This window comes from Saccostrea echinata, unplaced genomic scaffold, assembly GCF_033153115.1.
Source record: "Saccostrea echinata isolate AGI-Se365-2 ecotype Australia unplaced genomic scaffold, CSIRO_AGI_Sech_v1 ptg000004l, whole genome shotgun sequence".
Classification (NCBI taxonomy): domain Eukaryota; kingdom Metazoa; phylum Mollusca; class Bivalvia; order Ostreida; family Ostreidae; genus Saccostrea; species Saccostrea echinata.
The window spans coordinates 1872860-2002500 of record NW_026889753.1 but is presented as its reverse complement, the minus strand read 5'-3'; the positions used below and the strand labels follow the sequence as shown (position 1 = coordinate 2002500).

General features: G+C 33.0%; 12 protein-coding genes across 18 annotated transcripts in view; 6 read left to right on the top strand and 6 right to left on the bottom strand.

The window, feature by feature from the left end:
- The window catches only part of LOC133179375 (acyl-CoA Delta-4 desaturase-like), a 4160-nt gene extending 322 nt beyond the window's left edge, over positions 1–3838 (bottom strand). Inside the window, exons 1-10 of the mRNA XM_061314146.1 lie at positions 3598–3838; positions 2984–3073; positions 2623–2826; positions 2131–2232; positions 1824–2010; positions 1435–1511; positions 1167–1264; positions 709–885; positions 418–543; positions 1–210 (exon numbers count right to left, since the gene is read on the bottom strand). The exon at positions 1–210 is cut by the window's left edge and continues 322 nt beyond it. Of these exons, the coding sequence (XP_061170130.1) occupies positions 159–210; positions 418–543; positions 709–885; positions 1167–1264; positions 1435–1511; positions 1824–2010; positions 2131–2232; positions 2623–2826; positions 2984–3073; positions 3598–3795 (1311 nt within the window). The 5' untranslated portion in view covers positions 3796–3838 and the 3' untranslated portion in view covers positions 1–158. The remainder of the gene's footprint in view (positions 211–417; positions 544–708; positions 886–1166; positions 1265–1434; positions 1512–1823; positions 2011–2130; positions 2233–2622; positions 2827–2983; positions 3074–3597) is intronic.
- A 10335-nt stretch (positions 3839–14173) lies between these two features.
- On the top strand, positions 14174–39134 carry LOC133178979 (NMDA receptor synaptonuclear signaling and neuronal migration factor-like). Its single transcript, XM_061313646.1, has 10 exons — positions 14174–14595; positions 23477–23700; positions 27487–27611; positions 28264–28341; positions 31176–31209; positions 31306–31376; positions 31758–31843; positions 32118–32220; positions 35907–35982; positions 38512–39134. The coding sequence occupies exons 1-10, from the start codon at positions 14198–14200 to the stop codon at positions 38703–38705; spliced, it is 1389 nt and encodes a 462-aa protein (XP_061169630.1). The 5' UTR covers positions 14174–14197; the 3' UTR covers positions 38706–39134.
- Positions 39135–39626: 492 nt separating this feature from the next.
- LOC133178977 (26S proteasome non-ATPase regulatory subunit 5-like) lies at positions 39627–50814 on the bottom strand. The gene is made up of 8 exons (XM_061313644.1): positions 50632–50814; positions 46865–47009; positions 45741–45870; positions 45465–45568; positions 45049–45301; positions 44369–44557; positions 40426–40535; positions 39627–40118 (listed from the first exon to the last, which is right to left on the bottom strand). The coding sequence occupies exons 1-8, from the start codon at positions 50805–50807 to the stop codon at positions 39723–39725; spliced, it is 1503 nt and encodes a 500-aa protein (XP_061169628.1). The 5' UTR covers positions 50808–50814; the 3' UTR covers positions 39627–39722.
- A 287-nt stretch (positions 50815–51101) lies between these two features.
- On the top strand, positions 51102–81830 carry LOC133178975 (coiled-coil domain-containing protein 180-like). 6 transcript variants are annotated; one of them, XM_061313636.1, is made up of 39 exons: positions 51102–51296; positions 52423–52634; positions 52785–52873; positions 52980–53037; positions 53155–53206; positions 53402–53506; positions 53613–53747; positions 53840–53935; positions 55302–55465; positions 55748–55867; positions 55969–56048; positions 56190–56278; positions 56650–56772; positions 57072–57245; positions 58449–58564; positions 58754–58880; positions 59065–59118; positions 59822–59863; positions 64531–64796; positions 66113–66194; positions 66299–66392; positions 66642–66822; positions 66957–67103; positions 68423–68599; positions 68970–69153; positions 69455–69475; positions 70660–70798; positions 73164–73223; positions 73851–73962; positions 74632–74690; positions 75657–75801; positions 76379–76414; positions 77335–77482; positions 78871–79015; positions 79349–79647; positions 79902–80013; positions 80136–80252; positions 80341–80468; positions 81316–81830. In XM_061313636.1, the coding sequence occupies exons 1-39, from the start codon at positions 51228–51230 to the stop codon at positions 81442–81444; spliced, it is 4686 nt and encodes a 1561-aa protein (XP_061169620.1). In that variant the 5' UTR covers positions 51102–51227; the 3' UTR covers positions 81445–81830. The 6 variants fall into 6 exon arrangements, with proteins under 6 accessions (XP_061169620.1, XP_061169622.1, XP_061169624.1 ...); XM_061313638.1 differs by lacking the exon at positions 73164–73223 and adding an exon at positions 72915–72947 and having other exon boundaries at positions 51103–51296; XM_061313640.1 differs by lacking the exon at positions 59822–59863 and having other exon boundaries at positions 51103–51296.
- LOC133178976 (arrestin domain-containing protein 4-like) lies at positions 60671–63381 on the bottom strand. Of its 2 annotated transcripts, none has more exons than XM_061313643.1 (2): positions 63294–63381; positions 60671–62303 (listed from the first exon to the last, which is right to left on the bottom strand). In XM_061313643.1, exon 2 carries the CDS (start codon positions 62150–62152, stop codon positions 60995–60997), a length of 1158 nt encoding a protein of 385 aa, XP_061169627.1. In that variant the 5' UTR covers positions 62153–62303; positions 63294–63381; the 3' UTR covers positions 60671–60994. The 2 variants fall into 2 exon arrangements, with proteins under 2 accessions (XP_061169627.1, XP_061169626.1); XM_061313642.1 differs by lacking the exon at positions 63294–63381 and adding an exon at positions 63111–63263.
- Positions 81831–83568: 1738 nt separating the features above from the next.
- Positions 83569–87536, bottom strand: LOC133178974 (peroxiredoxin-6-like). The gene is made up of 6 exons (XM_061313634.1): positions 87387–87536; positions 86319–86475; positions 85430–85573; positions 85134–85207; positions 84935–85007; positions 83569–84718 (listed from the first exon to the last, which is right to left on the bottom strand). The coding sequence occupies exons 1-6, from the start codon at positions 87470–87472 to the stop codon at positions 84587–84589; spliced, it is 666 nt and encodes a 221-aa protein (XP_061169618.1). The 5' UTR covers positions 87473–87536; the 3' UTR covers positions 83569–84586.
- Positions 87537–87544: 8 nt separating this feature from the next.
- LOC133178973 (protein SGT1 homolog) lies at positions 87545–89167 on the top strand. The gene has a single exon (XM_061313633.1). It carries the CDS (start codon positions 87545–87547, stop codon positions 88649–88651), a length of 1107 nt encoding a protein of 368 aa, XP_061169617.1. The 3' UTR covers positions 88652–89167.
- A 390-nt stretch (positions 89168–89557) lies between these two features.
- LOC133179374 (estradiol 17-beta-dehydrogenase 8-like) lies at positions 89558–96190 on the top strand. The gene is made up of 8 exons (XM_061314145.1): positions 89558–89649; positions 89867–89989; positions 92099–92286; positions 92563–92655; positions 93980–94065; positions 94327–94454; positions 94758–94832; positions 94997–96190. The coding sequence occupies exons 1-8, from the start codon at positions 89619–89621 to the stop codon at positions 95011–95013; spliced, it is 741 nt and encodes a 246-aa protein (XP_061170129.1). The 5' UTR covers positions 89558–89618; the 3' UTR covers positions 95014–96190.
- A 1299-nt stretch (positions 96191–97489) lies between these two features.
- On the bottom strand, positions 97490–103938 carry LOC133178971 (cilia- and flagella-associated protein 157-like). The gene is made up of 10 exons (XM_061313631.1): positions 103671–103938; positions 102532–102653; positions 101660–101809; positions 101127–101280; positions 100599–100866; positions 100266–100396; positions 100002–100152; positions 99041–99234; positions 98660–98864; positions 97490–98100 (listed from the first exon to the last, which is right to left on the bottom strand). Exons 1-10 carry the CDS (start codon positions 103823–103825, stop codon positions 97951–97953), a joined length of 1680 nt encoding a protein of 559 aa, XP_061169615.1. The 5' UTR covers positions 103826–103938; the 3' UTR covers positions 97490–97950.
- On the top strand, positions 103783–108666 carry LOC133178972 (phosphatidylinositol N-acetylglucosaminyltransferase subunit C-like). The gene is given in 8 exon segments (XM_061313632.1): positions 103783–104016; positions 104018–104132; positions 104406–104475; positions 105619–105785; positions 106035–106203; positions 106388–106535; positions 108001–108167; positions 108336–108666. Coding segments are annotated over 8 exon segments (978 nt in total). The 5' UTR covers positions 103783–103920; the 3' UTR covers positions 108382–108666.
- A 204-nt stretch (positions 108667–108870) lies between these two features.
- LOC133179373 (stimulator of interferon genes protein-like) lies at positions 108871–110850 on the bottom strand. The gene is given in 6 exon segments (XM_061314144.1): positions 108871–109037; positions 109136–109322; positions 109536–109777; positions 109920–110028; positions 110353–110528; positions 110531–110850. Coding segments are annotated over 6 exon segments (1104 nt in total). The 5' UTR covers positions 110823–110850; the 3' UTR covers positions 108871–108939.
- A 13606-nt stretch (positions 110851–124456) lies between these two features.
- Positions 124457–129641, top strand: part of LOC133178982 (uricase-like) — an 18451-nt gene continuing 13266 nt past the window's right edge. Inside the window, exons 1-2 of the mRNA XM_061313649.1 lie at positions 124457–124520; positions 129087–129320. Coding sequence (XP_061169633.1) covers positions 124473–124520; positions 129087–129320 — 282 coding nt within the window. The 5' untranslated portion in view covers positions 124457–124472. The remainder of the gene's footprint in view (positions 124521–129086; positions 129321–129641) is intronic.

Below are 129641 nucleotides of genomic sequence, written 5' to 3'. Positions count from 1 at the left end.
GATCTGTAACTTTTGTATATCCATCATTTCTAACAGGATAACTCTGTACAGACTTTAGGCACAAAAATATCACAGTCAAACACAGTCCATGATTATCATTTAAGTCCAAACTTGCAATATTATTGATGTAAAGTGGAATACTATTAACTTCAGATGATTTATCCATGGTAGTATGCCTCATACCAAATCTCTCCAGACTTCTTGAGCATTCTAGGGTAAGAAAATCTTGCATGTATTATAAAATTTCATCAACATAAAGAATAATCCTACCTCAAAAAAAGTAAAATCTATTTAGAACTCTTATACCAATCCACAAGAAAATAACATAAATGTACATGAACAAGTATTCCCCTACCCTGGATATATCTATCCAAGGGAGTATGGTAGCATCAATAGTTAGTGACTGGGACACCTTACCTAACAACATCTCCAAAAGCTGTGAACAGCGGGGAACACCTGTATGGTATGTTGTGTTTTTTGCATAAAGATTTCACCAGAGGAGCTATCTTCCCTAAATTGTGCCTTGGCATTGTTGGGAACAAACTTTAGAAGAGAAAAAATACAGAAAAGTTAAAAACAATGCTATAAAATTTCATTGTAAAAAAAAAGATGAGAAAAGATGCCACTTGTAACATCATTATATCAAATGAACTCAGAAAATAATTTTCAGAAATCTGAGCATTATTTGGTTGAATATTTTTAACTTACTGATGCTCAATTTGAAAGTTGAGATGACCAGTGAACCAGTCGTTGAATGGTGTGGAGTCCACATTACAGGTGGTTGCCAGCTGAAGAGTGAACCAATCTTCTTCTTTGTCTTTCTCCACTCTCATTGGTAGATGGCTCATCTGAGTCACCCAAGTGAACCAATGGCTCTCCAGGAATCTGAAAATTTTCAGTGCCCTCACAATCAAAAGCATTTCAATGTATACCACTTAGTTTTAGTAAAAACAAGAGCAGATACAGTGTCCATCAACTTAACACAACACAAAAATAACAAAAAACAGTTCAGCTTCAGTATTTCAATCATTGATATATGTAAATGAGTTGCCAGGAAGTTAAAACCACTTGTATTTGATATCTCAAAGATTTTTCTAGGCTCCATCGAGTTTGAGATAATGAGGTTTGACTGTACATTGATGTTTTGGTTCTTAACTAGTAGTTACCTCATAAACATGTAGAGTCCAAATGCTCCCCATCCTCCATAATACGGACCATATAACCAGAAAAACTTGTAGAAGAAGGTTACTGTCATCAGTAAGTCCTGGCGAAGAGATTACACACAGAATTCTTACCAGTGTTTATCAACAACATTAAATTAGAATTATTGTTTATTTTTAAATATGGTCCAGCAAGTTTTCTTTTCTTTACATATTTATGTTCCTATCTTAATAAATGCAAATGATGTAAAAAAAAAACTTTAGATACACTTACCACATAATCTCGTCTCTTGAAAACAAAGAAGATATTTTCAATATGAAAATAAATAGGTAAGAGCAAGGGTGGCCCCACTGAAAACAAAGCAATAAATTTGAATTAACATTCTGCATCTGTTTTATTTATTAACTACATTTCATTTGTTTGTTTATAAATTGCTTTACTGAGTGATGTGACATTACAATGCCAAAACTTTTGATTTGAACTTGTTGCCATGAAAATAAGGGTTCTTAATCGGACTGTTAAAATGGTGCATCTTTATCTTTCATACCTTGAAAATAAATATAATTCTAAAAATATAATTCTAAATGACTGCACTTTAATACTCCTAATTTAAAGAGTTCTTTTCTTACTTTTTAAAGACATGAAAATAAAATTAAGCTTACAGAAAAAGAAGTAACTATGTTGAAAGTTGTAAGGCATAAAGCCTAATTTTTTCTTTCCCCATGCCTTGGGTACATAATCTCCTAACAAAAAGAGATAAGCTATGTCTATATCAGGGTCCTTTGTCACAACATTTGGTTTAGCATGGTGCTGAAAATGACGGAAATTCCACCAATGAGATGAGGCAGCCTGGAAAAAAATATATGAAATAAGTAAACTGACAAAGTCAGATTTGAAGGCAATTAAGCTCAAATTAAGAAACATACAATTGTGTATTACAAAATTAAACATAGTTGGAAATTTTCTCACCTTGATATGCCCTATAACAATGTGATGAAATATATGGTTCATTTTGTGACTTGGGAAGACAGACATGTGACCATAATCATGCTGGCTCCAACCTGCTTGTGCCTGCAGTCAAAAAATATGTAAAATTATATACAAAAGAAATTCTATTAAAAAGATTCTTGGTGTCTTGCATACATTTGAGATGAAACTACATGAGTTTGACTCTTTCATAAATAAAGAGAGAAAAGATGTAACTATTTCATAAAATTGAGATAAAATCATAGCACTATAAAACATTTTTTTTTAGGGGGTGGGGGGTGGGGGGTGGGGGGGGGGGGTTAGGGACCCTCTTTCTCTTCTACCTTAATTCACATACATGTAATATTTTAAGTCTTTATGCATAATTCACCAGTGTTTACCTTAACTTTCATACGTACTGGAATTCAGCTTAGTTTAGAAATGAAATAAGGTGGATATCTTGCTTTCCTTTCAAGGTTTTGGTATGAAGCGTACCTGTGCAGTTGCCAAAAGAACTGCTGCAACAAGGAAAGCCCCCATGCTCCCCTCCCAATTCCAGACCACAAAATAGGCGAGGGCCTCGAGGGCCAGAATGTGGAGGAGATGGAGGATATAGAACGCTGGATTTATCTTCATCAGTCCACTGTCTTCTGCATACTTCCTCAGCTTACGGAAGTCCTTCTTCAGATCCGTTTCACACTTAAAAAAGGGTTAAAAATTATTAGAACATATCATAAATTCACAATGGAGGGAAAAAGAAGTCCAAAACATACATTTTAAAACAATTAATGTCACAAAATCTGAATCAATTTGATATTTTTTTATGTGTTTTGCAGTATGAATATAGTGGTCATACATCTTCCCAATCTTTTACATCTCCAACACACAGTGCTTTCATGAACTTGGATACATATTCTTTATCATTGTGAAATGCAGTCCAGGCATCCTGAAAATAAGGAAAATGAAATGAGATAAAACATTTATCTTCCACAAACAACAAAATCTGTATATTTATTCATATACTTCCATGAGCCATATAGATCCATTGCATTCTTTTGTTATGACTTTTCAAGATGTTTGGGAGGTAAATAGTTTCATCATAAACAGATCATTGTCCTATCTATGTACAAACAGGATGTACGAGTCTGTGTCGAAATACTATGAGGAAGACTGTATCTCTTATTTGCTGTGGCAAATATTAATCATCAGCAGAATTTTGTATTCTGAATTGAAATGAAAATAAATAGAGCCATTTTCTGTAAATTTGCATGACAAAGATGATATTTTTTCTCTCAATAATATCTATATAACCATGCCGAGCATGGTCAACCCAGCTGTCCCTGTACATCCTACTTCAGCATTGTGGTAATATAATGTCTGGTAAAATCAATTATCTCATGCAAAATTCTATTAATGAGTCTTGATTATAAACACAAGCTCCCGTTAAACACAGATATAACTTATTGTTACCGTTGCGTCTTCTCCAGCATAGTGCCCTAGGATTTTTGCTCCTCCTGGGTGTTTCTTCGCCCAACGACTGAGGTCGTAGACTTTACCATTTATCATTAGCCAGTTATCATCCCGTTTATTGTGCTGTTTTATTTCCTCTACTGTGTAGTATTTCGTAGCTTTCACCACGCTTATATCGTTGTATGCCTCCTTCCCCATTCTTTCCGGACGTGCCGGGTTTCATAAACGACCTCGACCTTTCTTGTATTTATTCATCTTAATCTTTCAAACGTTTAAATAGACCGAAAAGAATCACTTTCAAGCGTTTTCGTAACATTGATGCAAATCAGGTGTTTGTTGTTGCTAAGTGCATTTCATAAGCGCAGATTGACCAGATCGCATAATTTTGAAACTCAACACGTCTTGCTGTTACACACGCATATACAGAGAAAGAATATTTAAAAGAAGTTTTAATTTGACCAATGCTTTTAATGTCAGTTTTGGGTGTGATGTATTTACTAAAGCTCTGGCCTCCAAAATATAATATTCTTCTTGGGAGTTTTTTTTTCTTTCAGTGGCTAAATATTACACTGTCAGAAACGAATTTTATTTAGTTAGTGATTTCACCAATTATTTTATATGGTGTTATGAAATAATGATCGAGATAACGAACAGTAATCAAGCTCATTGTTCAAACAGCAGAACAAACATATATGGACCTCTAAAAACATCAGAGTTGGGATCAGGTGCCATAGTGGAGTAAGCATCTCCTGTCGACCGGTCACACCCACGGTGTGCTCCTTGTCATGATCGGGAAAACAGAAAAATCCGTAGACAAATTCAGTGTACAATGTAAATTATGCCTTAACAATAAGTATGAAAAACGTCATTCAGCATTCGACTTTTTTAAAAAAAAAATCTTGTTTCATCAACTAGTTTGTCAATAGCTTGCATCGTTTTAGAAATTGTTAGCACGTAGAGCATGCTCTTGCGTATCGAATCAACTGGAAGACATAAACCCTATATGCAGGTGATAGGGTGTAAATTGCTACATAAGTAAGGGAAGTTGACGTTATATAGAAAAGTTTTAAAGTCATCACGTTTATCATAAAGTTTCGTTTTTAGGTTACCATTAACGTCTTTTTCCAGTAAAATATTCAAATATGAAATAGATGTGTCAGACTCTGTGGTATCTTTTATTTCAAGTTCACTGTTATATATCGAGTCGACATATGCATGCGGGCACGTTTCAGAAGTGGGGGGGGGGGGGGGGGCAATTCAGCGTGTAAAACGTCAGTCAGTATTTGACTTAATGATAAATTGTATTTGCTGATAAGGTCGATAAGGTCATTGTATCGACCATAGAACTTACGAAATGACGACTTTAATCGAGACTGCTATATTCTTGTTTCATCAAAAATTACCGGTACCCATTCAGTCCCACATTAAGGCCTGAACCTCGGACCCAGGGGCCATGAATTTCACAATTTTGGTAGAAGGTCGGGTACTTATTATAAACATTATAAATATTCAGTCACTTTGCTGTATGTTGAAAGAGGAATTCTAAATGGAATGATCCCACCTTAATTCAATATATTAGAGAAAGAGAAAGTTTCCCCACTAATATAAGCTAGCACACAACGTGAACAGAAATAAGCTTCCGGTGCTGAATATTTCATGATAATCCTAACCAAGCATGCCATGTAATGATGTAACCCAAAGAAAAGAGCAACAAGTATGCACATCATGCACTATAAATGTATTACGACATAAAGATGTGCAGCCACAAGCAGCTGGGGGTAAAATAAAGAATGGAGATTTAGGGTGAGTAAAAAATATGTACGGATAGCTTGGCAAATGTCAATTAAAATGTTAATTCAAATTAAAAATTATATCCTTATTTCAAATTAAAAAAAAAACTAAAATAAAAAAGTGCTTACATCAAAAACATTTATGAATGGCAGTGATGTGGAATGAGGAATCGAAAAATTCATTTTTATTGTTGAGGCCAGTTGGGAGGGGGAAAAAGTTTTTTCTTTAAAAAAAGGGGGGGGGGTCTCAGAACTTTACATTTTATGCGGTAGCCATATCATTTTTTGGAATATAATAGTTGGTGTCTTGAAGACATTCAATAAGATTTCGGAATTTTCATCCTGGAGGCCAATAGGGAACCGAAAGAGGATGGGTTTTTTTTCTACAAAAAACATATTCCCAGAACTCGTCTAAACAGTAGCTAAATTATGTTTTGGGATATGATTAGTGATGTTCTGTAGATGTACGTGCAATAAGGTTCTGAATTTTCATTTTTATCCAAGAGGCCAATTTTAAACGCCATTTTCAAACACGAACCCCCTCTGCAAAAATTTTGTTAATAGAATTTATGCTTCGTTAATTTCAAAATGCTAATGAATTTATTATATGATATACAACATAAAATGTTTACCTTTACAATTGATGCTGAATTTGACACATGAGTATTTAATCATTTATGTAAAAAATTGGAATAACAATTGTAGCTTGTTGCTAGTTGCGAAGTACGAAGGAGAGTACATTTAGAGACAAACTCTTACTAGTTGGTATTGCTGTGTTATGACAGCACCCTGTTAAGATTGGCGTTAGAATTAAACGATGATGTTTAAAATATTACAATTTTTGGAGAGAAAAAAAACTTTTACACTAAATTTCAACGCTCTTGAACCCTAGAATCGCAATTTCAAGCTCCCAAGCGTGCCCTCCCACCCCCACCCCCCAGTTGTTTTGCCGATATATAGAATACTAAAGAAAACAAAACTACTTTATGTTTGGTGCCCCCTCAATAATAACGTCTGACGACCTTTTTTTTTTGGCTTGTCAAGGAATTTTGGTAGTTGATAGTCCCCCCCCCCCACAAATGAAAATGTATGGTTGTGCCCCCTCAAAGTGAAATTGCTTCCTACGGGCCTGTATTATTTAAAAAAAAGAATACGGATAAACTTTGACTAGAAAGTACTCAAATATGCTAGATACACATGTCATTGACTCGTTCGAATGCTTCTTGAAATCCGTCATATTTTTTTTATATTGACTGCTGAATCCTCTGTCTTGTCATCTCTGTTTTAACTCTGATAAATGTTGAATTGAACATATTTTATTGACAAAGTCAAAAGGATCGGACACAAGTTCAGGAACTTAGATAGTCTTCTCCTAATACAACATTTTGTAAAATTGCCAAAATAAAAAACATATATACATATGGTCTACTACATATACATCGCAGTAATAGAAAGAAAAAAAATAAGTTCTTTAAGTGTGCAAGTATAATTTGAATTGGTAAGAAGAAGAGAAAAAAAGGAAGCTTATTTTGAAAAACGACCACATTCATTTAAGAAAGTTTGAATAGTTTTGAAAAGTTCAGCATTTTGTTCAATAGTAAGAGAATCATCGCCCCATAGCATTAAATGTACATCTATAACATATAAATAATTAAATGACAATAACTTATTCATTAAGGAATTCCTTGCTTTTACATAATATTTACAAGCAAAAAACAAATGATATGCATCTTCTAGTAGTTCACAAGAACAATTAGGACTGGTTATTAGGTTACAGCGATATAAGTCAGAATTTAAAATACAATTAGGTCTTAATCTTGTATGAATTATGTTCAAAAACCTTTTTCCATATGAAAAATATTTCTGAGGTTTTACGATACTGTTGTGCAGATAGTTTTTAAAAATTTTGATAGAAGTTGCCTCCCTTGTTTTAAGACTAAGGGAATTCCACTTTCTAACAGTATCAGGAATAAATGATTTATTATATAGTTCTTATCTGTATTTTGGCAAAGAATAATTTAAGGAATTCCTGGTAGTGTATCCTGAAATATTGCCTCTTGTATCAGGTACTAAATTTTGTAAATAATTAGGTACTAAATTATTGTGCATTTTATACATTGTTATTAGTTTTGCTCTGTTTCTTCTGTATTCCAATGGTTTCCAACCTGTTTCCAAATATAATGAATTTCTTGAAGCAATAATCGTAAGTCCAGTAACTATTCTTGCAGCATATAATTGTACTTTTTCAAGATTCTCAATGTCTGTTTTTGTGCATCCAGACCAACCTTAAGCTTCAACAGCATATTCAAGTTGTGGTCTAATAAAAGATAAATACATCTGGGATAGAATATCTCTTGACACAGTAAATTTTAGCTTTTAAGAAGCCCCAGTTTTTTGTATGCTTTCTTTATAATGATATCAATATGATCAGACCATCCTAAGTTGGACGACAGAAGTATCCCAAGATATTTGTGTTTTGTAACATATTCCAATTGGCAATTGTCAAAAAATAATTTAGGAAACTGCTGCACATTTTTTGAATTAAAAAATACAGCTTTGCTTTTCTGTGGGTTAAATTTCAATAACCATTTCTTTCACCATTCATCTAGTATTCTAAGATCATGGTTAAGATTTTGTTCAATATGATTAATATTATCTGAACATTGTTGTAAGGAATTATCATCAGCATATAATCTACAAACAGATATCATATTTTCAGCCACATCATTTACATACAATAAAAATAACAAGGGACCAAGTACTGAGCCCTGAGGAACTCCAGCTTTTACACGTCTTACAGAGGAATAGTGATTTCTATACATGACTTGTTCTGTTCTATTGCTTAAGTAACTATCAAACCAATCTAGCATATCACCATTGATTCCATACATTTTTAGTTTGTAAATTAAGCCTTTATGTCAGACTCTATCAAATGCCTTGGATAAATCACAAAACACCATACAACAGAATTTACCTTCATCAATACTTTTTACTATAGAATGGTATGTTTCTAAAAGTTGATATACTGTGGAATGACCTGGTAAAAAACCTGCTTGATATTTATAAAATATATTATGTGAATACAGGAAATTGTATACATGTTTAAAAATGATTCTTTCAAAAATTTTGCTTATACAACTCAGCAAAGAAACTGGTCTATAATTTGTAGTGATGGAAGGGTCATCATTCTTAAATAGTGGAAGAACATGTGCTAGTTTCCAGCAGTCTGGAAAAGTTTTTAGTGTTAGGGATTTGTTGAATAGTATACACAAAGGTTTTGAGATAGTGTCTTTGCAAGATTTTAACATTTTATGGCTGATGCAATCAGCTTTATTAACAAATTATATCAATAATTTCCTGTTCTTGTATTTTTATATCCGGAAAATTATCCTTACATCTAGACACTATATTTGGGACCTCCTGATTACTGTCATATAAGACTGTAATTGATGTGAAATATTTGTTCAATAGTTCAATTTTATCTATGTCTGAAAATGCAAAACTTTCAGTGCCATTGTTGGCTGTAAACTGAATAGGTGGAATTTCATTTGTTGGTTTAATGTGAAAAGTGTCTTTCAGTAACTTCTAGTATAGTTTTTGATTGTTCAGACTAGCATCCTTAAGATGAGAATCTATATTGTCGTAATAGTTTTTGATAGCATATTTTTCATATTATTAAACTTATTCCTTACCTTCCGAAAAGTTTCCAAATCAGATTCTCTTTTTGTTTTTTGTGCTATTTTTCTTAGCCTATTGCGAATACGCAAAGTTTTCTTTAGAAGAGAATCCATCCATGGTTTATCATTTGGCCTTATGGTTACAGTTTTTTCGGGTACGCATTGGTGAATAATAGAATTAAACTTTTCCGTGAAGTTTGCTGTTGCAGTAATAATGTTTTCTGTAGCATCAATAAGGCTATTCCAGTCGCATTGTAGGATTAAATCATTAAGGAGTTCTAAATCTGCATGCTTATAGTTCCAAATTTTACGTTTATATGCCGCATTAACATTGGTATTCTGGTGAATATATATATATAAGTTGTTTTATGATCACTAACTGTAAATGTTGACTGCATGTCCCCAAAACTACTTATCCAAATTTAAGAAAACTTTCATCAAGACTCCTATAACCAATACAAATCGTAAATCGTGAACAGGACATTAACACGGATTCCTGGAAACACCAAAGATTGGATCAGGATCAAGAAAACGGAACAACCCGAAGTCAAAAGTAGTATAAAACAATGGCCTAACAATTGGTATGAAATTTCTGTCAAAATTCAATCCAAAGATAGATCTTATTTGCAAATTAGGTCATTTTAACAACCGTAAATATTTCGAAATGCTGTCATTAATTAAGGTCAGACAACATGTTCCTCAAATATCTGCTTATGTGTCTCTTTGTAATTTACCAAAAATATTTATAATCATTGTTATCTCGCCATTTCTAAACTGTTTTTAAAATATCTTTTAAAAAATAAAGACTAAAAATCTGTAATATAAGCAATTCAAATTATTTCCAAAAGGATTAGATAGGAAACCTCCGATACCTTCCATAAATCCCTTGTACGGTACCTCAATTTTTTGCGAGGAAACTTGTTAAAGGAAAAATACTTCCGAAACAAATTATTACGAAAAATTATATATTATTGAGGAACGTGTCGTCTGACCTTAAACGAGACAAAAAGCCCTGTTACAGCAACTTATTTGTGAGTAGCCTGCTTCGGTTTTTAAAATTGATCGTACTCAGAACATACCTTTGCGTACTGAATCAGTTGAGAGACATTAACATGTAACGATGGAAAAGCTAAAATCATCCCGTTTGTTATACAGTTTAGTTGTTAGTTTTCTATTTCTTTAGTCAGTAAAACATCAAAGTATGATATAAATGTGGTAAGTTCTGTGACGTGTTTGAAAACTTCGACCCCATTCTAGCCAAGGGGACCATGGCTTTTAATATTACATTTAATAAGAAAGTGTTTCCGTAAGTTTTCTCTTTTCTGGTTTAGAGGTTCTTCAAATGAAGATTTTTATAGGTTTTTCTCGACATAATCCCATATAAAACTTTGGCTCCATATTGTGACCTCATCCTTGCCCCAGAGGTCATGATTTGAACAAACTTGAATCTCCACTACATACCCAACTAGGGGCGTTTGTTTACTAATAGAACTAACTAATTGTATTTCTGTTCTTGAGAAGCTTTTGAAATATTTTTTCCGACGTACATTGACCCTGTAATACTAAGTATGCTCCACACTAACCCGGGGGCCACGATTTGAACAAACTTGAATCTACACTTCATAAAGAGGCTCCTCATTTAAACAAATTTGAATTCCCTCCACCCAAGGAATGTTTTTGACAAGTTTGGTTGAAATTTGTCTTTGTCCAACAGTTCTATAGAAGTAGTCGAAAGTGTAAAATGTTAACGGCAATTGCAACAACGACAGACAAAATTTGACCAGTAAAGCTCACGAGTTTTCAGATCAGATGATCTAGTAAGGGGTATTGCTGCGGTACTTTGAGCCCCTTCTTCTCAAGAGCCAAGATTCGACCCTGCAAAAGATATCTTTCAATCCAAAAACAGTGTATAAATCTTTCATTTATCTAATTGATGTTGTTTATTGTTCATAAAATTGGTATTAAACACTAATAGGATTTTTATGACACAGAAGCCTATATTTGATTACACCTTTTTATCGTGTTGTTCACGGTCTCATAAACATGACGGAAGACGAATCTATTTTATGTCTGCTTTTTATGGCATTGTTTTTCCTTCAATCTACCAAGTGATCATAATAAGATCGGAAATTATTTCCAACTCCGCATCTTTAATAAAAATTCCTGAGGAATTCTTTCCCAAATTCCAAATGAAAGGTATGAGGGTTTTTATGTTTGATTTCATTCAATTAATCGGAAAATTTCTAGTCATGCAAAGCTACCATAAACACACACAAGCACCTGGCAATGGGAAAACTGTGTGCTTTTATCCTTTTATGAATGACCAGCAGGGCCACCAATGAAAACTGGTTTTTTTTTTCCCATTTCCTTGCTTATTCTAAATTTTTATTCTCTAATGTCAAGGACTATGACTATAGACAACTATAGCGTGTTGGCAGTACCTTATTCAAAGTGGAGGATCTGAAAGAGATTTTCAAGAGTGTTACAAAGCACAGGGAAGAGACTAAAAATTAAATGAAATCATCGATGAAAATCAAAACATGACCAATGCAAGCCTTTCTTGGAGAGCGAAGACTTCGGTCATTGAATCGGATAATAGATTTAGCGTACTTTCAACAACCCAAAGAAAACTTCTCAGTTAACCTGATCGGAGCTAAATGGTAGGTTTACTTTCGAATTCACGACTACCACTTTAGTTTCACGATTCATTCATTCATATTACCAACATTTCAAAAGGAACAAATCTAACATCAAATTTCAATCTGGCTTATTTTTTTTTCAGTCACCAGTTTCAGAAAGATGAACATAAATGTAGCAAAACAATACGTTTACCGAAACTTAAAAACAAAAGGTAAGCTATGGAGCACATTCACACTGCTGGAATCGCTTAAAAAATGAAAAGTACTAGTAGTGAAATTAAGTATCAATTATTTAACTATTTATGTGTAGAAATACATGGAAAATTATATTTTCATTGAATACAAGATTCTAATATGACCATTCAATTCAATCAGTTTTTATACAGATTTTTATTTTGTTTGGACAGCAAGCCAATGAAATTAAGTTCCTGTTCTAATGCAGCAGCATATCTATCTATCTATCTATCTATCTATCTATCTATCTTCATTTATTTATTTATTTATTCATATAATTATATATTGAATAGACGAAAGATGATCAACCTTTAAATAGAGAGGTTTTTTCTTATTTACACAAAAATAATACAACCTGCTTAAACCTTGTGCTAAAGGAATTTCATCGGCACAAGAAGCCAATAATATATAATTATTTTGAGCTCTAAATATACCTCCTTTTCTTAAAAAAAAATCATGCAAATCATGCAAAATAAAATCTCTATTTGAGAAACCAAGAGGAAGAAAGAATGTATGTAAGGTCAAACACGCTAAGTACGTCACATGTTGACCACGGTATTAGGGCATGGTAGATTCAATAATGGCAGGAGGAATGTTTGTAATAGTTTAAAATAAGAAATACTTTTCTAGGTTTTTGAGATGTATGGTGTTACATATACAGTGGAACACACGATATAGTATTACTTTGATAATGGTCATCTATATTTTGTTACACCCCCCCCCCCCCCGGGAAAAAACTAGCCAGTTAATTTTTGATCAATATGTTTTATATATTCTTTCATTTTAGTTTGTTTGTTTGTTTGTTTTTTGTTGATTTGGTTTTCCATAAATGATTCTTTACGAATAATTTCGTAAAAGTATTAAACGAAACTAAATTTTTCTTGTTTGAAAATTCGTTATGGAAAACATAATATTTTGTTCTGTGTTGATACAAATCGTAAAGTTGCTTGTCATTTCAGAATATGTCTATTTAAAAGTCCATTTCCTCTCGCTTTATTCCAACAACATTTAGTTGATCTATGAAATTGTCAAAAAATCATAAAAGAGACACATAAGGAAGAATGTATTTTCATGAAGCTTTTTCCCACCAGAATAAGTGACAAACCAAGATGGATATGTAGCAACAACAGCCACCAGTGCGACGTCTACAGATTCTTATACACCCAGTGAAGTATCCGCACAATTTTATTAAGAGTTTTGCTCTCTGTCATATTTGAGAGTGCTGACAGTTTTTGTTTTGTTTTGTTTTGTTTTTTTTTTCTGAAAAAGACACAGAGAGTCCTTTAATATAAGTAGATAAATTGAACGACATTGAATGTGAAAAAAGGGTTTGAAGTCAAAACTTGGCAAATTCCATGCAGCATTCTAACTTTGTATAAATTATATATCAATTCAAAATAAATTGCATTGCATTTTTTTAAACCACGTCAGATTTCTACCTTTTTCAACTGCATGAAAAAAACAAATAAGGTTATCTATTGTATATAACGACTTTGCAATGTTTCGTTAGTGATAAGGCAACTTGCTTTTATGTTGAATTAACTGGTATTTTGCCTTGCTTTTGTGTATTGATTAGTTTCAAATGAAAAGGGTTTTCAGAAAATAAATGTTTTTAATTTCTGATCCATAACCCAGATGTTCCTAATGCACAGGCATAAATGATTAATTTGGCAAATGCAAACCAGGTCTTTGAACATGTAAGTTAAAAAGAGATGCTTCCTGATTTAAGACTGTAATTAACTATAACTTAACCATGCCTTTGATTCAACTATGACATGCAATCAATATTTTGCTTCCCTTGACTCATTTACAATGCATGTAATTTTGTTAATTTTCATCTTCAAACATAGCATAGATTATGAACTTCTAGAAGTAGTTATAGCTGAGTCTCACACAGCGTGACAATCAGGAATGCCCATAGACCAATATGACTTTCTATTGTTTTAAACGTGGGCAGGAAAAAGCGTTTCTCTCACCTTTGATCTGTCAGTCACTCCTTTGGTACTAAAGAAGTACTTAAGTGTGACCATCAATGTCTGACAACGTACAGCTTTGCATGATGAGTTCAATTTAATATATAGTAACGGATGTTTGGAAGGATGGAGCATTGTCTATTATTTATTACTTTCTGCTTCGGATTTCTAACTGTTCCGTGTAGCATGTTGTTACCTGGAAATCAATATCCAAAAATATGCATGATAGACTTTGAAGTATAGGTATTTTATCATACTCTTCGTTGATGAAACTTGTTTGAAACAATATGCAGACTTATGGTAAATATGACCATTTTAAACGAACGAATTTGTTTAACCAAAACCGAAAGGTGGCAAAGGTTAAAGTTGTGGAAATGTTCAATGCCCCGAAACAGTTCATAGTGGCCAATGAAACTTATAACGAGGAAAATTGGCCAGAAGATTGTAGTTACTATGACGACGACATCCAGATTAATAACCAATCAGGGATCGAAAAACTCAAATTCCAGAGGGAGGGCACCATGGACACAGGAACGGAGGACTTTGATCTAGACTTTATGATGCCGTCCAGAGTTCGTGAAATTCTGAGTTCAGAGGGACTTGCAAAGGACGTTATTGACAAGTCGGTAAAACATTTAGAGAAGAAACATAGGAGAGCTCTTCATTTAACGATTCTACAAGAAAAGTAAATCTTTCTCTCTCTCTCTCTCTTTCTCTCTCTCTCTCTAAAACAATCAATTTTCTGTAAAAGCTCAAGCGGACACGCACTTGTTAAAAATCCATCACGAGCATCTGGCACTATAATTTTCTTATAATTCTCCCAAAGATTCGTCGTCAGCGTTTGCATTGTTGACCAAATGGTATTCTTTTGCTATGTTTAAATTGCCTTCTATCAATGAAGAAAGCATTTTTTTTTTCTCCGAAGAAAACAGATTGCTAAATGTTATTTTCTCTTTAGTAAAACCAGTTTTGGAAATCCTTTGGGTAAAAAAAACATTAATTGTTGCTTTCTTGACATTTTAGCATTTTATGTTTCTAGAAACAAAGAGGTTGATTAAAGATTTATGTAGACTTGGCTAATTATTAATGAGGGTTTAAAGGTTAGAAAAATTGTTTTCTTTAAAAATCAATAGGTATTTAAAAGGATTTCTTACGCACATGTCGCAATTAATGGCAGGAATCAGAAAGACATTTCTGACATTCGCTCTCATTATTCATGTATGATCATCCAGACAGATAGAGTTAATTTCACCTAAACTTGTACAAAGTATTGGTGGTTAAAATAATGCAAGTTAATTCATATGCAAGCCAATCTCTGTAGTGTTAATTCTAAATTGTTCAAGATTTTCGTGTATAGACTTTGGGATAAAATTCAATTTATTACTTTGGGAAATAATGGGTTCTAACTACATTATGTTTACTTTCTTTTTTAAGAATAAAAAAAGTTAGAACATTGTATGCAGGTATCCTTAAATTGTTCAAGACGTAGCGTTATAGAAAGAAAACAAAACGGCTTTATTTTATTTTTGTACAGAGGAACATGGCGATCAAACAATTTAAACCATTTCTTCTTCAAAACAGCGAGACAACAACTAATATCATTATATACTAGCACATATGTACATGAAGGTGTTTATTCAAAGATCTTTTTCTCATTTTGAATAGACTTGGTTTGAACATATTTTTATTGTCTTTAAATTTTGCAACTAGGATCGGGCAAAAGTTCTTCAAACTTAATACGCCCTTTCATGTGAATTATACCAAACATATTAACATATTTCGGTCATAGTTTAAAATGAATAACCACAGAAGAACATAATATTCAGAGGCTGAAATATTATATAGGATATGTACATTATACATGTATAACACACAAATTGGATAAAATTCGCAAAAAGTAATTACCGCATCAACCAAAATCACCCGACTTCTTAAATGTTTTTACAATTGAAAAAAGGTATTCATTCTCAAAATCGCTTAACGATTTATCTCTTCATAGTAAAGTTTGAGTATCAACAGTTTGTAATTTCCCAGTTCGCAGAAATTTGTCGAAAAAGTCTTTCTGGCTTCTGTATATTTTTGCATGCTCCATTCTTCCACGCGAGCAAAGGGGACTCAAAATTACATTAAGGCCGCTATTAAGCACACAGCTGTGAAGAGGCCTTGTATGTAATACTCGTACATGTATATTTAAGACTTTTATGGATGAGATGCTTTTTTGCGGCTCTGTGAATTTTTGGAGCCTTTTTTATATATATATAAAAAAAAAAAAAAAAAAAAAAAAAAAAAAAAAAAAAAAAAAAAAAAACCACCACTTTGACACCATGCAGAGTTTAGATTTTGACCATAAGTTAAAAACAAATTTGCATTTATTTCATGATTTAAAAAATGCAGGAAGAAAAAGGAATAAGCTAACAAATAAATGGCATCAGAGACATATTTTGTTTCGAATGGCACTAAGAAGAGTACATGTATATATACTAGTAGCCAATATTTGTCTACAATTATTTTTTCATTTGTTTATTTGCTTAAAGGATTATGAGAGAAACAAATTTATTCTATTAATTCTTCATTTTTACTCAGTAAGCAAGTTTCCTAACAAAACAAAAGTAATATTTATTTTTTGGAAAATCCTACGTATAATGCATGTACACGTGTAATTTAATTTTGAAAACAGAAATTAACACCTTTAGGGACACCATTTAATTTCAAAAATCCCAACATCCATTTTTTAGAAAGATGTATACGTATAATATTGAACAATGATATTCTCAGGATGATTAATTCTATAACGTGAATCTCATTACAAATTAACATTTCCTATTTAATTACCTTAAGTTGCTTTGATGTGGAGCTAGTATTTTAATTAAAGTTCTATACAATTCAAATGAATTATGAGTGTTGCATGCAGTATAGGCAAACACATGAACAATATTAATGAATAATAGGAGAGTGAATGAAATTTGTTTCATGATAAAGAGTTGGTTTTTTTAAATTAGTTCTCGAAGTTTCAGATACAAGTATATGTTAAATCGTGAAAAACAGGATAAGTCGTAGTTTCTATTGTAATTTTACATGTTAAATGATTAAAAATTAGTCTTTTGCCTTAGAATAGGAATCACATGAGATTTTGCTTTATTTTTTTTTTCCATTTGCCCCACTCCTTGATGGAATCAAAATTAAATTTATGGTTACTAGTATTAGGAAGTAAAAGGAAAATTTAAATCCATACTAGAGAGAAATAAAAAAAAACCAAATATCAAGCAAATGCCAAGATCAGGAAAGTGCTATTAAAGAAAATTATTTCAAGATCTAAGGAATATTTTGATTCTGATCTGTTGCTAGATCCCCCAAGTATTTAAGTAAATTATTAGATTCCACAATGAGGCATTTCAACCATACATGCGTTTTCTCTTCAAATCAATGTGAAGCACATATCGGCAAAATATAAGGTGAATCGAAGGAGGGGGACTAAGAATTTAAAAAAAAAAAAAAATCAATCCTCTTTCAGGACAAACGATGCTATTATGGAACGTTTGTTTCTTAGAGGTGTGATTAAAGTTCTCTTTATAGCCAGAAAAATTGTTCAAACATTCCATCTGCACCTGATGTTCGATAGTCCCTAGCTTCAGCATGCTGAACAACACGACAACAAATTATCCAGATGAAATTAATTTACAATAGAATGGTTAATAGACTTAACCATGATCATCCTCACAATGTCAAGGTTTTGTGATTTCGGAACTGGAGTTCCGAAATCACAAAACCTTGACATTACGAGGATGAACCATGATCACATCCCACCTTTCTTTGAAGGTTAAAGAATATTTTTTAATTTATTTTTAAGATCTAAATTCCATCTCAGAATTGTTTATATAATTTTAACAGAGTAATCAAATGAGAAAGTATGAACATTTTAAACATGTGAGCAATAAAATATGTCTGAATTTTATTGGTTAATGGTAGTGTTTTAATATGTAGAAATTCTGAAATGCCTGTACCTCATATATTAAACATAATTGTTTTAGTAACTCAACACTACAGTGCAGTGTGTGAAAAGTGATGATGCGGGAATTTGTTTAAGCTTTTCATGATATTTGATATCAATGCAATCAATTGGGTTATTACTACAGAACTTTCAATCGATCAGCACAATTTTGGAAAATGCAACATAACCTCTAAGGCTTTTTGGGGTCAATTTCCAAGTAAAGCATCGGTAGTATGTCAGGATAAAATGTTTGCAAACAACAAAAAAGTCTTCAAATCTTAAAAGAAATACATGTACATGTAACATGTTAAGAAAAAATGATATCAATAATAAATAATAAATAAAATCAATCAGATTGATGGTTGACATGATTATTTTAATGTGCACATTAACAAAACAACAGAAATATATTATTTATTTGCTATTACTTTGAAAAATTAAAACCAAAAAAATCAATGAAATCGATCAAATTCTGAAAAAAAAAATACTTTGGTTGAGGCCAAAATTGAGGACAAAAATTTTAACAGAGGCCAAATTTGAGACCAGGCCAACATTAGAGGCCAGGCCAGGTTTTAAATTATGCCTTTTTTATTGTTAAAAAAAGAAAGAAACAAAATACAAAACAGACCGTGTGCCTAATCAATAAAGATAACAACAAACTTTGGGATATATAGTACAATTTACTTTTAAAGAACTATAAAGTTGTGAAGGAAACCTCTTTCGTACACATCGTGGTTTCTTGATTGTCTGAAACATTGAAATTCAATCAGGAACACGATAATGAAGGCCATGGTCAAAGTTTAAGAATTTCAAAAGTATGTCAAACTCCAGGATCAAAGTCAAGAGGTCAAAATGTTGGTATCCAACGAAAGGCCTTGTCACAAGGAATACTCTTGTGAAATATGACAGCCCTAGCATCAACGATTCAGAAGTTATTGCCGAGGTTAGTGTTTCAAAAGTAGGTCAAACCCCAAGGTCAACGACAAAAGTTCAAAAATATTTGTATCCAATGAAAGCTAGGTCTTGACACAAGGAATATACATGTGAAATATGAAAGCACTAGAACCAACAATTCAGAAATGGCCAAGGTTAAAGTTATTCAAAAGTATGTCAATCTCCAAGGTCAAGGTCACAAGGTCAAAAATTTTGGTATCCAGAGAAAAGATTTTTGTCACAAGGAATACACAAGTTTATGAATTATGAAAGCCCCAGCACCAACTTTTCAAAAGTTATGGCTAAGGTTTAAGTTTTTTAAAAGTGGGTCAAACTCTAAGGTCAAGGTCAAAAGATCATAAATAAGGTCTTGTCACGACAAATACACATGTGAAATACGAAAGCCCTAGCACCAACTGTTCAATAGTTATGGCCAAGGTTAAAGTTGGGTAAATTTTTGCAAAAGTGGGTCAAACTCCAAGGTCAAGAGGTCAAATATGTTGATAATATGTAAAATTCAAGAACAGTACAATGTCACAAAGCCTGTTTTTTTTTTTAATTGCAGCACCTGAAAGCTTATTGTAAACTTATCATACTGCATTTCTTAAGAAAAATTAGATTTTAACCAAAATTCAGTAAGATGTCTCAAGCTTGCATGATATTGGTTTGAATATAAAATGTGTAAGAAGAGTTTACTTGGACCATAGGCACCGAGGAATGAATCACTGGCATCACCGTGATCATAACCGCCTCCTTCAGTTATCAAAAGTAATGAGAATTTTTTATCCAGTATATTTTAAGAATATATACACATAGCTTAATTAAAAATCAAAACAAAAATTGGGGTCAATATACTTCTTTTGGTGCTACGGAGCATTTAATATGACCTTTTTGCACTGTAGTTGCGTCTAACACATAAATCAATTTTTTTCATTTTTTTTCCTATGCTATTTTTTATCCAAATAAATTATGGGAACAAACACAGTCTTTTTTTCATCTTGAATAGTCACATTAAAATTTGTTACTACAAAAAAGTTTCAAATTACTTCGCATAATCAATTATTTGACCTTCCTGCACTCAAAAAATGTTATTTTTCTGGCATTAAAAATTTAACAGGCAGTAAAAGCATTAGAAAGTAATAACATTTTTTTCTGAATTCAAGCCGAATGGTTAAAATTATCTCATATATTCAGAAAAGAAAATTAAAAGTGGGGGTCTGTGATGTTACTAAAATAGTGTTAATTTTAAGCTTAAATTGGGCTTTTTTCCCCTTGACTTTCACAATATACATGTATTTGCTATATTTGTCAAATATGATGGTAGAATTCAAAAGAAATCTAATCTAAAATTAAAAATGCACACAATTTCAGCATACCATCCGGGGCAAAATTTGACAGAAAAGGCCTATAGTTTGACAAGATTTTAAAGGAATAATAGTCATTTATCCGAGTAAGAGTTATCTTTCTTATTAGAGTATAAATGAACCTTAAGGGTGAACAATCTTACAGAGTTTTCTACCTTACTGAACTAATTAAAATTTAGAATCGTAATATAATTTATACGATGGACAGAGAGCCAGGTTTTTCTGTTCGCAAGATCATGAACTAAAATGAAAGGGACTGTGGAAATATTTATTTCAAGGGAGAAAACTTTGAAGATGTCAAAAATGTCAACATTTTCAAACCTGGACATTTCATGAAAAAAGGTTATTAAAGCTAAGTAATTTTTCTGCATAAATACGTATTATGAAATCCTTTTATTGACAATGAATGGTCAATGTTCTACAGGGCATTCATGTATGTCTGCTCCAAAGCTTTGAATAATTGAAGATGTTTTACAGCAAAAATCATTCGAGTTGTAACAAATACCCGCCATTCTTCTAGTTTTGAATGGTTCAATTCCAAATATAGCCTGAAGATGAAAACACTTTGAGTAACATCTGTAAAATCATGCATCAGTACCAAAAAATAGTTTTGCATGGTCGGAAATTGATTTTAATTTATTCTAACATGGATATGTTTTTTTCGGGGGGGGGGGGGGGAGAGAGAACACCGAAGGCGAGACATTTTCGAATCATTCTTTATCTATGCCTCAAAACATTCTATCATTGAGTCCTATAACAAATGAGTTGAAAACTCGTAATTTATGTTATTATATATTGCTGAAATGTATAGAGTAAAATATGCTTATATCATATCCTTTAGCTAGTCACCTGAACCAAAAGTTTAATTAAGATTGTCTGATTAATTTTGGTTTGTCCAAAAACTTAAACTTTTCCTAGGACCACTCGACTAATAACAGCCGTGCTTATTAAAAGCACATTTGCATAAAGAGCATTCTTGAAAATTTAAACAACTGAATGCTGCATCCGTTACAAGAATAGATTCTCAAAGAAATATTGAAAATATTATAGGATCCTTAATCCTTTGCTATGGTACATCTCAGCCAAAGGTCTGACAGAATTATTGTTTGTATGACCAAACTGGTCTTCATCGATAAAAGTAAATTTCTGAATTTGTTTTTGCAATTTATCTGCTCATCTGCCTGATAGACATTATTTGTGGTCAATTCGATAACAAATGACAGGGTCATTTCTCGTTAACACTAATCTCCTTATCGATGATTTTGACATGATCATGTTGTTCTTTAGATTGGCCTGTAATTCCTGATGATAATGGACCACTTTAAGTATCTAAGTGCCTCAGAAATCGATGGCTTATGATCTTGGACTCTTACTTAAACCATATTTGCCATCCCCTGGAACAGATAGCGCAAATATGCCGTTGTTGATAAATTTACCAAATAGTTTCAATTTATATAGTGATTCAACTATTAATCAATCGATCTGTTTCTCTATCCATTTTTATCTTTACTTGTTCGATACACGATTCATACATAATGAATGACTTTTTATATATAATGGTAATGAACTTTTGTGGAAACCACTGAATATAACAGAGCAAACTAAATTTGCTATGGGAGACATTCACTATTGACTCTTAACTACAGTTAAGCCTACAGCTGCATAGTGAAACATTGACTCGTAAAACTAGATTTGCTTTGTAAATCACTCATTCTGTATTCAGAACTAGAGCAGTACAAATTAAGTTTGTTTTGTGAAGTATGCTTGCAAAACACTGACACTCCACTCTGAACCAATACAGATATGCAAACTATGTTACGTTTTGAAACACACGCATTCTCTCACTCTTTCTCCCTCTCATACATGCTAAAAAAATAAACGTCATATTCAATCCTATATAACCACAGACATAGCAATTAAACAAACATAAGTCTCTGGAAAATTAAAATCAATCTCATTATTAAGATTATTTATATAGTCAAGACATATACACGTTTACAGTTTGTAAATTAATCAGCAGTCCTTCGACATAGATCACGCTTTGTATTGCTTCAACGATGAAAGATGTCAATCGGAATATACTAGTGTAAAGGAAAGACTTTTAAAATAGAACCTACAAACAATATTGTCCTACTAATATCGAGTTTGTATTCAACAGCTCTTTTGTTATTAACAAAAAAATCAAATGTACATATATTTTCAAAATTTTGAATTTACGAGGTGAATGTAAATCAGAAACTTACAAAAAGATATCTTGTTATCATATTTAAAAATTTCCATTTACACGACCCAGTAAATTCAAATGTGCATTATCAGAGTTTCACGATTTATAAGCACACTTGGTTAACTTGTCGCTGGTATTTATTTTTGTATAGGCTGTTTTTTTATTACGGAGAAGGCTTCTGCTGGTTTTTACAGTATTATTGGGATTTCTTCTGAACAATTTGACAAATTAACTGTATTATTTGACATTTTATAATTTCCTGTCGCACCGCTTCCTGGAAGGAATAAGTTTATGTTTACTATAGATTGAGAGAAGGGATAGAAATCAATAAAATCTATTCTAGGTTAATGACTTTTCCAGCTTCTATCTGACTATATATGTGTATTCTTTAGCAATAGTAACACCTATATTACCAGGAGAGAAAAAAAACCCAATTGTATTCACTCTTAGTTGCAACAATAATTTATTGCAACATAGGATTACGACGTCATTTATATATTGAATATTGCTATGATATTAAAACAGGGTGCTCCTCTACATGACTAGTGGTGATATTAATTAATTAACTGATTCAACAGGACAATCAAAGCGACCAACACTTAGCGTTTTTAATTGTCGGAATTTACTACCAAGTTTATTATAACATTGCTCCAAATAATCGCGACGGTTAAATAACCAGTAGATTGAATGCAGCTTCATTAGATGTAGGACCTGTTTCTGAATGTGGAAATCGCTTTTGAGATCTGAGATCGGTAAAACAAATATTGCAGAATTGACTCTACAAACAAAAGGTTCTGATGAATACAAATAACCAAATTGATATCGGATGTTTATTAGAATTTATAATCATCTGTCATCTAAGTTTCCTGGACTTCAAAACTAGAGCGTTTACGTAGTTCATAAAGAGACGAAGGACTCTTAGGTGTTTGGATTAATCTTGACGAGCATATGGTATAACAAATTAAAGTGACAACTTGCGTGGGTATGATGAGCCAATACTTGGAGTTGCGTATAGTATCAGTATAGTTTTAAGGTTGAAGCATTGGTCTGTTTTCAGATCTCAAAGAACAAGCACAGAACCCAAGAACCAAAAATCCAAAAAGAGCTTCCTGCCGCGTTTGGTTCTCGGCGATACCGAGGCGACCAGTGAACATTCGACAGAGTGTGAATGCTGCCACGACGTCACGGTCAGAAGAGAGAAACGTCATCAGCGACCTAAGCCCTGGACGGAGGCACCACCTGTCAATGAAATGATTACGGAACCTATCGTAGAACCTCCAGGTAAGAATTGAGCCAATTTAAAGTGTTGTACTGCGAATTTTGAATCAGTTGTTATATCGTAAATTTTGCTTTTGCTGATTCGTGGTAAATTAAAAAATAACGATGTTTTAATATAAATTATTGATATATTCTACTCCAGGGTATTTTTGAAAAAAATGCAATTTTTTTTATCTTAACTCTGATTTTGATATTTAAAATGACTAATATCAACTGATTGTTGACAATGAAATCTGGTCATTTTGGGAACTTTGATTGCAAATAATAAATCTCTACTGATATCAAGCTAAAACGTCAAGGGATGCTGATAAATTCAAATCCGAACAAACCTTGTCACGCACTTTATTCAAAAGATTAGGTAGTACAATGCATGGTTTTTAGCTATTAAAAAAAATATGGCAAATAAATAAAAATTAAAATACAAAGTAAGGTAAATCACTTATTATATTATCTCTATAGTGATCAGGGTTTTCCCCTCCGGAAAAGAAATTTGACCCCTCCCTTAATTTTCCCTTTCCAAAAATACAACGTATACTTTATTCAAAATTTGCATTTAGCACCATTGATATAAGATTATTTTTTTATCAGCAAAATATGATTTTGGGGATGGATACTGCCACCATGCATGTTTATTAACTTGCATGTTCTGTGGAAAACCATCGTCTGCTCCGCACTGTTTACATTTTTTTTAGAATTTCTAACATCGATTTCATACCATTAGATCGTTTATAATTTCATTGTTAAAAGATATTCTATGTTTCTGCTGCAGATTGATACATGTACAACACCTGCATTTTAATGTTTTTAGGTCCCCGACATTTCCCGCAAATTATATATTGCGTCGGTGAATAGATTTTAGCATTTTCCCTTAAATTCAGAAGCTGCATTGAAATTCCTTCTATAATATTTTTCACACTTGTTAGCATAATGATTAGTATGTTAAATGTTTTTTAATTAAAGCATGAATTTCGACCCCCGTCTTTATACGAGTTGGTGTCATATCAGAAGAAAAGATGAGCATTCCCTCATAGTAAGAATGTGTAATAAATCTGATGGCGAGAGTTTTGTTTTAAAGGAGTTCTTATTTTACAACTTTCAATGCATAGGCTACCCGAGAAAATAATGTAAACCATTTCTTAATCAATATTTTTTCATGTTTAACCTTGGTTGACTCCGTAGCTTTTGATTCCATCTAATGCAAGGTGCAGTCGAGATTTGCCAAAATAAGTCTAAAGCTCATCCAACGATATGAGAATTATTGTGATATGTTCAGATTGCGATAGATGGAGAACTGTAGCGTTATGGTTTTATATTTTAGTCTATGACCATATGGTCAAAGACTAAAATATAAAACCATATGGTCAAAGACAAAAGTATAAAACCATAACGCTACAGTTCTGCAGCTAACTCTCTGCGATAAGCTTAAATCTTGAAATTAATGTCTTGAACAAAAGAATGCTTTAATTGTTTATTAATGAGGGGGTAACGGTTGTTACTTTTAGAATGTTAATTTTATACGGTACCAATTTGATGCACTAGATGTGCATTTCGACAAATTATGTCTCTTCAGTGATGCACATGCCGAAACGATGGAAATCCGAAATATTTAAATTAAAAAATAACTTGGAAGAGCTGAAAAAGGAGGGTGTCAAAGACTGGAGCCAAATACGTTGAAGGATCAGAGCTATGCATAAGGAGATAATCTTTAATTTTGAAATAAATTTATGAATTTTACAACAGCAATTAAATATACATGTATATCGGTATTTTCAAGCTAGTGCCGATGTACTTAGCTACTGGACTGTAGAGACCCCCGGTGACTAATAGTCCACCAGCAGAGGCCTTGACCCAGGGGTCATAATGTTAATTTTATACGGATCAATTTTGATGCACCAGATGCGCATTTCGACAAATTGTGTCTCTAGTCTTCCATGATGCTCATACCGAAACGTCGGAAATCCGAAAAATGCATAATAAATGGGTTTTAATTTTTTTTTTTCTGCAATGTACATTAACAAACACACAAAGAAATTTTATTGTTTATATCTGTATAAATTATTCGTATAATGTGGTTGAAAGTACGTAAAATATTGCATTATTGGTCTGTACATTGTATTAATCGGAGATCCCACATCTTAAGAAATCTTTCAAACAGATATAGCTAAATAAAAAAAAAAAAACAATCAGTGGTTTTCAGAAGAAATAAAGGAAAAAAATAATATCCATTCATAAACATCCTAAAATCCCAGGGCTTGTATGAACTTTACATTCCAGGTTAAGTAACCATACTCTTTTCATACATTTATATACTCTCTTTCTCTCTCTCTCTCTCTCTCTCTCTCTCTCTCTCTCTCGCGTCCCCAAACTATAAACACTTTTCGTGTTTGTTGATAACATGATAGAATCTTTATTTAAAAACTGTATATCTGTGTTTATTTATGTAAGTATAAAAGGCCAACTTTCTTTGTTCATCTTCTGAAGAGAATTGTAGGAGAATACTTTGAAAAACTCAGTCATTATATATGTATATAGAAAAAAAATAATCCTACACATCTAATCACTTTGCTAAAATTTTTTGGCAAAGTGAGTAGATGTGTAGGATTATTTTTTTAGTAAAAAACAGAGTGATAAATCCCTGCAACAAAGAACAAAAAGCTTTTATTAATGTACACGAAATCAGAAACAACCTAAATGGACCATTAGTTCAGCAGCACACATTCAATGTAGTTTTTTCTATTATGGATCGCGCTTATTAAAAACATTAATTAGATCTAGCATACATGCCATCTATTTATGAGATTCAATTAGTGTAAATTTTGAACGACTTTCATCATGAAAAGTTTCGTATGGAAAACATGGTGTGACTGCTCGGTTGTTTTGCAAATGAAGTTTATTCCCACCTGAGAATTTCTATTGTTTTTAATGTTAATTAACAAATGTTAAATATCACGTGACATTTTAGAGGACAATTTAGAATCGGTCTAACATGAATAATTTATGAACTTTGCAGTTAAATACAAAAGCATAAGTATTAGGCTACCATTGCATTATATTAGAGAATTCTTGTCAACAGTTCAAGTAGATATATAGACACCAATGGATTTGCGTTTAAGTGGGCAAAAGTACCTTAGAGACGGGCACCTTCAACCCATTAGCTATACATCAGGTGCCGGGTGTAGGTGTAGAATTACCTCGCATTTTGTGTAAGCTTTCCAATTTATAAAAAAAAAAAAACATGAAGAGGCAGAGCAATTGTTCCCATAGGAGTCAATATTGATTACATAATTAAGATGACTCTATTCTGAATAGCCCAATATCTGCTTTTTCGAACATTGCATATAATAGACGTCATTTAAATAAAACAAGTATTTCAGGGGATTTCTTCAAAAATGTACATTATAAACATATGTCGTATTAAAAATAATTCTGGAACAATTATATGTCTCATGTTAATTTCGTACTCCTCATTAGATTAATGAATTGAAATAAGAAATTAGAGGCATATTTTTTCTCTTAAATGATAACTTTTTAGATAGCGATTCACGAGACAAGACTTATTTATATCAGGTACACAAATCTGGATTCGCAAAAGAGTGAAATTATCTGGGCGAAATTAAAACGAGGCGAAAAATTCTCAGTATTCATCAAACTCTCCTCTTTGCAAACCAGTTAAAGGTTTTCGACCCCTTCCGCTTAACGGACCGAAAACCGTTGGCTTGCAAAGATGAATAGACTGTGGAGCTTAAATAGCTGTACAACTCTATTAAAATGAAGCCTTTTTTTCCACAGTGGAACCAGACTTAGAGGAACCGTTCCAGTTTTGTCTTACAGAAGTAGAAAAAGTAAAATGGCTCTCCGAACAGCAGTTTGAGAAAGCTTTGGTGGGCAGCAATTTCGAACCACCCCGATTAGTGGTCAGTGTATATATCCAATACAAATAAAATCATTGTTTTTGCAGCAAATGATTAATAGTTAAGGTTCACTGACCCACTTATGAGAGAGGTAAGGTAACTTTTCCCCGGATAAATGACTATTGATTCTTTATAAATTGTAATGCCGAAAGGCCACTTGTGACCGCAAGCTAAAATGCTGAAATTGTGTGCATTTCAGTGATAGATTCCTTTTGGAAAACAATTAACGTAAAAAGCTGTATTTTATGTGAGTGAACGTGAGGTTGATGGGCCTTAAACGATTTATAATCTAAAAACATTGCTAATTTTAATGGAAATATTTTATAGATGAAATGGCCACATTATGCAACATAAAAATTCTGTTGTGATTTCAAGCTAATCTGAGTATTTAAGCCATCCTAAAGTACATTTAATAAAGGAAATCCTGCTAGCTTATTAGATTGATGCGTTCATCAATATTCTGAAATCTAATAATAAAAGTACATTTGAGATTCCCTAATTTTGTCAACAAACGTTAAATTGAAACAAACTTAATCAATTCTATGGCGATCTAAATAAAATAACACCAACCATGATATTGGTTATTGATTGTCAATAACTTAAATATCATCGTACAGTCAGCGAAATATTTCCACTGATGTTTTCTTTATTGTAGCTCATCTCCTCCAAAATTCCGAAACATCATGTGATACCAAAAATGTTATTGACTCAAAATGTTGTACATATTGTTTATGTGAGTATTTATTTTAGTTTTATATAATGAATTACAATGAGGGAGCAGACAAAAAGGTTAATTAAAACTACATAAATCTGCATTGCCTGTTATCACTTCAATCCTTTTTTACGATTATCTGGTCTTTTTCTATCTACATTAGATAGACATCCTCAATGATTCCTATTCATCTATAGTCGTATTTTACCGTTTTATCAAAGCGCAGATGTCCAGGTATAGTTACAAAATCTCGGTGTTATTGGTTTAAGACCTGTTACAACTAAAATTAATTAGGGCCCCGCTCTGCGGGCGCCCTATAGTGATCAGTCTGTCCGTCCGTCCGTCTGTCCGTCCGAGATCTCTTGTCCGGAGCATATCTTCTCTCTCCTTGGCCCAATCTGGCTCATACTTCACCCACAGAGTGTCTTTGGGTAAAGGGTGTGCAGTGACCTTGAACCATGTTTCTAGGTCTAAGGTCAAGGTCATAGCAGAATTATATGAAAAATCCTTGTCCGGAGCATATCTTCTCTCCTCTTGGTCCAATGTGACTCATACTTCACTCACAGAGTGCCACTGGTCAATGGATGTGCAGTGACCTTGAACGAAGTTTCTAGGTCAAGGGTCATGGTCAAAAATAGCCTTTCTGTTTAAATTCTTGTCCGGAGCATATCTCTCTCCTTGGTCCAATCTGGCTCATAGTTCACCCACAAAGGGCTTTTTGGTAAAGAGTGTGCAGTGACCTTGAACCATGTTTCTAGGTCTAAGGTCAAGGTCATATCAGAATTATATGAAAAATCCTCGTTCTCTCCTTTTGATCCAATGTGGCTCATACTTCACTCTCAGAGTGCCACTGGTCAATGGATGTGCAGTGACCTTGAACGAAGTTTCTAGGTCAAGGGTCAAGGTCAAAAATAGCCTCTCTGTTTAAAATCTTTGTTCGGTGCATGGTTTCTTTCTCTTAAGTCCAGTCAGCCTCAAACTTTACCAATTGACTTAGGGTACAGAACATTTGTGATTTTCCTTCCATATTTTGATATATATGCAACAGTTTTCATAGAGGATATGCAACATTTGTGATTTTTGTGCCGCTTTTTGATACAGGGTATGGAGCACTCGTGATTTTCATGCCATTTTTTTATTATAACAAGGATGACATAGAAGCCCTTTAGACTCAAACAACACATCCCTTAATAGTACTTAATTGTACACAAGTGTTCCTCTTCAAAATACATGTAAACCCTTTTCAGCTACTTTACTTTTTCGTGTTCGTTGCTGAAAGCGGGGCCCTTTGAGATGGCCACCATCTCAATGATATCTAGTTTGTATTTGAGTTGAGGACTCGTTGACTAAAAGAAATATGGAAATTGGTGAAATATATGACGTTTTTAACTATTCAATAAAACCCTCTTAACCTTCTAAAAGTGGTTGGTTCTAGCAAAGGATCATTATAGTGGACACAAATGCACGCGCGCACATACAACGATATTGGTAAACGCAGGGGAAATGTCATCATTTCAAGTTTTGCATCTCAATGTCGAAAATACTAGTAAGCTTCCCATTGTTGATTTGATTTTTAATGATTTTTCTGTTCACGTGGTTGCTGTTGTTTTGGTTGTCAATTTTGGGTTTGTTTGTCAAGATGTTTTTATAAAGGCAGTATTGCTAAATAAATTTCAACAAAGATGATTTTTTTAAGTTTCAATTTCAAGAGCGTTGCGAAGGAGTGGAAACGAAAAGAAAAAAAACTTCTTCGCAAATGATATTACTTTTTCCAGCATGGATATGTTAAGACATTCTGATCGATTAACCCTGTGCTTCAAACTGTCTCTTTGGGAACATAAGTTAGCATCCTGTTAACGCGATACTGTTTTCCTATCGTTTCATCAGTTTTACGAATACTAGTATCTAATTCTTTTTGTATGAGTATATATACGAGTATAAAGACGTAACGTATCTTACAACTTTCTAAAAATTAAACAAAATGTGTTTGTGAAACACTGATGCCCCGGCCCGTATGCCCAGCTTATGGCGAAGGTTAAATTTTCTCAAAAGCAATTAAAACTCCAAGGTCAAGGTCAAGATATAAAAAATGTTGTTACTCAAAGAAAGGACTTGCGTCAATGGATATACCTGGTAAATACAATACATATGTAATCCTTGTAACAAGACATTTCTTTGGATACAACTTTGACCCTTTGATCTTGACCTTGGAATTTTACCAACTTTTGGAAAAATTTAACCTTGGCCATAACTTTGGAACAGTTGCTGCTAGGGCTTTCATATTTGATATGTGAATTTCTTGTGACAAGGCCTTCCTTTGGATACCAACAATTGAAGCCCATTATCCTTGGAGTTTGACCTCCTTGTGTAAAACTTTAACCTTGGCCATTACTTTTGAATAGTTTGTGTTAGGGCTTTTATACTTCACATATTTAATCCTTGTGACAAGACTTTCCTACTTTACATTTCACCAACTTTGACCCTTTGACCTTGACCTAGGAGTTTGACCTACTTTTGAAAAAAATAACCTTGGCCATTACTTTTGAATAGGTTATGTTAGGGCTTTCATACTTCACATTTTTAATCCTTGTGACAAGACTTTCCTCCTTTAGATTTCAACAACTTTGCCCCTTTGACCTTGACCTACGAGTTTGACCTACTTTTGAAAAAAATAACCTTGGCCAGTACTTTTGAATAGTTGGTGCTAAGGCTTTCATATTTCACATGTGTAATCATCGTGACAAGACCTTTTAATTGGTGTAAATATTTTTGACCTTGACCTTTGAGTTTGACCCACTTTTAAAAAACTTTAACCTTGGCCATTATTATTAAATTATTTTTATTTCACATTGCAGGATTTCGAAGTGGCATCTTTCAATGAAATATTAGGTATATCGCTTAGTATTGATTGAACTTTTGTAAATTATTACATTATTATGGAATTCGATTAAAAATTTATTTAATTGTAAATTTTCTGATTTGTAGAAATGATATCAAGTAAACTTGAAAGCATCAAATCTGGATGTAAAGCGAAGTCTATACTCCTGTTATGTCAGGTAATAAAACATTTTTTTTTTTTGCAATCAATTGAATAAAGTTTGTTATTTTCAAGAAAGAAAAAAAATAAGGCACATTCAAAATTTCTCATGTTTAAATCAGTCTGCAATAAAATTGGACTACCATTTTAATTATCGAGATTTTTTGTGATTTTGTATGTGGTTCAAATGTAAGTGAACATTTAGACGCGGAAAATTCTAATCATCTTGGACAGAAAAAAGACTAGCGCTGTGGTCTTTTGCATCTGTTAATTGTCCTAGTCTAAGAAATATAGGAAAATTTGAGAATATTTTCTAAAGAAAGTTTCAATAATTACCTTTCAACTTTTACAGAGTGTATAATGGCTACCTGCTTAGTACTTCTGATTATTTCATTGACAGGGTGGTCCAGGTTATTTGTACATCCTCAGGAAATTTGCCGTCACACCTCAGAAACTAAAGAAGGAGTCTTACAAATGTGTTAGAGAGTAAGAAAGAACTTTATAAAGCATAGGAATTTAATTGAAAGGAGCATTGCGATTAACAATCAAAATATTTCAGGATAAGATCCTTTCTGTTTTTGATAATTCAAAATATTTACAGTCGAACCTTGAAATTTCGGATGACGATGATCCGGACGCTTTACCTTTCGGACAAGTACCCGGCTGAACGAGGCTCGACAGTAGCTGATCCTTATTTGCATTTTAGTGCTAATATCCGCATGCTAAATTTCAGTATAATACTTCTTAGGGCTTTTTTCAGGTTTTGGAGAACATTAAGCAGTTATGTTAGTAAAATTGAGCAGACAGAGTCGGCCATTCATATTTCTGGATGTTCCCTTGAGGAGAGTTTTCAAGGCAGAGAGGTAAAAATTCTCTACATTAGTCATCAATCTCGATGCTCTTATTTTTCATCAATCATAGAGCATGCAGAAATAGCATGGGGGAATCTCTTAAATACAGACACTCCGCGTTTGAAAGAGTACTAGTGTTTTATTATTGTAAGAAAATTATATAGAAACTTTCTCCTCCTCGACATTTCGGTCGATATACATCAATGGTTTCTGATGCCAGCCATTAGATTTTTGGAATGGGATACGGAAATAACTCGAATGTCATTCTATCTGTCGGCGGATGAGAGAAAATAGTTATGGAGGTAATTTATCCGTCAAACAAAAATGTCAATCATCTGTCAAGGAAAAAAAGGAAAACAGAAAAAAAATGAACCTTTCTAGATAATTACACGGTAGAAATTTTGTGGAAGAAATTAATTGTGCATGCTTTCAAGTCAAATACCAAAGACACCTATTGAACGTTAAAGACACCTATAATGGGGGCTATAAGTATTGGTTTTCTCACACAGACAAAATCAGCTCACTTAAGCTTTATGCAGATGATAGATAAAACTAGTAACTTGTGTTGAAGCAAAAATTCTCTCCCTCTTTCTCTTTGTTTTGGGAAAAGCTGTGTTTAACTTATGTAAAATTAAACATAAAACATTGATAAAAGACCTTATTTTATTTGTAATCTCATTTGAAACTGGTAATAAAATGAACATTTATGCAGGTTTTTTTTGTCTGTAAACATACCCCCCCCCCCCCCCCCTCGGATGAAACAACTAAAGCTTTGGTATGAATTTGTGAATTACAATTCATAAAACCTATAAAAAGGAATTTTTGTTTCACAGGGGGAGATATTTTAAAAATATTTTCCATTGATTTCTATAGTGAAAAAACTTAATTTTTACCAAAATTAAAGAGTTATATGAGTTATAAATATGAAAAACTATTCAAATATATTATGTTTGAAATTTGACTTGGAGGTAGGCGGCAGAACAATACTATCGTTTGCAGTTCTTTAAGTTATGTTTAGTTCATTTTTGTGAATGGTAGAGCCACGGAATGAGTGTCATAGATACCCATTGATTGACTGGGGTTGTGGGCAACATGCGTTTTGTCGGACCCAAAAACTAACGTCCTCAGGCAAACAGTTTGGTTCTAGGGGTCAACAAAACGCATACTGCCCGGGAACACTGTCGATAAATGTTTTGTTATACTTTTTTGACATACATGTATCTTGTGCTGGCTTCCATCATGTAAATTTCCTTTACCCGCATTGCGGTAAAACTTGGTCAATTCCGTTACTGTCGAACATAACGAATGCAAATAAGATTTAGCTGATCCCGCCCAGTGTGACGTAAGCGGTCCAATACCGGTATCTCATCGATAGGTCCACTATCTCACTCTGCGGTCAAACATCGATTTTTTTTTTGACCGCTAAGTAAATCTTTTTAAAGCATAGATTTATATAGAAACCAATTTTTAAAAGTATAACAAAAATAATTAAATCCCTCTTAAAAAGTCCTTCATTTTGGAGATCATGTATTTTGGAGGTAAACGAATTGTTTAGTTTTTGCTGACGTCATTTAAAGCTCTGATACTTATAAAATATTGATGATCGTAATTTTTTCTCTGGATGGATTTTGTCGTTTGCAACGTGAATCCTTTCTCAATATTCACTTTGATGTTTCGTGATTTGATCATATATTTCGGTAATTACATAAGAAGATCAAAACGTTGGTATGAATCAATAAACCATATGGCACCAACAATTGATAAAATTGCGTAATGTTGATTTTTTTCACCTCCAAAAGAGAACATTTAAAATGCAAAAAAAAAAAAAAAAAAAAAAAAAAAAAAAAAAAAGTTATCATAAAATACATCGTTTTTAGCTCACCTGAGCCGAGGGCTCAAGTGAGCTTTTCTGATAGAAATTTGTCCGTTGTCTGTCGTCGGCGTCGTCGTTGTTGTCGTAAACTTTTCACATTTTCATCTTCTCCAGTAGTTCTGGGCCAATTTCAATCAAACTTGGCACAAAGTATCCTTGGGTGAAGGGGATTCAAGTTTGTTCAAATGAAGGGCCACGCCCCCCTCCAAGGAGAGATAATTACGAAATAGCAAAAAATTAATGGCATTATTGAAAAATCTTCTTCTCAAGAACCAATGGGCCAGGAAAGATGAAACTCATGTGGAATTATTGTCAGGTAGTGTAAATTCAAGTTTGTTCAAATCATGACCCCCGGGGGTAGGGTGGGGCCACAATGGACGATCAAAGTTTTACATAGGGATATATAGGAAAAATCTTCTTCTCAAGAACAGCAAAGCTATGATTGGTCATATTTATATAGAAGCATCCTCAGGTGGTGTAGATTCAAGTTTGTTCAAATCATGACCCCTGGGGGTAGACTGGGGCCACAATTGACGATCAAAGTTTTACGTAGGAATATATAGGAAAAATCTTCAAAAATCTTCTTCTCAAGAACAGCAAAGCAATGATTGGTAATATTTATATGGAAGCATCCTCAGATGGTGTAGTTTCAAGTTTGTTCAAATCATGACCCCCAGGGGTAGGGTGGGGTCACAATGGACGATCAAAGTTTAACATAGGTGTATATAGGAAAAATCTTCAAAAATCTTCTTCTCAATAACAGCAAAGCTATGATTGGTCATATTTATATGGAAGCATCCTCAGATGATGTGGGTTCAAGTTTATTCAAATCATGTCCCCCGGGGGTAGGGTGGGGCCACAATGGAAGATTAAAGTTTTAATTAACATAGGAGTACATGTATATAGGTAAAATCTTCAAAAATTCTTCTTCTCAAGAACAGCAAAGCTATGATTGGTAATATTTATATAGAAGCATCTGCAGGTGGTGTAGATTCAGATTTGTTCAAATCATGACCCCTGGGGGTAGACTGGGGCCACAATGGACGGTCAAAGTTTTATGTAGGAATATATAGGAAAAATCTTCAAAAATCTTCTTCTCAAGAACAGCAAAGCAATGATTGGTCATATTTATTTGGAAGCATCCTCAGGTGGTGTAGATTCAAGTTTGTTCAAATCATGACCCCCAGGGGTAGGGTGGGGCCACAATGGATGATCAAATTTTACATAGAAATATAGAGGAAAAATCTTCAAAAATCTTCTTCTCAAGAACAGCAAAGCTATGATTGGTCATATTTATATGGAAGCATCCTCAGGTGGTGTAGATTCAAGTTTGTTCAAATCATGACCTCCAGGGGTAGGGTGGGGCCACAATGAAAGTTCAAACTTGTAGAGAAAAAAGTCACAGTTAGTCAAAAAATTATGTAAGCATCCTTAGTTAGTGTAGATTTAATTTTGTTCAAATCATACCCCTCACTCCCTTTAAGGGGTAGGTTGGGACCACTTATGCATTTAAGCTTTTCAATACTAAACAGATTTTTCCTCTTTTCCTAGCCACAGTGCTCAGGTGAGCGATGTGGCCCCTTGGCCTCTTGTTTAAGAAAGGAAGACCTTTCCCAACATGCGCAAAAAAAGTAGCCAGTGATAGTTATATATCAAAAAATTCACTGCAACAGAAGTATGAGCCGTCAGTTTTCAAACTAATTTCTAGAACCGAGAAAATACGTCTATAAGGTGTTTTCCTGGTTTCCAAGAATTTTTTCATCAATGACATACGATTTCTCATTCTTTCTATTTTGTGTGACGTACGATTTCTCATTATTTCTAGGTTGTGCGATTTATTCAACGAATTGTCCAATCTAACATGGTCAGAATTTCGGCAAATGACGATCAATCCGACAAGGGTATGATATTTTTTGTAATTTGTAACAAAAATGGGTAAATTTTTAAGAGAAAAGATTCCATTATACTTAATCAAGGCAAAATACAGTAATCCCTGACTTGAGCAAAGCTCTCACCAGTTTGTTGTCTTGTCTGGTCCAATGGTTCTTGTGAATGTTTTTAAATGTCTCTTCACATTTTGAACCATTTATTTGAAATTGCATGTACCTCCTCGTGTATGAGTGCTTAGCAATTGAGTTTATTTACTGAATCCCCTAACTCTGAGAATGCTTTGTGATAAATTTGTTTGAAATTGGCAGAGTGATTTTGGCAAAAATGAAGGAAAAGTGCAAAGTTTCAGATGACAAACAAGAGTTGCACAAACTGATGGATGCCAGAAAGTTTTTGATATCCCATTCGCCTTTTGCTGTAATAGGCTAAAAAATTACATTTAATTAGCATTCAGCCACACTTTTTTTTTTTAGCTCAACTGAGCTGTAAGCTCATGTGAGCTTTTCTGATCACCTGTTGTCTGGCATCTGAACCACTGAGTCAGAAAAGATGAAAATTTTCAGAGATAGCATTGATTCTATATTGTTGAAATCATGGCCCCCAGGGATAGGGAGGGGCCACAATAGGGGATCAAAGTTTAACATCGGATTATAAGGGAATAAATCTTTAAAAAGCCTTGCAAAAACCTCTTTGCCAGAAAAGATGAAACTTATATGCAAGCTTCCTGATTCTAAATTGTTCAAATCCTGGCCCCTGGGAAGAGCGGGGACACAAAAGGGGATCAAAATTTTACACGGGAATATAAAGAAAAAATCTTTAAAAATCTTCTCAAGAATTACTATGATAGTCCAATTTTTTGTATCGGATAAAACGAAATTCCAATATTTTCTCATCAGAATATCAGGTGAAATTATTAATAAATATATAAGAAATGGTTTTGTGCTCTGATATTATATTGAAATAGCCGAAATATTCGTTAAACCGCTATCCGATAAAATGGAAGCCACTGTATTAAAATCAGTAATTAACATTCTGAAGTTATGTGGATTCATTTTTTTATGCCCCCGTTATCAAAGATTTGGGGGTATCTAGTTTTTGCTCGGTCTGTCCATCTGTCTGTCTGTTTGTCCGCAAAAACTTTAACCTTTGTGTTTTATTCAGAGCGCGGAAATATAAATTCCGGAAAACAAAGTTTACAACATGTGTATTTCTTGTGACAAGACCTTTCTTTGGATACCAACATATTTGACCTCTTGACCTTGGAGTTTGACCCACTTTTGCAAAAATTTACCCAACTTTAACATTGGCTAAAACTTTTGAACAGTTGGTGCTTGGACTTTCATATTTCACATGTGTATTCATCATGACTAGACCTTTCTTTGGATACCAACATACATGTATTTGACCTCTTGACCTTCGAGTTTGACCCACTTTTGCAAAAATTTACCCAACTTTAACCTTGGCCATAACTTCTGAACAGTTGGTGCTAGGACTTTCATAATTCAAATGTGTATTCATTGTGACTAGACCTTTCCATGGATTAAATATTTTTGACCTTTTGACCTTGACCATAGTTTGACCCACTTTTAAAAAACTTTAAACTTGGCCATAACTTATGAACACTTAATACTAGAGCTCTCAAATTTCACAGGCTTATTCCTTGTGACAAGACCTTCCTTTGAAAACCAACAATTTTGACCTTTTGACCTTAGAGTTTGACCTACTTTAAAAAAACTTTAACTTTGGCCATAACTTAATTTTGAATTAGTATTAGGGCTTTCAAATTTCACAGGTATATTTCTTGTGACAATACTTTCCGTTGGACACCAACAATGACCTTTGACCTTGGAGTTTGACCTACTTTTTAAAAAAATTAACCTTCACCATAACTTTTGAACAGTTGGTGCAATGGGCTTTTATATTTTGCATGTGTATTTTTTATGATAAGGTCTTCCCCTGCATACCATTAATTTTGATCCCTTGACCTTGGAGTTTGACTAACTTTTAGAAAACATCAACCTTGACCATAACTTTTGAATGGTTGGTGCTTGGGCTTTCATATTTACCAGGTATATCCACTGACACAAGTCCTTTCTTTGGATAACAACATTTATGATCTCTTGACCTTGGAGTTTGACTTGCATATGAGAAACTTTGACCTTCGCCATAAGTTGCCATACGGGGGCATCAATGTTTCACAAACACATCTTGTTCTTTCAATTTATGGACCATGGGTTAGCCTAGAGATGAATCAGGGATCAATTTTTACATAATACATGTTATGAGGAAATAAAATTTTCTTCTCCATAATAGCAAGGAAATATTGGTCGTACTGGTATTGATGCATCTCCATGATGTGTGGATTCATAGACCCTTAGAATTAGAGCGAGGACACAATACAGGGCCACAATTTTATCATGGAAATAAAGAGGGGGAAAATCTAAAATCTGAAGAACAACAGGGCTAAAGTTACTTAGATGAGTGAATGGCCCATGGGCCTCTTGTTACTAACATACACTGCCATTTTTTTTTATTTTCAGGTCAGAAGATGATATCCCTGTACTTCAACTTAAGGCTATTTAACTACTGGAAAGCTCATCTGGATGACAGTGATAGTGAAGTTGACCTTGACAAGGCAGAAAAAGAAGACCAGTTAAAGGCTTCATCAGAGGGAGAACCAGATAATGATGTCAGGTCGTGGTCTTCTTTGGCAAAACAGTTTGACTGTGACTAACTTTTGTGTTCATACTTTGATTTTTTCAAAACTTCAGAGTGGATAGTTACATATATATTCCTGATTTGGAAGCAGACCAGAGCAGGAACTAGTGTACATTGTACATCTTGGTCATTGATGCTCACCACGACGGAGATATTAGCCTATGAATTCCAAAAATTAACAAACATTGCTTATAGCTTATCAACTAATGCCGAGTCATAAAAGCTTGAGTTGGAACAAATTATTAGTGGATCTCAGACTCTGTAGATCCAGGAAACCAATTAACTTCAACTCATTGCTATGCAATGTAGATATTAGTACGGTATTAAACTATTACTTTGTTAATTATTTGAAAGTAATATATGTTCTTCATTGAAACAAGTATGTGTTTGTTCACTAGTATTTATTAATTCAATTGTATATATATCATTAAATGAAGGTAAAATCTTACAATACTTTTTATCTTTACCCAAGTATTTATATCATGCAGTTTGTCTGCTTGTCTTCTGGTGTAGTTTCAATATATTGCTTACTCTTCTCCCAAGGCCTACCCCTGAGGTCTTGAGTACCACAATTTTGGTTGAGACTTGTATAAATTATTTAAGTAGTTTTTTTCTTGTGTCCAGGAGTAAAGAAGAAAAAAATTGGAGGATTTATTTGTCTTCACTCCTGAGGATCAAAAACCATGAAACTCACTTTTTGCACCCCTTCACCCTAAGATTCTACATAAAATTGAAAACCATTAAGAGAACCTGAAAATGTTCAAAAGTTTGCCACCAACGGATGAAGCAATGCAGACAAAACTGATAAACTAGACAAGACACTGTTGGTCACCCATGAAACTTGGATGATCTGATAATACAGATGTACCTGGAGCTATCTCTGAGTAATCAGCTTCCTCACAGGGTATACTAATAATATTTCACAAAACTCCACACAATACTTCCAATTATTTATTGATAAGGTGTAAATACATGTAGATTATTAACATGATTCATCAGGGACAACTAAGGAAAATATGTAAATACTTTTTAATTATTCTCCCTCGAAAGCCACTTCTGACTGGGTCTGAACAAAGAAAGGGCCTTGTAGGACCATAGCCTTGACCTGAACAATATACGGCTGTCCAAACACATCAACCGCTGTAGGTGACTCTGCTAGTGTCTTTAGGATTAAGAACTTTGACTCTTTTGTTTCTTTAGTTTTTTCTGTAGTTCTGTCCAACAAGAATTCTGTAAACCCTGGATAATTGTTCATGTTAGTCTGTCCCCAGGGTTGTAATGCGAGGGATTGTAAAACACAGTGAGCAGAACACCTCAGGTCTGGAAAGGGTTGTCTTACTAATGACATTAACATCTCAAATGGATTGTTACTCAGTAAATTAAACCACTTCTCTGTTAGTTTGAGTAATTCATCTGTTTGTTCTGCAATCTGCAAAATCATGTTTTTCTTATTTCAAATTTATTCCATATCACTTTCTTCTCTAGATTATTTTTTCCAACATATGAAAATAACATTTAAAGTTATCAATCTTATAAAACTGTTTAGTGTTACTTTAAAAGAATTTGAAAAAGATAAAAGCAAAACATCCTCTTGCAACAAGATGCTCTATTGCATCCATCCACATAAAAAGAATCCCTAGATTGCTCTATCTTTTCATCAACTTACATCATAAACACAAATTTCAACTATTAAAGATTATATCTTTATGTACTTGTATAAAATAAATGGAGTAAACCTGAAGTTTTGTTATGCTGCAGACTGTTTCCAAAGCTTTAATGTGTAGATCTGACGGAGCATCTCTCACCATGGATCCTATACATTTTACACCATGTATCATCATATTGCCTAAAACAAAAGGATTGTTAAAACATGCATCATCATATTGCCTAAAACAATAACAGGAACGTTAAAAGATGTATCATCATATTGCCTAAAATAATAAGAGGAATGCTAAAACATGTATCATCATATTGCCTAAAAAATAACAGGAATGTTAAAAGATTTATCATCATATTGCCTAAAATAATAATAGGGATGTTACATGTATCATCCTATTGCCCAAAACATTAACAGGGATTTTACAACAGGTATTTTCATATTGCCTATATAAGAAAAAGGGGATATTATATCATGTAGCATCATATTTCCTAAAACAATAAAAGAATGTGACACTATGTATTATCACATTGCCTAAAACAAAACATGTTTCATCATACTGTCTCAGACAAAAAGGGGATATTACACAATGCATCATCATACTGTCTAAAACAAAAAGGGGATATTACAACATGTAGCATCATTTTTTTCTAAAAAGGGGATATTTCATTATGTATCATCACATTAACTAAACCAAAAGGGGATTTTACAACCTGTATCATATTTCCTAAAACAAAGAGAGGATTTTACACTCTGTATCATCATATTTCCCAAAACAAAGAGATGATTTTACAATCTGTATCATCATATTTCCTATAACAAAGAGAGGATTTTACACTCTGTATCATCATATTTCCTATAACAAAGAGAGGATTTTACACTCTGTATCATCATATTTCCTAAAACAAAGAGAGGATTTTACACCACATTTCATCATATTTCCTAAAACAAAGAAAGGATTTTACACCACATTTCATCATATTTCCTTAAACAAAGAGGATTTTACACTCTGTATCATCATATTTCCTAAAACAAAGAGAGGAATTTACACCACATTTCATCATATTTCCTAAAACAAAGAAAGGATTTTACACTCTGTATCACCACATTTCATCATATTTCCTAAAACAAAGAAAGGATTTTACACCACATTTCATCATATTTCCTAAAACAAAGAGGATTTTACACTCTGTATCATCATATTTCCTATAACAAAGAGAGGATTTTACACCACATTTCATCATATTTCCTAAAACAAAGAAAGGATTTTACACCACATTTCATCATATTTCCTAAAACAAAGAGGATTTTACACTCTGTATCATCATATTTCCTAAAACAAAGAGAGGAATTTAAACCACATTTCATCATATTTCCTAAAACAAAGAGAGGATTTTACACTCTGTATCATCATATTTCCTAAAACAAAGAGGATTTTACACTCTGTATCATCATATTTCCTAAAACAAAGAGAGGATTTTACACCACATTTCATCATATTTCCTAAAACAAAGAAAGGATTTTACACCACAGTTCATCATATTTCCTAAAACAAAGAGGATTTTACACCACATTTCATCATATTTCCTAAAACAAAGAGGATTTTACACCACATTTCATCATATTTCCTAAAACAAAGAGGATTTTACACCACATTTCATCATATTTCCTAAAACAAAGAGGATTTTACACTCTGTATCATCATATTTCCTAAAACAAAGAGAGGATTTTACACTCTGTATCATCATATTTCCTAAAACAAAGAGGATTTTACACTCTGTATCATCATATTTCCTAAAACAAAGAGAGGATTTTACACCACATTTCATCATATTTCCTAAAACAAAGAGGATTTTACACTCTGTATCATCATATTTCCTAAAACAAAGAGAGGATTTTACACCACATTTCATCATATTTCCTAAAACAAAGAAAGGATTTTACACCACATTTCATCATATTTCCTAAAACAAAGAGGATTTTACACTCTGTATCATCATATTTCCTAAAACAAAGAAAGGAATTTACACCACATTTCATCATATTTCCTAAAACAAAGAAAGGATTTTACACTCTGTATCACCACATTTCATCATATTTCCTAAAACAAAGAAAGGATTTTACACCACATTTCATCATATTTCCTAAAACAAAGAGGATTTTACACTCTGTATCATCATATTTCCTATAACAAAGAGAGGATTTTACACCACATTTCATCATATTTCCTAAAACAAAGAGAGGATTTTACACCACATTTCATCATATTTCCTAAAACAAAGAGGATTTTACACTCTGTATCATCATATTTCCTAAAACAAAGAGAGGAATTTAAACCACATTTCATCATATTTCCTAAAACAAAGAGAGGATTTTACACTCTGTTTCATCATATTTCCTAAAACAAAGAGGATTTTACACTCTGTATCATCATATTTCCTAAAACAAAGAGAGGATTTTACACCACATTTCATCATATTTCCTAAAACAAAGAAAGGATTTTACACCACAGTTCATCATATTTCCTAAAACAAAGAGGATTTTACACCACATTTCATCATATTTCCTACAACAAAGAGGATTTTACACCACATTTCATCATATTTCCTAAAACAAAGAGGATTTTACACTCTGTATCATCATATTTCCTAAAACAAAGAGAGGATTTTACACTCTGTATCATCATATTTCCTAAAACAAAGAAAGGATTTTACACCACATTTCATCATATTTCCTAAAACAAAGAGGATTTTACACTCTGTATCATCATATTTCCTAAAACAAAGAGGATTTTACACTCTGTATCATCATATTTCCTAAAACAAAGAGAGGATTTTACACCATATTTCATCATATTTCCTAAAAAAAGAGAGAGGATTTTACACCACATTTCATCATATTTCCTAAAACAAAGAGAGGATTTTACACCACATTTCATCATATTTCCTAAAACAAAGAAAGGATTTTACACCACATTTCATCATATTTCCTAAAACAAAGAGGATTTTACCCTCTGTATCATCATATTTCCTAAAACAAAGAGAGGATTTTACACTCTGTATCATCATATTTCCTAAAATAAAGAGAGGATTTTACACTCTGTATCGTCATACTTCCTAAAACAAAGAGAGGATTTTACACCACATTTCATCATATTTCCTAAAACAAAGAGAGGATTTTACACCACATTTCATCATATTTCCTAAAACAAAGAAAGGATTTTACACCACATTTCATCATATTTCCTAAAACAAAGAGGATTTTACCCTCTGTATCATCATATTTCCTAAAACAAAGAGAGGATTTTACACTCTGTATCATCATATTTCCTAAAACAAAGAGAGGATTTTACACTCTGTATCATCATATTTCCTAAAACAAAGAGAGGATTTTACACCACATTTCATCATATTTCCTAAAACAAAGAGAGGATTTTACACCATGTATCATCATATTTCCTAAAACAAAAAAAGGATGCTACACCAATATAATCATTATAGTCTAAAAGGAAGGAGGATATTTCAGTATGTATCATCATCATATTGCCTAAAACAAAAAGGGGGTAGTGAACTATGTATCATCATATTGTCTTAAAAAGGGGGAATATTTCACCATATATCATCATATTGACAAAAACAAAGAGGATATTACACTATGTATCATCATACTGCTTAAAACTAAAAGAGGATATTACACTATATATATTATATTATTAATGTTGGTTTCTATTAAAATGAAAGGGATAAATATAGTTCAAGTTTATGATTACAATGTGTACATCTTCTTATGTACAAATGAAATTAATGTTACATGCACCCTATTTATCAAATTTATTACACAAAAAACAATTTCAGCAAGTATAATACAGTCCAAAACTCAACATCTCTCATATGGCAGGACTGTCAAAAGATTTTGAAATATATGTGTTCAAGATATTGGAGCCAAATTTTGATCGTAAGAACTAACTTTGACATGTCCCTGGTATCTGACATATCAATGATTGTACAACAAATCTTACAAACCTAGTTTATCAAGTGCCATCTTCCCTTCCACAGATTCCCCAATGAAACCAACAGTCTGGACAGAAATACTCTTCTGAGTCTGATCCCCAGATGATAAGCCCTCAAACACAGAGTTTACAAATGTCTTATTACTGCTGCACACTTCCTTAGGATGAAATCTGGCAACTCCTCCAAAGAACTTTGTTAATCCTTAAAAGAAGAAATTGTGTAAACAACAAAATAAAAATAAATATATAGCAAAAATTAATGAGTTGACCTCTAATAAAGCAGGATCTCAAGAACCTATTTCAATTTGATGTGTAGTATTGCTTGATTTAATGAAAAAGAATATCCATTATAGGGAAAAATCTTTAAGAGAATTGCTATTTCTAATTTTATGACCAATGACCTTGGACAAGTTGATTTTGACTGATATTCTCCTTATAAATATATGTATGAAGTGGATTATAGGCTTACATGATCTCTTGGGTAGCAATCACTGAAGGTTTAAAGATTAATAAAGTGGAAGAGAATGAGGGGGAGGGGTTTATTATTTTGTGGCATTTTTCAAGTTTGACGAGTGTCACTTTACAGCTTTGAAATTTTCTTTACCTTAGTTTGTAGCATATTTAAATCATTTCTAAACTGAAACATTCATTGACGGCTAGTGAAGAATTGAACCTTTAATTTTAATATCCTACCTGGTAATAACAAGTTGCCAAATGGATTATGCTCTAATTCTCCCATCATGCTCTCTAATTTCCCCACAATTCCATGCTGATCTAGGTACACCAGTCCATGTTCAACCATAGTAAGGTCAGACAACATTTCTATAGCATTCAGCTGAACAAGAATATCATCCTTATGGACCTCATTTAACAATTGCTGAAGAAGACCACTGTTGTGTGTGTTTTCTAGAGCAGCCAGTGACAGCTTGCAGACTTGGATCAACATCTGTAAATTTTAATGTTAAAAGTCAGACCTTTTTTCATTTCATCATGCAGAGCCCCCCCCCCCCCCCCCCCCATGACTTTTAAATAATACTTCATTGTTAACATGCTTAGCTGTTTAAAATCTAATTCTACATTAATATGTAAAATGAGCCTGTAGGTTTCACCTCGTATGCTCTGAATCTGACAGTGTCACTGGTGTTAAGCACCTGCTCCAGAGTGTGGATCATCTGGTTACTGAATAAAACAGCCAGTCCCTGAGGAGTCCTGCCTATCATAAAACAGAAAAAGGATTGACTGATTGTAGGTTGTTTTAAGTTCCACTCGAGAATTTGTTACTCCTATAGAGACATGAAGAGAAAGCATAAATTCCTACAAACTGCATCAAAATACTGCAAGTAACTCTCAAAGACACATTTAAAAGCATATCCCTTAATTTGTACCTAAATTGATTAAAACTTTGGTAGCAATGTTTGCCACTTGGATGTCATCTGAAATCAAACTGACAGTTTTCTGGAGCACTTCCTTGTGAGGCAACAATTCCTCAATCACCTCCTCAGATGCACTCAACATCTACAATATTAAAAGATATGCTGATAGTTCACATGCTTCATATTGAGCTTCAACTTTTAAATACCTGTTTTTATCATACCTGAGACTTGAATTCATAAATATAAATACAGTGGAGTCTTGTTATTACATCAGTTTATAATAATAAGAGGCTTATTGCATTGAAAACTCAAAGTACAAAACCATTTCTTAACAAGCCTTTATAAAATAGATATATGTTTATTACATTGTCCAAAACTGCAGAGACTGGGTATTAGATTGTAAAAATTTTGGCAAAAATATTCCTCCTGGTTTTTTTTTTCAGTTCTGACTGAGATCAATGGAGAGCCACTAAATAAATACTGTATCACCTTTGGTCTGACAGGGTGTCTGTAAAGGCACGTTTGATGATTAGTGACACTGAACTGATCACACCTTGAAAGGTCTAAACTAATTTGGTCAATACAAGTGAATATGTTGTGTCAAAGCCATTGGTAAACAAAGTGTTTTTTTTTTTATCTTTATTAAATTTACTCCATTCTTTGGTGACCAAATAAAAATCATTTTTTAATTAATATAACTGGGAATGGACTCCAATCTGAGTCACTATTTAATAGCTTAGATAATCTCAAGTGATAACAGAAACATGAAATCTCAAGTGACACAAAAATATGTGTCAATGATTGCTAATTGAACTACATTCAAATGCTTTATCTAAATACACTATCATTAAACTTGAAAGTAAAAATGGGAGAGGAAGATGCAGATCTATACTTTAATTGAAATTCATTACAAAATATGTAAATAACATTAGAATTAAAGGCAAAATGAGGATATCAGCTTTAATAGGAACTTATCTTGGATCAGGTACTATGATATTTTATCTTCACAAAATGAATATCGTAATAATGGGACTCCACTGTATTTGTAAATATTTTGAAATAAATCAGGCTGGATTTTTTTTCATCTGATAAACAGCAGAAAATATAAGGATTTTTAAGAAATTTCAATGACTCACCTGTTTCAAACAAAGACATTTAACCATGACTTGTGGGTGACTTAATCCTTTCAGTATTTGTTCCCTGTAGCTTTGAAATACAACAGCTGGTCCTGATGCATCCAGTAGCTTTTCAAGAACATTGCAACAAAGCTCAAGCACCTCTCTAAAATTCATATATGAATAATTTCATATATTTCTATGAAACAGAATGAAAATAAATACCATGATGTAGTTTTCTTTAATCTTTTCAAAACTGTTAATATTTACTAACTTACTTTAAAGAATTGAAATAACAAGATCTATACACAATCTGACTTTTTCTACTTGCAACAGAGTGCAATAAAATACTCAATGATCAAAATAGATGGAACATTCTATCATTAAAATGATGGTTGTCCTAAGGACCTAGTTTAACGAAAGAATTTGTTCTGTGTGTTGGCAATTTAGCAAGATTAACAAGGGCAGATAATTCTAATCTATGCGTATCATATGAACAATCTGGAGGGTTCTGAATGTCAACATGGCATAAAAATTTGAAGCAAGAAAAAAAAAGTTGAGAAAATGTGTTGATTTTTTTTCTTTATATGGATTATTTCTTAGGTTTGAAAGATTATACAAGCTCAAAAAGTTTTGTAATAATTGAAATAATTTGGTATTATCTTCAATGGAACTCCTTTTGTATTCTCTAAAATAGTGCCGGAATGGATCCACTCTGAATTGCTACGTTGCAACTACAGGTAAACTTTGGAATCTTGACATTGGATATGTCAACAATCTGGATATGTCGATGCCCGTCCACGGTCCCGGCAGTATTTACTTTATAAATGATTTGCAAAAACTCTGATATGTTGACCTCGGTAATGTCAACAACCCGGGTTATCTCGACATATATTCACAGTCCCAAGAGCAAAATTTAGTTGGTATATGTCGACATCAGCAATTTTCTGCTCTACTGAACCTAATGTTTGTCAGATAGGGTCACTCGTCACGCACGGACGACTCCAGGTATCTCGACATTGTCAAAAATTCACACCTTTCACACCCATGTTTTGACTGCAGACTGCTTATTAATAATCAATTGTATAGACTGTGTTTGCAGGTTTAATGTTCAGCTTAGGTAATATCATTGATGAATCTACACGATTCTGCGTAAATGTACAGGCAGTGATTTATATCAAAACCTAACATAACTTTTAAATTTGAAAAAGGTACCTAAAATACAATGAATAACAAACACATTGTATAATTCAAACTAAGGAATTAAACGATGTTTTAATGATATTTTCTTAACTGCATTCCACAGGAAACAATCCAATTAACGACACGATTAATCAAATCAGGAGTAATTCATGCATCTGTAACATCACTATGTTAGTTTAGATACACAAATCTCTTAAAAAATTAATTTTAATGTACATTCATTCTTAATGAAATAAGAAAAAACAATATGCATTTTATTTTTTCTGTATCTGGGATGTCGACTTTATACGGTTCGAAGTTTATAGAGCGCATTTCGTATCCTGTTCTGACAAAAAAGCAAGCTACACATGAATGCTGTAACTTTGTGCTGAAACTTTGTAAATTTAGAAAAATTTCGATAAAGAACATGTTTTATAAACAATATTTTTAAAAATAACTTCTTAGATTTTAATAAAAATAGAGGAATTGCTGAAATATGTTGAGTTACAGTCTATATTAAAGTCATGTACATATAATAAGCTTGTCTGTTTTGCTATGTAGTGAAATCTTGGATGTCAAGTCTCAACTGTGATATCTCGACACCTCGGATATCTCGACATTTCCAACGGTCCCGTCGATGTCGAGATAACGAAGTTTACCTGTAAATGGGACCTATTCTAACTGTGGTAAGGGCTTGTCCCAATACACAGATTATTCCACTTTTTTTTTTTATGTATCTGATTATTCTAACTACCAGGTTGGGCACACCCCACCAAATGGTCATTTATCCCCCGTTTGGTGGACAATCTCCCACATCGGAGACGACTTTTACTGACGAAATGGTGGACTTTTTTATTCTATTCCAAATTTTATTAAAATAAAGCAAAAGCGCATTTGCATAGGCATTGGGGAATTTTAGTGAATATATTCCTCGCACAATTAACATAGTTCAATCGATTTTCCATGTGCAATTTCTCCATAACTTCGTAAAAACGATACCAGTGTTTTTTTTCAGTACTTTGGGACTGGGGGCTGGGGCCCTCAGAATTGGGAATTTCAGCGTCAATTAGGCTAATTTGGGAAACTCCCAGAATTACTTTAACAAAAAATTGTTATAATAAATCAAGACTATTCTTGGTATGAATTATCTAATTACTTGCATCAAGAACAATAGTGGTATGAATTATCTAATTATGAAGAAATCCAACATGACTGAACAACAAAACCTGCTTGAACTTCACTGAAAAACATGCAATAAACAAACTGAATTTGATCTAATATTTTGTAAGTTTTTCTTTGGGAAAACTTGCACTACATTTTGGGAAAATACAGGCATATTTTCAATTGGGACTGGGACCGAATTTCGGCCCCAAATCGGCCCTAAAAAAAATCACTGGATACCCAGAGTTGTCCGTGATAGCCGAACTTCTTGATCAATCGATCAAAAAAAATTTGATTGTGTCTAGTACGATAAAAATTCTATTTTATCCAGTGGTTTAACTCTTGATAAGTTAACTTTCAATCGCTCTTATGATCTTCGTCAATATTTATCTCCATAAAATCCCGTTAAACACGAGCTCCTCATTACTTTACTGGTATGGTGGCCACTTATTGCTATAAAGTTTAATTTTTCTAGACTTGAACGTAATATCTCTTGTTATTTTTCTTTTAGGATGAAGTTCCATATTCCATGCGACCTTTTTGGTTTAATATGTATATTCCTGATGAATTTAATATATTTGATAAATAATTTTCAATAAAAGATTTACAAAGTGACTTTTACAATTATTCTTGTTTTTGTTCCAAGTACATCGTTTTAAAACAATGATTATATCATAATCTAACTTCATTTACTATTTTTATAAAGAACAAAGCCATTACGTACAAAATAAAACGAAATAAAGGCGAAAACTTATTTTTCTTTTGATTTCCTAATTGAAAATTAACACAAATGTGCCTCCGTAGTTAAATCCGACTTTTGACCAGGTTAAAAAAAGATAATCGTTTTTATTGGTTTGCATTATTTGATTGGTTGCCCGGATAATCGAAATAGAAAGTAAAGAACGTGATTGACAGGTGCAGCATCGTTGGAGAAGGAGGGAATTTTCTTTTTAAGTAAAAACTGAGAAACGTTGCTCTTGTTTACGTACGTGACGTTTTATGTCAAATTTTTGAACGACTCTTCGCAAAAAATTACACATTGAATTCTGGATTTTTTTCACTCAGAACACCGATAAATATCTATATTTTATTCCACATGGTTTAAAATTATGCGCCATTCCACGCCATTCTAGAAAATTGAACACAACCATTTTTCTCTCTCAAATGGTCAGTAAAATTCGTCTCCGATATGGGAGATTGTCCACCAGACGGGGGATAAATGACCATTTGGTGGGGTGTGCCCAACCTGACTACATGTAGGATCAAATCTAGAGAAAAAGATATCCAGTAAAAGGTTTATGCATTACATTTTTGATATATTTCCTCACTTTTTTGCCAGTTAGAAGAGATTTACAAGAAAAATAATCATATCTGCACCACAATGCTGCAATACGCATTAATTTTGAGAAAATGAAAGTTGCTGAATCATGGAGTACGACACTTACTTATTGTCAGTGGTCAATAAATCGAAGATGGCATGGTAAGACAAATTCTGTGTAACATTCCTCAACTCACTTGGTGATAAAGAAGTCAACACTGTCTTCAAATCTATTAGAGATTGCTCCCAGTCAGTCGAATTTGGTAAGCTTTCCAACAAACTAGTCAAATTGAAAGAAGCCATTTTAGCGGGTAATAATAAAGATCGAATTTTATTAAAACGAAAATTCACCTGTAGTACTTTTAAAAAATAAAAAAATGTTTTTTAAGATAATTAATGCTCTCATATTTTTCTTACATTGCATTTTATAGATTTATATTATTTATTAGGAAAACTCTAATTATTCTTATACTTCGTTTTGAGAGAATCAAATTCTGAACTAAACGTTGCTCTTGGAGATTGTTTAAATATGGCGTCATATTAGGACAAGTTCTCCAAAATGTAAACCAAAATCGTATATCATTATGGTAAACTAAATATTTTATTGTGCCTTGCTTGGGCAGAGACACACAGAAGTAAAGTTAAGAAGAATCAGTGGCAGTTCTATTTGCTAAATACTTTTTGGATAGGTTAAATTAATTTCCAAAGAAAAGGTGCTGAACCATGGCGGAAACAGCATCAATGCGGGTTGTACCCAGTGGCAAGATATACAGGCAGATGTTTGATGCCCAGGTAATTTTTTTAGTATGGAATAAAAGAATTGTCACATAGATTGAAACATATGTAGTTAACATAAACAAAAACACATCACATCAGAGACATATATGTCACTGATCACATGACCTTATTCATTGAAGCAATTTTCATGCAGGCCCAGTACAATATCACATATGGCTACTTAGCTTGAATTACATTTATTAAGTTACTATTTAGTTACTCAAAGTAGCTTGATTTGGCTATTTTACTGCAAATTTTTACAAGTTTGCTTTTATTTAGAATAGACAAAAATTCACAAGTGTGTGCCTATTAATATTTGTACCATGGGCTTTTAAAAATCAACCCAGAAAAAAGATAGCTGCTGTTTAACACTTTTCAGGAAAAGATGTATTTCCGTTGTTTGAGTAACTGTGTACCATCGTTTGGGCAGCAGGACATGAATAAGTATGATTACTTCCCATAGAGACCTAATGAATTATTACCAATCAATTAGTATGTTAACCAGAACTGGTCTTCTTTGTTATTTCATTTAAGAAATAAGTGTTTGGTCACAAATCCACTGTTATGTATAGCTCCAAAACTTTAAGAATTTTGATTGCAATTGCTTCAAAGGAGAGACATCTTTGAAAGCAAATTTTCCATACATTGTTTCTGAGCAATTCAAAGTTGAAAACTTTCACTGCATGCACAGCACCAAAGTGCATTTTTTTGTACAGACTGAAAACAATGCTCATATGATTTAGTAGCTAAATAAAGCTCCTTTGAGTAGCTAAATAAAGCCATGTAGGTAATTCAAGCTACATAGCTAAACAGTGATTTTACTGGGCCTGATTTGTCCATAATGAAATAGTATGCTTTATCAACCTCAGATACTTCATTGTAAATATACAGAATAATGTGTTGTTAAAGCCAGAGAGTTACTAACATGGCTAAAATTGATGAGGAGGGTGACTTACCACCATTGCTTGTGGTGCATTCATGACTGTACAAGTTTATGGTTTAGTAGACATTTTGGTTATTGATGCAGCATTTTGAATGGTGAAAATTAAAGAACTACTAGCTTGGAGTCTAAAACAGCTATTCTTAAGAAAGCCAGGATTTGGCATCAGATCTGATCCAATCCAAATTCTGTTTTTGAAAGGTACAACTCCAAAGAAGTCTAACAAAAATGAAAAGTAGAGAAGCTGTTACTGCAACACTTGAGGATGAGCCCACAGAGAGACAGAGTACAGCCATACCAGTTGTCAAACTGACAAAGGAGGATGTGGCCCATGGACTTCTAACAGAGAGACAACGGACATGGGCTGATGGATTTCCAAATGATCCTTATGTTGAAAACCCTGTTCTACATAAGTAAGTGAAATTTATACATGGAATTTATTCAGAAGTACCGGTTATGAAATTCAACACATCTGCCTGTGTTTTTATAGGTTCTTAAATATTTTTATGCAACTTAGTGTATGATATTATGCCAAAATTGATAAAAAAAATTTTGTATTATAGGCAATATTCTGAATTTGTGAGATCCACAATGAAAGAGAGTGAATCAAGTAAAGCAGGGAAAGAGGTCCAGGGGCTGCCTGATGTTGTTGGTGAGACTGCAGATCTAGTTACTCAAATAATCTCTTATTCTTTAAATTTCATTTCCTTTAATCTTTAGTCTGATCTTTCATGATAATAATGTCTCCTGACTTTCAGTGCCTGCCAAGGAGGGATCAAATATTATTGAAAGAATAGCAGCTAGCAGGAAGAATAGGTATGGAATTTTTTTTCTACGAATAAAGTTATATTCTATGTGTATTTTGATACTTTAATGATAGTGCAATTTATCTTTTAAATGTTCATTTTAAAAAGAATGTTTAATTTATTTTAGACATGAGTCTTGTGTTGAAGATCTTCATCAGGAACTTAGCCTGATCAATTCTGTAAGTGAAATTTCAATGGTTATCCACAACAGTGTTAGATGAAATAAAAAAAAAATGAACAGTAGTATGAAATTTCATAAATTATATCTGTGAATATTAAACAAACTTACCAAAAATTAAATCTTTAAAAAGAAAACAACTGTAAACAATTCAATTAACTGGTGAAATGATGATTTAAATTGCTTCTTTCTGTAGGAATTGGAACCAGTTATCACAGAATATAGTGAAACCTTGTTAAGAAAACTAGAAGATGATGATAAAGAAATTGACCATTTATTGGATAGAATAGAGAGAGATGAGGTATCAGGGTTGGAATTTTATACAGATAAAAAAAAATTTAAGTAGTTTTTCACAAATACAGTTTCCTAATTAAATGATGATTACATTTAAATGTTTCTGTTGTTAGGATCTTTTAACCTACAATCTGGAGGAACTGCACAAACTTTGGGATGAGATTCAAGGTCACTCAGCAGAGAGACAGACATGGATTAATGAGCTTGACCAACAGTTGTCTAAAGTTGAAGATGACCGTATAGATTTGGTATATGTTAAACATTTCTCTAAAAGTTAAAAACTGACCTAAAAAACGTAACTGTTAGTATTACTTGAATGCGGAATTATTTTGTTTTTTAGATGAGGAATGTATTCAAGACATATGCCAAAACCTTAGAAAAAATTGCCCACTTAATGCCTCCAGATCTTAGCAGATTTCTTGACCAGGAGTCTCAGGTTTAAATCTATCTTGTATTTAGTAACTAAATGTTAAAGCTGTCATAGAGTTACTTGAATTTGAAATTACCAGGTATATACAGGTAAACTTCGTTATCTCGACATCGACGGGACCATCGGAATATGTCGAGATATCCGAGGTGTCGAGATATCAGAGTTGAGACTTGACGTCCAAGATTTCATTGCATAGCAAAACAGACAAGCTTTTTATATGTACATGACTTTAATATAGACTGTAGCTCAACATATTTCAGAATTCCCTCTATTTTTATTAAAAATGTAAGAAGTTATTATAAAACGTGTTCTTTATCGAAATCTTTCCAAATTCACAAAGTTTCAGTACAAAGTCACAGCATTGAGCTGCATTTGCATGTAACTTGCCTTTTCGTCAGAACAGGATACAAAATGCGCTCTAAATACTTCGAACTGTATAAAGTCGACATCCGATATACGGTAAAAAAAATTAAATGCAGATTATTTTTTTCTTATTTCATTCAGGAAGAATGCACATTAAAAGTAATTTTTTTTAAAGAGATTTGAGTATCTAAACTAACGTAGTGATGTTACAGATGCACAAATTACTGCTGATTCGGTCAATCGTGTCATTAATTGGATTGTTTCCTGTTGAATACATTTTATCTACAAAATATCATTAAAACATTTTTTTTAATTCCTTAGATTGAATTATTCAGTGTGTTTGTTATTCATTGTAATTTTGTTATTTTTTTTAAAATTTAATAGTTAGGTTTCGATATAAATAACAGTCTGTACATCTACGCAGAATTGTGTAGATTTAGCAATAATACCCAAGCTCAATTAACTTCTCAAAGACGCCAAAGGGGCTTGGGACTCACTTACAAACACAGTCTATAGAATTAATTAAGCAGCATGCAGTCAAAACATGGGTGTGAAACTTCGACGACGTCGAGATACCCGGAGTCGTCTGTGCGTGACGAGCAACCCTATCTGACAAACAGTTAGGTTCAGTAGAGCAGAAAATTGCCGATGTCGACATATACCAGGTAAATTTTGCTCTTGGGACTGTGAATATACGTCGAGATAACCCGGGTTGTTGACATTACCGAGGTTGACATATCAGAGTTTTTGCAAATCATTTATATGGAAGGATGTCGACATATCCCAGGTTGTCGACATATCCGATGTCGAGATACCGAAGTTTACCTGTAATTTTGTAGCACTCTTTTTAAAAAACCCATTAAAATTGGGCCCCTTCAAGTGTTCAGATTTTGATCATAATTTCATACGTTTTCAAGCATGACTATCAAAATCTGTATGAAGAGGGGCCTAGTATTGATCATTTGATGAATTCATTCTGGAAATAAACTTTGCTGATTATATATTGTAGCTTGTGAACCAGACAATGTTGAGTAATAGGAGAGCATATTCTGACCTGTACGTCAGATTAATGTCGGCAGATGTAGAGAGGGAGAAGGCTCAGTACACCATCTGGAAACGACGAGTGGAGGACTGGAGACAGCTCAACACAGATCTAGCCATTGAGCACTTTAGGTACTTTTTATTATTTTCATCCCTCCCCCCCCCCCCCCCCCCCCCCCCCCCAGCAAAGAGAGTTTGGGGTATACTGAAATCATTATGTCTAACTGTTATACAGTCTGAACATACATACCTAATATTTTCAGACTGATTTGTCAAAATTAAAAAGTGTAGGCTTTCTTTAACTTCTGGGACAGAAATAAGAATTAAGAGTAAAATTCTTGTGATATAATACTTAAATAACAAACTTTACTTTTAGACTGCTCTTTTTACTGTTTTATTTGTTTCTTTTTGTAGTAACTTTATGCAAGAAGAAAAAATTATCAACCCTCCGGGAGTGACAAAAGTCTTCAACTTCATGATAGCAGAACAAGAATTGATCAATAAGAGAAGATTAGAAGTTATCACACAGTTATGGTATGGCTAATTTCCTAATTCCTTTCATAACAGTTTCATGATAGACTCATATTTTGATCATGTATTTCTAAGGTATTGATGTTTTATTTCATATATTTCAGTGATCTAAAGCCTCCAGCATCCACAAAAACAGCTGTGTACCAGTGGGATAAAACAATTAAAAATCTTACCAAGGAAATAGGTCAGTGTCTACACTCAAAATTTAATTTTCAGTGAGGTGTTCATAAGAAAATTAGATCTTAGCAAATATAATATGCTATTTCTGGTAGATCACATACTTTAAAATGAAATCAAAGTTCTATGTTAGCATTTTGTTTGACAGATTCTGTGAACCAGTTGCATTTGACTAAACTTCATGCAGAGTATGAGAAAGTGTGTCAGGATTGTCTGGAGAAAATTGAATTCATTAAGGTAAGTTTTGAGATGAAGCTAAATTAAAGTTACTTCATTTTGTAGATACATGTACAGTGTACATGTGCATTTCATTGACTAGTATAATGAATAGTGCAGATGTATAAAACTCTAACACACTTATGACCGAAGTAATTAGATTTTATTATATGCATGTGTCTCTTTTAATTATACCGATAAATCAACTTGTCAACACAAATAAAATACTTCTGATTTTGATGTACGTTTAGTGCAATGTAAATAGATTTGGTCACAACATTCTGCACAGACTTCTGTTCAGTTTGTAATGTCCTTTGAAGAAGATACAAGTGCCTTAATATGAACTGAATATTTTTGATAATGAGTTTAATTATTTTGATTTACTGTAATAGAAATCCCTGATTGATGATGGGATATGTGCTCCTCCCCGAGCCCAGCAGGTGGTGGATCAGAACATGTTACCCCTGGTGGGAGAGAGACAAAGGGTGTTTGAGAACAATTTAGAAACAATGGAGGTAAGTGCACATGTACTTAAAGTAAGGCATTGCACTGCAGTTGAATAGATATTCATAAAAAGATCATTTAGATGGTACCTCTTTTGAAATTCATACAATTCACAGAATGGAGAATTAGCAGTGTATCATGTATGAATGAACATGTAATATTCTTTTGTCACATGAGTTCCTGCAGAGATCCATTGTATGACATTCAAAAGAATGTGCAAAATGCTATTTTATGACATTCAAGACAGGGTTTTCTAGAGAAAGTTTGAATATTCAGAATGGAAGATTTAGTATCATATTTTGTTTTGTAGAAAGACCTAGAGAAATACATGAAGGAGACAACAGAGAGACTTAAGATGTTGTTTAAGTTCGCTCAGGGAGCTGCCCATGTTTGGGATGTTCATGAGATTGGACTCGCTAAACAAGAGCGAGCATTGCAGGAAAAACTGGAGCAATGCCGACAGATGCATGACAACCAAAACCAGGTAATTCGTTATCAAATGCAAGATTCTAAAGTTAAAGAAAGAAACGTATATTGATAATGAAGTCTTGCAAAAGTCAAAATACAAGTTGATGATCAATTAATACTAGTCTAAACAAGAGAGATCAGACTGTAAGGGTGCATGTCTTTGTCAGCCAGAACAATTTCTGTCTTGTTCAGATTGTTGCAACATGAAAACAATTTAAGTTTAATTGTTGACATGAATATTGCACCTGACTGAGATGTTTCATGAACCTGACCAAGATTTAGTACAAGCTAGGTCGTGGTCATTAAAAATATCTCTGTATCAGAAAAAAGATTAGTTCATAAGATGCTCCTACTTGAAAAAGTTTGTGGAGAATGTCACGAACCTTTACAATGGCAGCATAATTTTTTTTTCCTATAGCATTTGCTTTATGCAAAATTTTAATTATTCATTTTATTCATGAAAATTAATTCTAAGTGAAGTTGTCTGTAATTTTATTTATTTTTGACATTGTGATTTTATAATTGAAAATATGATCGATATACCTGCATGTTAAGATATCATGCATTGCAGGAGCATGTTAGTAAACATAGATTTTATGAACTTCAAATATTGAAGGGCTTCATTTGCCACACTTTTCACCCATCTGACAAATGGATGAGACTTGCTAAATGAATATGTTTTGTGTTGCACAAAAACCAATCTGATTAAAATCAGTTCTTTGTTATGCTCCGAAATTCAGATAGTCGCTATCAGAATTTCGGAGTGTAACAAAGATCTGATTTTAATCAGATTGCACAAAAATTGTTTCAAATTCTATTCATTACAAAACTTTTTTCTGTAAGCAGTGATCTGCTAAAGCTTATGATTTTTTTTTTTAATTTGGGGGGGGGGGGGGGGGGGGGTTGTTTGCTGTTAATGCCTAGAGTGGCCAAGGTTGCCAAACTGCATTTGAATTAACCTTAATTTTTCCAGTGGAATTTGAGGATTTAAATTTTATGATTATCAGAATCACAATAACTTTTGCATAGAAAAGAAAAACTTTCGTATTTTTGTATTTTTCTATATTGAAATACATTGTTAACTCGATCACTTCGTCAAAGGTGAAGGTGGAAAGGTCAGGATTATTAATATGAGCATTCTTAGCATGGTGTGCTTTAGGCTCTTACTGTTTATTCATTACCGGTAATTAACCATTCATCTTCCTGATATTGTTTGCAGGAAAAGGAGGCTCATTTAGACATCATTATGGACAGGATGAGGCAAGATGCAACTGAAAAGCAACTAAAAGACAGTTTAGAGAAAGCCCTTAGTATGCTGAGCAGAATAAAAGAGGCGTAAGTTTTAAAAAAAGATTCTCTTTACAAGATTTTGCTAGTAAGATCACACGTTCACGGAACATTATTTAAATTAAACTAGACAACTCATGTACCTTGTAGTCATAAGAACAATTTTTTTTATGGATGGTCATTTATAAAATGCACTGAATACAAATTGTTCATTAAACTTTTGGTGACCTTCCACAGGTATGAGATTTTTCACAATGAGCAGATGGACATTGTTAAGAATTACCCTATGATGGTCAGATCTGAACTTAAGAGTTATGATGAGGGTGTGTGTAAATTCTTTGAGGTTGGGAGGAATCAACCAATTGTAAGTATATATATTTAATATCAAATTTTACTGACCTTAGATGTTTTACAAACTTCTAAGTACTCCTGCTGATAGTTTGTTGTGTTTTGTTTTATATTTTCCTTTTTCTTGTTTTGAATATCAGTTTTATTTCAGACATGATTGCAATTTATTTGTTTTAAATGTTTTTTTTTTTAATTACAAGAAAAAAAGCAAGTCCAAGATATTAGCTCCCAAGAAGACAAAGGACAAGAAAGGGGTAAGTTAAAGTTAAGAGTTATTTCCCTTGATTGCAGTTTCTAAATACATGTATGTAAATTTTAATGTTTTAGATGTTGAATCTCTTGGTTGTGGAGATTTTTTAAAGATATATTTAAAGTCAATTTTCTGGGTTATTCAATTAATTTGTTAGATTTTACAGTATTGGAAAAAATAGGAAATTTAATATAGATGTGTAATGAATGACCCACTGTGAAATCCGTTTTCAACTGCTTACTTTTTATACACAATTATGCATACACATTATTTTGCTTTTTAAATATATTTTATATTCTGTTAAAAAAGAATGTATCATCTATGATCTTCTGCTCTAGTTACTGTAATGCAAATACATTTTATGTAGTCAATGCGTCACAAACTGGTAATAATGCATAAGAGTATAGAAATGCATCATATTCTTCTGTGTCGTCCACATGATAAATACAGTTGTGAATTCTTGAAAGGAACTTTTGCTTTATTTAACAGACATCAAATTCTTACCTCATTATACTGAAGAGTGGTTTAATTAGCCCTGATCACAATAATTCATATCCAAGTAATGTAAACAATTAAATGCCATGTTCATTTGTATGAGCATCAGAAACACTCATTAATTAAATTCAATGCATATGAAGCTATGCAGGTGTATAAAGGTGTTTCATGAAATGATAAGTAAGAAAATGCTTTTATTAACTTGACACTAGGATGAAACTGAATCGACCTCTCCTCCTCCTATTGACACGGTGGTAAGTATCTGTACCTGTATAGTCACATGATCAAGTACCGTTTTAATTTACATTTAACTGTTCTGCATGATAACTGCAAGGTTTTAATCAGTGGTCAAACTGCATGCTTATTTCAAATCTATAGTTTTATGTTAAATTTGGAGATGGAAGTTTCTTTATAGAAATCCTTTAGGTTAATTTATTTCTCTTGCATGGTACAAAGGAATTAGATTGTATGCAGCATGACTGAAACTTGTACGAATGAAATAATTCCTCCTCCTCTTGTAGTCAGACTTAGTCATAATCAGTCAACTGTAGTTAAAAATAACTCTCCTCTCTGGACTTGTTGCTATAAATTCATCCCTGTATGTCCTTGTAACATTGTTAATTTATCATAAATTTGAAATGAATCTAATAATTTTGGACAATGTAATAAATTGTAACATGTTCATTCATTTTTTAAATAACGTTAATATCTTTTACCTACATTTATAATATAATTCAAAATCTATTTGATACAGAGCTTGTATGTCTCCTTTCTTACAGAATGGAATTTCTCTCATTAATATATTAGTAATCTGTGAGAAAAGATTCCTACTTTGTAGTCGCTAAATGCAACTTAAATCAGAGAATTAACCATTGTTCATTTTTTACATGCAAATTGACAATTTGTGCAAGTCTGTCACACGTTTACTTCTGTCACCTGTTGAGTTGCAGGAAGTAACTGGCACCTTCTAATGCAAATAATATCAGAACTTTGCATAATGCACAACATCTTTGTTAGGAAAATACGAACAAAAAAAGTCAAAAATGTTTTCTCCTGTTTTATTTTACTGTCAGGCAAGCTTTTAATTTTTAAGCAGATATAAATTCATTTGAAAAAGCTTAATATACAGTGTATGAATAAACTGGAATTAAAATTTAATTTGCACTTCATTTTATAGTGAAGTAATCTGCTTAATATATCCCATCAGATTATACCATTTAGTGTACATTGTATGGTTGTAAGAATCATTATTAAATGATTGAAGGGTTTTTCAAAGTTTATATTTGTACATGTATTTCCATATTCATTTTCAATGGGATAAAAACATACCCAAATACAGAATGAATAGTGTAAAAGTTAAATATTAAAACTTAAAACATCTTAATTCAAAGTTTTGTATTCTCAATGATCTCTGGCATTTCATCTTGAGAAATTTTCTTCGGTCGCTCAAAGTGAGCTGGCAGTTGTTTTTGAAACAATGGGTTTACCATGGTAGAATCCACTGGACGAAGTTCAGGGACCCCTCCTTCCCATCTCTCTGTCTCCCTTTCAAATCCATTCCCCATTTCATTGGAACTCCCAGGGAAATATTGAGTGCTCCATTCATTATTGTATCTACCACTATCTACTTTGGCATTTTCAGGAAGATCCAGAGCCATGTGATGAGTCCCAATCAGAATCGGTAATTCCACTTTCACCTCTTTCCCACCTGATAATTCCACACGAAATTGAAACTTGTATGAAATCTCAATAATGTCACAGTGTTCTAATCCAGATTCTGGAATGTAAGGTGGAACAGTTAATCGAACATTTTGCCACCGTCTCCCATCACCACTCATTAATTCATGCTCATCTCTGCGTTTGTTCACAATTTGATGATATGGAATTTTCCGTTGTCTTGCATGATACACACTGTTCATAAATAAAGAGGCTTGTGCTGCAGTCACTCGCAGTGGAGATTTATTTGCAATTTCTGCACGAATAAACAAATCTTCCCCCGGGAGAGCACCAACCTTGTTTAACTCCACACTAAACTTAAGTTTCCCAGTTGCACACATTGACCAAAGTCTTTTTTCTATTGATGCCCCAATAGTTTTATTGCTTGGTTCAGGAAGAATGGAATTTCTTAAAATCAAAAAAGGTTCACTAGTTATGCTAGTCTCCCCTGGTCTTTCTCCTTGAATAACTGCTTTTAAAACATAAGTCACACTGCCATATTTTCCTATAAATGAAGAAGGTAAGTTGTTTGGCAGTAGGTATTCAAATGGGAATTGATGTTGACCCTTATCATAATGACTGGTCCCTAGATTAATGTTCTTGGATGCATTAATATATTCTTCATCTGCCTGAAATGACCCCAAGTCACGATCCTCCCAAGCAACAACCCCTTGCCCATACACTCCAATAGAAATTGTGCGTATGGTGAGGGGTCGGGTCAAGGTCACTTCCACGCGACCCCTGACAATTTCTCCTGGCTGGTACTGATATTGTTCATCAATATCGTGTTCTAGACCTATACACAGGTTGTCTACAGCAGTTCCCATAATGACTAAGTTTTAATGTTGTAACTATTGAACATTATCATGAATACTGTATTGTGATAGGCGGCCTCTGGCTGTTCCTTAATGAGGAAGCATCATTGATTTATTTCTTCAGTGTGGACATTTGTGCTTTCTTTTGTTTGGCTTTTTATATCTGAAAATACAAATAAAAGGCATTGATAGAAATGTATATTATGCCCTTCAATTAAAATAAAAAGCCCAAAGAATTATCTTTTATCTTTTTTGAAATATCAGTTTAGCTAGGTTAACGTTTCATAGTGTTGTACCGGCCACGTATTTACTTGTCTGTTGAGTTGTAAAAGAAGAATGCATTATTGATTTAAAATTCCTTTCTAAAGGTAACATTCTCTAACTGTTTGCCAAGGTAATTGTCAAGTTAAACAACAATTTATTGAAAAGTCTTCTTTTTCCTGGTTAATTTTTATTTAGATTTAGAATACATAGAATGTATGCAGAAGCCAAAGTTGAATTTCAGGTTATTTTGAAATTTATTCAAGAAAACAGTTTTTATGGTTCAGGTACCTTGGCATTTTTTTTTCAAAGATATGTGTTGCTCTGCCCTTCAGGTCCCAAACAAGTTAAACTTTTTAATTGTTGTTATAAGAGTCCTATTTAATAGGACTTATATTATCATGATGCACGAATAAAGCTTAATCAATGAAGTTTTTTGTTACTAATTAAATCAAAAGAACACAGTTGTGACATACCTTTAAGAAACAAAGTTTGTTTAAATAGTTCAGAACCACAGCTAGATCTTTTTAAGAGTCAGAAAAATAGGGTTATTTAAACTTACTATATACTATACATGCTGAACTCTAGGTGAATATCCATTCATATGCCTTCCAAATTCTACACTGAAGGTTAGAGATCAATACAAGAACCTATATATTATTGAATCTGATATAAAATTGAAAAGTAAGATCAATATAGTGCATGTTACCTGGTTACACAAATATTGTGTTGATTGAAATGCTGGCCTCTAGAAAATCCACAATCAATAAAAACTCAATGTTAGCTATAAAAATCTCAGGTGCATAGAAAATACAAATGGTGTTTAAGAGTCCTCTGAAAGTTTAGAAAGCTGAAGAAATTACACAGTCAGATAAGCTTATATATAAAATACCTCAAGTGAAAAATCCTATGCGGTGTCGAAATAGACTTTAACTACAACAGAGGACCATATATCGTCTGTTGCTATTTATATCCAAAACCAGTTTTTTAAACTCTCTGACACGATGAATGGTTGAGTGGTAGTGTATACCTTCAGTCAAGCATTTTAACATTATAGAAATTAACACACAAATGCATTTGGTGCATATAAGCGTAGGTAAAATGTTGATCTGCTCCCCTTGAGTGAATTCAAATGCCTCAGTGTTTACTTTAGGTTTCTCTGACCACATTTAACTGGTGGCAGACTGTATATTATGCTTAAAAGTGATAACTCCAATTAACCAGTTATGTCATAATAAAAATTACTCAAGGGTGCTACAGGTGTATGATAGTGGAAAACTAAGTTTTGGTTCAACTGAAGCTGAAACATGAAATTGTAGACAAGCAGCTCTGAAGACACCATTAATTAAGTGACCTGGAATATAGATCATTTTTATTGAATTATGATAATTGTGTTGATATGAGTAATTTTCCATAGACACTAAATATAAATATTTCCCTATAAATTGACGCCTTCAACTTCAATTATTCCAGTCAAAAAAAACATTGATCAGAATAACTTAAGAAGATAAGTCAACAAAGTCCCACCCTGTGGCATTGAATGTCTTGTGGGCAGTGTTTGTCTAACACTGTGTCGCCATATCTATTTGTACTTTTATAAATGCTGATCACAGTACATTTTTATATATTCAGTGTGCATTAATTAATTATGTAATATAGCCCTTCTGGAAATTAAAGCACACATGCACTTAACATACAATAATGTGCTGAAAAAAAACCCCTGAATTTTGTGTACTTCTGGTATGCATAAGAAGCCACTTTTTCATATTGAATGTCAAATGTTTTGTTTTTTAATACTTTTTTGATAATGTTTTGCATGCATGGGTATAATCCTCTAGATCTGCCATTAATCCCATTATATTTCCTTAATCTCTTTCTATCTCTCTTTGAGAATGTGAATATGTTATACAGGTACATATTGTTTTCCTTGAAATCATTCAATTGACTTCATCTATTAGCATGTACTTGATTTCAGAAACTGACTAATATTTAGTTGGGGATCAACACTACATATGCTGCAGCTAATGAATGCCATGATGAACTAATGAATTAAAATGTACTAGCTTGTATAATTCTCTAGATCTTGTTAATGTTGTAATGTCTTTCTTTTCCCTCTCTCCCTGATATAGGGTAAGGAAGGTTCCCTCCCAGAAGCAGTGAGTGAGATTCTAGCTACAGAAAAGGGAACACTGTTCTATGTCCTCACAGAAGCAGGGGAATATGGGATTCCCCCAGAGAAGGATGTCCCTGCTAAGAAGGAAGCTAAGGGGGAGGAGGAGGAGGGGGAGGATGGTACCACCTTCATGACTGAGGTGGAGGTCCCTGCCCCCTCCACACCTGAGTACATACAGAAAATTGATGTAGATGAAGCAATTCTCATTGATGTCAAGAAAAAGTAGGTTTATGGAGAAATTAAGTGCATGTGGTTTCATTGTTTTTTATGCCCCACCATGAAAATGGTTGTGGCATATAGTGTTTGTCATGTCTGTCTTCTGCCCTTCTGTCTTTCCATCCTTCTGTCTCTCTGTCCACCACACTTTAAATTTAGCTTAGTTTCAAAGAAACTGTTCAGGTATTTTTATCAAACTATATATGCTGATACATGCTGGTGAGAGCTATTCAACTGCATCAACTTTTTTTAACCTTGACCTTTTCTTTGACTTTGACCTCACTTTTCTTGAATTTGTGTTTAGCTCAGTTTCAAAGAAACTATTCAAGATGTTTTTATCAAACTTCACATATTGATGAGAGCTATTCAACTGCAAAAACGTTTTTGACCTTGACCTCAATTTTCTGAAATTTGAATTTGACTCAGTTTCAAAGAAACAAATCAACATATTAATGTCAAACTTCATCATATGCTGATACATTTTAGTAAGTGCTTTATAACTGCACCTTTTATTTTACCTTGACCTTGACATCACTTTTCTTAAATTTGCATTAAGCTCTGCAGTTTCAAAAAAAAAACTATTTAAGATATATTTATCAAATTCACATCCTGATACATATTGATGAGAAGTATTCAACTCCAAAGTTTTTTGACCTTTACATTCTCTGTGACCTTGACCTTACTATTCTAAAATCTGTGTTAGCTCAATTTCAAAGAAATCATTCAAGATATTTTTATACAAACATGTATATTGATACATATTGGTGAGAACTTATCAACTGTGTCAATATTTTTATGCCTTGACCTTCCCTATGACCTTTAACTTTACTATTTGTTGTGTTTAAAATTCAGTTTCAAAAAAAAAGATATTCCAGATATTTTCATTGCACTTCATACACTAATACAAACTGGTGAGAGCTATTCCACTGTGTCAGAATTTTCTGACCTTAACCTTCCCTGTAACCTTGACCTCACTATTCATAATTTACTCTAACTGTATACAAAGGGGCAAGCTACATTTCCTACTTATGAACCTGGATGGGACTTTCCTGTCCTATGGACACATTTCCAGTTCCTTTAAGTTCACTAGCTACTTCCTTTTCTTTTATCAATTAATAGCTGTTAGTGAAACATGTAGAATCCTCTTCATTTTAAATTCTTCTGATTTATTATATACATGTATGCTGTTTCTTCATTCATGTTTACATAAATATATTATAAAAGTTCCTGGAAAAAAAATATTACAATGATTAAGCTAATAAGCCTTAAAAATTATCATGCGAAGCTAGCTAACTAACAATAATGAATTGATTTTATTTTAGGATAAGAATGAATTTCCTCAATCATATGGAGGAATGGCATGTTCAAGCCTCTGAGAGAGCAGAAAGTGTGGTGATTGCCAAGGTAGGTATCCACGTTCTTCATTTACCTGATATTAAATTTTGCTTTCTAGAAAATGAAATAATAATTCTAGAAAATGAAAAAAACAATGATTATTCTTAATACAGTGCGAGGAGTTGAACAGTGAATTAGAGTTGAGGTTCCATCTCCACAAACCTAGAGCCAGGCGGGCAGAACTCGATGTTCATAATGTCAGGGCTGGTAAGGTTCATGACTTAATGGAAAAAATATTCAGAATTCTCACTGAGATTCAACTAGTTTCAGATAAAAGGCAAATCTAAACCATCTGAGAAATGTACATTAGAAAATATACAAATTTAAATGATAAAAACTCTTTTCAAAATAAATTTCAAAGGAATTACAAGTTAAATCACTTGATGTTGTGAAAGAATAATTATTTTTCTGTGGAACCTTTTTCCATATTCTTTATTGTGATGCTGTGTTTTTCAGCTGAGCTGGTGATGCACTCTGAGAGAGTAACCAGACATGTTAAGGGCATCATTCAGGCTCTGGCTGAGCTTAGACAGGGATTTAACAAGATGACTCAGGAACATAACAAATTAGCCTCCAAATTCAGACAGGACATAGAAGCATTAGAAGTTGTCTTTGTCAATGCTACAAAATCTTCCAAGTAAGATGATGTCTTTTTAAAGCATATATATTGGATTTCTTTGAAAAGTTACAAAAACTCATTGTCCATTTCTCTCTTTGTCAGGGTTTATTTTAAACTCATGAGGTTAACAATCATTCTTTGTTTATTTTCAGATTAATTGCCTTACAATCACAACTTGGTAATGAATTATCAAACTTCATGGAGATCATCAGAACTTCCCTTCTCCAGTATAGGAAACACCTAGATAAAACCCTGCAGATGCTGAGGGAATCAAATGCCAGATTTATTAAGTCTTTCAAGTATGCAGTTTATCTTGATTTTTTTGATACTTTTTTTTATGATATATGCTTTTCTACTTGAAAGGTGTCTGGTGTCCATCTTTCATGTGTCATATATTGTCTGTAAACTTTTGACATTTGTGACTTCTTCTCAAGAACCGCTGGGCCAATTTCAACAAACTTGCTGCAAAGCTTTCTTAGGTTATGGGGATTTAAGTTTGTTCAAATGAATGTCCATGCCCTCTTTCAAAGGGGGGGGGGGGGGGGGTGATTAAGAATTAGTTAAAATTTAATGGCATCTTTAAAAAATCTGCTTCTCAATAACCACTGTGCCAGAAAAAATGAAACTTATATGGCAGCTTCATTACATAGTGTAGATTCAAGCTTGCTCAAATCATGACCCCTGAGGCTAGGGTGGACCACAATAGGTGATTAAAGTTTTACAAAGGAATATTTAAGAAAAATCTTTAAAAATCTCAAGAACAGCAAAGCCATGATCTGATGACTAGTCATGTTTATATGGAAGCATCCTCCTGTAAAGTGTACATTCAAGTTTGTTTAAATCACGACCCCCGGAGCTAGGGTAAAGTCACATTAGGCAAACAAAGTTTTACATAGGAATTTATAGGAAAACATCTTTAAAAATCTTCTTCTCAAGAAAAGCGAAGTCATATTTAGTCTTATTTATATGGAAGCATCCTCAGGTAGATTCAAGCTTGTTCAAATCATGATGAGGTAGGTTGGGGCCACGATGGACAATCAGAGTTTTACATGGGAAAACATAGGAAAAATCTTTTAAAATATAATCTTCTTCTCAAAAACAGCAAAGCCATGATTAGTCATATTTATATGGAAGCTTCCTCAGGTACCGTCGAGTTTACATTGGAATATATAGGAAAAATCTTTAAAAATCTTCTTCTCAAGAACAGCAAAGTCATGATTATTCATATTTATATGGATTGAAGCATTGTCAGGTAGTGTATAGATTTAAGTTTGTTCAAATCATGCTCCTTCCCCTGCCTCTCCCATGAGGATGAGGGTTTGGGTGGGACCACATATATATTTAAAATTTTGAATACTGAAGTAACTGATTTCTGCTTTTCTCTAGCCAAAGTGCTCAGGTGAGTGATGTGGCCCATGGGCCTTTTGTAATTTTTGATTTGTTTTACAATTTTGATCATCTAAATTAATTTTCTTTTATTATTAAAATTGAGTAACTAATATAAAGAATTAATTTAAAATGAACTTTGTTGGGTAACATGATCATGTTCTCCTTGACAGAGTGAACCATATTTTGAAGTTTTTTGCCTTGTTTAACTGTATATTCCCTTATTCTACAGGGTTTTCTCTGATGGAGGTAATTTCTGTCCTGAGGAGATCGATGTTTATCGTAAGAAGTTGGAGAACATGTCATCAAAGATAGATGTCTCAGAGGGGGCCATTATGTCAGACATGGAGGATATTGAAAAGAAACGCCTCGATCAGGCCACAAAGGTGGCTTCTGAATTTGAGGACAGGTACACTGGAATAAAAACGTGAATTCTTTTTTTTTTTTGAAAGGGGGGGGGGGTGTAACATACACTCCTAAGATACTTGGATTAAAGATCTTATTTTTTCAGTACTGCTTACTATTATAATGTAACTTTTTTGATGACAAGAAAATAAAGTTATTTCTAATCAAAGTCCAAGTACAAATCCCAAATATTTATGCATAATATGATATTCATTATACCTTATTGCTTCGAAGAGATATGTTAGTTAAGCAATAAAATAAAGACTTTCTAGAAAAAAAATATGGTTGTTTTATTTTTAACAAAGAATAAGTCTTTCGAAGTTTGAATTTGCCACATCCTTTTCCTTTGTGCTAACTTTTTATTTCTCTTCCAGATTCAAAAACCATATGATAGATTTGATATTTATGGAGAAAATAGCTCGCTGGTTGACTAACACACAGGTGAGGATTAAGGCAGAGGTTGCCAATAGCAACTCCCAAGCTATGCAGCTGGCCCAGCATTTGAATGACCTTGACCGCAGAATTGATGCATGTGAGAGGCCCAATTTGGACAAAGAGGTAAGCATGTTGTAGATGCAGAATTAAATTGTTCTCATACATGTATAATGCTATTCCTTTCCCAACATATAGGATATATTTGCATGCACATAGATATTGATATTTTCACCTCATTTGCTTAAAATGTATACATACAAACATTTGTGATATGTAAAAATTATATTTCAGTATGTTACCTGTATTACAAATGCATATTTTGACACCTTTCTTCCCAGGTTGCAGATTTATTGATGTGGCAATACATGTTTATTTGGCAACTTACTGCAAATGATATGTAAATTTTACTGATTTTTATCAACAGCCTGCATGTAAAAAGGAAATGGTAAAAACTTAGCTGCTTATGTGTTTACTGTATTAATCTCTTAAATATTTCTGGAGAGTTGGATTCGACATTTCTCTTTCTTTCAGGTCAATTTATTTTGGTTTTAAATTGAAGTATCTACCATTCAAATAACCTTTCAGTGTATACATATCAAATTAATTTCTTCATCCAGATATATGATAGGCTCATATTGTCTTTAATGGGGAAATTTTGAAATTAATTGGTGACTTTATTTACCTTAAGCTTAACAATCATTAATATATGTATCTTTGAATATCTACCTATAGAATATTTAGCAATACTCTGTACTAATAGAAAAAAAGTGGAACTCTTTAATAAAGGAAATGGTTTTCATAGAAATCACAAGAGCACACTGTACGTAGAATATACGTAGTTCAAAGAATTATGTAGTCAAAGAGAGCAAATCTAGCTTCTTAATTTGTTCACCATCAGCTTTGTGTGAAACATCACATATAAAATTAGTTCATAGATACCTTCTATCAAATTTTCTCATTTGAACTATTTCATGCTCCAGTTACATGTAGAGGTTTATTAGGAAAGCTAATTTTATCTTTTTGCTGAAAGTATCTTGTTCATCGAATTACAGAAAATTAGTTTTTTTACAAGAATTTCAAAATTACATTGTCTAGAATGATTATTAGTCATGTAAAATGAGTAAGGCAAAATGTGATTCAGCATGCAATCATTTTTAGTATGAGGAGCATTTTTATTTTCCTCTCAGCACAAACATAATAGACTTAAGAAATTTATTCATGTTATTTCATTTTGTTTCTAACTTAAATCCATTTAAAAATTGCATGCACAGACTTTTGATAAAAAGTTTCATGAAAATGAAAATTAACAGAGCATGTATATCTAAGAGTGAAAATGAGTGAAATAAAGTGAAACTGAGTTTTAATCAAAGTAACAGCATGATTTGACCCATAAATTTCTGTAAAGATTTCACAGAGTGATAGAGTTTAAGACATGTTTACAAAACTGTAGAACTCATATACAACTCAAGCTAGTCACATACTACATATTATAGGGATTAAAAAAGAATCATCAATTGAATAAAGTTACATTCAGAAAAAAAAATACTAAGATGATATGCAGATTATAGAAATCTATTAATAGTGTAATATATGATCAATAGTTTAATGCAATAACTCAATATTTTACAGCAAATTACATCTCGCCAGCTGAATGAGACTCTAAAGAGTGTGTTTGAGGCCTTCCAGAGCCGGAGTGTGTACTTGAACTGTATCAAGGACCCCTCACACAGGCCAACATCAGGCACCCTGCAGGGACCCCCAGCACTAGGTACAGCTTATTAGCTCACCTGAGTGGAAGGCTCGCCTAAGCGGAAGGCTCAAGTGAGCTTTTCTGATCAAAATTTGTCTGTTACCTGTAGTAGTTGTCATTGATGTAGTCATTGGAGTCATTGTCATCATAAACTTTTGATATCATCTTCTCCAGAGCCACTGGGCCAATTTCACCCAAACTTGAAAAGGGTATTCATGGGTAAAGGGGATTCAATTTTGTTCAAATAAAAGACCACAGTGAGCTTCATAAAAGGGAAGGTAATCAAGAAAAGGCATAGACAGGGTGATTGTTATAAAAATTCTTCTTCTCAAGAAACTACTGGGCCAATACAGATGAAACTTATTTGAAAGCTCCAAGACATAGGTAGATTCAAGTTTGTTCATGGCCCCTGGGGGTAGGGTGAAGCCCCGATAGGGGATCAAAGTTTTACATGTGAATACATGTATTTAGAAAAATATGTTTAAAAATCTTCTCAAGTTTAGTTGGACCAGTGTAGTTGTATAATTGATCAGTGATATTAATATGCAAGCATCCTCAGGTAGGCAGATTCTAGTTTGTTCAAAACATGGCCCCAGGAATAGGTTGGGCCACAATAGGGTATGAAACTTTTTAAAAAATTGGAATATATAGGAAAAAATCTTACAAAATCTTCCTTTCACAAACAATAGGGCCATGATTATTTATAGTGATATTGTCAGGTTGTGTAGATTCAAGTTTTTGAACCACTAGGATAGGATGGGGTAACAATTGAGAATCAAACAAAAAAAATCTTTTATAAGAATTGTGTTGTAAAGAAGAATATGGTCATAATTAGTATATTAATATGCAATCATCCTACTATATGTAGTGTAGATTCAAGTTAGTTCATATCATAGCCCTCAGGACTAGGGCAGGGTCAAGGTGTCTGGGGTGAGCATTGTGGTCCATGGACTTCTTGTTTATATCTTAATTACCCTTATAGCTCTGAAAATAAGAAATTTTGATTTATTTGTATCTTGGTCAGGTTTATAGTGAAAGTAGGACTAATATGGCATATAGTCTTCCCAAATTTCTAGTATTAGTTGCTAGGCTATAAATACATACTAAATAAGATTTAATTTAAAAAAAAAAATGGTTCTCATGCAATATAGCAGTAAAAAGTAGAAATTTAAAGCAAAACAGGTATGCCTTGTTGGGTACTACACACATATATGCCCTTGGCTTTTTGGTAAGAATAATATTGTATTCCAAACTGAATAGGAAGAAAAACCAGGCTCTTAAAGGTACAAGTATTCAAGAATTAAAGATCACATATCATGTATTTAGGAGGGTTGTCTTCAGTGCTGATTTCTGAACGGAAATTGATGCGTATGGGAAGTGAAAGTACATGTGGTAATATAACTGGTAAATATTTAATCCTAAAGTTATCCCCCTTCCCAGTGTATCTTTTTAACCTTTGAGAATTATTTGTGATTAATTCTTGATGTTCATTTGTATCTTGATCATACAAGATCTCATGTCTTTTACTGAATTTTGAAATACATTTCCAAAAACTTTCTTTGCCATGGTGAAAAATGATGAATTTTGTATTATAGTTCATCTCGTTCATCTCACCTATTGTAATAAATTGGTAATTTGTGGCACTGATGAGTTGTAATCATTTTCACAAAAGTTAACTCATTCTTACTGGATAATGGTCTGACAATATATTCATTCACTCATGAAGATCCAGTATAAGTGATCTATGTAAATTAATGGTTCAAAGGATCTAATTCTAATTAGATTATCATGCTCATCATAAACTTTGAAAAGAATTAACTGCGACATTGCATCGATCTACATTCATCTTGCACTTAATCATCATTTCTAAACTTGTATATTATAGACAATTTTTCACTGTTGTACAGTATGTATTGGTTTTCTTTTTAATCTTCAGATTTTGGTAAATTCTCAGTCCACGGTGACATTTATTTGCGTACATGTTTGTATAATAATTTTGAACTAGAAATGATCTGATCATTGAATTTTAAATCAAATAACAAAACAAACACAAAAAAGAGAAGAAGAGAAAAAGGAACAATCCTAATTATGTATGTGTACATGTGCTATAACTTGTGAGGCAATTTGATTTCAGACAGGAAATCTACTAGGCTGAGCAGTGAACAGGGTAATTTGAGTGTATATATATGTGTCTTTAGTTTGTCCTTTAATATGTCCTGTGTGATTCAAAATAAGTACCAGCTGTTACTAAAAATTTGTTTTTCAGAAGTTATCTAAATATTTATTCCACACTAAGACATTGTATAGTATTTTGAGAATGTGCAGTGTACATGTACCTTTTTGTGAGACAAATTAATCGTATCATAAATGTTTTGATTTGTAGCATCGAAGACATCATTCTTCCATGCCAGGTCTTTTGTTCAAGTGCATTTTGTTGATTCAGGTCACTGTAACACCACGTTTTGTTATTTGTTTTCTGAGTTTTTGCTCTTTGAATTTGAATTCTGTTTGATTATCTGTTTATATTTGGAATGACTTCAAATTTTGTTCATTTTTACACTGTAAATTCAAGATAAAATAAGTATAGGTGGTCTGGGGAATTACTACTCTTTTTTGTCTTTCTATCCATCCAGGGGTTTAAACTTAATTGACAATTTTCTCTTTCTAGTAACTTATAGAGTTAGGAAAGATAATTGTACGTAAGTGGGTGTATGATGCGTAGCATGTAACTTCCAAGTATGTCAAGTCAAGGTCAAAGTTAAACTTAAAGGTCAAGGATCAAATACCGGTATATTTATCCACAGAAAGTATTCACTGCCATGGCAGTGTTTTCACAAAAACATCCTTTCCAACATGAAACATTTACAAGGTATTCATTTTCATTAAACAGTGAGTGAAATATTTTGATACATTTGTACAAGTATACAAGTAGATACTGTAGTAATTACTATTTCATGACAATTTTAATCATTTTTGTAAATGTTAGTCAAAAAAAGCAGATCAGATGCTGAAGATTTGTACAATGTGAGAGATATATGTTGCCTGATTTCTGGTTGTCTTATGTTTGTAGGGGCAAGGGTTGGCTTCACCCAGTCAACAGATGTCCAGCCCACCCCAATCAGCAAGATGGGCAAGCAGCCCCAGGAAGATCCCTCAGTCAATGTCATTAAAAGTATTCTGAGGTATGGACTAGCAATATAATTATCCTGCTGTTATTTTGTTTTAGGTCTTTTGTATTTACATGTATATATGTTTAATTTAATAAATTCAAGCAATTTTTTTTATTTTCAATCAATGCCCATAATATTTTGGGGTCATTCTCCAAGATTTATATATTAGTTGAGTATTTTTTTTTAGTTTAAACCACTTTTTTGTCACATTTATTTCTATCATTTTTTAATTAAATAGAAAAAAGAAAAGGTAAGAATTGAAAAATGTTGTTATTGAACACATTTTGATGCAAAGCAATGTTCAGTCTGACAGAAATCGGTGATATACAGGATTTATAGGGGGTTTTCTACACTTTCTGTTCACTAGATAAATATATGTTTCTGAATGTTGTATTTGGATGTTGAATCTTTCAGCTTTTGCCTTCTGTATATACATCTTGCAATGCTGGTGGTTATTATTTTTTTTTATATGTATTCAGATATTTGGATTCCTATATCTTTACTTTGTAGACAATTTAGAGGAAAGGAAAATAAAATCATCTTAGGCACTTTTATAAAATTTGTATAATTTATTACTTACTGTGTTTGTCTGTGAAGTATGAAATGCTTCATGTACATGTATTTTCAACCTCTCTTTTTTCAATAGTACCGTAATATAATTTTGTGTTCTTTAATATTCAGAGCCCAGAAAAGCAAAATGAGATTCGGGATGGATGCTGATTTGGATGGAGAATTATCTGGTAGGGTCCAATATATTCTATTAATGGTAGTCTCTGAATATCAGTGTAAATGCACATGAAGTAAAACTTCATAAGATCTTGATTCTTTATACAATTATTCTAAAAACTTCATAAGATCTTGATTCTTTATACAATTATTCTAAAGAATTTTAATGGTTTATTGCGTAATGAAAATGTGACAGAAACAGATTGGGTCTCTTGAGCTGGAAATTGAACCCAGAATGTCTTGTTATTGGGTGATCAAAAAGATAACCAAATAGTTTCCAGCAATAATGAAAGATGGGTATGATTTTATCTACTGTAAAAATACATAAATTAGCACACTCTAAATTAAGCAGTCTTTCCATCAACTGATAAGTGTAATCATTAATTCCTAAGTAACTATAAGCCCTACCTCGACCAAACTTCCATGGATGATGCATTTAGGCATGCACACTACCACACTCTTTGAATGCTTTTAAGATGAGTGTACAAGGTAAAGTCTTTGGAGCAATATCATTTGCAAGTAACTATAAGTCCTAAGTGGACCAACCTTGCATAATGAAAGGGATATACATTACCAGACTTGCTTCAGATGATGGGTCTGACCTACATTTTCCAGAAAAATAAACCGTTCAGTTTAGAGCTGGTCCATTCCCAAGTAATTGTAAGCCCTATTGTGACTGAACTTGCATTGATGATGCATGTTACTAGGGATGTATACTACCAGATACACTTTGGAAGCTGGATCTGACCTACTTTTACAGGGTACAGTTAAAGTTTTTGGAGCAGGTCTATTTTTTAGTATCTATAGATCGTACTTGTACCAAACTTGTGTAAATGTTGTATCTAGGGATGTACATTACCAGAACATTTGTTTGGTGTTAGACTCAGTCAATTGTAGATAACATTGGTTGAGGTGAGTTATTTTTGATTACCTATGTGTAAATTTTATATGCAACTATATTCTGACTTTTGTCCTTGTAGGAATGCCACATCATGAGTCCAGAGAAAAACTGAAATCTTCTATGTCCACCACTACACCCTCAGAAAAATCCAAACAGACTTCTAAAGGGAAAGGTTCTCACAGCACAGGTGGAACAGAAAACTCTCCTAAAAGAGTTCAGTCTGGGTTAGTACATGTACAGGTGTTTTTTTATTGTTACAGTGGAAAATGCAAGATGTCTTCCATGAAGATTTTTTTAACTGTCATATCATTTCCTAAAAACTACTGATTTGACCAATGTTTTCTTGTAATTTTTCCCCCTTTGCATCATTTGTTTTATTTTAATTTTCCATTTTTTTTAATATGTGTGTTTAAATTTAGAATTCTCTCATTTTTCATATAAGTTAATGAAAATTGATTATATAACCTTACGTTCTCACCTCAGTATGTCTGTTTTATTTCAACTAGAAGCTAGTATTTATTAATAAATATGTTTTTAAATTAGAGTTAATACATACATGTACATGTAAAGGTATTTTTTAAAAAAATAATAATTTGCCAGTCTTTTTTCATTGGAATGCTGCTAATTATCATTTTATTAACTATATGATGTGAGAAATTATCAAAAATTAAGGTTTTCAAAACTGTACATTTAAAAATGTAAAAAGAAAAAGAACAAAAAAGTTTGGGCCATATTTATTATATTAAATTAAAATGACAGACAATTAGCCTTGTGATAAATATACTGCTATATGTTGTACAGTATGGAGACCCCCCATGGAACATCATCCATGCCACGGTACAGTATTGTCTCCCTTGAATTCCCACTTGTTTGATTGATACTTATCTTTCATTTCTATCATTGAGAGCTTTACAGTGTTTCTAATTTTAGTTTATTTTACATGATTTTGTCCTTTCAAGGATATATATAGATAATGTGGTGTTGCTATACAAGAAAATGCTTCTTATCAGGACCTATACAGGTCTGGTGTGTTGCTTCAAAATGGACAAAAAAAAATCTTAATATTGACTGTAATCATACTATATTAAACAGGATGCTTGTGTTATTTTATATATATAATTTGGATAATACTTTAACATTTTTGAAATCTAATTTCTTATTTGATCATTAAATTGTAAACACTGATTAAATAATTTTTTAGACAGGAGTGCACAAATTGAATTTTAAAAAGTGAACAACTTAAAAGAATTTCATACATGGTTACATTTCATCACTTTCTTTCTTCATTGAACAAAGCACATTATCTTGAGTGCAGTTTATGAAATGCATCTGGATTTGCATGAATTGCACCAGTACAAACAGTTTATTATTATGCATGAATAGATTAAACTTAAGACTCTACAAATACTATAGATCTAATAATATGGGAGATGGCTATTTTCAGTAACTTTTAGATGAAAACATAACAGTTGTAGAAGTCTACTCCTGGGAAAATGGAAAAAATTTAACAGCTACTTACAATATTATCAACTTAAAGAAAAGACTGCATATAATATTAACACATTCACACAATAGAGCCATTTTGAATTTGCATAAAAGTAATAATACTTTAAATTAATGTTATTAAGAAGATGAATTCACCATTATATAAATGAACATAGAAAATAAGATAATGAACAACATTAGAACCACTAATATTATATGCTAGATGAAATCATATTTATTTTTATATGTATAAATTGTTGCTTGTTTGACAGACTGAGGCGTAATAGTAAGTCGACCAAGTTTGACAGGAAGTACCTGGTGTTTGGTGAGAAGGAGGAGGAAGGGGAGGAGAATCATATACTGGGGATCATCAAGAAAACCCTACGAGAGGCCCTGGATGGTCTACTGACAAATGCAGAGGTCAAATATTTATAGCAATTAGTTAATAGTAGGGATGTCAATTTTATTCGGACAGCTTAGTCGAATAGTCGGAGGCTTTAGTCGAACGATAGTCGAATATTCATTGAAATTTAAATTAATGTTTCATGTCATTTTACTATTTGTCTTTTATAGACTAGTTGTACAATATTTATACTATGCTATCAACATTATACAACGAATCTCTGAATTGTAAACATTTACGTTGTACAATAAATACATCTACATGTATCCACTGTATTTGATTTCAAATATAATATTTACTTCACATTTTATCTAAATGCAGAATATCAAACACTGGCATTTGTCCTTTTTTTTCATAAGGCTGGTACATGTACCCGTTACTTGAAGTCATTTGTATGTGTTTTGTTAGTGATCTATAGCTATGACTGGTAAACAATTAAAGCGTGTCTCTTATAAAAACAGAAAGAGCTTGCGATAAATTTTAATTATGAGATTTTGTGCAAACAATCAATACAATCTTAAAATGACTGTATGATATTAATATCAGAAAGAAACACCATTTAATTACGCTAACTGTCCTCCAGTTAACATGTATTTACAATTTTGTAAAAGCTGTTTAATTATTCTTTATGAATATTGCATTACGTCAAATCTTATGGAATTGCAGGTTGAAACTTTATTATATAAATCAAAACCAAACAATTTTTGAATGCCCTCTCCATTTACAACAATAAGAGGTAGACATTCCTTGATAATCATGTTTGTGTTAGCAACATTTTCCTTTCTGGCTCTGCTTTTTTGTCATTTTTGCGGAGAAGTTACTAGGAAAGTTTTACTTTTAAGACTATATGTTTGACGGATTCGGCATACGATACATAATATTTGATGTTCCACTGCAGAATACAAGTTCAGTTTCACAGAAAATTGATAACTTACTTTTCACTGTTTTTCCATCCTAACATCATATAAAGTATGCCCAAAACTGTAGATTTTGGAGGCATGTTTGATCTGTAAATAAATGAAATGGACGGATCCAAGTTAATTACCTTGAATTTAAAATTACTATTAGCTAACACATTTTTAACGAATAACCGACTAAAGAAATTTTAGTCGATAGTCGGTATGACCGAACGATAGTCGAGTACTCGAATATTCGTTGACATCCCTAGTTAATAGCTTTATTTGTTTCATAGTTTCTATATTGCCCGAGCTTTAAAGAATTTTATAAAAAGTCTGCAAAACCTCAAATCTACCATATTATGTGATTTTATTTTTTAAAAAAAATGAATGCATTCATGACTGAAAGGAATTCAATTACTTTTTTTGTAATGATTGTAGATTTTTTTCATTGAACATTTGTCGCATTACTGGATTTTTTCATGAATGTGAATTCATTGTTGATATAGATGTACTATAGATCTAAAGGGAATCGCCCCGTGACTCGGCCCCAGGCCCTGCAGGAGACATTTGAGGCCTGTGCTGATGTCATAGTACAGAAGTTACAGTCTTATTACACTCAGTCAGATGAATATCACAACCAGTGTCTACAAGGTACGTACATGTAACACCTCATATCACTGCTGTGTTGTCAGTATTGCAGGGAAGTAACTCTTCTCAGGGTGCAAAAGTTCACTTTGAATTGAGCAATTGTATTATGTACATGTACTTTAATTCTAAAAAGTTGGAGATTATTGTAGATATTTTTGTCAAGTTTGAATGGATGCCTCTATTTACAGAGGGTTAACAAACTCTGCATCATGTCATTGCATTGATGAATTCTTGCATCCTGAAATTAATTTTACTTTGGTAGGTGTAGCAATACATATGTTATGATATACACATAAACATGTAAAGTGTACTGAAAAATTTGTTTTTGGACTTCAGAATTTAGGAATCAGCTGACCCAGCTGGAGCGTTCAGTGGCCCATGTTCCTGGTCTCCTTATCAAAGACATCCTCAAAGAAGAGCTGCAGAAGTCTGTAGCAGAGAGGAAGAGGATGACGGATGAGTTTTCTCACAAACTGGTGGAGCTGGAGCAGCATCAACAAGAGCATTCCCATCTTCTACGACCCACCCTGGGGCACCCCCATGCTGAAGATTCCCTTAAGGCCCTTTGTGAGAAAGAGGAGGGGAGGCATAAGGATTACGTGGCTGCTGTAGAGAAACACACCAAGGACCTACAGGTTTGTTCTATTCATTAGCAGCCATGTTTTTTAGGAATTTGTTAAGTAGAGCATTCTTTTGTACTTTTACACTTATGTAAAATGATGAACTTTCCAAGTTTAAACCACAAAATGTCAAAATTGGAGTAAAACAGACTAACAATAAGTTTTATTTGTGTTATTTTAAAGTAGGTTTTTCATTATTATTATTTTTTTTTTTTTTTTACATAGGAAGATTGTTTTGAAATTATACAGTTTCACTGTTTTTGTTATAGAATTCAGCTTTGTCCCATGCCCAGACCTTTATAGATATGCTGGCCAGAACTTCAGAGCATCAGTTACTGCAGTACGATAACTTACTGGTTGTTGATGATGTCATCAAAGGACGTAAGCATTAAAAATTCTACAAAGACATACCTGGTTATTTCGTTGATTATGATGTAGCGATCTTGTGAAATTTTTTCCTTTGTAGTCTATAAAATCTTAAAAGTTACCTCTTAAATAAACAGGTGTTGATCCAACAAGGTATCCAACCAGTGAATTAATCAGAAGGAAGAATGCTGGACTTCCATTGGAGGATGATGAGGATAAAGGGGCCCTACCGAGGGGCAAAAATACCTGGCAAGGTTGGTAGCTGCAGTGAACTTTATAGTTAATCTTATTAAAAAAAATTCCATTAATGAAATGAAATTGATGTTTTAATGTTTGCTGTAGGTATCGCTAGTAATGAGCTGGTGATTGGAGAATCTCCCAGCAAGGTCACCTTAACAGCCTCAGTAACTACTGCCAAAACAACTCTTGGTCATAGTGCTACCACTACAGCCAGGGACACTGCATATCAGGTAATTATAAAATGCTGGCATCATGTTTACTTTGCTTCATCAAACGGACATTAAGTGGTATATCATACTTTAAATCAATCCAACCTGTCATTTTTTGGAGTTGAGTCAAAACTTAGCAGAATATGGATACATTCCCCAACCTCTTTTTTGTGAAAAATGTAAAGGCTCTTGAAAATTTCCTATGTTTTCCCCTGTCTTGTCCAACAGTATCATCTGACCATTTTCCATTTTTATCACTTCTTTGGCTTGTGCATATACGTCTAGCAGTATGTATAAAATGCTCAAAATCTGTTTCTCTATATTATACAATGATAAATAGGGGATTTTCAATGTTTGTAGTTTGATATGGATTTGATTTTACAAGTGGGACAGGAATTTTTGAATATTTTCATGAGTGCGAAGCATGAGTGAAAATATAAAAAAAAAATCCTGTCTCACGAGTGAAATAAATTCCATATCCATCTACAAAACACTGAATTTTCTGTTTATTACATTTTCTTTGATTTTCCCTTTGCCTCTGTCTTTTTTTAACGCAGTGCCATAGGCTGTGACGTCATTGTTGAGACGTCATAGGTTAGCAGTAGTAAGATTGAAAATACTGTAACATGGATTTTAGCAACATATTTGGGAAGAAATTGGCAAGTTTCGGTCTCTATCAAGATGGTAGTATCTCTATCTTATTACAGACCAGAAATTACTTTTTACTCGCTTTGATATCCTTTTACATTGTGACAGAATATCATTTTGGTGTCCTTTCACAGTGTGAGAGAATATCACTTTTATTCAATAAATAAATCACAGTATTTCACTGTTGAAAATGTAAAATATTTTCTATTCAATGACACAGGATTATAAAGCAGAATTTGAGAAGACTCTGAAATGGATTGACAGTGAGAAACAGAAACAGATGCAGGCCGAGCAGAGATGGGTGGATAGCTGGAACACTTCAGTGGAGAAAGTCAAACAGCTCTACTGATCCTCTTATCCACACTGGGACATATAAAACTAAGTTTATGTGAATAGTGAAATAACTACATGTTAAAAATATGTAAAAGAAAAAATATTGTGAATAAGGTCGCCCATTCCAGGAAACATTAAATTAAAAAACAGATGTTAGAGTTTTCTCCCTTTAAATTTGGATTGTGATATGTTTTAAATATTGTTTATTTATTTGCACTCTGTATGGTTTGTATGTGTAAATACATAAATGTGCATTTACTAGGAGAGTCTATTTACATGTTTTATTTATATGCCAACATTCCCCTACTGGCTGTAACCGTCCATGCAGTTGATATTTTTGTCTGTCAACTCTGTGATATTTGTAATATCTTTTTATTGATGAAATAAATGCAGTTTACTGATTTTGTAATGGCTTGATTCATGATCTCTAGATAGCTTCTCTGTGTAGCAAATGCAGCAAATGCAGAACTGCCCTATAGAGGGACATTGATGCAAATATAACTGTGTTTGGAATTAGGCATTTTACTAGATGGAAAAATGGGTACTGGTATTTGTGCAAATGCTTGTACTTTACAAGTATGTCATTAAAAATAGCAAATTTCCAACAAAAGTGTAGTTAGGGGGATAAAATTTAAGTATTACATGTATTTATCAAACATGATTGAATTATATCATTCTTGTTTAATAATACTATTGCATGTGATCAAATCTGGATTCATTAATGATAGTCTTGCTTATTCCTGCATTTAGACCAAATGCTCAACTCTTAACAGGTATCACTGGCATTTAACCACATAAATCAGTTTATTTCTTTTTCTTGTGAACATTGTTAACTTGTTATATCACCCTAGCAAAAAAAATAAGATGTGTTTGGAAAAACTGATCCCCCCCCCCCCATTACAGCTTTGGCCAAGGTTAAAAATTCTCACATGCTCCAAGGTCAAGAAGTCAAAAATGTTGGTATTCAAGGAAAGTTCTTGCTACAAAGAATAAATGTGTGAAATATGAAAGCCCTGGCCCAACCATTCAAAAATTAAGGCCAAGGTTAAAGTTTTTCAAAAGTAGGTCAAACACGAAGATCAAAGTCTAGAGGTCTCAAATGTTGGCATCCAAGGGGAGATCTTGTCACAAGAAATATACATGTGAAAGCCCTACCATCAGTGGTTCAAAAATTATGGTCAAGGTTAAAGTTTTTCAAAAGTAGGCCAAATTCAAAGGTCAAGAGGTCAAAAATGTACATATCCAAGGAAAAGTCTTGTCACAAAGAATACATGTGAATTAGTGTGAAAGCCCTAGCACCATCGAATCTGTTCCAAAGTTATGGCTAAGGTTAAATTTTGTAAAATTTTGCAAAATAGGGTCAATTCCTAGGTCAAGGTCAAATATCTTAGTACCCAAAGAAAAGTCTTCTCACAAGGAATACACATGAAATGTGAAAGCCCTAACTCCAACCAATCATTATTAGCAAGACAAATAGACAGATAACAGAACCGAAAACTCTATGCCCCCAAATCTTTGATAATGAGGGCATAGAAGACATGCCAATAGTAGAGTGTTTTTGATATTTTGAATGTACTTGAAATAGCACAAATATTCTTTGTGCCAATTAATGTTGCCATTTGTTGAAGCAAACATCTCCCTACACATACATGTATTAAGCATAAATGATTGAAATATGCAGGTGGCCAGTTGGGATCTTTTTTTTCATCTTTGTTCATTGTAGGTTGTAAATTGAACATTTACAGCTTCTTTTCTAAAACTTCTAACTAATTTCGATATGTAACAGGAGGGGAGAAAATGATATTGACCTGATCAGGCCTCAGGGTAAAGGATTCAATTCCAGGCTCCTTGAACTCTAGACGTGCTCTAGCTAGCTATCTGGCCACTACTGAACGCACCTGCCTAACCGTCCTGCCTTGTATTCCTTCCAACTTAAATGTCTTCTTCCCTGAAGACACCATCCAGGTTCTTCCCTGGCACTTGCAGGTCATTACCCAAAGGGGTAATGATAGTCTTACATGTACCGGTATACGGTATGTTTAAAATTCATTGTATTTCGAAATATGTTTTAAAATGCAAGTTTATATCTTCATGACCTCTTTTCACAAAATGAAACATTTCTTAAAAGAAAAACAATAGCACAAATGATTAATGTTTAATAACCACATTGTTATTTTCAAATAACTACCAATAAACAAGTCTTAAATAGAGGATTTTGAGCCACAACCTTGGAATGTTATAGTCAATAACAACAAGGAAAAGAAAATTTCAAACAAATGAATAAAATAGACACATTGTAATATTGGTACATCTATGCTATAAAGAATGTAAAAATAATCTGGAACGCAATCTTGAAGCTATATTTAACACCCTGTACCAAAAGAGATATACATGTATATGTAGGAATAATGAATATAAAAGATTCAAAGACATTGCGTAAAAATAAAAACCAGTATAAATGTATATAATAAATACCCATGTGTATAATCAGAGTATATGTCTAGTAAAAAACAAAGATTGTAAACTGAGGAAAAATTGTTTGCAAAAAAACATCAAAAAGAAAATATAACATGCCAGCAATTTGATATCAATGATATTGCATCTGGGAAAAGAACTTTCGTAAGATTTTTGTTCTAAACACCTCGGTCAAAAACTAGGTACACATACTAACAATCAAAATAATGCCCAAAACAAGTTAAGAACCAAATAAATAGTAATCAAAAATAATAAATTGAGGAAAGAAGGCCCATAAGAAATAATAAAAGAATTACAGTTTCAATAAAAAATACAAATGAAAGGCTACTTCACCAATTCATGAACATACAGGCACTAGTTAATGCAGTTTGAATTCACTTTCATCTTTGTTACATGTACTCTAACAAAATAAATGTTCATAGCTGTTTGTTGCACCTTCTTGATAATCCTTTAACAATATTTAACAATAGTGAAATAAATTTCTACCTAAAACTTTGGCTATAAAATAAAGCTAATTTGTCTGGATTACTATTTACTGAGAAAGTTTTGGCAGTGTATAATCTGGAATCTGAGTTTAAAATAAAAATAAAGTTCATGAGTTTTTTTTCTTAATCTAAATTTCTTTATAATGTTGGAGTAAGATGCCTTTAAATGTACACTGCACAAATTAATGGTGGATCTTTTTACTCTGGTTGTGGAGTATATCGCAGATAAGATTTCCCAGAAGGCACCTGCTTGATATCCACTCCCTTCGGAAACACTTTTTCAATTCCTTCTTGTGGGATAGACGGTAGGACCATACACTTTCCTCCCAGCTGTAACAAATTTCATTTTTTAAATTCATCAGTCGACTTTTTGTTACACTTAATGACAAGTTCATGTATCAGTATTCAAAGTATATATTTGCACAAAAAATAAACAAGTCTTATATGTAACCTAAACAGATTTCTTAAATGGGATCACTTTAAAAGACTGTTTCTTATCTTTAAATGTTCTAAATAAAATGCTTGTTTTGTTATAAAATTACTCACTGTCCATCCTTCAGGTGTTGCCACTTTTTTGTTCATTGTTAGCTGTAGAGAGTCAATGCATCGTAATAGTTCTCTACAAATAAATACATTAGAGTAGTGTAATAAATGAAACCAGGCTAAGAGACCAACTACGAAAGAAAACACAGTCTGTAGCATTTAGAACTTTTAGGACCAGCTAGAGATACAAATGAAACCTTACGCAAAGTTTCTCCCTGTTGTTGCCGGGTAATGCATGGACAGTTTAAGCTTCTTGTCTGGACCAATCACAAACACCTGTCAAATTCAAAAGTTACACTAGAAAAAGATGAAAATTTCAAACTGTCAAGTATAGTATTTTTCTTTTTTCACTGCCATATCCATAAATGCTGTAATCTCTTTGTAGCACAGATTTTTAAAAAGGTAATATTCCATATATCAAATATTCATATGCACAGTCACTAAGAACAGTAATATAAAAATCTTGTTTATCAAAAAAAAACTGCACAGTATACTCACAGCCCTGCAGGTGAGGGGAATGCCTGCTTTATCCTTTTCCTCTGGGTCCACCATTCCAAGACTAACCGCTAGGTCCCTCCCCTTGTCAGAGATGATGGGAAAAGGAAACTTGTCTTTCGGTTGGTTGACAAATTGCATGATATCCTGTACAGAAATCATAGAGATATTTTAAATCTCCATGAATATTGAAAAATTGATCCAATTCTATTGCTACTGAACAGTTTATGTCAAAACAAATTTTAAGTTAACTTGTTTAAGATGCATGAAGTAAGGCATTAGTCTAGGAACATGCATGATTAGAATCGTCATATCTGAGTGTCAAAGGCATACATGTATATGCAAAAGATCAAGCTGGAAATGTCAGACACATTAAAGTGTTCTTTTCAAGACATATGAAATTTATTGCACCTTTAATTTTTTTCTAAAGAAAAGAAGGAAAATGCAAAAGCCAAAACACAAAGATGAATACCTGTACAAGGTGGGCATGAAATATATGTAGTAAAACATGCAAGCTTATAATGATGTACCAGGAAGGCTTGATTTAAAAAATGCTTCATTATAAGCGTAATTTATCATATGCATTAGGTTCACAATATATTTCAAAGTCAAGAGGAATGAAAATCACTTTGCTGTAAGGATCAATTCATTATTATAATAAGCCTGTTTGCTACATGCATATTTTACTGTATTAACGAAAGTAGGTCTGATCAATACTAAGGTAAGTTAGGTAACACACAAATAAGTAAAAACTTTTCGCAAGGCTCAGGATTTACTAAATTTGTTCTAGTAGTGATTGTAAATACTACTACCACATATTGCTCAACTTGTAATTGACACCCCCCATCCACCCCCCAACCCCCCAAAAAATATATAAAACTCAAAATTAGACCTGTGACCAGCCTTGGTGACTTGGTATATCATCACAAGAAAGTGCAATCATCTTTACTCCTCTCTTCTCAAACTCCGGGGTGAGCTGAACACATTTTCCAAGCTCTGTAGTACACACAGGTGTGTAGTCTGCAGGATGAGAGAACAGCACACACCATCTACAAGCCAGAAAAATTAAGTTCAGTAAATGATTGAATATCATACAAATTATTTAAGAATGCTCTTAAGATATAGAGGCAGGATTTGATTCACATAAAAACAAGAGATGTTTGTGAAATACTTAGGCCCCCGAATTAATTACAATTTTTCTAGGTCCAAGGGACATAACTCTGTCAAAAATTGCTCGATCATACCCAAAACATAACTTGACCTAGATATTTTTATGATAAATCTGTATACCAATTTTCATTTCAGTATGTGCAACCTTTGTGAAGAAAATTAATGAATGGAAACTGTTGATACAGGTCTGACAGACAGACAGATTGCCCAACTGACAGACAGCAGCAAAGCAATATGCCCTCCCTTCTTTGAAAGGGGGGGGGGGGCATAAATATTAGACAGGACAGATTATTACATGTAGAAATAAAAGAGTTAAAAAAGCACATATTGTACCTTCACTGGAAACAACACACTGCATGAGCATGCTCAGGTTCAATGAGGAGAGATTTAAATTATATCTTAATGATTTTGGCAATTTAATGCATATGACAGGTTGGAACCAATTGTCCAAATGGGATTATATAGACTGTTTCCAAGAATATTAATATTTACCAAAAGTTGTTGCTTTTTAAGTTTTTATATAGTCTTCATTAATTTGTGCTGTAAATTTTATATCCCATTTGGGGTAATATATATCCCAAACTGACTATAATATCCCATTTGGGCAATTGAATCCAACTAGTATACATGTTGTAAATTACAATCAGTGAACTCTAATTAGAATTTTTCCTTTAAAAAAAATATTTTACAATACCTTGTCTCAAAATCATAACCCACACCCCACCCACCCACACTCCTGGTCAATAAATGAGGAATTATTCCGTTTCCCACTGCAAATATAAACACCTACTTGTCTCCAATAAAATCATGAAATTTTATCTTTCCAATCGTGCTGTCAGCTTCAAAATCTGGGAAAACGTCTCCAAGATTTACCATTGTCAAGAGTTGTCTGCCCCTGAATAGAAGAATCCGGAAGATTTTGGATGGCTTTAAATTATACTTTTCAAAATGGATGCCAAAGAATGTTTCCAGAAAGCGAACGAAGAATTTATCAACGAAAACTTTGAAAAGGCTCTTGAACTTTACTCCACAGCCATCGAATTAGATGGAACTAACCCTGAGTATTACAATAATAGAGCCCAAACTAAGATCAACATCGGAAAATATGATGAGGCATTAACGGATACAAATACCGCATGTGAACTCGATCCAACGAATATGAAAGCATACGTCAGGAAAGGTATCGCATTATTTCACCTCGAAAAGTTCAAGGAAGCATATACAACGTTTCAAGCTGCTGAAATTCTTGGCCCTGAAGACAAGGTCTTGAAAACCTGGTTAAGGAAATGTGAAGCTGAGTTGGACATATCAGATAAAAATTCAGATAACGAGTTGGTCGAACCATTGGTTGGTGTTTCAAAAGGAAAGGATGAAAGTGTGAAGATTACAAAGGAACCAGCACCTCCAATATCAGCGCCAAGTCAACCTCCTCCAAAGCCAATTGCACCAAAGACACGCTATGATTGGTATCAGACCCAAACAAATGTTGTTGTCAACGTGATGCTGAAAAACGTGAAAAAGGAAGAATGCACAGTAGATATTCAACCAAAATCTTTAAGTGTTACTGTAAAGTTACCTGGAGGAGATGAATGTAATTTAAAACTTCATTTGGCCCATGATATAATTCCGGAAAAATCTTTTAGCAAAGTTATGTCGACAAAAATTGAGATAAAACTTCGGAAATCAGAAGAGAGACAGTGGGCAAAATTAGAAAATGATGGTCAAAAAGATACTGTTAAGCAGTTTAACCCTCAAGGTACTGAGCCAGTTGTCAGTAAATATCCCACTTCCAGCCATTATACTAGAAACTGGGATAAGTTGGTAACTGAAATCAAAGAAGAAGAAAAAGAAGAAAAATTGGAAGGAGATGCTGCCCTCAATAACTTGTTTCAGAAGATATATGCTGATGCCAATGATGACACAAAGAAAGCTATGATGAAATCATTTTATGAATCAGGTGGAACCGTTCTCAGTACAAATTGGAATGAAGTTGGCAAACAAAAAGTAGAAGTGAAACCACCAGATGGAATGGAGCACAAAAAATGGGAAATTTAAGACAGATAGACAGATTCTATACAAAGCTTTGAAATCTTTTTCCACCCACTAAAACAGGACTATTAATTCTTATGTATTTAAATTGCATTCACTTAATGCTTTTAAAGCTAGTACAAGTGATCATGATATAAACAATTTTATGTAAACAGGCATCAGCTTCTGCATTCTTTAAAAATTGTAAATAAGGAAATCTGGATATTAATTTTGAATAAATTTAATTATGATTCCAGATTCATGTGTGCTGTCATATGATGCTAATTAAAAAAGTAGAAAACTCAATATAAATTATTCATCATTGACAACATATTCAGATGCTGCATGTACTCGGAAATATAAAGGCACAGGTGTAGAACTAGAAAAGCCTCATTCTATTTGCACTTTCACACATTTTTGTACAATATAATGCAAAACAAATTGCTCCATTAAAAAAATGTATGTACCAGGGTAATCATTTTGTTCATTTAATAATATAAAGCTTTTCATCACATATCCGTCCAAGATTGAGCATTTGTCATTTTATTGATCAATCATCTATGAAATAAAGTGTTTGAAGATTTTCAATATTTCTGATTCTTCAAGAAATAACAATTTCTATGATTTATTAATAAGAAAGGAAAGAGCTTTTAAGCATAAAGGAGAAAAGGACCCCATACGGGTAAGGAAATGATTTTAAAATTTTCATGCAGAAATGGGGAAAAATGTTTTTAGCATATGCATGTTGTATTTGTTTTGCACATTTCAATCTGCCACAATCATGACATTATCTGTATAACTTATAGTTAGTGCTGTTCAATTCTTACTTTTATCCTTTTTTCTACATCATTACACAAAATCTTCTATGTCCACTGAAAAGTTTAAAATGTTTTCGAATACGTTTATGTACGCATTATCACTATACATGTAATCTACTTTCATTTTCAATTTTGAATATTAGACGAACTTTGACCACAAAGTCAAGTGAGGCAACATGTTGACGGGTAGATTAGCAGTTGTAACAGGTACAGTGAATTTAACAAAATTGAACAGACCCTCACGAAACAGAAACAGTTTCATCTTCCAGTTAAATCAGTATCTTGCAGAATTGTGTCATTGAGTGTCAGCGTTACAAAAAATACACGCTTAATTGTAAATTTATACTTGTCTTATGCTAGCAAACGCTGTGTGAGACAATTGCGAATTTCATACACTAATCAGTAATCAATTATATAAACGCAGGTGCTGGGAGTGGTATCGGGCGTGCAGTATGCCGCGTCTTTGCATCAGAGGGAGCCACGATAATTGCAGCTGATACGAACGAAAAAGGAATGGAAGAAACTATGTCCATGATCAAAGACACAGGTGATATTTTGTTTTCATTAAAAGATTATAATCAGATCAAAATACCCCAGTATAAAGCTGTCATGAATAGATTGCTATTGATTTTATCGAAATAGTTCAATCATGATTTTTGAAAATCAATACATTACTGTAACACTTACAGATTTCGAGGGGGTGTGGCAGGTACACATACAATACACAAACCTGACATTGACTACTTGATATCAAAAATTCTTGAGACATTTGATTAATGAATACTAGTTACTTTTTTGATTGTCTCAGAATTTCTTTTCAAATTCCTTCACTTAAACCCTGGAAAGCACGTAGATGATTTAAGTGAGCTTTTCTGATCAAAATTTGTATGTATATCTGCAAGAATTGAAGTTAGGGGCGGGGGGGGGGGGGGGAGCAAAAAGTAGGCAGGAGGACTGGGGTTGCCTTGAGGCCCCCAGTGGGTCCAGGGTGAAGTCTTGGTGGGGGTGAAGCCCCTGGAAGCTCCTGGATTCTAGAGATTTTGTAGGATAAAAATGAGGTCTACAGAGTAGACATTTTTACATCTTCTAGACAAAACTATGATTTACGCTAACTTTGACAGTTTTAGGGTGGGGGCGCGCTCTGGATGCCCCCACCCCTTAACCCCCTCTCTTAAATCCAGCATTGATCTGTCATTATTGACTTTTTACAATTTCACTTTTTATCCAGAACTACAGGGCCATTTTCAACCAGTTTGGCACAGAGTATCCTTTAATAAACAATTTCATTTTTTTTTCAATGAAGGGCCACTCCTTCTTCCAAGGGGAGATAATTAAAAAAAAAGTAAAAATTGGAAATGGTCATTTAAAAATCTTCTCAAGAACCACTCAGTCGAAATAGATGAAACTTATGTGAAAGCTTCTTGACATAGTGTAGAGTTAAGTTTTTTTTTTTTTTTAAATCATGACCTCCAGGGTAGGAAGAGGCCACTATGGCAATAAAGTTTTACATGGGTATATATAGGAAAAATCTTTATAAATCCTCTTCTCAAGAACAACAAAGCTGTGATCAGTCATATTTATTTGGAAGCATCCTCAGGTAGTGTGTATTCAAGTTTGTTCAAATCAGGACCCCTGGGGCTTGGGTGTGGCCACAATGGGCAATTTAAGTTTTACATAGAAAAACATAGGAATTATCTTTAAAAAATTCTTTTTTGTCAAGAACAGCAAAGCCATGAGCAGTCATATTTATATGGAAGCATCACAGTATATATTCAATTTTGTTCAGTCATGACCCTTGGGGGTAGGATGGGGCCACATTGGGCATTCAAAGTTTTATATAGTAATATTTGTGAAAAATCTTTAAAAATGTTCACCTCAAGAACAGGAAAGCCATGATTAGTTATATTTATATGTAAGCATCCTCAGGTAGTTTTAAATCAAGTTTATTAAAATTGTGACTCCCAGAGGTAGGGTATGGCTACAATGGACAATGAAAGTTTTATATTCTTTGAATATATAGGAAAAAGAATCTATTGATGAGGAACAAAAAGGGCAATACAGTAAAACTCTGTTATAACGAAGTCACTGGACTTGTGAAATTACTTCACTATATCCGTAATTCTTTATATCCATATAAGGAATTCATAGAATTTTTATAACTTCGTTATATCCGTGATTTTGCAATATCCATGTTTGAACTAAATGAGTTTTACTGTAGTTACTCAGGTGAGCCATGTGGCCCATGGGCCTCTTGTTTCTTAAACTTATCATAATAATTTGCACAACAAAGTCTTTCTGACTAAATAACATTTTATATCTGCAACTTTTAAAATGTTTTAAATTAAAGAGCTTCCAGGGGCTTTGCTATCAGGACTCTTACCATGGCTTTGCTATCTGGACTCTTACCATGGCTTTGCTGTGGGCATACTGGAGGCTTAAAGGTGGACCCCAGATCCCGGTCTCTAAAGCAATTTTTACACACACACCAACTAAAATTCCATCTTCTGTCCCTATCACCAAAACTGCATATTTAAGAAATAAATACCTGGACAATTTTTTTTTTTATTTCTAAGACTAAATGGTCATTATAGAGTCTAGTATATATCCTGAAAGATCTGTGCATATTACCGTACTTTAATGTTTTAATTCTGATCAGGGGATCATCAGACATACCCATGTGATGTTTCAAACTCTGCCTCTGTCAATGATCTAGTAAGTAAAATAAAAGAGAGGTATTCATCAGCACCACATGTAGCTGTAAATTCTGCTGGCATTACTCGAGACAGGACAATGATGAAGCTCACAGAAGAGGACTTTGACAAAGTCATAGATGTCAATCTCAAGGTTAGTGGGAAAGTGTATTAATTGATAACATGTATTCAGGTTTCAGTCAGGTACATGTGTTTATTTTTTCAGAAATTGATGTATTCTTGGTCTGACTTACAAAGAATGGCTAAAATGTACCAAAGTCTTTTAAAGTTGTTTTTCTGTCCAGTCCTTACTATTATTAACCTTATTAAGGTTATCTTCTTTTGTAAGGAACTTGGTTGTTAAACAGAGGGGTTATCTTATTTTGCAGGGAACTTGGTTGTTAAACAGAGGGGTTATCTTATTTTGCAGGGAACTTGGTTGTTAAACAGAGCAGTGGGTAAGGCAATGTTGGCTGACAAGGTTCCTGGCTCCATCGTAAACATATCAAGTCTTGTGGGAAAGGTAAAATTAAAGCATCTGCCATTACTGTAATAGTAAACTTTATGAATCTTGATCTGTAGGATAGGTTCTTGCCAGGTACTGTGTTTGCCATATTCCAGTGTGTAGTGCACTCAGAAAATTGGGAAGGGGTAGTGCTGCTTATTAGATTTGCATGAAGTGTCTACAAGAGGAAGTTTACATTTTAAAACAGGGTAAGGTGTTCAGGGTAGTTAGAATAATTGAAAAATACCTTTTTTTAAGTGACAGATTTAACTTTTGCAGGATTCTTAAAAAGATATGTATTTGTCAAGGAATAAAAAGTCATTGGAGGGGCACTCATTCCTTTCATATTGAATGATAATAGGTGATTGACAGATTTTAGATTGGGGTAAATGTGGTAGTGGACTAGTGGGTTAACCCTTTAGCTTGATCAGTAGAACACTGGACTGGAATGCCAGAGGCCCAGTGGAGGCAAATCTGTTTCTGTTATGTGTTGCTCCCACATTGGGACCCAGTTCTATTCTGGTGGGTTAAAGATATTGCCTCCAGAACTTTGCCCCACAGGTGTTGCCAGTTTAAAGGAGATTTGAACATGTCTCTCTCTAGACACTAGGAACAATATGGTAGTGTATGATACATGGCTCCCTACTAGATAAACCCTTTAGTTTGACTGGTAGAGGACTGGACTGGCTTGCCAGAGGTCTGGGGTTCAAATCCAATGAGAAGCACAATCTTGTCTCTCTTACATGAATATTAAAAAGAAATGCAAACACATAATAAATAATACAGATATCTTGGTGATTTTATTTTATTGAATTACTGCTTTACAAGAAAAAAGCTAATGGTGATATATGGCACACTGCACATGACTAAGGTGAAAAAATTTATTAAAAAAAGGTGTAGTTTTTCCTGACGTAGGCACAATATCAAAAATATTAAAAGTAAAGAAATACATATAGACATCATTGTTTGCCAATTGTGAAACATAATATACCACCACTGGAGTTTTACCATATGGCCTAAATATTGGACTGAAGTATTGGTTAATTAGACATGCTTATTTCTGTTTGTGACTTATTCTGATTACTAGTGTCATTTTCATGTACATTTAGTTTCCCTTGGTCTTTATATTTGACCTTGAAATTGATAAATGATTATAGGCACTTACTTTTGTCTTTAGTAATCTATCATAACTATTGCATAAATATGTGTGTTAATGCATGAACTTTGCCGTAACCAGGTGCATATTAGTTATGATTTCAGTGAATTAGTACTATGCAATTTTGCTCTGTTGCATTTTCCCCCCAATAGTTATGATAATTAAAGTGTTACATGTGTAATTTAGACAGGAAATATTGGACAAACAAATTATGCTGCCTCAAAAGCTGGAGTCATAGGGCTTACAAAATCCATGGCCAAAGAAATGGGAAAGTAAGTATTTGGTCACAATTTTTAAAATGACAAGTTTTTTTTTTTTAACATATGAACAATGAGCCTTTACTGAACTGTTTTAGATAAGTCAACTAGCTATTAAAGATATGTCTATTACGGTGTTTGATATTCCCAAAAATGATTTTCTAAAAATGATTTTACTTTTGGATAAACATATTTATGTGCTTATTTATTAACAATAAAAGAAGTACACATTTTAATACAATGATTTTATACATGTATTTTGAATTCCATTTACAGGTTTAACATCAGAGTGAATGCTGTTTTACCTGGGTTTATTGAGACCCCTATGACAGATGTTGTCCCAGAACACCTGATGCAAATGACCAAATTGTTGATCCCACTTGGGCGCATTGGTAACCCAGAAGGTATAAAATAGACTCAACTGCAATCATACTGGGCTTTTTTAAAGTAGTTTATGTGAAATGCTCGACAAATAACTTTTGAAACTTGGACAAATTCATTTAAAGTACACATACTAGTAAGTAGGGAAAGTTTAGTATCTTTTGCCAGATTTACTTCAAAATTTTGATGGCCTGCAAGACAATATAGTACATGTATGTTGAATGTATGCTGTGAGATCCATAACCCAGTGTGGTTATTAAGTATCACATGACTGGTAACTTTAACTTCTGTGACTTAATTTCTTAACAATGAGCTTTCTTTTGTAGAAATAGCAAATACTTGTGCCTTTCTAGCATCAGACAAGAGCAGCTATATAACTGGTGCCACAATTGAAGTTACAGGTATGAATTAAAAATGACCACTGCTGAAGTATACCAGAATTTTCTGCCATAATTTTCAACATACCTTAAAAGATTATACCTGTATTTAAATTTTATTATAGCTTCTTATTCATGTAATGAAAATGATTCTGTCGCTCCTGATAGAATTTTATTTTTACTTGTAGGTGGTCTATTCATGTAATGAGCAGTAAGAACAATTTTGTAACTAAATATGTTTAGGTCTGTGATATGAAAAAAACAGTTTGCCAAAATTAGATTCAGGTGCATAGCAACACAGTGATACAAGTCTTTTTGTGACAGTGTGTATAGGGTACATGTTAATTGATTGCTATTCAGACAGGGGTGGTCTGGAGCAGGAAAAGTTCTGCATGAAGATGACTTTGTAGAGTTTGCAGCAGTTGACTTTTAGTCAAGCTGGGGGTGGTCTTGTACTGGGATGGTGCTATATGAAGTAGGAATCTTTATCTCTGCCAGAAATTTTATGGAGGAATATGGATTTGAATCCTTTCTGGCAGGCTTCTTTGTAACTGTGAAGAGAGAAAATATGAGAAATTTTTATTTGACATACAATGTACATGAATATAGTACAAAAGTTTATAGATTAATGAGGCAAAGCCAAGCCTTCCATGGGCTTGGATAACCTGATATATTTCTGTATTGAATAACCTGATATATTTCTGTAGACTGTCTGTAGCAAACCTAATAAGTGTTTTATTTTGTTGAGGACCAACAACATTTAACAAACCTCCCAAGATCAGGTACAATCAAGCAATTTTCTCCTCTGTGCAAATTTCACTGTTCATCTTGTTGTTTACTGATTACTTCACTGAAAAGGGGTGCTACTTTAAATGTAGTCACAGCATTGGTAAATCTGTTAGGACATACTAAATTTATCAGTTTCTTTTACAAGTGAAAAGAGCTCTGGCATGTTTTTTTTCTTTAAATTTGGATAACATAACATCATTTTATCTGCCATGTTGCAGTTCAACTTTTTCTACTCAGTGTCCAAAGAAATATTGACAGCAGGCACGTAACATCCATTACCCAACGACAAAGAGTCATTCTAGTCTGAGGCAAAACGAATTTAATTATAAAAGCACAAGTTCTGTATGTACTGGTAGTTGAAACTTGTATTTGTTATGACATATCATGTACCGATGAGCCCAATTTTTCCATCATAGAAACATTATGTCAAACTTTCTTGTATAAAATGACATAAAATTACATGTAAATTAATGATTTGTTAAAATAGATCAATCTGTATCATTCAATAATTACATTTCAAGTTTAAAATGAATATTATTCCATGTGTGCATACTTTCAGATTTTTAAAAAATCTTCATAAAAAATACAGCTGAAGAGGAGATGTTTTCCGATTTCATCTTTGAAAAAATATACATGTATTATAATCATTGTTTTGTCATTTTTGTTAAATTTTCAAATCATAAATTTTTATAACAAAACACAATATTAATTGTTTTTTTTTAATTCTTTGTTGTAATGGTTGACATTCAACAATTTAAGATTATTGAAACCACTTTGTCAGTTTGTCTCAATCTGAACATACCTGTATGCAGTTCAAAGATAGAAAAAAAACTTACCAGTATTAAAGTACTAGCTGCCCTGCAGGGGCCTGGGGCCCGTTTTACAAAAGAACTTATGACTAAGATCAACATATAATTCCACTTATTACTTTCTATGGAACATTTATTTGAAAATCGTTTTAATAGTTTTAAAAAGAATTTAGAAAGATACCTTTATGCCATCAATTTTAAATAGAATAATTAATTTGGAAAAATTTTACAATTGACTAAAGTATTTGGTCTTAGTCGTAAGTTCTTTTGTAAAATGGGCCCCTGTTTTACAAAAGAACTTACAACTAGGACAAAAAACTTCAGTTGATTTTTAAATCTTGCAATATATGATTCTGATAAAATATGCATGTATTAATATTCTGAATTCTTTCTAAAAAAAAAAAAAAAAAAAAAAAAAAAGAATAAAACTATTTTTAAATTAATGTAAAAAAGAAAATTATTCCCAAAATTATAATTTGGTCTTAATCATATTAAGTTCTTTTGTAAATTTAGGGCCCAGGTGTTTGCTGAAGTGAACCAGTTTGTTATGTGGTCAAAGTTACTACACCTGTTCTGTTCTTGACTAGCAGATATGACCTTGACCCAAACCTACCTGGTTCATGATTACGAAAACAATATTTTGTCTTCGGAGATTCAGTTATGATTATTGTATCTTAAACATAGAGGGAAAAAGAAACATTTCTCTTCTGAATGTCAGTACACCTATACCACCTTGTGTAAAAAACAGAATGGCCTTTGCTACAGCACAATCATAGACCATAGCAGAAACGGCATTTGTTTGATGTTCATGCTCTTAGAAAGAATTCTGCTAAATGACAGGTCTTGCTCTAAATCCTAGTTTACTCTGGCTATCATTTCTTTATACCACATACAGCCATTACATGTATTACCAGTCTTGGTTATTTATTGACTTGCTTTCCATTTATAATGACATAGTTGTACAACATTATTTATCAAATAAACTTTGTGATGGTGTTGCCATATATAATTTAAAAAAAAAAAAAATAATGTGAGATTTGGTGACATGACTACTGGTACTAGAAAAAAAAAAAAGAATGTACATTAAAACAATCATATAAAATGCTTTATTGAGTGAGACATAATACATATATACAAACTTAGACATACAGCCATTTGTATAACAACAAAATAGTGAAATTCATGATAAGATATACCATATTGCAACAGGCAGACTGTCTGTACTTTCTGTAACAATGCTTCATTATAAAGGAAATAAATAATTGTAAGTGATAGACATGAGCATCTCTCACAATTCTTCATTGAGTGTGAAATGTACATTGATATATCACAGAAAAATTATTTTAAAAGCATGTAAAATAAATTATACTGAATTATTTCTTCATTTATTTTTTTAATGTTGGAAAATATTCTTGAATTTCATGCATACACTGAAAACTAGCCAATTTTACCGGTAGTTCTTATTTTCGTGACTAGATATTACAATACATATGTGAATTTCTGTCACGTGATTACAGATAGCATGCAGTGATAATGTTTTCACATTAAAAGACTTTACTGGTCATTTGTTTGTTTGTTTGTATGGGCCCCAAAGGTATTCCTGGTGACCTGATCCTCTCTGTTGTCATGGCAATCACTGCATCCTGGGTACCTGCAGGTGCTTTACTGAGAAGCTGGTCAGCATAGAATAATGCCTGGAAAACAATGTCAGCATAGAATAATGCCTGGAAAACAATGTCAGCATAGAATAATGCCTGGAAAACAATGTCAGCATAGAATAATGCCTGGAAAACAATGTCAGCATAGAATAATGCCTGGAAAACAATGTCAGCATAGAATAATGCCTGGAAAACAATGTCAGCATAGAATAATGCCTGGAAAACAATGTCAGAATAGAATAATGCCTGGAAAACAATGTCAGCATAGAATAATGCCTGGAAAACAATGGTGATTTATGAATAATATACAGAATGACAGATTCTACTGAACATGACAAACTTACTATGGCATAATTCACATATGTTTAATAGGTCTAAGATAATTTATTTGAACAAAGACTAAAGTATGTATAAAATGAGAGCTGTTGAAAGGGAAAGTATTAATGTCATTATACACATATATATTAAAATACATGTACAGTGGTGTGAATAGAACAATATACATGTAGTCGCAAAAAAAAAAGAAAATTCAATCTTGGCCATAAATATAAGTATGACAGCCATTTAACATGATCACAAAAGAATGACGGCATACCTTAGGAGCACTAACTGTTTGAACAGCCACAGACTTTGTCAGTACTTTACGGAGACCACCAAGTCTGGTGGTGGCAGATAGGACCCTCATTTTATCTACACTGGTAGGAATGTGATTCTTCGGTCGTGGAATCAAACCCAAATCTCCCAGTTGGTAATGGGGAAGTGTGCCTCCACTCCTAGCCACTGGAGACATGGGAAGGGTTCTGAAATAAGGGGAATAAATCTATCATAACCAAAACAATTAAAATCCGTAAGCTTGATCAAATTTTCATATCATTGCTCATATATTTTTTTGAATGCTTCAACCAAGTCATTCTTACTAATACATATTTACATTGCTACGAATAATTTAGTTACAAAATTTGACTCTCTTACTTACCCCCTTTTGATGCCTTGTTTTGAGCCAGGCATTTCACTGGCACTCTTCTGCCTCATTTCATACTTTCCAAACTCCTCAGGTTGAGGCCCCACTCCAATGGCAGCAGCACTGTTCAGTAAAATGAGGAGATTCTCCAGCATGTTGTCCCTCTTCTCAATTTCATTGTAGCCATCTTCTGACTCAGTATCATCAGACTTAAACAGAATAAATCAATATGCTTGAGAGCTTTTGACAATAGTTATGAAAATAAGTTAAGTACTTATAGTGATAAGCATTGTATTAGTCTCAAATATCTGACGTTTTCCAGGTGTTTTTCATGATTTTGATATGTGACGTGCCAGGAAAACATCAGAACTGGTGACATTATGAAAAGTAAAAAATTTCGCTGCCCCCAACTGAACTTGATTTTTGATACTTGCAGACCTAATTAAAGGTCAAACTCAGAAATCATCAATAGCACAATGCTTCTAGTTCTCATCAATATTGCTTAAAAGAAAATATCACTCCACATTTTCATACAGGTCTCACGAGATTTCAAAATGCATGAAATCAGAACGAACCTCGACAGTTTGATAAAATGTTTTCACCCACCACTTTATTTTACAAAGGAACAATTAAAGTGATATTGGTAAGTACTAATAAATTGTACTGTTGATAAGATGCGAGTTAGACTTTCAATTCAGTTTGCATGTATCGAAAATTGCCGCCTCCAGTTGGAGGAGGTGTACTTTCACTTTTCATAATGGCACTGGTTCTGATGTTTTCCTGGCAGTCAAATATCAAAATCGTGAAAAACGCAATTAAATTTTGATTGCCCACAAACATTGCCCTCCTCAAATTAAAATGATTCCACAGTAGTCATCGAGGCATTTTATCTGTTCAAAAGAAAATACACTCAGTGTAAAAAAAAGACTTGTTATGTGCATGTTATTATTTTAACACTTCTGAGCAAATTGATTACCTTTAACATTAATTTGATGGCTTCTGCAGCATCAAACAAAATTTTGTCCACTTTCTCTTTGTTTCTTTTCTCTGAGCTGTATTTTACTGTAGCTTCCTTTAAATCTTCTTCTAATTGTTCATTTTCCTTTGCAAGATTCTGGATCTCTTCTCTAAAATAAAAAAAAATTGCATAGTGATGTAAGAAAACCCATTATGGTATATACATCATGTGCTGAAGTTCTTTAGCTTGAAAATTTTTGGCAATCTGATGAGCTTCTTCTACCTTTGTGACTCGACTTGCTGCTTCAGGAAATCGATCTCAGCATCCAGCTCCTGATATTCCTGTTCTCGGGAGTCAAACTCAGCGATAAGCGCCTCCTGATTTCTACACTTATCTGTCAGCATCTTTATCAACTGAACAAAAGAAATGCACATCTTTAATTGATATATTCATTCCTGGAGTTGAAAGTAATCTTTTCAAGGCAGTATAGCAGTCATTACCAAGATCGTTTGAGTCCCCATTCCCCCTTATCATACACACACAAATGTGCTTATTATTTTGACCCATGAATTGTTTCAGCTATCTTTTGCAATAGCTGAAGTCCTTATATCATACCTTTTGATGACTGTGGTTTTTCTTGGCTAGAGTTTTTTCATTATCCTCCAGCATTTCTATGTGCTGTTTCATCTGTTTTTCTTTCTTTTTCAGTTCATCATTCTCCTGAATCAGCTCCATGGTTTTATCTGACATTTTTGCTAGCTGGGCAGTGATAGACACATTCTCCCTGATTGTGTTTTTGGTGGTCTCTGCCATCTGTTTATTTGACACCCTTCTAAATTCAGCTGCCACTTGGTTCACCCTCTGCACCATTTCTGACTTTAATCTGTAATACAGATTGTAGACTTTTCACTAAAATTATGGACCCTTTTCAATTTGCCAATTATTTATGCATTAGTGTTTTCAAATTTACAACAATTGGTCTTTTCTTTCAAAAGCAGGATTTTGCTTGCCTTTATCCAGTGTTAACCACAAGTATATATAGTATACAAAGTATTTCTGAATTGAGTACATAAAGAATAATAGCTGCTGCATCATTTTTTTTTTACAGATCTATTCTTAGTTATCTCTGAAAAGGTACACTACCTTGATTTATCTAGAACAGCTTTCTTTTCCAGATCATAAATGGCTGATTTGTGATCCTCATCTTTCTGTTTGAGTTCTTTCTCCATGTTAGCAAACTTGGCCATGAGTTCCTCTCTGTGAACTTTAAACTCCTCCAAAGATGCCAACTTACCACCTTAATAAAGGACATCAAATGTTACATGAAACAGACACACTGTTCAACAAGCAGGTCAGGAAAACAGGTGTTAAATCTGAGAATTTAATTCCATCAATCATTCCCTAAAAAGTTCCTTATCAAGTCCAACTTCTCTCATTAAAGTTGAAATCATTTGTTTCAACACAAGACAAAATTCTCTTTTTACCGCATTCAAGATTTACAATCAATCCTCTAACTTTCAAAATTAAACAGATAAAAATCAGCTTCTTTTATGCTATTTGCACAACACATTTTTTTAGAGTGAAGTCAAGTACAACACTAATCATAAAGAGTTCATTATCCTAACTGCAATATAAAGGTTTGCTTCATCATGTTCATCTTGTATAGATAAGCTTACCTAAGATCATGTTATCTGATGTGAGCTGATCCTTGGTCTCCTGAAGCTCAGTCTTGATCTGCTGGATGGTGGCATGAGCTTGTTCTTTCTCTAGCTCCCTTGTCTGTTGTAAACCAATCAGCTGCTCATTCAAATCCTCGATGTCATCATCTGCAAATCAAAATACACATGTATACCCTTGAAGCCAGCAGCAGAATTGCTGGATGGGAGAAATTACAATAAAGCATGTAGACTGCATCTGATTAAGCTTTAATTGAAAAACAACCATTCTCATGTTCTACAAGAAGAAAATCAATACTTTGTTTCTTTTTCTTTGTCTATTGAAAGCTTGATCTGATTTTAAAAGTTAATCTAGTGCAAGTAAAGGTACAGTATCATTAAACTCGGATCTACTTTCTATTACTGTAGCTAATCATCAAGTATTGATTACTTTTCACCAATTACAGGTACAAGTGTCAATCACAACTCCTCAGCCACTCCAGTCTGAATTTTGTTTTTAAAGATTTGGTATCTAGTAGGATGAAGTTCAAATTGTTCCCTGTAACCAGTTTTAGCCAATCTTACCATATCCATTTAAAATCAAACAATTTGGTTTTAAGGGGATTTTCCACAGATGTCGTTACTTTGTAATTCACTTCAAGGCTACTTTTCTGCTGATTTGAAGACACAAGAAATTGTGATTGGAACTTAGTAGAATTTTGTTCAGCATATGCTACCCAAAAACTAAATTTTCGGTAGGGATGACTACATTTTAAGGAATTTATAATAATGATGTTTTTAAAAATTAAGACTTCAAACTAACTTTTCTTTTCTAACCAGTAGCATATATTGGGCATTAAACTCATAAAATTTTGCATTAATTGTTAACTTACTTTTCTTGTTAATTTCTTTCTTGAGGTAATCCACAATATCATTCTTCTGTTTTTCCAGTTGCTCAAACTTTTCATTGTTATTTCCTCTGTTTACCTCCAACTCATCACATCTTTTCTGATACCTAAACAATTAATTTATTACATTTTTACCAAAACATTACAGAGTAGAAAGAAGGTGGTATTTTGTTATTTCTTAGGGATCCTCCCTTAGAATTAAAGAGATCCTCAATGACAAAACCCTGCACTTATGATGCACCATTGATGTGACAATATGTGATGCTATCTTGCTAATCAATTGGTTGTATCTTACTGCACTTTCAATACATGTATTATATGTGTAGAGATGCTTCTGATTTCAAAACTTGTACTGGGTATAAGCTATTGGTTATGTAACCTATCATACTATGAATGGCTATGCTAGTCAGAAATACCATAAAAATATGGATTCAAGGAACATGGGCAATAAGTATTGTCGACCAAAACCTCTCTTGATAATTACAAATGTATTAAATCATTTTGAAGGCTATTAATAAAAATAAAAATGGTTTTCCTGATAAGTACCAGGTCAGTACCCATCAGACCATCAAGGCGAAACAAAAATTAAATTACAAACTACCATCCATAAACAGGTATTAAAGTATGCAATATGTGTCCAGCATGCTAGAGGTTCAAGGCGAGATGCTTTTGCCTTGGCCCTGTGTAACCTAGCTCTGGGATCCATTGTAAAAATTCTCACCATCTAAACTGCCAAAGTGGTAATTGATTGTTTAATAAAAAATCAAGGATTTGCCATTTGCAAATGTTGCATAACAATCCAAAGAATATAAGGAGCATAGGAACTCTTACCGAGGCTCTTATAGGAGTAGAGAGATTACATGCATCTGGACAAGGATGAATTAAATCACACCTAGCCTAATCTTACATACATGGCCAAAATTCTTGGTTTAGTTTAGCATATACATAAAAGATTCATTTTGGATCCTTTTAAAACTCAGTGGTTGTCAGATTAGTTCACTGAAAGCTTATAAACACACTGGTGTACATACTGCATGGGTCTTGCCTATAATTACATATAATATTAATGTATGCATTTGTCATATTTGAAACATACCATTTTCATCTTCTGATATTATATTTACCTGTGTAATCTGTTTTCTAAGTCCCGAATTTGTATTATGAAGTATTCTTTTGATAGTTCATTCATGGTTTCAATACTTTTAGAAGGGGACCCTCGACCAGACTTCTTGGCACTTTTCTTCCCCTTCTTTCCACTCTTCTTCTTTTTAGGAGGCATTTTGGTGTCGTTTTAACTATAATATTGATTAATTAAAACAATGTCAAAAGAAATAATCAGATTATTTGCTATAATCTCCCATTCCTATTGTTTTCATGGAGGACACCATCTTGTTGTCAACAATGACTGTGATGTCATTTCCTCGATACAGCTTATTGGAGAGATCACGTGACATTCCACATGTTCCACATGACAGGGAAAATGGCAGCGCACAGGAAAACAAAGTGGCGAAAAATTTTATATGAGCATCAAAATGTTCCAGACAACTATACAGATGATTCATTTCTGGATGCAATGAGAAAGAATCGTATGAACCTTTTCTCTACATATGTTTGAGATGGGATCTTTGACAGGAAGTGTCCTTTTTTTCAATGAATGTTTTCATAGGCCCATTTCCCAGTAGCTGCAGTACACTATAATGTAGCCCTCTTAATGTGATATTTTCTCCAAAAAGGGGGAGGGCTACTTTATTGCAGCTAATTTCCTAGGGACCTACTTACTATAAATATATAGGTCCCTGGTAATTCCATTGCAAATAAAAGTTCGTGCTAATAAATATATTCTCTTTTTGTCGTTTTAGTATACATCAGAAAATATGAATATTGGTCTGTCGTGAGGGCATCTGGTGAAATAACACAACAAATTAGTAGGTAAGATTATTCTCAGGATATATATATGTTAATTTCTGTTGTGATACAGGTATGTTAGGCCTCTGTTCAGGCATAGGTTAAAAGTACAGTATTTTCAATAAAAATCATGCACTTTTCTTAAAATGGTTCAATGCTCAGTAAACAGGTCTAGGCGGCCTCCAATTTTGGAGGATAGATTGTATCCTCTAAAAACAGAGGATAGAGTTGTTGCAATCTACAGGATTTTTCAAAACCAAGGGCAGACAAACAAATAACAGCAACTCTTGCATTTCTAAACCATCACTGATTTTTCAACCAAAACAAATAAAAGGTAAAATTTAATATGATGATGGATAAATCTAGATATTAAATCATTATAACATTATTTTTGTAATTGCTGTCAATCAATTATTTAGTTAAAAGCTTAGTTCTGAACGATTACTCTTACCCTTACCTGTCTGAGACAATAATTATGACTAAGCTGATTTCCAGTATCGTAATTTTGTGTTAAGAGGTTTAGAAAATTTAATTCACATTTGACCAATATTCTGATATATCATTAATGGGTTCCATACAATGTTGACATACCGGGTATTCCATGTGGTCATGCATACAAATGTCTTATATAAATGTTCTTTGACTACATTACTCTGTATAATTTGTAATGGGAGGGAGGGGAGGGGATTAATAATTAAGGATTTAACCAGAAACCTGTTTTAGGTCATCTGAGTCATATGGGTGACCTGTTTCTAGGAGATTCTGTTGTCAATCCTATTTCATCCTTATACTTTAAAACATTTTCAACTTATCTGAAATGGCTTAAGTAATTTCAACCATTTATGGATGAAGGGAAAGAAAAACAAGTAATTTCAACCATTTATGGATGAAGGGAAAGAAAAACAGTGAAATTTATTGTTCCAGCCCCCCCCCCCCCAAAAAAAAAAAAAACAAAACAAAACAGGGGGCCTGAAGTGTGTTGCCAAATCCACCAAAGTTCTTGTAATCTAAAAAAAACTTCTCTGCTCCTGGACATCTAGAAGACAAAACGGTTGAATGATTATAATGAACAGCACTTTTTAAAAACAAATTCTTTACCCCTGAGCAAGTATAGAATAAGCTTCATAAAAAGTGATAATGAACATAAATAATTTCATATTTTTCCAGCATGTGTTTGTTCATTGTATCTTTTATCTACATGGATGATAGACGACTTTCACCAGACAGTCTAGTTGTCATTACTATAGCTGCCTCTGTGATTGGTTATATAGTTAGTAAGCTAGTGGACAAGGTTACTAAATCAAACCCTACAGAGGATGAGCCTCAGAGAACTGGTAGGGCTAAAGATATTATGTATTTATAACCTTCAATGGACATTTAATTTACAATATACAATGTTAAATTTTTTGTGAGCCTTATACTGTGAAATTTAACAATACTTCTGTTACAAGCTTACATTTTATCTTCAATTAAGATAAACTGAAAATGGATGCATTCTCCTAATTCAGGAAAGTAAAGTCCATGCTAAAGTGTACCAATATCATTTATTTAAAATTTTTGAAACTTAATATATTTTTTTGTAGTTTTGGAAGATCTGAAAACTTTTGTGATGTTCATGGGTTTTAGTTTTTGTTTGTCCCCGGTGCTTGTGTCCTTAACAGAAACCATTTCAACAGACACAATCTATGCTATGACCACTATGATGCTTCTTGCCAATCTGGCATTCCATAATTATGGTGTACAGGCAGCATTGTTAGTACCTATATCTTTATTATTTCATTAAATTCTGACCTTTTAAATGAATAGTAAGAAAATTTGTCATACCAGGTACTTTCCTGGATTTTCATCTATTTATTTATTACAGAATTATTTCTGATACAGTTGAACAATTTTAGTTGTCTGAATATGTATTTCCATTGAAAATTGTTCATTTTAGGGTGTCAGAAGCATTTTCACTCAATGCTGCAATATTTGCCTCTGTGTGCCTGGCATCCCGACTCCACAGTTCCTTGCATGCGTTTGCCACCGTCACATTCTCACTTCTTATCTTTGGTCTTTGGCCCAGACTTAGACATAAAGTAAAGGTAAACTTTTTATTAAACTTTCTTTGAGTTTGAATGCTGTTATATTTTCATTAAGGTTATTCTTCACATTTGCATTTTACCACCATTTAAAGGATATACACAAACATTTTGTCTACTAACGTTTTTAGCTCACCTCAACGAAGTTGGGGGAGCTTATGTAATACCCTCGGCGTCGGCGTCGGCGTCCCAGGTTAAGGTTTTTGGAGCAGTTTTCTTTTCAAGTACTTCTATGGCCTATATTAGTCAGAGATGCATGGAGGATGCTTCTAGTGTGTTTCATTGTACCAGTCAAGGTTTCAGATGCTGCAATTTCAGCTAAAGAATGACCAGGTTAATGTTTTTGGAGCAGGTTAAAGTTTTTGGAGCAGGTTAAAGTTTTTGGAGCAGGTCTCATTTCCAAGTAACTATAAGCCCTAAATTGACCAAACTTGCATGGATGATACATCTAAGGATGCACACTACTGAACTTGCTTCGGATGCTGGATCTGACCTACATTTTCCGGATGAGTGACTAGGTTAAGGTTTTTGGAGTAGATCTCATTTCCAAGTAACATTAAGCCCTATATTGACCAAACTTGCATGGATGATACATCTAAGGATGCACACTACTTGACTTGCTTCGGATGCTGGATCTGACCTATATCTTCCGGATGAGTGACCAGGTTAAAGTTTTTGGAGCAGATCTCATTTCCAAGTAACTAAAAGCCCTATATTGACCAAACTTGCATGGATGATACATTTAAGGATGCACACTACTGGACTTGCTTCGGATGCTGGATCTGACCTATATTTTCCGGATGAGTGACCAGGTTAAAGTTTTTGGAGCAGATCCCATTTCCAAGTAACTAAAAGCCCTATATTGACCAAACTTGCATGGATGATACATTTAAGGATGCACACTACTGAACTTGCTTCAGATGCTGAATCTGACCTATATTTTCCGGATGAGTGACCAGGTTAAAGTTTTTGGAGCAGATGTCATTTCCAAGTAACTATAAACCCTATATTGACCAAACTTGCATGGATGATACATCTTAGGATTCACACAACTGGACTTGCTTCAGATGCTGGATCTGACCAATATTTTCCGGATGAGTGACCAGATTAAAGTTTTTGGAGCAGATCTCATTTCCAAGTAACTATAAGGCCTATCTGAACCAAACTTGCATGGATGATGCATCAAGGGACGAACAATCTCAAAACTTCGGATGCTGGATTTGACTTACATTTTCTGGATGAGTGACTAGTTTTAGGTTTTCAGATAAGTCCACTCCCAAGTAACTGCAAGCCCTATCAGACCAAAATTGCATAAATGTTGCATCTAGGGATGCACACTCCTAGATTATTAGTTTAGTGTGGGACTTTGCCTTACTTAAAGACAACATTCGTTGAGGTGAGCTCTGTAATCTCTGATTACCTATGTTTAATTATTGTTATAAGGATGTCCTTGGAATTTATGTTTCAGAAAGCCCTTCCTGTCCTAAATGTAATTCTGACAGTGGTATTAGGAACTGTTGCACTGTTAGCTTTGTTTACCATCTCCATGGTTACAGCAGTCATGTTTATTCTAGGTCATATGTTTATAACATTTATATGTCCTGCCTGGTTAATCAGTCTACAACCTCTGAAGAAGTAAGCTGGAATTCTTTTAAGAACTTATGATTCAGTTGATTGCAAATATTTTATCAAACTCATCTTTTCTTAAGCTCTTGGAAAAATTACATGATTTTCTCCCTCATAGTGTATATGTAAAAGTTCAATAAGATTCACAGATGAAATGTTCTTTTTGTCCCCTTCCAGCAATATTCATGGGCCCTGGGATGAAGCAGTGATAAAAAATGACTGAAATCTGAAGAGTGGATGAAGCAGTAATGCAGAATATGGTAGAATGTCAGGACGAGACAAAGGTCCAAGAGTACCTGGTACTAAAACTTAGATACGGACAAAGGTTATTCAAGTTCATGGAGAACTGGCACAGTCATCGAGACAGATGGACTAAAACTCAAGTTTTATTATGTCAGAAAAAAATACATAAGTTTATACTGTAAGATATTAAAGTAGTGGAAGAAAGGCTTTGACAGATCAGTTATAATGGTTCAATGCTGCACTTGCTGGACTGAGTAATTATAGTTATAAAGGCTTCAATAAATTGTTGAACACAATGCTTTTTTTTTTTTTTTTTTTAATATTATCAAGAAATTTTGAAAAATATCATAAGAGATTTAGATTTCTTCATTGCATATGCATGTACATATACAGCATGTATTTGTAAAGTAGGTCACACTTCTCATTCTATTTATGGGTGATCTGTTTTGAATAATGGTAGAAATGTCTGTTTTTCATGAAGTTTATATTTATTTTATTTTTCACAAAACTACATTCTTGAACTCCTTTCTACATTTTATTAGAAAGATTTTGTCAGAGCTTGTTCCTTCAGATCAATGTCTATTCTTTCTTTCAACAATTCTGTCACAGATTGTTCACTTCCATCAGGCTTTTTATCTACAACACAAGTACATTTATTAAATAAGATATATTTAGTTGATATCAAAATAGTTCCACTTTATATGTTAATTTATATATATATATAAATGACATACCATCGAAGACAACAAGGCTACAATAATTTTTTGTGTCAGGGTTGGAGTTGATTATTTCCTGTAGAGTTGATACAAATGTATTCATCTGTTGAAGTCGTTCATACGATGATAAACCAGCTTCCTTGCTGTTGCTCATTTCATACAGAGACAATATAGGTGTTGCATATTCCACCAAACAGTAATATATCTGTGAAAAGTATCACCAAACTTGTTTGAAATTTTTCTCATTGAGTGCATATTGCAATCGACACTGCCTACTGGGGCCACAAAAAGGGTGTCAAATATTTAAAAAAATTGCAATACATCTACATGTATATGGGAAAATGTCTTTTCTTCATTTCTCATGTATGACTCCATTCTCATGCATTTATGACATAATTACATTGAAATATTGACTTACCATCCCATCTGATTCAAAACAATATACAGTATTTTTATATTCTCTACGCTGAGTTCCTGCTCTATTTGCGACAAAGGAGGGAGTTACTCCAGCTACTTTCAGGTGTGGATCCGCAGCTGTTATTGAAGGTGGACAGTAACAAGATTTCGGGATTAAGATGTAAAGCTTTGGTATTACTTTGTGTTTTTGATTTATATCTGTAATATTAGTCTTTGTCCAGGAATCAATACGTGAATGCAATCCTGTCATTTAAAAAGGAAGAAAATGAAAAAAAAAAAATTAAATTTATAACAAGTTTTTACAAGAGTATACAAATGAATTTATTAAAGTTTTTATGAGTTTAAATGTACTCAGTGTTACCAGAATTTTATAATTAAAACTGACCTGGAATAATAAGCCTTAAATATCCAAAATAGAAAGACCATGCAAAACCATGACCAACATTCATTTTCTGTTCTTCTAAAATTCTGTTTAATTGTGATACTGTTGGGGTCTGCAAAGAAAAAAAAATAGATAATTAATAAATAAACAGCTTTTTATATCAAACTTGTACATTTTCAGTGGGTACCTTCATTTTGTTATATTATACAAATATAATTTATTTTAATAACTATATAACATATTCAAATTATCTAGTATCAGATTTCTGCAATTTAGGGAAAATGACTTTCTAATCACTTTAAAAGGAAAATTCCATGTACAGTAGTTATGATATTTTTTTTTAATAAAATTAAGAAAGGTTGTGACTTAATAGTTTCAGAGTTATCTCCCTTGTTAGAGGGTTTATCCACCTTAAGCTTTTATCTAAAGTACTTACATGTAGTTTAAGAAGATATGGTATTAATGAAATAGAAATAATAAAAGTACAGTTCCATTTAGTTAACAGGATCCGCCACACTACCAACATGCCATCGCCTTTGAGATTCAAATAAGTCATGATAGCTACAAGAATAGGTAAAGTAAACAAGGGGACGTTAGTCTTTGCGGAAAAACTTGTTGAATCACACTACAGACATTTCCATCATATCGGCGTCTGATGTATCTGAGTTCTTCGAGGAATATGAGTGATCTCACAATTATTTCTCCAACAAGTACATTAATTAATCCAAGAGTTACAAAAATTAACACATAACTTAGTTCCTTATAATGATTAATTTTAAGCTGTATAGCTGTAGATGTCCAGAAAGTCTGATCATAAGACTTGAGGCACAGGGATAAAATAATCAAAGTCCCAATAGTGACCACAAACACCAATTTACTGAATACTCCGTGTGATTGACTGTCCATTCTTCCTATATATTTCTAATATCTTTATTATACAGTCTGAAAGTAGATACAAAAATTCATTAATGATCAATTTAAGATTTTGCAAAAACAGTGCATTTTAAAAGCTTTTATATATGGTATGTCGCATGATGTCAGCAATCACCAAAAATTGATCTTATATATACTGCAGACAATTTACGAATGAGTGTTCTTAATTAAAATAATAAAAACATGTCGCTTAAATTCTTTATTTTACGTAGACACTATCATTATCGGCGCCGTTAAACACGCAAAAAGTGTCAGAGTCTAAACCCCTCCCCCTTTTTTCCCTAAAGCACAATGATATAGAAAAAGATTTATTCAGAGCGATATTATTTCAGCATTTCAATCATTATATAAAGGTGATAATGAGGAAATTGTTTTAATGTATCTGTGCACTTTGCTACTGAGTTTTATTTTTAATATATCTTTAAAAAAAACTAAATCAAAAAAAAGTTAGATGAAAAACTTAATTGAATTATTCAATTTTTATGAACTATATATACGTATCAAATATTTGTCTTTCTTCAGCAACGGTTATGCTCATGTATAATTCTTTGTAAATAAATCATTCTGTAATTATATCTATCTCTATATTAAAATTCAATAAGTTTATTTGAAACTTTTTTTTTCATCCAGTTCATATCAATATGTAAGCACCCCATTCTTGACTAAGGATTTCGTTCAGATTGTTATGAGTGGATTCTAGATAGGGCTGACCAAGCCGCCCCCACATTTCTCTTAGAAGAGTTCGTTTTAAGTGATTTTTTTTTTCTTCTTCTTAGGTCGCACCCTCCTCCAACTATATATTGTAGCTCTAGTTCTTGCCCCTGTAGGGTCTATAGCCCCGAATTATTTTTAGAATAAGTAAATCTATATGTGTATAGTAAATGCGGTGATTGTGTGCGTATGTACATGCATTAATATTATGGTGCACGTCAAAGTCTATATGTATAGTAATTGAGCTAAAATTAAATTCGTATCAAATCGAGTATTTTATAAAATATGGAACTTACCGTATTGGCCCTTTTTGGGTTTTTAAACAAGGGAAAATGGCAACAAATTTTGTAAAATTTTCAACTAAAAATTTTCGTATCTAAATATATACATGAAAATTTGAGCTAATTTTAGAGCTCGTAAAACGAAAGTGCATGGGCTATCTTAAATTCCAAAAACTTTGGTTATCGCATTTGTAGTATTTCTTACATAATATTTTGTTGACGACAACTTCGCTTCGTGTTACAAAATCATGAAATCAAATTATTAGTCAGCTCCAACACTATATAATGTACCACCGTAACCCAGTAGATTTATTTCCAGCATCTATTTTTAGAATTTGAAAATTTTCTTCGTACAAATATAAGTTCACGCTTCGATTTTCTCAGAACTATAAAATTAAAATAAATTCGTAGCTAGTGTTAAACAATCTTCCTACCCCCCCCCCCGTAAGAACCCCCTCCTAAAAATTACAATATGACAACAAAATTGTATTTTTTGTATTTCAGTACTACCATTCGCGGTACGATATGACAGACCGATGGAACGTGATCATAAAATTACGAACTGTACAAAACATTGATCTTAATTTAAATCAATTATTAATTTGACATGAAAACTATAATTTAAATTAGCAATGTTTTTTAAAGTTCTAAAATAAGATACGTTTATTCCAGTCATGGTCCCAGAGTAAATAACAGTCAGACAAACAATTTGATTCTGACTGAGGGGTTGGGATAGGGTGGCAGATTTTGGAAATAAATAATCTGTTCTCGGTAAGAAAATAACTAATGTCAATCTAATTAAAATTAGATGTTCCGAATCCGCTACCGCTTCTCAAAGTTTGAGAAGCGGTAGCGGATTCGGAACATCTAATTTTAACTGGATTGAACTAATGTTTTTTGTCACAGTCTCCCCCCCCCCCCCCCGAATTATAGTTTTGGAGTTTGACATTTTCCTTTTTTATGTTGAAAATAATTACTTAAGTAATCTGTCCTTCACTGGCAAGAAAAAAATGCCACCCCCTTTCAAAATCAGTTGTTTTCCCTTCTCATCCCTTGTAAAAAGTTCAAAAGGAATACAGTACACTTGTGCAACTTGAACAGATAAAGAACATGAATTGAAGCAAATTGAGATAACTACCAACTACATGTAGATGCAACAGTCAAAAACAAATTCTTGATATCAATAATTCGAATTCTTGATATCAAAAAATAATTCTTGATATCAAGAATTTGAATTTTTGATATCAGAAAATTATTTTTTTGATTTTTGATACTAGGAAATCAAATTTTTTGATATCAGGAAATCAAATTTGGGTTTGATATCAGAAAAATAATATAGATTTTGTGATATCAAAAAATCGAATTCTTGATATCAAAAAGTTATTTTCTGATATCAGAAAATCGATTTATATATATATATATATATATATATATATATATATATATATATATATATATATATATATATATAAATGAATTTCCGATATCAAAAAATCGATTTTCTGATATCAGAAAATATGAGTGAAATAAATAGAACTTACATTAATTAATACTCCCTTATTCCCTATTGCATCCTCGCAAGCCAGGGGTCCTGAGTCAACATGTTGCCGTTGGACGGCAACGTGTTGACTCAGGATCCCTGGCTTGCGAGGATGTCCCTATTGTTAGTTTATTCAATTAGTGCCATCCTGTATACCGATCCCGCTGCGACATTGTATGTTCTGTTTACCGGATTAGTGTTATCACTAATGATTTTTTTTAAATTTTGTATAGATTAATGCAGAGACATAAATGAATATACATAAACTGATACATGCATTCACAATGCTGATAAGTTACTAAAATGTCCGAATTCCAAAAAGTCTTGAACCCCCTTGAGTTGTAATGGGAAGAAATTTGCAGGAAATGTAGAAATTAATATAGTTATTTTAACACTGCTCTTCTTCTTCTTCCTCTATCTGGCCGCCTTCATCAAGTTGAAGATTTTGCCAGTTGGGTGTGCGCATGTTTGCATGATTAAAAGAAACTTTTTGTTGTTGTTTGTTTGTTTGTTTTTTTTTTTAAACTGGATAAAAAAAGGATTTTACAAGTTAGTACTTTTTAGTCACTCGAGATTTGAAGATCTCGAGTGATTCTGCTGCCGCGATGTCCTCTGGCAGGTTATTCCATTCTTTGACGGTTTTACAGAAGAAAGACCATTTTCTACAGTCCTTGGTTGCAGATGGTATTGCAAGAGAGTGTTGTTTTGTGTGCCGCGATCTTCTTACAGGCTTAGTGAAGTGGTCCTCTGGTCTGATGGCTACTTTGTTGTTTATTATCTTATACATCATAATCAAGTTTGCATCTTTCCTTCTACTTTTTAAATTTTTCCATTCCAGATGTTTAATCATTTCTCATACGCTAGATCTATTTCTATAATTTCCCATGACGTATCGTGCCGCTCTTCTTTGCACCTTTTCCAACATATCTATGTGACCTTGTTCCAAACTGTCGAAGCATATTCCAGCTGCGGTCTTCCCAGAGATATGTATGCTCTCGCCTTTATTGATCTGGATGATATATGGAGATTGCGTTGTAGGAATCCTAAAGTTTTATTTGCCTTCTTACAGATATTTGAAATATGTAGTCCCCAATTTAGATCGGATGTTATAGTACAGCCTAGATATTTTGTAGATTCTTCATGGGCAAGTATATGATTGTGAAGGGTATAGTTGTAAATAATAGGGTTTTTCTTTTTTGAAACTGTAAGTACTGTACATTTATCTGGATGAAATTCCATTTTCCATTTTGTTTCCCAAAGAGAGAGTTTATCAAGGTCTTCTTGAAGGGTGTGACAATCTAAATTCGATGATATAGTTAAATATACTATGGTATCATCTGCAAAGAGCCGAACTGTAGAGGTTAGGTGGTTTGGTAGATCATTTATGTAGAAGAGGAATAGACTCGGGCCTAGGACTGATCCCTGGGGTACTCCAGACTCAACCTTACCAACATCAGACTCTTCCCCTTCAACCACCGCTACCTGGCTCCTGTTTAAAAGGAAAGCTTCTATCCAACGATGTGTGTTTCCTCTGATTCCATAGTGATGTAACTTATGAAGAAGTAGGCTATGGGACACTTTATCAAAAGCTTTAGAAAAGTCTAAAATGAGCAAATCAGTTTGCTTTCCATTTTCCAGATTTCTAGTTAAGTCATCCACACATTCTAGCAACTGTGTTTCGCATGATCTTTTACTTCTGAATCCCATGCTGTCTTTATGCATTCAGTAAGTTTTTCTTTACATCATAAACACCGAAACTTGTAAACCTCATTTGTAACATTAAAAAGTTCGCCTTTCCATTCATTCTTCAGAGAATAGTACAAAACCCTAACAAAGTGATGCCATACTCTTGGGGGAGAACTGATTATCCGTATGAACCTTAAGGTCAAGATCTAGTAAATGAAAGGTGCCTACAGAATCCTCAGATTTGAGAAATAAATTCCTTTAATGATGCTTTATAACTTTAGCTTGGTCAAATAAGGTGTTGCGGGGCATAATTTGTAGATGAACAAGACGAAAAATCATATTATATTTTAGTCTGTATCATCCAGACGTTTGCGTTTGTGGAGGTAAACGCAAACGTCTGGATGATACAGACTATAATTATATTTTAAACTGTCATTTTTAATGAAAAATTAGGAAAACCAGTCATGAATACGGGAGTTTTTTTCCATATATCAGACAAAGGAAATGTATCCAGATTGCCTACAGTCTCTCAGAAAACGATAATTTGTTTGTTCTTGGCCTCTTCTTTACAATAATATTAAATTGAATACAGGTACCGGAATTACTTTTCACATGATTTCAAATTGAATTCCATGAAAATAGTTTATTTTCTACATAATTCTATTAGAGTAAAATACGGGAAAAAGAAAGTTAAAATTGATTATGACGTCACAATGGATCTAGCACCAAAAAGTTAGTCTAAAGTCATTTACTAGATCTTGACCTTTATGGAAGGGAATTACCGCCAAAAGTCTATTTATCTTGCTTTTATTCTTATTCTGCCTTCTTCTTAATCTTTGTTATTATTGTAACTATATGTCTCTTTATTGTTTTCATATTCGTCTTTATTACATTTCACTTTGAACTTTTTTCATTCTTCATTTTGTCCTTACTTCTATGTTGCTTTATTCTTGTAAATTCGTTCTTCTTTCTTTTAAATTGATACAGTTTCTTTAATAAATAATTATGATCATCTCTATTACAACTGTAAATTCAGTCACGCAAACCATGAAGCGCATTCAACGAAGACGAATACAAGTAGTGTGAATTTAATGCGGCATTATAACGCTAGGTGGCAGGGTGTTCGCTGCGAGTGTTGGTAAAATAAGGTACGCAAACCCGGGCCGAGGTTATTCGAGATTTTTCAAATTTCTGCCTTAATACTTTATCAATCGAACCCAAATTTTCAAATATGTATGTTATAGGTTCAGACATGTACCCGGTGTCGTTCCCACTGAAGGCTGCCTAGATAGTAAGACTTTCCCCGGAAGACTAGCTATACAGTGAGACTTCTCCAGGGGAAAGTCTCACTATATAGTCAGTCTTCCCCCTTCATAGCGAAACTTCCCCCTTTAATTTAGTTTCTGAATATTTTTTTTTATTTTAAAACAATGTTTTTATACTAACGTTTTCAGTGTTTGGATAAAAATTATCCGTCCTATATGAATGAATAAATAAATATATGAATAAATAATTAAAACATTTTAATAGTGATTTTTATAATTAAAACTTCTTAACCATGCAGGTAAACATAGGTAAACTGCACGTTTCTACAAGTAATGACCTCTTTACTGTGAAACTAATTATGTCTTTTTTCTTTTGATAAGAATCGTCTCGGAACAATACTATAATCTGCTGTGCACGATAAATTTTTAATGCGCACTTTTATATTGATTCATTTGAAACTATTCCTCTTTTTTTATATTTATAAGATCATTACCTAAATATGCAATATATACATCGTCGATGTAAATAAAATCGAAACTGACCAAACACGGAAGGGGAAGTCCCACTATGGTCGTTTAGGGTGGAAGGCTCACTATATAGTCATTGCCCCCCCCCCCCCCCGGAAGGGAAGTCTCACTATATAACCAGACTTCCGGGGGGAAGACTCACTTAGGGGTAAGTCTCACTATATGACACCGGTAGGGAGGGGGGGGGGGGCTGGCTACCAAAACATTTTTCTAGTCATAACTTTTGACTACTGAAAATGTTCAATGAAAGTCTGGTTGACCCCCTCCCACTTTTTGTTGTAGTTTAGTCAAATAAGAGCCATGTACGTAGTGACGTATGAGTAAAATTTGGTACTGAAAGAAGTTGGACCCCCTTCCCCCCAAATAGAATTTTCGAGTTTGAAGAATTTTTCTCTTTTTTATTTTGTTTATTTGTTTGTTGTTTTTATTTTTGGTTTGTTTGTTTGTTGTTGTTGTTGTTGTTTTTTTGCTTGCCAAGATTTTTAGGTAAGTTATTTTTTTTTCTCTGGCTGCCCCTTTCAAAAACAATGCTACGTCTCTAAGTTTTATCTGTATTCGCTGTAAAAATTGCCAATATTTATATTCATGTATTTATATTTTGAAAATCTCAATATTTTAGATTATTTTTGGCGATTTTTGATTTCCAACTTGCTAAGATGGGTAGACAATATCAAGCCAACATTTTACGTATTTTTTGCCAAACGAGACATTGACAAAATAATTTTTTGAGTTATTCTGATGTCAAACACTGTGTGCTTACTAGAGATATTTATTTCTTTATTGAAAAGTGCTATTTCTATACAAAAAATTAATACATATTTTCATAAAAACCGGGGGAAATTTCTAGTATGCCCTTGTCTTGCCTGGTTCCGGCAAGGCCTACCCATGACGTTCCGCACTACTTTGCAGAGCATTATATATGGGTTGACCGAAACCAGACTAGCCCAGCGGTCCCCAGAATCAAGCGACTGCGCATGAACAGTTATTATCCTGAAATAAAGAAATGTCAGTTCAGTGGAAGAATATATAGGGGTCCTGAAAAACAACTCAATTTATAAGGGTATACTAGTAATTATCAAAATATTTAATATTTTTTTTATATCAATAAAACTGAAATTCAATCATCCAACAAATAACTTGAATAGAGTTACTTATTTTTTCAGGTGACAGAAAATACACAATTATTTTGGAGTTTTCATCATTGGTCCGGTTTTAATGACCCAGATTTTCTTAAAACGTGTTATTTAAAGCAACAAAAGCACATTTGAAAGAAGAAATGCTTATAAATAGTTAAAATATAATATTTAGCATCGGAATAATTTATTAATTTATTAGCTTTTTGTACAAAAAAACCCCACTAAATGTTGATACTGCCTTCCAAAAACTTGGAAATCAAATAATTTTCTTCGAGAAAATCTAAAATATTGAGCATTACAGGGCAATTTTACCGCGTATACAAATAAACCTATAACTAACATGACTTGAAAATTTGGGTTCGATTGATAAAGTATTAAGGCAGAAAAATCTCGAATAACCTCGGCCCGGGTTTGCGTACCTTATTTTACCAACACTCGCAGCGAACACCCTGCCACCTAGCGTTATAATGCCGCATTAAATTCACACTACTTGTATTCGTCTCCGTTGAATGCGCTTCATGGTTTGCGTGACTGAATTTACAGTTGTAATAGAGATGATCATAATTATTTATTAAAGAAACTGTATCAATTTAAAAGAAAGAAGAACGTATTTACAAGAATAAAGCAACATAGAAGTAAGGACAAAATGAAGAACGAAAAAAGTTCAAAGTGAAATGTAATAAAGACGAATATGAAAACAATAAAGAGACATATAGTTACAATAATAACAAAGAATAAAGAAGTAGGCAGAATAAGAATAAAAGCAAGATAAATAGACTTTTGGCGGTAATTCCCTTCCATAGACCTTAAGGTCAAGATCTAGTAAATGACTTTAGACTGTCTTTTTGGTGCTAGATCCATTATGACGTCATAATCAGTTTAAACTTTCTTTTTCGCGTACTGTACGGCTCTAATAGAATAATGTAGAAAATAAAGTTTTTTCATAGAATTCAATTTGAAATCATGTGAAAATTAGTCCCGAAACCTATATTCAATTTGAAATTAATTTAAAGAAGAGGATAAGAAGAAACAAATTACCGTTTTCTGAGAGACTGTAGGCAATCTGGATTTATTTCCTTTCTCCAGTAAAGAAAAAACTCCCATATTCATGACTGATTTTTAGCCGGGCTTTGCTGAAAGCAAAGTCCTGGCTGTAGGCATCGTGATCGACTGCCTTACTATAAATAGCACATGTTCAGAAAAGTAAACAAAAAGCCTAACAGCGTCAAAGCAGACGCTTCCGATAAACAAAATAGTCACATTGAAAGACGATACTTAAACAAATATATTTTACATCTCAATCTACGGAATCGTTAATTGATCAATATTTTTGTTTGAGAATTAAATTGTATTTACTTTATTAGGGTAATCGTGATATAACAATTTGTGCACATACGCTACTGAATGCAGATTGTAAGCGAACTATTTTCAATAAGCGCGGGCTTTTCGACAGGTTGCCTATATTTCATATCGTTTTCGTCGATGTTAAGGAGGTTGGATCCTGACATCAAAAGTAATGAGAATTTTTTATCAAGTATATTTTTAGAATTTATACACATAGCTTAATTAAAAATCAAAACAAAAAATTGGGGTCAATGCGCTTCTTTTGGCGCAACAGTCATTTAGTTTGACCTTTTTGCACTGTAAAAACGTCTTACACATAAATCAATTTTTAAAGTTTTTCCTCCGATATTTTTTATTCAAATAAGTTATGGGAACAAACACAGTTTTATTTCATCTTGAATAAACCCATTAAAATTTTTGACAACGAACATTTTTTTAAATTACTCCGCACGTTCAATTATTTGACCTTTTTGCACTCAAAAAATTTCATTTTGCTAGCATTACAAATTTAACAAGCAAAAAACTCATTTAAAAGTAATGACATTTTACTGAATTTAAGAAGAATGATTAAAAGGATCTTGTGTATTCAGAAAAGAAAGTTAAAAGTGGGGGTCTGTGATGTTAATTTTTAGATATTACTAAAAAAAATGCTAATTTTGAGCTTAAATTAGGGCTATTTTTCCTCTTGATTTTCACAATATATTTGATTTATTTATCAAATATGATGATTGAATTCATGACAGTTCATTAAATATATAATTTAGGACCAGTATAAAACAGTTCACTGTTCAAAATAATTCTGTGTGCAGGCTGCATGTAAAAATAGGAATCCAAACTTAACATACTTTAAATACTTCGAAAGAGAAAAAATGATCATTTTCTTCTAAGAAACCTTCCGCCACAAAATATAGTTCCTCACTTAATGCTTTTGGTACCGAATTTAATCATGGAGTTTTAACTGAATATAGTTTATTTGGCATTGTAGAATCCAAATTTATTGTAAGAATTAAAACATTACGCAGATTTTTTTAAATATAGGTTAAAATAAAAATCTGCTCAAAAGCTCAGGAGCGAACCTCGTTAAGTGAGTGGTTATATTCTCTGTTTTGTCTTTCAGCAAATAAATAGATAAGTAAATTGGAGTTTAAAGAATTAATTAATGTGCGTTATGCCTGAATTAGGTCGCCTGGCAATTGTACATGGTGTATCTGGTGTATCTAGTCGGCGATAAAAGGACTGTTTGTTTGAAACTTTAAGAATATCTCTAAAAATATGTGCATTTCTTTAATTATGAATTACATAAATTATTAAACCAATATGAATATAATTTTTTAAAATTAAATTCTAATTCAAATATATCTAAAGAAAAATCAGCAAACCATATGGTTCAACAATCTTTTAAAAAAAAGTTTGGCAATTGACAGACAAACATTTTTTGTAAAAAATTAATTGTTTTCTTAAAAGTTAAAATAAGTGACCTTAAATGTTTAAATTAGTGACATTAAATAAAACAAATGACTTATATATTCTCCTCACTAGCCATATGTTATTGGTAGAATTAAAAAAAAATTGTATGACATTTATTGTTCGTTTACTGATATTATAGTACATTGTATAATTAGTCTGAATTTACGTCCGTGAAGCATGTATAAACAGTAAGCTCACTGACAATGTCGTGATATCTGTAATTGTTTTTTAAAGATCAGTATAGCATTAAGGTGTCTTGAATGGCAAGAAATTTAATGTAATAATGAATTTTAAAAACATCGGTGGTCATTTATCAGATGTAATTTGGTACGATACCGTGTTAATTCCTGCTGATATTTTCAGGGTTGATCTTGTGAAAACGGCTTAACAGGAGACAATTTATTAAATTTTTCCTTTCAAAATAATTGCAAAAAGATGATGATTTTATGATTATATTAACGGCATAAAATAACAGCGAACACCGACTACTTGCAGCAAACAAGTGCGCCGCCATTACGAATTCGTAAAACAAAGAGACAGTTACGGATACTCGTAATTTTCTGAAAAAAAAATGTGTAGGAGGTAGGTCGGGTATAACCGGAAACAAACAAATTTTTTTTAGCCTAATGATATATGTATGTAAAAATCTTACAGTTGTAATACTAGTAATGCTGTAATATTTTCAATATATTACTACTCAATTAAAAAAGTTAAAATTTGAATGCGTTTAAAGAAAAGGGTTTGAAAATACGGTATTACTTCGATAACCCTGAATGCAATTAAAATAACTTTCTCCTTTCTAATAAATAATTTCGAACAAAAATCTTTATGATGGTTAAGATCTTGTGTTTGTTTGTTTGTATGTTGTTTAACGTCCTCTCGAGAATTTTTTCACACATATGGAGACACTACCACTTGCCGGTGGAGAGCTCCAAATTTTGTCCTATACTCGGCACTTACGGCCATTGAGCAGTGAGGGATCTTTTTCGTGCAAGCACCTATTGCGACACGGGACCTCGGTTTATACGGTCTCAACGGAAGGACCGGTCTCCACGTCCCACAGTGGGATTCGAACCCGCAACATAAGGATTAACTCCTTACTTCGCGACTCTAGAGCAGACGCTCTTACCACTGCGCCACGCGAGCGACTAAGATCTTGTGTAAAGGTGATGTAAATGAAGTTCAAAACTATTTGTTTTCTTTCATAATATGAAATAAACAATGCGATTCCATTTGGTTAATATTTTAATTTAATAGTATTAATTTAAATGACTGGGATAAAGATTTATATTCTGTGAAGCATGGAATATAAATAAATAAAAATGTAAACTTTAAGATAGAAATTTCATGTGAATATGTTTATGTATAATTTATAAATTATTTATACCCATTTAACAATCAATTTAGCGTCGAAAAAAATTTTTATGCTTACAAATTCAGATCAAATTTTTAGTGAAAAGTCAATGGTATGTTTTGAATGTGAAAATTTTGTTCGAGACTTCTCACCTTGGATTCATCTCGCATGTGCTCCCAAAGCGCTTTACAGTATATTGAGCGTGCGCGCGCATTCCAAAAAAAGTCTTAAAACACATGCAAGCTGTCAAGGGTGCTGGGAAATAAAAATCGTTTATGTTAATATATAATTAAAAGAAAACAACATATAAAAATGTTCATTAGTCTTTATCTAAGTACAACACATTATAATTTTTCAGAAAAAGTTGGTTAGTCTTTGCTTCAAAACTTCCTGTTCAGAATGAAGAGCCATCTATGTACGAGCCATAAAGACCTGAATACATCATGATTTTCTCAGGCAATGACCATTATGGCCGAACCTGGAACTAGAACTAGACTCATATTCATGTCATAAAGATTAGGTAATTGTAATTTTCGTGCAGCTGGTTTCCTAGAGGACCAAAAATAAAGAATATTTCTTTTCTGATTAATACAGGCATGTAGTATCATTATCAGAAAAAAGGAGAATTGTCCAAACCCGAAAATCCTATTCCGTTGGAGAAGGAGTAGGGGTGGGCTACAACTTACTTTCACATTTCGAATTTCATTAATTCATTACCAAATTGCCGTACTTTTAATATGCTACAATAAAATGATGGTACAATCTAATTAAAATTAGATTATCCATTTTGCTTTTAGTAAATCTGTTCGTCGCTCGTGATAAATACCTGGTTTATATTACGAAGAGTGAGATGAAGGTTCCAATTTAAATTTGATTGCGAAGAGTCAATCAACCTAATAATTCAATGTACATTGTCCATAGTAAAAGTTTATGTTTGAAAAATGGTGACACCCCTAGCTCCTCCAATACTATATATGTGCCTGTATGAATCAGCAAAACCACTCAAAGTGCACTGTTACCATGCATAACCATTGTGAGCTTAATGTTTAGAAAGGTATAAATGTATTTTCATTAAAAATATCACCAAGTCCTATCCTGGGGTCTTAACGTTGGGTTCTGGAACGTAAATTATTGGTAGATGGGTTATTGTTAATCATAATCATACAAACTCTACCTGTTAAATATCAATGGTCAGAAAGAAAGATTTTCAAATATGTACTTATTTAGGATTAGACAATACACTCGAACATATTAAAGCCCGGACCGTTGACGGTAGCTCAGTCAGTAGAGCGCTCGCTCCGTGATCGGGAGGTCGTGAGTTCGAATCTCGGCCGCGACAGACCTAAGTCGATAAAAAATAGGTAGCAACTGTTCCTTCGCCATGCGCTCGGCACTTTGAAGTGAAAGTTGCGGGTCCTTCGGATGAGTCCTTAAAAACCGAGGCCCCGTGTCACGGCAGGCGTTGGCACGATAAAGATCCCTCACTGCTCAATGGCCCTGAGTGCCGAGTAAAGGTCAAAATTTGAAGCCCTTCACCGGTATATGGTGATGTCTCTATATGAGTGAAAGATTCTCGAATGGGACGTAAAACAACATACAATCAATCAATCAATCAATCAATCAATATTAAAGCCCGGCTTTCAGTACTTTCAGTACTTTGATATTAATTTTTCATCAAAAAAGACAGTTTAAAATATGATTTTTCGTCCTGTTTACCTACAAAGTATGCCCCGATACACCTTATTTGACCAAGCTACACTTAAAAAGCATCTTTAAAGGAACTTATTTCTCAAATTTGAGAAATCTGTAGGCTACTTTCATTTACTAGATCTTGACCTTAACACTAATATTTGTTGAATTTCTGATATCAAAAAAATAATTTGGTGATATCAAAAGATCTATTTAAATTTCTGATATTACAAAATGATTTTTTGATATCAGAAATTCGAATTTTTGATATAAAAAAAAATGAATTTCTGATATCAGAAATTCGAATTTTTGATATCAAAATATATTTTCTGATATCAGAAAATTATTTCCCAGATTCTGAGTGAGTAATTACATGTACTCTGTAACTTCAGCTAGACCTATAATTGATTTTAACTTAGAAATAACTTTTTAAACATAAATATATATATATATATATATATATATATATATATATATATATATATATATATATATATATATATATATATATATATATCAATTTAAAAATCATTATCTAGTTGATCCGCTCCCTGGAAATTGAAAGTAGATGACCTTCACTTTGAGAAGTGCAACAGGTTACTTGCAGGTTAAACGATTATGTATGCTTTGTCACGTAAATACGTGTGAATCAAAGTTTCACGGAAAAAAGGTAAGGAAAAGATGTGTTTTGTATAATAAGAGTCAAGGCCTGGTAGGCATGCGTTTCATGTGTTGTTTACAATGTGTTGTTTACTTGGTTAGTTGGTATACAGCACTGAAAAACAGGTAGGCCCTATGGCATGGTTTATTTTGAACTCCTGCGTTTTTTACACGACGTCTTCTTGTGTCGTTCTGAAGTTAACATTGAATGTAGATGAGTGTTACTTGTTTGTTTCAGAATCAAGAACTGTAGATCGAAACAAACACACAAAATTGACAGTGTTAAAATTTAGCATTTATTAATTTATTTCTCATTGTTTATCAGTATCACAAATAGGTTCATTAGACTTACATGTATAGATATGTTGCATATATCTGACAGCAAGTAGAATAACACAAGGTGGATCCGGGATAAACATGGATCGTTATATTGTAGGACTTTTAAGATTTTGAATAAGTATTCAACATTAAGAAGGAGCAGTCAATCAATTTTTTTTTCATATTTTCACTTCCTCATGCCCCTAATACTTTAAAAAGTTGATTTCTGTCTACAATTCTTGCGTACATTTTTACCAAGTGCATACCATATAGTAACTCTGGTTATGAAGATTTTAAAACAAGATTAATTCCCAGTTCACACAGAGAGTTAAATTCGAATTAAACATAAATTACTGCGAATTAAATTTGAACCATGTTCACACAAAAAAATTTACAGCATATTAGTTTATTTCCAATTAATTTACCCTGCATCAAATATTTACTTCTTATCCACTCCAAGTGAGTGCTATGTGAAACCAATTCGAATCAAATATGGGCTTATGCTTACTGGCAAAATGAAGTCACATGCCATATCCCAGTGGTCAGATATAGGTACTTAAATGCTTTTTTGAGTGAAACACAGAGAAAAATTATATTTAAGGAATAGCTGTCTAATTTTTTGGTTTCATGATGTGATCAATCAATTGGCTTGCGTGATAATTTGCATTAATGCCGAAGGTGTTTATGCATGAAATTATCACGTAAGCCAATCGATTGATCATCGTCATGAAACCAAAAAATCTGACAGTTATTCTTTATATTTACATGCTCTTGATTCTGCAAATTCCCGTGCTAATAGCCCCGCTTCTGTCTCTATTTGTCCCGCCCCGCGCGTGATTTTTTTTTTCACCACGCCTTTCAATGAACCAGTAGATTTATGCAGAAATAAAATATTTTTACTATTTGAAATTTTATCTCGGACAAAGACATTGGAAATGTAAATATTAATCAGTAAAATTGTGTACAGACAGTGTGACAATATGTCAGATCACTCAGATGTATATCTGCTAAGTATACATGGTATAGGGAGACATAATTTTCAACTTATGTCATTATTTAATTTGCATTATTTTAATTCACATTGATTTACTGTGAATTAAAGTTTAAAGAGCTTTCGTGTGAAGAGGGTATAAAAGTATGATTGTAAAAATGGCATGTCGATGAGACACTGTGGTCAGAGGTGTACTTTGTTCCTTAGAACTTGTGATGAGGTCTACTTGTGACTAATGAACCTGGTCATGTATTGGTTGACTGAGGCCAAAGGCGGAGGTGAACTAATACCTGACCAAGTCTCTATAGTCATGAGTCACAAGTAGACTGAATTCCAAAGTTTAAATAACTGTTTTATTAAATAATCAGGAATTTTACACCGTTTTTCACACAATAGTTATTGTCTCCATCAAATAGAAACACTCATAATATTTTGTGTAGTAATTTATCATAAAATTATATTTTAACAGTTTCACAACTGTTTAACAAGGTGGAAAATAATATTTATATAATAGTGTTGTACTATTTAGGCATAGTGCATGCAAAGTACAACACTATTGTTATTATTATGCCGACTGTTGTTTAAAAACGACAATATTTTCTCTATTTCCAATGTTTCATCACCTCTTGCATTCATGTTAGTACACCCCTATTATGACGTCACGTTGTGCTACATGTACGTCATAATCTTTTTACTTTAATTTTGAATGTTCCATGCATTAGGTATATGTACAGATAGTTTCAGAGAATTTTAGTCGAGTGAAGGGATAAAATTGCAAGAAACTATTTTAGAAAAATTATTTTGATTATTTTATTTACTCTCTAAGAGTAAAATATTTGAAACTACATTTATATGTATTATAATACACTGCTTTAGATAACGGCGTCTGTGGCGTAATCGGTAGCGCATCAGACTGACAATCTCTGGGTCATGAGTTTGAGCCCCGGCATGGGCTCTGTCGGATTTTTTTCAGAAAAAGAAGCTGTGCACTATTTCGGCATAGTATGCTCACGCTTTATAAATCCTTAGAACACTATGCGAAAATAGTTGAGTATTGATTATATAGAGATAAACTGACAGGAAGCATAATACTGTAAATTCCTTATTTTACGCGAGTACTTAATATCGCAAAAGGGCTCTTAGACGCCAAATCGCGAGAACAATAATTCGCGAATGGACGGTTTACAATGAGATTTAACATTAATTTCAACACCATAAAAATAAAAGCGTGTAATTTTATTTCGCGAGTGGTGCTCCTCGCGTAATTACACGTTAATTAATTCCTCGTGTATATTTAGGAATCTACAGTAGTATAAAACAATAATCATTTACTTATAAAAGAGTTCAGACTCTTCGATACCAATCTGATTAAAATCAGCTGTTCTGATAAGCTACCACTTACGCTACATTTGTGGCGTAGTATGTAGCAAACGTAGCCAAACAAACAGCTGATTTTAATTAGAATGCTTTGATACTGGCGTCCGCATTATTTACGTTGTAATGCTTGAACACATGCAATTTGATTGGTTGATAAAAATATAAGCAAATTTATGGTTGAGAGGGAAAACCTGAATAAACCTCCTGGAACTTCATTTTAAGGTGAACCATCTCTACACCCCAGGAAAGAGAGTCTAGATAAATCAGAGAGCATCAAAATTCCTGATCAGTTAATATTAATATTTCATGTCAAATTTTATCAACTGATCTAATTTGTCTCCTCCTGATCATCAACCCTACACCTTTTCCCTTCCTCATGGTGCCATTTTGCTTGGTGTATTTTTTTTTTTTTAATAACAGCCTTTTAAATAGAAAACTCTAATGTAAATATACAAATCTCTTTAGTATATAAAATTTATTTTGAATCCTACTCTGTTTTATAAGTATATATTAAATAGAGTATTAACTGAACATTAGTTTCAAATTCCTTCCATTACAAAGTATATAGATACCATTTTAAAATGTTAAAATGAAAAACAGACACATCCAGAACTTCAATAAAAGATTTGAAAATGTATTTACATGTATATTTGGTTTGTCAAGCAGAGGTGGATTTAAAGTTTAATCACATATGACAACACAATGAGTTATGACATTCTTAGATACTTGGCCATTGCAGTCTTTTTTAGTAGTACTTAGTTAATTATTGGGGTTGACCTTTGATCTTGTTATTGAAAAATTACACTTTTATATCGTCAGCCTGAGATAAGTAAACTGGACGGAATAACTTCTTAATTTTTAATAATTAAATTTTCCTTTTTTCTTTAATTTACACTGCTCCCTTTCCCAAAGTGAAATGATTTTTAAGGTCAGACGACACGTTCCTCAATAATATATAATTTTCCCCAATAATTTGTCACTGAAGTATTTCTACTTTAACAAGTTTCCTCGCAAAAAATTGAGGCACCTTACCAGGCATTTGTGGAAGGTAACGGAGGATAGTGTTTCCTATATAATCCATTTGGAAAAGACTTGAATTGCTTATATCACAATTTTTCAGTCTTCATTTTTTAAAAGATATTTTAAAAACAGTTTAGAAATAGCAAGATAACAATAATTATAAATATTTTTGGTAAATTACAGAGAGACAAAAAGCAAATATTTGAGGAACGTGTCGTCTGACCTTAATTATCTGTATGCTATTTACAACAAACCTGAACTGTTCTAATAGAGTTTGACTGTCAGATTTGTGATATTTTGACAAGATTATGTCAGTTACTGTACTTTCTACAATTTTAACACACACTGGACAGTATTCTGAATAAAATGAGCATGTAACATTTACAACAGATAACCTTGTTTTTAACAAATTGATTCTAGTAAGAAGAAAATATGCATGCTAAAGACAATAAAGTAATGAACCACAAAATGTAGATATGTACAAATGCACAAACAATTTAAAATTTAATGCATTTATCAAAGTTTATGTTTTACATATAAATATACCAAGTTTATCAGTGTTGTTAGCTGCATTTTACAGCAAAAGGAAATGGTAAGCTGAAATTTTTTTCTTTTTTTTTTCTTGAGATCCAGAAGTATTATCTTGGCTTTTATACACATTCCTTTGTGTTCTTGTTGAATATTTGAACTCGTATACATTAGTAGAGCACCAGTCTTATCATTTCACATGCTGTTATCTGAATTTCCTCATAGTTTTGTGACTTAAAAATGTTAGACTTGTTAAAAAAAAAAATCGTAAATCAATAATCTTATTTTAATTATGCATGATACACTTAATGTTAAAATTTCAACAACAGCTTTATTTTGCAGATGGCTTCAGAATCTGTGGTTCAATCGGAGTTTGTTTACACTGGATACGGGAAGAATTTTGTAAAACTTTTGTACTTGAGGAGAGAAGGAGATATTCATTATGTGAAAGAGCTAGAGGTCAGCACAGAGCTGACCTTGAACAATGTCAAGGACTACACCCATGGAGATAACAGTGACATCATAGCAACAGACTCCCAGAAAAACACTGTCTATGTACTCGCTAGGCAGTATGGGGTAGGTTGGAATGAATTCTCCCCTGTAAACTCATTTGAAAACAGTATACCGTAGTCATTATTTGGTTCATGTTGGTAAAGTTCTATCTGATACAAATCCTGATTTACAGTGGCTGGCATACATGCTAAATGTTGAAAATCTCGAATTTTCAAAAATTGCCCAAGGGCACAGTCAATAATGTTTTTTTATACCTCTCTATTTATTTTTTTTTGACATACATGTATCTTGCGCTAATTTCCTTTATGTAAATTTCCTTTATACTGTCGTTTAAGTCAATTCCATTACTGTCAGACACCAACAAATGCAAATAAGACTTAGCTG

Excerpts from the sequence above, each read along its gene's own strand:
- LOC133178979 (XM_061313646.1), top strand. The coding sequence starts at position 14,198 with ATGCAGACTTATGGTAAATATGACCATTTTAAACGAACGAATTTGTTT. Across the intron at positions 27,612-28,263 it reads TCGAACCACCCCGATTAGTG|CTCATCTCCTCCAAAATTCC; the intron begins GTCAGTGTATAT and ends TCTTTATTGTAG. Across the intron at positions 31,844-32,117 it reads TCTTACAAATGTGTTAGAGA|GTTTTGGAGAACATTAAGCA; the intron begins GTAAGAAAGAAC and ends GGCTTTTTTCAG.
- LOC133178977 (XM_061313644.1), bottom strand. The coding sequence starts at position 50,807 with ATGGCTTCTTTCAATTTGACTAGTTTGTTGGAAAGCTTACCAAATTCG. Across the intron at positions 45,871-46,864 it reads AATGTCTTTGTTTGAAACAG|ATGTTGAGTGCATCTGAGGA; the intron begins GTGAGTCATTGA and ends TTAATATTGTAG. Across the intron at positions 40,536-44,368 it reads GATGGCACTTGATAAACTAG|GCAATATGATGATACATGGT; the intron begins GTTTGTAAGATT and ends CTTTTGTTTTAG.
- LOC133178975 (XM_061313636.1), top strand. The coding sequence starts at position 51,228 with ATGGCGGAAACAGCATCAATGCGGGTTGTACCCAGTGGCAAGATATAC. Across the intron at positions 55,466-55,747 it reads CTAGCCATTGAGCACTTTAG|TAACTTTATGCAAGAAGAAA; the intron begins GTACTTTTTATT and ends TTCTTTTTGTAG. Across the intron at positions 80,253-80,340 it reads GGGCAAAAATACCTGGCAAG|GTATCGCTAGTAATGAGCTG; the intron begins GTTGGTAGCTGC and ends TGTTTGCTGTAG.
- LOC133178976 (XM_061313643.1), bottom strand. The coding sequence starts at position 62,152 with ATGGGAACTGCTGTAGACAACCTGTGTATAGGTCTAGAACACGATATT.
- LOC133178974 (XM_061313634.1), bottom strand. The coding sequence starts at position 87,472 with ATGGTAAATCTTGGAGACGTTTTCCCAGATTTTGAAGCTGACAGCACG. Across the intron at positions 86,476-87,386 it reads CATGATTTTATTGGAGACAA|ATGGTGTGTGCTGTTCTCTC; the intron begins GTAGGTGTTTAT and ends TCTGGCTTGTAG. Across the intron at positions 85,574-86,318 it reads GTCACCAAGGCTGGTCACAG|GATATCATGCAATTTGTCAA; the intron begins GTCTAATTTTGA and ends ATTTCTGTACAG.
- LOC133178973 (XM_061313633.1), top strand. The coding sequence starts at position 87,545 with ATGGATGCCAAAGAATGTTTCCAGAAAGCGAACGAAGAATTTATCAAC.
- LOC133179374 (XM_061314145.1), top strand. The coding sequence starts at position 89,619 with ATGTTGACGGGTAGATTAGCAGTTGTAACAG. Across the intron at positions 89,990-92,098 it reads GTCCATGATCAAAGACACAG|GGGATCATCAGACATACCCA; the intron begins GTGATATTTTGT and ends AATTCTGATCAG. Across the intron at positions 92,656-93,979 it reads TATCAAGTCTTGTGGGAAAG|ACAGGAAATATTGGACAAAC; the intron begins GTAAAATTAAAG and ends TGTGTAATTTAG.
- LOC133178971 (XM_061313631.1), bottom strand. The coding sequence starts at position 103,825 with ATGCCTCCTAAAAAGAAGAAGAGTGGAAAGAAGGGGAAGAAAAGTGCC. Across the intron at positions 102,654-103,670 it reads TTAGAAAACAGATTACACAG|GTATCAGAAAAGATGTGATG; the intron begins GTAAATATAATA and ends TTAATTGTTTAG. Across the intron at positions 100,397-100,598 it reads AAAACCACAGTCATCAAAAG|TTGATAAAGATGCTGACAGA; the intron begins GTATGATATAAG and ends TCTTTTGTTCAG.